Source organism: Abramis brama (genome assembly GCF_963993115.1).
Source record: "Abramis brama genome assembly, chromosome: 8".
Taxonomy (NCBI): domain Eukaryota; kingdom Metazoa; phylum Chordata; class Actinopteri; order Cypriniformes; family Leuciscidae; genus Abramis; species Abramis brama.
Window position 1 is genome coordinate 17,188,061 of NC_139970.1, and position 129,141 is coordinate 17,317,201.

A 129,141-nucleotide genomic window follows, 5' to 3' on the forward strand; every position below is an offset into this window, starting at 1 on the left:
CTGTCATGTGGTTGGTTTTGACTGTCATGAGGCCGGCATTATAATTGTGTCATGAATTTATGACCAATTTTTTTTTTCTTCAGTGGTACAAATTGAATTTGTCATTAAAATGTCATTAAGTGTTAATAATCTGTCAAATAGTTTTATAACGGTGTCATGAATATATTTGGTGTCCTGAATATATTTCTTGACCTCAAGTAAAGTGGTACACATTTAATTTGTCATTAAAATGTCATTAAGTGTTAATAATCTGTCAAATAGTTTTATAACGGTGTCATGAATATTTTTCTGCAGTGGTACGAGTTTAACTTGTCATTAAATGTTAAGTGGTATTCCTATATGGTCAAATAATGTTAAATACCTTAACAAAATGCAACAGACACGTCAAAAGATTTTACTTAACTTTATGTATGTGCACAATACATAAAAAACTGACAAGTAACAGAACTTGCTCTTCCTCACACAGAGGGTTCTGACATTTTCTGACATAGAATGAAAAAAAAAATGAAAAAAAAAATTAATAATAATTACCTGTGCATCCTCAAACAGAGGGTTACAAAATAATCTCAACACGTATATTTAGTGTTTTGGAGGGAAAACAACAGGATAACTTGTTTAGGAGAAGAAAAAAAGTTAGGTGTACTTGTACATTATTGGGAGGAGTTTTTGACCACTTTTTTTCTTTGCTGTGATCGTTTCAGCTATCTCTTTTGTCATAGCCCTCTTGCAGCGCTCTGCAAACTCTGAGATCTTCTCATTGACTTCATCTGTAGGGAGCAGCTCCTGAAATGTATCAGGATATGTGATTGCTAGCTCAGCAATTATAGCTGTTCTTGCAATTGTGTTGCGGTCAACATTAATCTTGGCGAAGGCCTTTTTCATGGATCCAAACTTGGTGAATCTCTTAAGGGCATTCTTGTAGCGGCGGATGATTCCATCCGTTGTGGTCACTGAACAAAAAAATAACCAATACAAACAAATAAATAAACTAGGGCTTTCAAAAGTATTAATTGTGATTAAGTATTTTAATCAGTTGACAGTCCTAATTAATACAAATATTAAAGAGACACTTGCAGTCATCCTTGCAGTATTAGAAGTAGGTTTAATCTCAGCTAATGTTCTTTAAGATGCCAGACATCCCACTCTGCGATTTCTCGGCATCCGGGAAACGCTATCGAAATGCGGGAGGTTCTGGGACAAGTGGTATGCCTGAGAAGCTTCTGTAAAATGGTGAGTAACACGTGTCTTCTGGGAGATGTTTGAGGTGGCGGAGCGGAAATGTGAGTTTTGGGAATTCCTGGCAATTGTCTGTCATTGTTACAGATATGTAATAGCAAATGCGATTAATCGTGTCAGCTTCTTTTCAGGCAACAGCAGATATGAAAGAATTATACTTAACCTGCTGGTTCACTGTGCATTCTCCTTTCAATTTACAAGAACCAGCACAGTAAGCTGTGTCCTTTCATATCTGACAGCCTAAATCAAACATAACCAGCCTGGGTGGAGGATGCACACTGAATCAGCGTGGAAATTACTGTCTGTTCTTGTCTGTTTTAAAGGCTAAATATAGGATTATTTATTATGAAACATTTTGTTTTCATTTACCCATCCTCATTTCATTCAAAATCTGTATGAATTTCTTTTTTCTGTGAAACACAAAAGAAGATATTTTGAGAAATGTTTCAGTGTTGTTTTTGTTTTTAGTCCATATGGAAGTTAATGGCAGCCAAAACTTTGTTTACAAACATTTCTCAAAATATCTTATATCCAGAAAAAAAGAAAGTCAAACAGGTTTAGAACATGATGAATGAGAGAAAATTATGACAGAATATAAATGTTGGCTTAAACTATCCCTTTAACTAAGTTCATGGTAGCAGCTGCTTTTCATTCAAATATAAAACATGAAAGACAAGTTCAGTAATGGGCAACTTTAATGTAAGAAACCATCTCATTATGAATCAAAGCCTGTGCTTACTTCTTGAACGGCTGTGTGAGTCAGTGTATTTTTTTTTACTTTTTCTTCTCCTTCTTCTTTTTCTTCTTATGCTGCTCCTCTTCTGAGGATGATGAGGAGCTGAAGTCTGAGGATGAAGAGGAGGGGGATGGAGACATTGAAGGTGAAGATGAAGAAGGAATGTGAGCAGTCTTTCTGAAACCTGTAGGGAAAAAGGGGAATGGGGCAGGTGGACAAGCAGAATAATGTATAAATAAACAAAGCCCCAAAATCTAAAAGTTCCTCTAAAAAGGAACACACATAACAGGATTTGTTTTATTAGATAACTTCTACAATGCTCTCATTGTAGTTGATGATTAAAGGAACTTTCTGTAAAGTCTTGTTTTTGAAACCAGAGCAAAGAGCTATTGGAAGTGCTTGTCATTGGATATAATCAAATCAAATTGATTTGTATAGCACTTTTCATAATACAAATCGTTTTAAAGCAGCTTTACAAAAGTCACAAAGTGCCTATGAAAATGTCTATAATATAGTATTAATGCTTTACATTTACATTACAATTACAATGGTTTTGATCCTTCTGTAATAATGTGATAATTATAAATAATTTATGTACTGCATTTAATAAACATGACTACTGCTGCACGGCCCTTCAGTGAGTTTGCACTTACAATTAAACAGCTACACTTTCGTTCTGTGTGCTGTGACGAAAGTTGATAATGGTTCTATCACAGTGTCTCTGTCCTTTCACAAACATTTAAAACTCCATGAATAATGGTAATTGTGTTCCTAATATACCTGACTTTCCAGTAGATGCAGGTGCACTGGGGGCTCCCTTAATTTGTGAAAGCAGGAATTCCTTGTCGTTTTTTAGCTCACTGTTGGCCTCTTCCAGGTATTTAATACGGTCCTCGAGGTGTTCAATCTTCTGTCGATCCATCTTGGTCTGTTCTTTTAGTTTGGCCAACTCCAACATTCCTGTTGGTGACACTGCACATTTTTTTTAAATAAACAAATGTTTTTGTATATATATTCTCCCATCCCAAGAATGTTCCTTGCTCAGAGCCTAGCAATGTTGTCAATCATTAAGTTGTAAATAACATGTAATTTTTAAACAGAACGATCCTTCCACTTAATAAGACCTCAGTGTATCAGCTAAAATTGTGAGGATTATTTTTGGTGCTGCTTGACTTTTCAACGAAAACTACATTTCTCCAATTGTATTGCACTGAAGAAAGCAAGTCACCGACACATTGGATCGCCTGGGGTGAGTCATTTATCAGCAAATTTTATTTTTTAGGTTTTTCCTTTAAAAGCATATGTCCTGGTGTTCTTAATAGAGCTCGGGATCGTTGCGTCACGCCGCAATGCATTGTGGGAATCACGGTACGGAAGTAGATGTACTGTATAGTAGGCAGTAGGTAACGTTGATCATTTGGTCATTAATTTGGGTTATTTTTTTGGAAAATGGTTCAGTATTGCTGTATTGTGAACTGCTGTAATCGGTCTCATGATCGACAGGGCAAACGCCTCATAAATCATATTAGTTTTCCCTATATGGCTTGGGTCGCCGCTGGTCGTCAACCGGACGAAAACAGTGGATTATTGCACGTATAATAAATAACTCCTGAAGTGTAACAAACCCACATAGACAAGCTTCGTAGCTCACAGAATCTGACAAGTGTGTGTGTGTGTCACCACTGATGCTTGGTTCACGGTGCGAACGATTGTTTTCTCCGCGTTTACTTTGTAGATCTGCAGATCTTGCACTCATCCATTTGTGAACTGCAAGTGAGCCTCCAGTGACAGGTTCTACTTTTCTAAAAGTGTCTACTTTTAAACAAACAATTCAAAACGAAAGAAAACAGACAGCTCTCTGCTTATGTAAGTTAATCCGTATGCAATTTGCATTTCTCTCTGGCGCGTTCACTTAACTTACAGCGAAGATCGCCAATCAGCATCGTCAACCTCATCTTTGCAGCCGACTGTGACAAAAAAAACCCATTTGTTTATTAAACAATTAAAATGTGTGTGTGAATGTTGTTGCCGAGGGCACAGGAAATTGTAAATCCGGCTCTGGATCGGAGGTGTAAGCGCTCACTCCACAGACCAGGTAGGAAAATATCAGGGAAACTGAGGCTTGGTATTAGCCTACTCCAGACTTTATTCATAGGGATCGATTCGCCTATAATCTAATTTGTTTTTTAAGTAGCGTTGTTTAGCTTCATTATTAAGTTTGTAAGTATACGGTATAGCCAACTTTTTTTGTCACGGCCCATAACTTTTTCTCTTTCTTTCTCGGTGCCGGTGGAGACCGGTCGGCTACTCGCTATTACTTTATTCCGAACGCTTCTGCGTTGCCTCTAAAATGGCCGCCGTTACCCACAATGCATCATTCCATAACGTCTACGCCCGAGCTCTATACAGAGTGCATCAATTTAAATGCATATTGCAAAATAAAAGCCAAGTACTTGGCTATATATATATATATATATATAGTCCATGATGCAATAACAACAAAAACATAAATAATATGTATTATTATTATTATTAGACAGAATTTTGAGGAAAAAAACTAAATTAAACATGTTTACTTTGGTATGGAGAACTGTGTAAAATGACTTGTATTTGGACTGGTTGCAATTTTAATATTGGGACAACACTATTATGCTACAAATTACCAAAAAATACAATATCAACAAAATAATAAAAATAGGAAATATGATGTGCCACAATCAGCCAAATACAGATTGAACACATGCTGGCAATCTGCTGACAAAGTGGCTAGAACACTAAGCTACAGGTTTTAATTAAGCACTGGTTGTTAAAGTATTAACACAAAAATGACTTACATAATTTCCTCGGGGAATGTTTGACTGTCTTCTTTCTCTTTGGGCCAACAGGGACCTCATCCACATCTTGTTGTAGGCCCTCATTCGCAATCGCATCATCCACAACTTGTACTTCTTCTTTACCTTCCTTGGCCTCCATCACTCCACCATGTGCTCTTTTGCTGAAACGAGTTTTCATCTAAATAAAGTTGCGCAAAGCAAAGAACACAAACACCATGCCATGTCAGCTACATTCGTAAACTAACAGTTCTGTACAACTTTGGCTAGAACAGTAAAGACTGATGATGTCAATGTTCCTAAATATATACAAATGTTTCATGTTTAGCTTACCTCAAATAGAGAACTTCGTGGGTACTTCGTTTCTTTGATGCTCCTGTATGTTGTCCGTGTGGTATGTTTTACGACAATTATAAACGCGGGACAGTCAGGTACGCACGTCGCGCGCATCCAGTAGGCGCCAAAATGTAAAGTGGCACGACATTTGAATGGAACAGGACAGAGGCTGGTTGGGTTGTTGGCTTATAAAGCAGTTACAGATGACGCGGTTATTGCAAGAACTCCTAAAAAATATTAGAAGTTATGATAACACGAAAAAAAGAAGAATAGTTAGATGGATGCAGAAATGGGGTATCCTGAAAAGTAGGATGCAGTGTCCAAAATGCAATCGAAGCATGCGCCTGGAAAAATGCGATCGCAGCGATGGGTTACGATGGTAAGCCAGTCTGTCTGTCTGTAAATACATAAACAATTTAATGAAATAAAATTGCTATCTTATTTGAAACTAGACATTATTATTATCAATGTTGAAAACAGTTGTGTACAATTTATATATCTTTTTCTGTAGGGTCTGTAAGCATCACAAAAGTTCCCCACTCTCTGTGCGCAATGGCTCAATATTCACCAATTCTCACACCCCTTTGGTGAAATGGCTTGAGTTTATGTACAGGTACAGTATTTATTTATTTATTTGACAAGTAAAGTGCACAAAAATAATAAATACTGTAAATGTGTCAGAATTAGCCAACAAGAATATTTTTCATCTGTAATCCTTGGAGATAATGACACCAAAAAAACACAAAAAAAAAACCACACATATATAAATATATATATATATATAAACCATGTAAAACCTAAGCTTATTATAAACTTAAAATGTAACATTTAAAATTTAAAATATTACAGTTTTTACGGCTTAAATACAAATACATTAAAGATTTGTAGTGTGTGAATTATACTTGTGTATTTATCAACATCAACTCAGCCCTGCATATTGCAATACACAGACTCCATTTTCAGAATTCACCAGAAAAAATGTTGCTGATGTGCCAAACAGTGGTAGAAAAGTTTTTACACCAATGTCATATTATACTATTTGAATCAAAATAAAGAGGGGGCTAGTTTTGTTTCGCAAAGGGTTGTTTGCTTTTACCCAGTTCAGTGACAGGAAATTATGCAGGCCAGACCATCAATGCAAAAACAGTAAAATTTTAAGTGACTCTAATTAGGTGTTTTAATATTTGTTCCTTCCCTACAGGTTTGCACAATGTTTGCAGTTGAAGCAGCTTGCCATGATCAATGACGGTATAGCAGGAAGCTCAAAGACACTGACAAGAATGACAAAAGTACTCAGAAAGGTTGTTGCATTACTTATTAGTTGTAAAAAAAGTAAAATGTGAAAATTTTTATTTCAGTGTTTGATAAGTCCAGACCCACTGTAGACAACTGGATTCAGCATTGCTACATACTTATTTGGTGCACTCAACTTTATAAAATTCCATACTAAGACATTGTAACAAGTCAACTTGTGATGTGTTATTTCTATATTTGAAGGTGTGCATTGCTGCCCTCAAGAGACTGAGGAGCAGAGGAATGAGAATTGGTGGTCAACATCGATTTGTTGTTATCGACGAGAGCAAATTTGCTCACAAACGAAAGGTAGGCTGTTTATTTGTATGCAGCCCTACTTCAACTTTACTTGACATGTATCAGTTTTGTCATGTTAGTGCAGTGCCAGTCTGAGATTATGTAAAGAGAGATGACGGGATATTTTACTGTAAACAACTGACTTAAGCTGCTTTAGATGAAATCAACTGAAGAGAAAAGAAGACATTAAATCTGCGAAGATCTCAGCAGAGGAGGATTAAACAACTCCACAAACAGCATTACCAGCTTCACTAACCAGACTGACTTTATTTCTGTCATAATCAGAAGGTCTTTTTGAGAATTAACGGAGGTTTAGATGTTGATGGTTTGTTTATTGTGTAGTTACCATGATGGTGATGAGTGTTGGCTTTAGCTGTGCTCTTGCCCTTGACATTTGAACAATAGTTTTTCTCTGGCTGCTTTACCTGTGTGTTTATAAGGCACAACAGCTATAGCAAAAAAGCTGAGAGAAAAGTGATCTGGCGTTTATGGCTCTGTATTGATGCTTACAAGGCTGTACCTCATTTTATTCACATGTTAATCTGTTCTCAAGCAATCATGTGGGTCATTTCATATGATTGATTATTAATCATACACATATGATATCAAAAAGCATTGTTATAATTTGAACAGTTTAATAATATATAATGCATAGAAAGTTTTAAAATGCCATGTTATTTTCTCACACACAGACATCAACAATCGGCGTATGAATCTCAACAATGGTGACATTCAAATGAAAAGCTTCATGTTGCAATGTATGCTGGGTACCACCATAGTACATAATTCCCAGAATGCATTGCTGCATGCATAAATTATGTAGCTGAATTGTATTTTCTTTTATTTTTACCATGTGCTTTTATTTTTGTTGTTGTTTTTTGATGTGACTTTTTAGTAGCTTGATTTGTGATGTTTAGAGTTTATCTGTTTATCAGAATATTTTGTTTGTCACCATTGTTGAGGTTCATATGCTGACTCTTGATATATGTGTGTGTTCCTGTAAATTTAAAAGTTTTGTGATTCGTAAATATGTAAAACACAAATGATCTGATCTCATGACATCACGTTGTAGTATCATACTACTATTACAACCAATTCTTCATAATCAGAGAACAGACTTTAGTCAACATCAGTAAATCACCCACTAGACATTGATACCCCATCATCAAAACACAACCATTAATACCAGAGTATATTGTTTCTTGGCTTTTATTGCCATAACAAGTTTGTCTTATAAAGACATGTTAAAGAAATAAAGAGTCAAGAGCCCAACTAAAGAAAGCACTAATCACGATCATGGTAACTTCAAATGAAATATTGTCAATACATCATCAACATCTAAACCCCCGTTATTTCTCATTAAGTCTGATTATGACAGAAATAAAGTCAGTCTTCTTTTCTCTTCAGTTGATTTCATCTAAAGCTGTGGCTTAAGTCAGTTGTTTACAGTAAAATCTCACTGTCAAATTTACTGAACAAAAAAGTACAATTCTGTGCTTTGCTTTGTGTGATTGTATGTGTTTTTGCACATAATGCTATAGTGGAGATATGTTGTTAGTGTTTAATGTTCTGTTGGGATTTAAAGGGTTTCTGTTAAGTTTTGTGTGTCACCATTGTGTTGAAGAGTAGAGCCTGTGCTTCAGTCCAGGATGAGCAGAAAAACACTGATGTTATGCTGCATGTTGCTTTATTTAAAGACAGTGACTGTGTAGTTGCTGATGCATTGATGATGTTTTTAAGTTTTTCAACTTGTTCATGTGTGATGATGATCACTAGTAGGATTTAGTTAAATTGATGTTTCTAGTTAACTCATAAAGTCTTTTTCTTAGTGGATTCAAATTAAATAATCTCACAGTATAAATATTTAATGGCAATTGACCAATCAATTTCCTCAAATGAAATGAGTTATCAGGTTTTTATTCAGTACATTATTAATAACAGTAACATACTGTAAAGATTACAGTAAATAACTGTAAATTCACAGCTGCTCTTGTTTTGTTGCTTTTACAGGTGTGCTGTATAATTTTACAGTATAATTGTAGTTTATGATTTACAGTACTCTTGTTAAATTTACAGGCTTACTGGCAACCAAAATTGCCAGTAAGTTGCTGTAAATTCTACAGTAAATTTTTTACAGTGTACAAAAGACAAAAAGGTCGGAGAAAAATAACTCGAAAATGAAGTGTTACTATCAGACAAGTAATAAAACCCGCTTTATTATTAGAAAAGTTTTGTAGCGCTGGAGAGACGTTAGAGAGCGGGAATGCCTGGAAACAGGCACCAAGGCTGATACTGTATGTTTACAGTATATGGCTGCTGTGTATGTCCTTATAAGACAAAACTCATCAGTCTTCTGTGTTGAGATTGCAATGCAAAAATGTGTATATCTTATTTAGTTTGAAAACATACAATATATTAAGAAATAAATATACCCTTCATTTAAAATCAGACAATAAGTCTGTAAACAAAATATATTGAAATCAGGTTAGGATGGCATTCCACTAATCTACAGTATGTTCCATTAAAAAGAAATACAATCCAAAATATTTTTTATGTTGTACTATATGAAAGCTTTTGTACAGAAAAATATGAAAGTGAAACAATATTTTGTTGTAAGGAAATTAAATTATGAAAATGGAAACATTTAAGAAATAAAAATGCATTTGCACCTGTTGGGCAATTATTTGTTATCAAGCCAGGTAAGAAGGATCAGTCTATTAACTGTCCAAGAGGACTGGATTCCAATGATTAAAAAAAAAAGAAAAAGAATACAGCACAACCCTTATTAAAGAATTGATCTTGTTTTATTTCTTTTTTTAGTACCATCGTGGCCGATGTGGCAACACTTGGCGGCGTAAACGCCAGTGGGTCTTCGGGATGCTAGAGGTTGATGGTCTTTCCAGAAGACCCATTCTGAGACTCGTCAAGGACCGCTCAAGGCAAACACTTATAAGCCAAATTCAACGACATATCAGACCTAGAACATCAATCCTTACGGATGAATGGCGTGCCTACAACAGACAGCTTTCCCAGTACGGATATCGTCAGTATTCTGTCAGCCATAAAAGACACTTTGTTGATCCAGGGACTGGTGCTCATACTCAGCATATTGAGCGTGCATGGCAGAATTACAAGTTGGAAATATGGCATCGTAGAGGAAATCGTACTCCTGAGTCATTGAAAACTCACCTCAAAATGATAGAGTGGCACCACTGGTTAGGTGTACGCCATTATGATGGTGTCTTAGGTAGACTTATTCATGATGTAAAAAAGCATGTCAAGACAATATAAATGTGTGCGATGCTGTAATTAACTGTTTTTGCAGTGATATGGACCAAATGCTGCATTGCTTAACCCCCACCATTGCACTGTTTTAATTCAATTTTGGGTGAATCGTTCTCCAAATGCAATAAAATATAATTTTATCAATTTTAATTATTATTATTATTATTGGATGATTGATTTAATTTCTCTAACACCTATTCATCTTCTTTAAGACATTTGAAATTGTCTATTATCTAAAAAAAACACATTATGAAATGAAAAATATTCATGACGCTGTTATAAAACTATTTGACAGATTATTAACACTTAATGACATTTTAATGACAAATTAAATGTGTACCACTTTACTTGAGGTCAAGAAATATATTCATGACACCATATAAATATATTCATGACACCGTTATAAAACTATTTGATAGATTATTAACACTTAATGACATTTTAATGACAAATTCAATTTGTACCACTGAAGAAAAAAAAAATTGGTCATAAATTCATGACACAATTATAATGCCGGCCTCATGACAGTCAAAACCAACCACATGACAGTTTAATGTACTGTTAACCCATAAAGCTAAGTAGTTTCTTAAATTTGATAATTAATCTGCTATGTCATATTTTCTAACAGATTTATGACAGGTTATGTTTTCTTGGTAATGTCAAGTTGTCATTACCAGGACACTGACAAGTTGCGTTGTCTTGGTAATGTCAAGTTGTCATGACAAAGACACTGACAGGTTATGATGTATTGGTTTATGTCAAGGTGTCATAACAAAGACATTTCAAACAATGTCATCTTTGCATTAAAAATGTCATAATTGAGCGAATGACACTTAATGACAGTTGTCATAAACATGCATAAAAACTCCTTCATATTCATGACATGTGTCATGGCATGATTATGAAGGTGTCATGTTAGTCTTATGCACACCCCTTCAAGTAAAGTGTTACCAAATATAATATCACTAAAACTTCATAGTGAATGTAAGGTACTTTCCTGCACACCACTTTCATTTTAATCTGATGGCTTAAGGTGACTTCTGTAGTCAAAGTCTTGTGTGATCAATGTGATTTCCTGTCATGTTAGCTGAGGTCTGCAGTTATTTCACTCTGAATCCTCCGGTTACCAGTCCTTAAAAACTTCCAATCAGTTCACTTACAAACAAGTTCCAATCAGTTCTTCTCTCTAGACAAAGGCACATCCAGTGTTTCAGAACATCTGGTTCGTGATGGAGAGCTGACCGACACATATCTGTCACTGTCTCTAATGAGAAAGCTCTCCATTCCTGTGAAATCACAAAATACAAACAAACAGAACACAGTTACTGATTAACATCTATGGGCAAACATATTTGTTATAAATATGACAAATGATAAAAGTTCACCAACCTGTTCATTCTCATCATCACAGCCACATCCTGTCATGTTTAGACTCCACTGTCCTGTAGGAAAAGTTTAGACAAATTTAGCCCATATGATCATAAATAAAATGTAAACTACACTACAGTTCAAAAGTTTGGGTAAAAGAGTTTTTGTTTTGTTTTGTTTTTGTGGAAAGAATTAAACCTTTTATTCTTTAATTTTAAATAAATGCTGTTCTTTTGAGCTTTCTGTTCAGAATCCCGAAAGAAAATGTATTACAGTTTCCAGAAAAATATTAAGCATCACAAATGTTTCAATACTGATAATAATGAATGCTTTTTAAGCACCAGATTGGCATATTAGAATGATTTCAGAAGGATCATGTGACACTATAAGACGGATAAATGACTGCATCTCAGGGATAAATTACATTTGAAAATATATTCAAATAGCAAACAGTTATTTTAAATAGTAATATTTCACAATTTAACTTTTTTATCAAATAAATGTAGCATCGGTGAGCATAAAGACTCCGATATACTCACGGTGAATTTATGTTTGTTCTTCGCTTAGGGTTAAAACAAAGTTCAAAATATTATGTGACCAGCGGTACAATCTTATCGAACATCCGACACTGTCCACACTGAGCGGTGTTTAGATGAATATGTAAATATGTGCTGCACACTTTTCTCTCTTTATAACAAAATAAACAACAAAATTTAGAAAAGTTAGCAAGTATTTTTAAATAAAGCATAAGAAAAGCATCTGATCATAGCAATATGTATATGTTTGAACAAGCTCTGCAATTCGGAACTAGTAAACATCACGTTTATTTATATAGCACTTCATACAATAGATAGCTTAAAATCAAGCATCTTTACCGTATTAAACATGAAAACATTTCATCAGAAGTACAACTTAATTTTCTACAATATTAAAGCAGATCTCCTGTGTGTTCATGTTTTCACTCGCGGTCGTCTGACCTCGAGGGACTGAACAGGAGAAATAAAGAGGAAAAGGTTTTCCACGTGAAAGAAGGCGGAGCCGCACACCTATTACTTATTTGCTACGGGCAAATGGTAGTACAAGTTTACCAACCACACTTTGGCAAGCTGTTTCGAACTCCTAAAGGCGGGCGTACACGGTGCGAGTTCGGACCAGGTTCGGACACTCGGGAGGTCGTGAGATATTGCACACGTTGCGAGTCAGTTTAACTGATCATCGCGTCAAAGCAGCTCGTACACGGCACGACTGTCCTGCACGAATTTTATCCCGAGCCGGCAGCAATCACGTGAGCTTTCGCACTAAACACAGAGACCGTCAATGTTGCATGCAGGCAAAGCTTCAGATAGAAAAAATGACAGAAATGTGTGTGCAAATGATTTGTTGTAAAGCAGAGAACAGAATCCTTTCAACATAAAAACTTGAGCGAGAGAGAGAGAGAGAGAGAGAGAGAGAGAGAGAGAGAGAGAGAGAGAGGTGTGTGTGTGTGAGAGTGAGAGAGAGAGAGAGAGAGAGAGAGAGAGAGAGAGAGAGAGAGAGAGAGGTGTGTGTGTGTGAGAGTGAGAGAGAGAGAGTGAGTGAGTATGCGCACGCTGTATGGTTGCTGCCACTGAGGTCTATAGCCCCACGTGGTTGTGTATGATTTAGCAATAGGGGACAGCTGGTGAAAATCGGGCCGACTCCCCGAATTTTTTAAACATTTTTAAAAATGATCGGGAGGTCGGGGAGGTGCTCATAACGTGCTCGGCTCGGCTCGTAATTCCTCTCACACGCTGCGAGCCGCGACCATGCGAGCATCACCGATTCCACTCGATTTCTCCCGAGGGAAAAAAATAATCTGCGAGCTCGTAAAAACAGCAAAAAAATCGCACCGTGTATGCCCGCCTTTAAACAAACTCCAAACGAAGTTCGTTTTGGCCTGATTTTGTTCAAAATGACGTCGCATCAGTTTGTTCTTCGATTTCGCTTTAAGTAGGCTATATCGGGGCCTTAAGAGACTTTTTCTAAATACATCTTACCAAACCCAAACTTTTGAACAGTGTATAGGCTACACTATATCAATAGGCTATATAAGAAAAAGTACATACAATAAATGTGGTATTTTGAAACAACAACAACAACAAAAAACACACCTGTTCTTCATCACTGGAATTGGAACGCCTTGATACTGGAATCCATTCCCTAAAAATGAAGATGCATTTAACATGGCAGCAGTAGATGACCAAATGTTGGTGCAGTCTGCTGTACTGTTTATAAGCTGATCCTGGAGCCTCTACCACTGCACATTTTGAACATCCCTTTGTCTGACATTTACATGCTAATTACATCCCATTTCAGGTCTTTACTAATGAGCTGATGACCTCAATCAGTTGATTGATTATGGAGACATATGTGCATTATAAACATGCATCTAATCTGTGATAACCCATGTCTGTATAAATGGATATCTTTGTCTGCCTTTCATGAATAACAGTAATGTTCTCAAGGGCACTACAGCTGGTGACCGTTACAACTATTGAAAAAGGAAATATATTTCAAATACAATAAAGTATACTTTTTTTTTCATTAGGGATTGTTTATTCTTAGCACCCCCCTTTGAACTGTTAAGCCCCCCTTAGCACCCCCAAGAAAAAATCCTGGAGCCGGCACTGATGACAAATGATAAAAGATCACCAACCTGTTCATTCCCATTATCACAGTCATCCTCCTGTCATGTTTAGACTCCACTGTCCTGTAGGAAATGTTTAGACAAATTTAGCTCGTATGATCATAAATAAAATTTAAACTACACTACAGTTCAAAAGTTTGGGTAAAATAGTTTTTTTTTTTTTTTTTGGAAAGAAATTAAAACTTTTATTCTGCATATAATGCATATAATCTTATAATGCATTAAATTGAACAGAAGTAAATGTAAAGACATTTATAATGTAACAAAATATTTTTTATTTCAAATAAATGCTGTTCTTTTGAGCTTTCTGTTCAGAATCCCAAAAGAAAATTTATTACAGTTTCCAGAAAAATATTAAATGGGTGGTTGATTATGATTTCACTTTTCTAACTTTAGTTAGTGTGTATTGTTGCTGTTTGAGCATAAACAACATCTGCAAAGTTACAATGCTCAAAGTTCAAAGCAAAGGGAGATATTTGCTTTTAAAGAAATTGCTTTTTAAGGACTAACAAACGGCTGGCAGAGACTACAGACATTCCTCCAGGGTTAGTGACATCACCAACCATAGAATTTACATAATCCCCGCCCCCGGAACACAATTTATAGATTATCATGACAGAATATGCTAATCAATGACTAGAAGATAACTTACACATAAGATACATAAATTCATTAACTAACCATTCAGAAACGTCCTGTTGTATTTTTTACATGTCACTTCTTCTTGAGTCTCTCCATCTTTGTCTGAATCCGGTTTGAACATAAAAGGCTAAAAGTTTTTGAAATTTTCAGTGCATGTCTGTGTGAGTGCAAGCTGTTGAAGCTCCACCCCCTGTGCGGAGCAGCAGCTCATTTGCATTTAAAGGAACAGACACAAAACGGTGACTTTTTGCTCACCCTCAAAAATGTACAATTTCAACTTGCTAAATTAAAATATCTGTGGGGTATTTTGAGCTAAAACTTCACATACACACTCTAGGGACATCAAAGACTTATTTTACATCTTGTGAAAAGGGCATTATACTACCCCTTTAAGCATCACAACTGTTTTCACCATTGATAATAATGCTTTTTAAGCACCAGATTGGCATTTTAGAATTATTTCAGAAGGATCATGTGACACTATAAGACGGATAAATGACTGCATCACAGGGATACATTACATTTTAAAATATATTCAAATAGCAAACATTTTTAAATAGTAATATTTCACAATTTAGGTTTTTATCAAATAAATGTAGCATTAAGCATAAAGACTCCAATATACTCACGGTGAAGTTATTGTTTGTTCTTCGCTTAGGGTTAAAACAAAGTTCAAAATAGTATGTGACCAGCGGTATAATCTTATTGAACATCCGACACTGTCCACACTGCTGAGAGCGGCGTTTATATGAATATGTAAATATGTGCTGCGCACTTTTCTCTCTTTATAACAAAATAAACACACAACAAAATTTAGAAAATAGCAAGTATTTTTTAAATAAAGCATAAGAAAAGCATCTGATCATAGTAATGTGGATATGTTTGAACAAGCTCTGCAATTCGGAACTCTAGTAAACATCACGTTTATTTATATAGCACTTTATACAATAGATAGATAGATCTTTACCGTGTTAAACATGAAAACATTTCATCAGAAGTACAACTTAATTTTCTACAATATTAAAGCAGATCTCCTGTGTGTTCATGTTTTCACTCTCGGACGTCTGACCTCGAGGGACTGAACAGGAGAAATAAAGAGGAAAAGGTTTTCCACCTGAAAGAAGGCGGAGCCTCAGCGCACAACTATTACTTATTTGCTACGGGCAAATGGTAGTACAAGTTTACCACCCGTAATGAACTTTTCTGGAAAGTTCACTTTGGCAAGCTGTTTCGAACTCCTAAAACGAACTCCAAACAAAGTTCGTTTTGGCCTGATTTTGTTCAAAATGACATTGCATCAGTTTGTTCTTCGATTTCACTTGAAGTATATTGGGGCCTTAAGAGACTTTTTCTAAATACATCTTACCAAACTCAAACTTTTGAACAGTGTAGGCTACACTATATCAATATATAAGAAAAAGTACATACAATGAATGTGGTATTTTGAAACAACAACAACAAAACACACCTGTTCTTCGTCATTGGAATTGGCACACCTTGATACTGGAATCCATTCCCTAAAAATGAAGATGCATTTAACATGGCAGCAGTAGATGACCAAATGTTGGTGCAGTCTGCTGTACTGTTTATAAGCTGATCCTGGAGCCTCTACCACTGCACATTTTGAACATCCCTTTGTCTGACACACCCTTTTCAGGACTTTACGAATGAGCTGATGACCTCAATCAGTTGATTGATTATGGAGACATATGTGCATTATAAACAATATAGAGGTTATAAATTACGGACCCTGTTCACAGACTGATCATGATTATCCACTGTTATTCTGCCTTTCCACAAACATAAAATTGTGATTTAAGCAATGTTTAAAAAAAATATATATATTTTCATGAACAAAAACAAAACAAAAACTGAATGTATAATATAACACAATAATATGTATTTTAACATTGCTGCATTTTAACTTACAGTTTTTTTTTGTCAGGACATTTTTTTGATCGCTTGGTTTCTATTTATGAAGCATCATGCTTGTTAGTCCTCAGACTGTTATGACCAATCTCAGTGGTTTAAAATTCTACTTCCCATAACTGCACATTAAAAATCAAATATAATACGACTGGCTGTGATTGTGTCAAAAAATTGCATATAACTGGAAAAAGTGTTAATTCATGCTAGGTTTGGACATAATTTATTATTGTAGGGCAATATTAAAATATAACCAAAACAAACAAAAAAATTAAATACAAAACCTCCAAACCCTCAGGTCACACTGAGACAAATGAAGTGTTTAAACTCACGGCTTCTTTTTGAATATCACAACAGCAACAGCACCGAGAAGAGCAAAGATGATTAAAGAACCAAACAGACCCCAACAGACGGTGCTGGATTCTAGTAAAGAACGGTGGAGATAAGTGAAACATTGGCAAGTTCAAATTTCTACAACGTTACTGTGGTTCTTTAAAGGCTGACAAAGACTATATCCATTTATACAGACATGGATTATCACAGATTAGAGTTATCCTGATTCCCATGTTCAGAATTGAGATTAATGGGGATATCCAGTTAAAACAATTATATATCACAGTTTTGAATTTCCACATAATGTAGACTTGATAAATTGTAGCATTATATTTTTAATGCCAAATACATAAATGTAAATGTTCTGTTTGCAACCTCAATTGAAATTTAGCAATTCAGCTTATCACCATGTGCAGCACACAACTTTTCATTGGATAAGTGTTTCAAGAATAACAAACAGCAAAGCATGTATCAACCTATAAAAAACAAAAATAGACTCACCAGTATGAACATTCACATACAGAGAACCTGATGAGTTTCCATACTGGTTTGAAGCATGACAGATGTACAAGCCATTAAAGTCAGGGGACAGTTTTGGGACAGGAAGCTTGTTGCCTTTAAAATATGGAGTACTTTTATTCTCTCTGTTAAAATAGAGAGATTTGAAAGATTACTGAACATACTGGTAAAACAAGGTTGGATAAAATCTGGACAAATTGCCCACCAACACCCCAGCAACCATTAAGAACTGCTCAACCTTCCATCTATCGGCCTCTCTCTCTGAAACCTATAATAACCTTCATGCATCAAGCCTATGACCTTTGCCCCTGGTTAGTAGACGCTCAAAAACAACAAAGTTGACATGAAATCTAAATAGACCCGATTTATTTTCTTAATGCATGTTACTGGTCTTATTGTAAATGATTCACAGGGGAATTACATTTTTTTGACCTTGTAGTCTTCAAATCAAAATTGTATAACTTGCTCTCCCAGTGATACGACTCACTTGATGTCTATGACATGAGATCCATGTTGCAGTTAAGCCAATCACACTCAGATCTGCCTCCATTCCAGTATGCGGTGCTCACTTTTCACAATCCAATCAACAACTGATGGATAAAATCATGTCCCATCCAATGTTTTTTTTCTTGCTCACTAAGCCATTTATAGTCAAATTCTAGAACCTGTGAACTTGGCAGTTTAGCCTCAATAAAGCTACTTGTCAGCTTTGTGCAGGTGTTAAAAAATGGTTAGCTTGAGAATAACTGCCACTAAGATAAAGTTGTTCAGTGACTATTTGTCAACATGCCTTTGAATCAATAACGCATTACCTTCTTGCTAATTATCTGTCCGATTTCACTGTAAAGTCAAAGTAAATAGATAAAAAAGGAAATGCAAAATTCAGTGCTGAAATACAATATAAATGAGAAGGAAGAAAAATTCCAGGCCTTACAGACATCACTGTGCACTAAAATACAAAATATTATAAAAACACTGACAAATAAACAAACACTAAATTTGGCTGAAATTATCAAGGCTTCTCGAGTCAAAATATTATATAGACCTGAGTGCAGATTGTTTTTGCAGTTTTATATTACCTAGTCCAGGTGTAGATGGTTGGTTCTGGGTTACTATCCACTATACACTTGTATTCTTTAGCATTTGTTGGACTGTCAGGAATTATAACCACTGACTCTGGAGGATCTAGGAAAATAAATTAGGTAGAAAAAAAAAAACTATATATCCATAAACAGTATTTACTCTCTGTGAAACTGAAACCTTTAGGGTTCACAGGCAGAAACATGGCAATCTAAGCCATCATTTTTTAACTTTGGGTTACAGAGTAAGAATAAGCGCAAAGTTTCGAGAATAGTGATGCCTTCACGCCATGTCAGAAATGTGTTAAAATATAAGTTCTCATCAGTGATGTCCCTCATGGCCGCATGGCACACACAAAACACATCACAACCTGTGTAGTCTGATTCAAAAATGACTCTTATGAGTTGGTTCTTTCATAGAATCATCCAAACGACTCAAACGTAGGAGTTTACCAGTCTGACAAATCCTTTTCTACTGAACAGCTACTGAAAGGCTTATTTACTGAAATATAAGTTCATGTTAATGCATCATTGCTTCATTACAGCCGTTAGTATACTCTTATTTTCTGTGCCATGAAGAAAGCAAAAATATGTTCACTCATGTCTTTGTTATGATTATCGTCATCCCCTATTTTTTTCTGCACAAAAAACCCAAGACAATTTAATATAGATAATCGCATTTAGAATGTGAAGTTTGTATTTTATATGAAAAGTATATAACAGTCATTTGTATGCAAGCTGTTGGTTGATACTTCAAAATTCAAATACTTACAATGAATGTTTATTGTGTAGTTAATTACGAGGTCTTCTCTTAGGGTGTTGTGCTTCACCTCACACTGGATGTTCTTTTTGTTTAAATGTTTGAATGGGACTCCAAGTAGGTAGGACACAACAGTAATGGTCCTATCGGGGTGCTCTGTATGGTTGGTTTCAGTCCTCAGAGAGTTTTCCAGATCTCCTAATCTCCACATAACTGCTGGAGCAGGCCAAGCATTAGAGGCAATGCATGATGCCAATGTAGCCTCAAAACAACCAGTAACAGGTGCTTTCCCTTTCACATTAACCACAGGACGGGCTACATTTGAAATAGAAAAAAAGATAATCATTAAATCATTCAACTGTAAAAACTAACTGACTATACTAACTAAAATAGCTTAGTCTGCTCTAGGTCTTCTCATAACTACTAAAAGCATGTGAAATATAATATAGTATATAATATATATTATAATATAATATAATATAGGCCTATACTGTTTTTGAACATCTGACGCCAACCACTGCTGAGAGCGTTTAGATGAATATGTAAATATGTGCTGTGTGCTTTCCTCTCAACAGCAAAAATAAACACACAATAAAATTGAGAAAACCGCACGCATTTTAATAAAGCATACGAAAAGCATCTGACCTTAGCAACATGGATATGTTTGCATGAGCTCTGCAATTCGGCACTCTAATAAAGTCACATCACATTAATTTATATTAATGAACTTTCGAAAGATTACGTAAAATCAAGCAGCTTTACCGTCTCAAACGAGAAAAAACGTATGAGTGTCTTTTTTTTCATCAGAAGTACAACTTAATTTTCTACAATAAAGCAGTGTGTTCATGTTTTCACTCGCGGACGTCTGACCTCGACGGACTGATCAGGAGAAATAAAGCGGAAAAGATTGTCCATGTAAAAGAAGGCGGAGCCTCAGCGCACAACTATTACTTATTTGTTACAGGCAAATAGTAGTACAAGTTTACCAGCCGTAGTGAACTTTTCCGGAAAGTCACATAAGTTCATTCGATTTCGCTTGAAGTATATGGGGGCCTTAACTCCCAAAACAAACTCCAAATGAACTCCGTTTCGCCTGATTTTGTTCAAAATTACATCATATCAGTTCATTCTTTGATTTTGCTTGAGGTACATCAGGGCCACAATTCTGTTATGTAAGCGTAAACTATTTTAAATAATTGAGTTGTTTGGGAATCAGAACACAGGGATATGCATGTATGTCATTGCTGTAAATCAGAGAAAAAATATGAACAAGCCATCATACCAAAAACTGTGGCATAGATGTCCGTTTTAAATGTCCCACTAGGAAATAAGTTGAAAACGCATGTTTAGATCCCGTCATCTAGAGGCCTCATTCTGAGCAGCTGAATTGATCCATTTTTCTCTGCAACGTTTCCAGTGAATTGTACTCTGTCCCCCAATCCATTTTGTTGTTCAGTTTTGCCATCTGGCCGAATGGCAAAGAAACTCTTCTCGTCAGAGTTTTCTCTTGTCTTTTTCTTCCATAAAATACGAGTTATTCTTTCATCAGTCTCAGTCAGCTGACACAACAAAGTGGCATTCTCTCCATAAATGACTGTTGTATCTTGACCAATAACCTTTACACCTTTAACAGAAAAAAAATGCACAAAGTACATGAATTAGCAAACACTGTATACGGAGATGTTCAGTTAAGCAAGTAGCATGAAGCAGAGCCGTTGACAATGCCTAGTGACTCAGAGAACCTTTAATGACTTACTTTCTTCTGTAGAACAAGTTTTGGTTTTGACTTCTGTTTGAACAAATGTCCCAGGACATTAAAAAAAATCTTTATGTTCTACAAAATAAAGAAAGTCATACAGGTTCGGAAAGACATGAGGTTGAGTAAATGATGACAAAATTGAACTTTTTGGGTGAGCTCATTAACAGCCACAGACACTCTTTCAGCATGGTCCTGCTGATAAAATTCATTTAAGGTGTCATAAAACCCTAAAATACATTTGTTTAAGATGTTAACATGCATATGTGCTCATACATTATTTTCAATACTAAGGGGAAAGTGGTTATTTATTATTATTATTACTATTTTTTTGCCATTTCATTCTTCTGGTTGAAGCAAAGTAAATGAAGTGAGCAAGCTCAAGCTTTTTGAAGATCATATTTCATCTACTTCAGTGCTCCAAACATGAACCAGCACCATTTATAAGCTTTTATTCCATATATTCAAATCATGAATCATGATGATTGATTATTCAAACAAACAGAAACTGGTACACTGGTACAGATTGTCAAAACTAATTTGATTTGTTACTTATAGTTTTAATAAATATATTTCTATCATGACAAATCTCTGAAGATTTTTAGCATGGTAATGGATAAGACAATGTTAATGTTTTTGGTCTTGGCGGAATAGATCTGCTACACTGTTGATTATTGCTGTTGTAGATTATTGTACAGGGACTTGCAACTGTCAATACGCTGCTGTGAGCAAGTAAGACACACTGCTTCAGCACAAATAGCATATTTAAAACCCTTCCGTCCATTTTTTAGTGGGATTGATAGAGTCTGTGTTCGAAACCGCATACTCACTTAATTAGGTATTAATTTCAACAAGTACTTACTTAACAAGCGCTAAAAGAGTATAGCCTGATCACGTTAAGTATGAATGCAATCCGGAACATCTGAAATGTTGACGTTATCATGTGACCTATGACGTTATCACAAGCGCAACAACTTAAAAGATATGTGCGTCAGGTTTAATTCATCAATCTGTAAATATCTTGATATTGATTAAACTTGCTCATTTTGTGTCTTGTTGAAGAATCAAGTGCCCATTTATTTTGTAAACAAAACCAAAACAAAACGTGACAGTTGAGTCGGCTATATATAGGCCTCCTCTCGTGCTAATTGGATAGATCATTTGAACGTGTTCCTCCCAAACTTTGTTAATAAAACAGTTGTTCGGGTAATTGTTCTGTGCTTGTGTGGTTTTTTAATTGGTTTTTGGTTAAATGCCTGAAATAAGGTCAGTGGTGAACACAAGCTTAAGAATTTTTTATGTTTTATGCTATGACATAAAATACATCAGTAATACAGTAATAATAATATGATTTTTTTAAAGCTTTTACTTGTCTTGCTAACAAGTGGTTAAATGGAACTACATAGTGCAGCAGATTAATGGCATATTTCAAGAGAATCGTTCAAATTGTTATACAAGCATGAAATTTGGCACAGATACTCTCTAAGGGTCACTTTTTGGGAAAAAGGCGTTGGCCAGGCCAACCCAAAAATTCAACATGGCGGCTATTTTTTCAAGATGGCCGCTATTTCTGTCAAATGTTCATTATGTCAATAACATTTTGTGAAAATACTCTCTTAAGAATGTTTTTTTGGAAAACGGTGCTTGTCCCTCAAAAATTCAAGATGGCAACCATTTCTCTTGAATCCTTACTTTTTTTTTTCAAATGGTGATGCTATCATGAAATTTGGTACAAATATTTTTCAAGGAACATTATCATGGAAAAAGGTGTGAGCCACTCAAAAATTCAAGATGGCGACCATTTTCAAGATGGCCACCATTTCTGTCAGAGCTCAACTTAATGTGTTAAGGAAGGTTTTGTTTAATAGAGTGAACATCATTACACAACCTGGGCACACTGGTGACTTCACTGCTGTGGAACTCAGCATGGGGTTTAGTGTCAGCTGATCTAGTTTTACTTACACTGTAGTTCTTGACTAGTAGTAATAGTATAGCTAAGTTTAGTGTCCCAAATGCTGTCTAACAGCCCCTCATCAATTAGCTAGTAATAGATGTAGTTAGATAGCCGCACCTGAATTGACAGGTTGTGCCAGCGCGGGAGAGCCGAGCCAAGGGTAAGCGGGGCAATACATGACTTGTTCATGTATGCTTACCTGGAAGGTGTACAGATCACACGGGACTTAAATGGCACTGGATGAATGATCGGGCTAGGTGTAGGTGACCCGAATCTAGTTGTATCCCATACCTGAATGTGTACTATGTCTATGATTGAGGTGGTAAAAGGATAACCCCTCGGCCTTAATCAGACAACAAACCCCCAAAATGGCAAATGAAAATCCCATGTCAGCCAAGAGGCTAACTGATTGGATGAAATGTTGTCTTTGTCAGACAGACACAAAGGAACCCCTCCAACCACCACCTACCCATCATGTTTCTCAACATGATGGCTATAAAATGATTGCCACCAACATTCCACTCTTTCACAAGATGAACAAAATGCCAATGACCCTGGACCTGGAACGATTGGATGAAGGTGGTGGTATAGAAGCTACTTTGAGAAGGAACCAAGCGAAGTATCACTACAATTGTCGACTTTGGTTCAACAACACAAAGTTACTTCGTGCCCAGAAGCAACAATCCGATGCTCAATGTAGTGAGACAGATGAAGGCCAAACAAAGCGTCGCAGAACCATGATGCAGAAAAGTCTAGATGATCAGGTTTGCTTTCTTTGTGATGACATATCTCCTGAATCTGACCTACGTCAGGTAATGACAATGCACCTGAATGACAGACTACATGAATGTGCACAAACACCGAATGATGGTAAAAAAAAAAAAGTCTGGCCTTAAGAGAGTATTTGTGGCATATTTTCTGTATCACTATTTTGGAAACAGTGGCAATGAACATAGGACAGGAATGGCAGCCATCTTGAAAAATGGTTTCCATCCTGAATTTTTACTGGCCACTTCCTTTTTCTAACAGTGGCCCTTCCTCTCTGTGGACTGCACCTTGCCGTGGTGGAGAGGCTTGTGTACTCCAATGAACCTGAGAGCTATGCCGGCTGGGATTTTATATCCCTGGCAAGTTTAACTAAGCCGGACAGGTCAAAGGAGAGGAGGCAGACAAAGCAGACATTATGACTATTTGACAGAAATGGTGGCCATCTTGAAAATGGTCACCATTCTGAATTTTGAGTGGCACATACCTTTTTCCAAAAGAGTGTTCCTTGAAGAGTATTTCTGCCTAATTGTATGCTTGCATCACCATTTGAAAAATTTAAATAATTCATATTCGACAGGAACGGTGGCCATCTTTAAAAATGGCGGCCAGCTTAAATTTTTGAGGGACAAGCATCTTTTTCCATTAACATGTCCTTTAGAGAGTATTTGTATCAAATTTAATGCATGGATCACTGTTTGATTAATTGATATAATAAGCATTGAATAGGAATGGCCGCCATATTGAATTTTTGAGTGGCCAACGCCTTTTTCAAATAGTGGCCCCAAGAGAGTATCTGTGTCAAATTTCATGCTAGTATACCAAAGTGAACGATTTTTTTACCAACTGCTGCACTAACAGAGTTACAATAAACAATAAACGTCATCAGCCGAACAGGAAAATTCGTCTACTCACCAGTCCGCTTTCACAGCTTTTTAATCACACTCTTGCAAACTATACTAACTCGAACTTTCAGGGAAAACGTTTTTAAACAAAGACTGAAAGAGTTGTCAGGATTAAAAATGGATTGTATTTTCCCCCGAAATTTAAGCGTTTTTTTCTTCTTTTTTTTTTCTTTATTAGAAGTGAGTTTTTCCCCATCTGTCAATTCAATCCAGATTATTTCTTTTCAAATTGAAAACGTTATTACCGATTTCAATGTAATGTTTATTAAGGCTTTGATTTATTAAGGTTTATTAAGGCTTTGACGCATGCGCTGTCAGCAGACACGGCTCGTTGAGGGGGAACAGATATTCCGGTAGGCAACAGAATCGACTGCTTCACCGGATTCGGGACAACAGCTTAGATTTCGAGACTATCCCGATTATTTAGGGACGTCTGGTCACCCTATACACAACAAAGGCTTAACCCATTTGTGGCCAAATTTTTCTGAATGGTTTCATGCATATAATCGTGTTAATAGTGTCCTATGTGAACATGTTCTGCATTTATTTTCCCCAGGTTTTTTTTTTCTTTCTTGAAAATCATATTTGAATGTGCGCAACTATAGTTGCCGGTGGGCAAATATGTTGTATGCACCCCCTCAATGTAAAATATGAACAGGAGGAGAACATTTGGCATTCATCTCAAAATAACTGCTTTCAACAGATCAATCTTTATTCATAAACAAATTTATTATGTATAAAAGTCGAAGAACATCGCTTATAATCTCTTGAATATGAAAACACAACAAACAACAAATCCATTTGCCTTAACCATTGTGCAGTGTTCAGGGTCTTTTTGACCCACATTTCTAACTTTCATTCTTGGGGATAACATGGATAATTTGACATGGTTTAGTGTAAGATTTTTGCCCATCTTTTGGAAAATGCTGTTTTAAAAGTAACAAATTATCACTTTAACCAATAGATGGCTGCAGAACGGTTTGCTATTTGACTAACTGAAAGACATATTTTCAGAAGTTTTTCCAGTTGTATTCATATCTACATATTATGAAATCACAATTATAATAATAAAAGTTACTTTTTGTCAAAGTTTAGGCACTTTTTGTACTGAAAAAAAAAATTCTGTTTTTCAGTAATGTTATATTATGATTAGAATCACATGAATTTTATCAATGGACAAAAGTCATCCTCAAAATCAGAAACAACACAGAACACACAGACAGAATGAATTGGCAAACTTTACATTTGTAGGATTATATGAAAAACAGATGTTTGAAATAAATGATAAACTCTAAAAACTCCAACTTTTCTCTTTGTAACATCCTGATCAGGTTTGATTCTAATCATAATGTAACATTATTGAAAAACGAATTTTTTTTCAGTACAAAAACTGCTAAACTTTGACAAAAAGTAACTTTTATTGTTAGAATTGTGATTTCATTATATGTAGATATGAATCTACCTGGAAAAAACTTGTGAAAAGAAGTCTTTTAGTTTGGAACTTTTAGTATGTTAAGAGCTCTGCAGCCATCTACTGGTAAAAGGGATTTTTTTTTTTACTTTTAAAACTGCATTTTCCAAAATTTGGGCAAAAATCTTACACTAAACCTAGTCAAATTATCCATGTTATCCCCATGAATGAAAGTTAGAAATGTGGGTGTTTTATAAGGCTAATTTTACATAATTTTCTTTTTTTCTTTTTGGACATTTTGTGGAGTAAAAACATTAATAAACTGAGTAAAATTACATTTGTTTAAAAAAAAAATTAATAATAATTAAAAAAAAAAAAAAAAAAAAGAAAATTATATATATTGTTACAAAATTGCATTTTGTTGCCTGGGGTCTCTCAGACCCCAAACAGCCTGACTGTAAACCGCAAACGAACAGCGCACAAGGGTTAAAGTTGTGGAACATAGTGCAGAACAAAGTGCAGCCATAACAGGGCATTGTGTATCAAAAGCTTGGACTTTTGACTAAGTATACAAAAAACTATAGATCTCTTGTAAGATTTGTTTTGTTTGGATGATTCTAGAGACCTTCATGATTATGTAGATATATATATATATATAGGCTATGTCAACAAAAAATACTTATTAGTAACATGAAAATGACCTTTCTTTTGGAGGGTTTGCCTTCGCCATGCTTCCTAGAATTAGGGCTAGGAAGTTGACAGCCTCATGTGACAGGGAGGAAGTGAATACCTTTTTTTTTTTCTTGAAATCCTTTATTTGGTTGTTTGCTTGCATGTCATTGAGAAATAAACCATGGACAACATCTAGAAAAATACTTCCAAAGGAAAATGACAACTATGCATTGCGGCAACTAGTTGCCGGTGGGCTTCTTCGTTTGTAAAAAGCAGCTGATGGCTTTTTCTTTTTTGTGTGTGTGTGTGGAAATTACGTCCCCTCTGCCAGCATACCTAGGCTTGTACAAATAACAGCACATTGATAACCATTTATGCAGCCTACTCACCTGAAGTTCTTGCGTAGATGAATGTAAATAAAATAAAATCAAGCATCAGTGTCACGGGAGAGAAAGGGAGCATTTCGTTGTTTTTAGACAGTCCATCGATCCATACTCCAAATAGGCTAACGTTATATTATTTATAACGTTATTACCCTTCATTCATTGTATTAATCTTTCACTCTGTTATTTCAGCTGCGTTTGCCTTTAGTCAATATACATTGTTTAATTCGTTTTCTAAGACATAATAGTGATGTGTCGTTCGCGAAACTAAGAGCCGATTCTTTGTAGCGAACGAGAAGAGCCGACTCCCGTCGGGGAGAGCTGACTGTACGTTCACACCGCCGCCGGCGAGAGCTGAATCTTTATTTTGGGCGGGACTTTATTTGGATGGGAGGACAGACTAGGATCATACCATTATGTAAAAGGAATGGGGACACACGCTCCGAAGATAGCGAGTGTAGCCTACTGGTGGGGGAGCCGAATTTAAATGCTAATGTTAAGACTTCTGCCTCTATTTATTTGATTTGTTTGCTGTGGTTCTGTGTTCAATTGTTCAATTAAAGTTGTATTAAAATGTTAAATAACTGTGTATTTTTTTGTAATGAAAAACTGCATAAATGTTTAAGGCTTTATAAGGCTGAAAACACTGAATAAAAATTGCGTACCAACACACAAATCATTCACAATTGCTAAATTGGGCTAAAATAGAAAGCTCTGAGTGATATTAAATGAAGAGCCATTTGGGAGCCGTAAGAGCCGGCTCTTCTAAGGGAGCCGAGCCAAAAGAGCTGAATCTTTGAAAAGAGCCGGACTTCCCATCACTAGAGAAAAGCCGACTACCGTCGGGGAGAGCCGAATCTTCGGCGACAGGCAGGGGCGGGACTAGCCCATGGACTAGCCTGGATGCCAGCCCGAACCCCGCCCACAAAATTTTTTGGTCGGGAAGTTGGGTCTGGACTCGATCCGTTGAGGAGTAATTATGCTCGGCTCCCAGAAGGCCGAGCCAATCAAATTGTCAGGGCGGGCTTTAATCGATGATGGACAGATGAGCAACGGTAACGTAATCATCCACGTCATCAAAGAGCGCTTGGGTTGAATTCGTTTACAACAAAGATGCATAGACAGTAAAAGAAAAGATGACTGCCTCTGGAGAATTTAGATTTCACGAGTTCACACTTACAAATAAGTCAGATAGAATAAATGCATATTTGGCGTGCTGTCCGAGGAGAGGCTCCGGGCTCGGTATTCGGCTCGAACCCAAAGTAGCCTACTCCCCCCGTATTCCAGGCTGTGGAAGAACAAGCCGAGAGTGAGGGATGCTGAAAACTGTCAAGTAATGTTAGGTGAGTTGACAGAGTGAATATATATATGCTTCCTCTCATGCTGATAGGGTAGACATGGTAATTGTTTGATGACAAGTTGATTGGATTGATTATTTAAACATGCTCCTCCCGAACTTTGTTTACGAAACATCATGTGTCTTTCACCATCGCGTCTGTTATATCGACAGTGCATTCATTTTAAAAGGGGAACAGAGAACCGCGATCAAGGCATTTGTCGATCGGAAACATGAATGAAGAACATACGTCACTTACTCCGTTGCTCTGATTGGTTGTAGGTCTATCCAATTGAGTGCAGAGGCATTTTCCTTCCTGGTTCGGTTGAAACACGCCCCATAATCACAGCCCAGTGGAGCAGTATCAGACTCATATTCTGACTAGAATCTGAGTATGACGACGTCAGGCTAGGGCGGGACCATAGAGGGGGCAGACGCCATATGCGGCCAATCACACGGGAGGACAGACTTTTTTTTTCTTTTTTTTTTTCTTTTTTTTTTGAGATAACAAAAAAGGGGAATACATAGACATTTGAATCCGTAAAACAAAAAGGTCAAAATTCTGTATCCTATACATTAAGTATCCTTTTCAACAGTTTAGATGTCTTTAGAGCTTTTCGATTGTTTTGTATTTAAGTTAGAGAGTCATAAAAAATCTTCAGATCAGTGGAAAATAGTCTAACATTTGGTACAGTCGATATACATTTTGCTTTATGTATATGATATTTTCCAAATAGAATAAGAAGTTTAATATTATCCATTTCCAATAAACCAGAATCACAATCCATAAACAAGACCATTACATCAGTTATTGTGACAAACTTATAAAATAACTCAAAAAGAAACCAAGAAACTTGGGACCAAAATAATTTAGTATAATTACAACTGAAAAATAAGTGTACAATTGTTTCATTTTCTTCTTTACAGAAACTGCATAATGGCGAAAACCCTTCTTTAAACTTACTAATAAAATCATTACATGGATAGTATCTGTTTATTATTTTATAGTGAGTTTCTTTGACTTTATTAGGAATTACATATTTATTTATATCGGACCACAAATTCTTAAAAACAAGGAAGTGGTAATCCTGTTTCCACTTCACCATTGCCTTAGGTGAAGAACTTTTTTCTTTGGTTAAAATTCTTCTGATATATATATTATTAAATTTTTTATCTCTAATGGAAAGGCCCCCAACAGTCAGACTAGGAAGAGAACCAATTGCAGGATTATACATCTTTTCGTTTTTATAAGATAAAGTAGTTTCGGGGAGATACAATGAATGAGTTTAAAGTATTCTTTAGAAGATACATTTGTCCCAAGATAATTAACAAATTCATTATAATTAAGTAGGTCAGGGAGGACAGACTAGGATCATACCAGAGAATGTCTAATAGGAATCATACCATTATGTGAAAGAAGGAAGCCCATCCATTTTTTTATACCACTTGTCCTCCCTTTTTTTATTTTGTCCATTATTTTGGCACCGAATGCAGGAATGACCCATTTAATGACAGAATAAATTTTAGCTAAATAAATATTGTTTATTTACAGCTAAATATTGTTTTAAAAGTATGAGATACTTTTATTATCACGCTTTTAAAATAAAAAGTAAGTCTTGTTTTGAAGAAATTATCGATGACGATTGAGTCGTGAATTTCATTTTCCACACGGACAATAATAACAGGAGAACAAAGATGGCGACGTCCCTGCTCAGGTTAGGTCGACTTGGATCTGTCAAGGTAATAATAGACTGATCTTTCTGCTTTTTACGGAGATGATCTTCTAGAGGTACTTTGTAAATGTGCAAATGTTTAGGTGCCTTTCGAATGAGATAAAGACACGATAAAAAGGGACTTATATCCGTTATAACCTCAGTAGTGAAATTAAATGCTGATGGATAGCTAATAGGCTATAGTCATATCAGTGAAATGTTAAATTAAGTAATATAACAGTGTATGTATGTATATATATATATATATATATATATATATTTATAATGGATGGTTGTTTTTATGGGTGTTATATTACTTGATTTAAGATTTCACTGATATGACTATTAGCTATCCATCAGCATTTAATTTCACTATTTAGTGTGTTGTAGTGAGTTGCATTAATTGTCTACTGTTTCAGAATAACATGTGTCTCTCTGTGTTCATACAGTGTCTCCTGCGTGAGGGCTGGAGCACACCTAGGGCCCCATTTGTTGCAGCACTGTGCACTAAAGACGATGTCCCACCCAAAACACCTAAAAAGGCAAAGGCTTCAAGTAAGAGTAAGGGCATGCTTATTCTTTCCATAAATCTATCATTAAGTCTGAATCTTGAATTTCCTGTTGTTTCATGCACACATACTATATTATAGGCTAATCCAATCTCACTTACAATGTGTCTACAGCATAATTATATGTTTCATCATTATTTGTGCTTAGAGTTGCTGTAAGTGATTAGCTATTTTGTATCTTCTTCCATAATTAGAGCCTGTCCCAATACTCACTCTTGCAGTCTTTACACATTACCACTTGTCTACTTGCACTAAGTGTTTCCTGTATTACACATATTCAAGTGGTCATGAAGACTACAAGTGTGCTTAGAACTTTTAATAACCCGATGTGATACACTACATCATAGTGTTGTAAAAATACAAGTAACGTTTTTAAAGAGCTTTATTTACATAGTTAGATTTTTAATACTTTGCAGTTTAAAATAAACTTCTAAATGTCTGTGTGTTCAGTGGATCCTATATAACAGGATTGAATATATTTGTAATTCTTGTAATTAAGAGATTAAAAGCGGTTGCTAACACATTTCTCAGAACAACTAATATTACAGTGATATAACAGGGACATTTATGCATGGTAATAAAAAAAAACTTGCAGCACCTTTAAGCACATGTAGTTTTCATGTTCATTACTGTGGAAGAAATTCAAAAGAACCATTTACTTTTGGCTGAACAGTTTGAGGACATACAATTGTAAGCCCATGCAGTTATACTATGTCTGCATGATTATCATTGGTCAAGGGATTCCTCAATTTTTTATATCGAAGTTGACATTATTTCAATTTGTAGTACTTTTACATGGCAAAATAATGGTTTTACTGACATTTTTTGGGGGCAGGAAATATTGAAGGGCTTGTCCTGTGTTGTTGTTTTTTGTTTGTTTTTTTACATCACAGCCATAAGCCACGATTTGCTGCTAGTCAGTGACAGCAGGTATTTATAATTTAGGGAAGGGAACATTCTCATTCAAGAGAGCATTGTCAGGCATGCAAAATTTGGATATGCCCTTGAAGATGATGTATCAGTATATTTCATGGAACATCATTATTTGTACATTTCAGATGTGTATATTTGGTAAAAGATTTGTCATCTTTTAGTAGTGCACTATGTACAGTCCTACCATTCAAATGTTTGGGGTCAGTAAGATAAACATGTTTTTGACAAGAGTACCTTATGCTCACCAAAACTACATTTATTTGATCAAAAATACAGTGTGAAAATATTGTGAAAGGTTATTGCAATTATATTTAATATATTTAAAAACGTAATTTATTCCTGTGATCAAAGCTGAATTTTCAGCATCATTACTCCAGTCTTCAGTGTCACGTGATCTTTCAGAAATCATTCTAATATGCTGATTGTTCAATGATCAATGTTGAAAACAGTAGTGCTGCTTAATATTTTTATAGAAATAAATTGTATTCTTTGAATAATAATAATAAAAAAAAAACGCATTTATTTTAAATGAAGGGTGCTTCGATCAGGATTTTTGGGGCCGATCACAGAAATAAATAATACTATGTGATAAATAGAAAGGCTTTCTATTCATCATGTGGTGTTATTTATTTATTTTGCTATTCTTAATGTATATTACGTATTAAAATTAAGAGATGAGAAAGTATCATGAATCGACAATTCTATATTTATTGGCAAGTAATGTGCAACATGTTCCATTCTGTCTTTTAGAGGTGATTAGGAACAGCTTAGAGCTTACAGAGATACAGAAATATATGAAAGTTATATGAAAGATATCAACAGAAAGTAATGAAATGTAAAACAACACTGCATAGTCTTCACTGTATAAATTAAATGTAGATTAATCCTACTAAATTACGAAAAGAGCAGTGAGTAATTTTCCCCTTGTCTTTTGTTGTTTGATTAACATTAATGACAGACAACAGCAGGTTTGTTAGGCTGCTGTCACTTTAAGAGCTAATGCTCGTAAACTCATGCAATTTAGCTCCCGGCTGTTTATGTTCACTTAAGTCATAAACAACTGTGTTTAAGCAAAAAATCACCAAGCCGGGCGTTTTAACATATTTGTGTGTGTATTTGACTGTTCATGCGTGAACCCGAAGCCCAAACTTTGCTTATCTCGGAGGACGCACACAGAAAGGCACTTGGAGAACATCTTTCTTTAACAACTTAATGCAGTTTGACTAACTCTTTATCAGCAAGCACATCCTGCTGTTTAGTAGACTGCATTTTATGACAATCACTTATTTAGCGGATTTGGACGTTAAGTTTGGGCTTTTAGGGAGGAATGAAAGTGCACCGCTGTTGAGGAAAGAATCGCACACAGCTCTGGCTGGTGAATGTAGTGAAGCAATTTTAGCTGTCTCACGTGTTTTGCGTCATCTGATCGGCCTTTATAGAGACAATCGGTGCCCAATTGATCGGAGCACTCTTAATAGAAATCTTTTGTAACATTTATAGATGTCTTTTCTATCCCCTGCAATCAGTTTAATAAATCATTACTGTATAAAAGTACTCATTTATTTAAAAAAAAAAAAAAATCTTACGATTCTAAGCTTTGAAAGGTAGAGTAGATGGCCTCAAAAATTACAGACATGGACTTAAAGGAACATCAATTTTGATTTCATGTGGTCTTTAATTGAAATTATTGCTCTAGTATGTGAATGCTCATTAGCTGAACCACCCTGAAAAATGAAAAACTCCTGGTTTCAGCTAAAGAGCCTCAGTTTGCATTTTGGTAAAACTTTATTGGTGATTTGAACTATTTTATTTAAGCTTACCAAACAGACTTTGGTCTTTCCTCAAATAGAGCTGTACTTGCACGCCTATTGCCCAGATAGAAAATAGTTCTAATACCCTGGGAGGCGTTACCAAGATGGCTGCTGAGCGTTCTGACTTTCCTTAAAAAGGCACTTTGATAGGGTGTGTAAGGTTTTCTTATGGTGTTTGCTGGGTTTAATAGTTGCGTTGAACTGGAGGTTTTCTCAAATGTAATAAACTACAAAAACAATCTTATATATTTTATCCCATTTACCGTTTCCTCAGCCATAGAGGCCGATGAGCGGGCCTCTCTTCTAGCCTACAAGCCCGCTGTTGCCTTCCCCTCTAAGCTGTCTGCTGCAGGATTTCTTCTCAAAGACGTAGCTTTAGGTAAGTCTGAAACTGCTGAGGCGGTTTCCACAGCCGCTGCAAATGAGACGACAGCTGACAGTCCTGTTGCTGAAACGGCAGCGGCTGACATTGCTGTAGAAGAGGCAAAGATCACGGAAGTCCCACCTACTAATGGAGCCACTACAGAAATTGGAGGAAGTAAGACCTCGGATGTTAAGGCAGAAGTACAGAAAGATCAAGACGATGCCTCTTCCTCATCCTCCAGTGATTCTGATTCAGACTCTGATTCTGATGATGAGAAACCAAAGACGGAAACACCGGTGCAGTCTGGAGAGAAAGCAGCAGAAGAGAAGAAAGCTCCTGGTCTGACAACTGAAGAAGTGGGTGTTCCAGATAAAGAAGCAAACCCTGAAACTACGCCATTTGGAGAAGCTCAAGAAAGTGCTGAAACTGTGACTAAAGCAACACCAGAAGAGGTTCCTGCACCAAGTGATAAGCCAGTTGGATCAGTGGAGACCCTTATTGATCCTGCCCCTGTATTATCCTCCACGTCTGAAGCAGTTCCTGAAGTTTCCAGTGAAGCAGTTCCTGAAGTTTCCAGTGAAGCAGTTCCTGAAGTTTCCAGTGAATCCATTACAGTTGCCACTTCTGACAATATATTGGACTCTGCAACAGAAATTAAAACGGCTCCTACGGAGGAGATTGCTGTTGAAAAGGAACCAGAAATTAAAGTTGAAGAGGAACCAGAAATTAAAGTTGAAGAGACTGTCAAAGTTTCTGCAGAAGTTCTCCCAGAAGTTCTCCCAGAAGTTCTCCCAGAAGTTCTCCCAGAAGTTCTCCCAGAAGCCGGGTCTGAAGACGTAGCTGACACCGCTGTTGACGCTGGTCCTGAAGTATCTTCCGAGGCTCCTGGAGATGTTCCTGCACCCAAAGCTGAGGCAGGAGCGCTGAACGCTGAAGGAACCCCTTCAGAAGAGCTGGTGGACCCTGCACCTGTGACCGCTGATGCTGTCGAGGCTCTGGCTGAGACGGACGTTGTGGAAACACCTGAGGGTACACCACACACCCTTACTCAGTTTCTTTCTCTGGATCCGTCACACAGAAACACATTTCTCTTACCTTTTTTCCAACACTAACATCTTTACATGGCTTTAGTGGGACTGCTGTTACTAAGGCTTTTGCTCAAATGGCTTCGCAACTTTTGATCTTCATTGTGCATTTGCTTTTTTAATGAGTTATTTTGTTAACATTTGCATGACATTGCATGACTTCTTTAGCATTTATTATTTCAACCTAAACAATGTTCCCTAGGTTGAGGTTTGAAGTGGTTTCCTGTCTGCATTGTGAAAGTGTAATTAGCCATTTAACTCATTTCAAAATAGTCCTGCAGATCTAATTAACTGAACATGTTTTCCAAAATTACCATATGTACTATAGTACTATAATCTATCTATCTATCTATCTATCTATCTATCTGTATTTATGTCTATCTATCTATCTATCTATCTATCTATCTGTATTTATGTCTATCTATCTATCTATCTATCTATCTATCTATCTTTATGTCTATATTTATCTATCTATCTATCTATCTATCTGTATTTATGTCTGTCTATCTATCTATCTATCTATCTATCTATCTATCTGTCTATCTGTATTTATGTCTGTCTGTCTATATCTATCTATCTATCTATCTTTATGTCTATCTTTATCTATCTATCTATCTATCTATCTATCTATCTATCTATCTATCTATCTATCTATCTATCTGTATTTATGTCTGTCTGTCTATCTTTCTATCTATCTATCTTTATGTCTATCTTTATCTATCTATCTATCTATCTATCTGTATTTATGTCTATCTATCTATCTATATCTATCTATCTATCTATCTATCTATCTATCTATCTATCTATCTATCTGTATTTATGTCTGTCTGTCTATATCTATCTATCTATCTATCTATCTATCTATCTATCTATCTATCTATCTATCTATCTTTATGTCTATCTTTATCTATCTATCTATCTATCTATCTATCTATCTATCTATCTATCTATCTATCTGTATTTATGTCTATCTATCTATCTATCTATCTATCTATCTATCTATCTATCTATCTATCTATCTATCTATCTATCTATCTATCTATCTATCTATCTGTATTTATGTCTGTCTGTCTGTCTATATCTATCTATCTTTATCTATCTATCTATCTATCTATCTATCTTATCTATCTATCTATCTATCTATCTATCTATCTATCTATCTATCTATCTATCTATCTATCTATCTGTCTATCTGTCTGTCTGTCTGTCTGTCTGTCTGTCTATCTATCTATCTATCTATCTATCTATCTATCTATCTATCTATCTTTATGTCTATCTTTATCTATCTATCTATCTTTATGTCTATCTTTATCTATCTATCTATCTATCTATCTATCTATCTGTCTGTCTGTCTGTCTGTCTGTCTGTCTGTCTGTCTGTCTGTCTGTCTGTCTGTCTGTCTGTCTGTCTGTCTGTCTGTCTGTCTATCTGTCTGTCTGTCTGTACAATCGTTCATCCTGTTGATGTTAAGATACATTATCCATTTGATCAGTTTTTCTAAAGATATGACTCATCAGTAACTGTAGGAACACCTGCTTGAACCAACAGTAACACCAGTGATAAGCGTGCTGTGTGTGTGAACACTCTTTAAGGACACTGGAGGGGTAGAATGATTGTGGCTCACTCACTCTTTTGCTGTCATTTTTCGCATTAAAAATTTGCTAGGCACCTCGGCTCAATTAACAAATCAATTTTTAATTTTAAAAAGTACCTAATAATCCACATGATCATCAACACCTTATTTATTTATTGTGTCCACTGGCACGGATTGACAGGAGCTGTATGGAAGTTTTTAATGCGTTCTGTATGGATACTGAGGCTCACGTGGGGGATTGTGGGTTGGATGTTAAAGCTAAGCTTGTGCTGCTGGTAGATTCAGTATTTAATTCAGATTGTTACATTTGTACTTGAAATACAGTTTTCACACTTTCATTGTGAAAGGACTGTGGCTGGGATAATGAATGTTTATTTAATTGAAATCACATGTATACCTGGGCATTCAGAAATAAAGTTAACATTCATAGAGTATTTTTATGACCACACACCATATATGATTCATATTACCATAGCAGAGTATATGCACTATATAAGCTGTAGTGTTTTGAGTGCTGTTGGACCGGTTTCTTCCGCACCAGTGGACATGTAGGGTAAAGCCAACTTTACACAATTTTACACTTTTCTTAATTGTTTACCCCTCCACAAGTGTAAGATTAACTTTTTGCTTTTGTGTGCCCCTCTATTGTTTTATAGTCATCTTATGAGCAATGTAAAGCGCTATTTTCACTCTTTCACTCTTCCTGTCCCCGCATGTATGAACATCTCCACTCCCAGATCTGATGTATATTTTGTGCTTAATGTACACATTTTCTTGTTTTGTGAATTGAATATTGTTTATGTGATCATGTTATGCTAAAGATAATATTGATGCTTTTTAGCACGTGAAGACTGAACACATTGTAATAATTCGTTCCCTTGATTTAATTAAATCAAATCGAGGGAACAAATTAGTTCAACATGGCCATGATTTACTAAAACGAGAATTAATTCTTAATTCGTGGCCACTATATATATTTGTCTGCATGTCATGTGCGGTGCTCCATAAATTACAAATAAGTGCATATGTTGAGAGTCATGAATGTGGGATGTTTCATTTATGAGTTTGTGCAGTTATGCTTTAGATTGGATGTTATAATTGTGTTTGTATAATATTGATGTTTATGGCAGAACTGAGCACGATAACAGAGTAATGTGGAAAGATCCTCTCTTTATAAGCATCTGGTTTACTGTTCTTGTTGTTAAAGTTCGATTTAGCTGTAGTGTGAAATGGAAAATTACAAAGTAATTAAGGTTATTGTGAGGGAAACTGTCAGACGTCTGAAAGGCTGGAGGCTCCTCACACCTTTTTGTGTAAAGGACCACCTGGGGATTGGAAGTGATCACTGTAACACCATGAAAGGTGTGACGATTCCTCTCAGAAATGCGTTTGAAAAGTGATTAACAGGAAGCCTCTTCCTTGGTTCTTTTAGATGTAATTCATTCTATGATAATTTTGTTCAAATCTTTATTTAGCATGTAGTTTCATTTTTACTTTGATTCAATCTTGTTGGGAATATTTTCATTCGAGATTATCTTCTAATTCAAAACAAATGTTCAGTCAACCAAAATCATGGTTTTACTTGGGCTTGGTTAAATGGGCTTTTCTTTCTGAAACAACTTCTTGTCTTTCCATTGTTGTCAATGCACTTTGTTTGTTTTTGTGGGGTTTTTTCCCCCCTAGTTCCACATGTCTTACATTTAATCTCTTACATTATTAATTTCCTCAGAACAAGCCCCAGAGAAAGCCCCGGAGCCGGAGCCGGAGCCCTTTGACAACACCACGTACAAGAACCTGCAACACCACCAGTACAACGCGTACACCTTTGTTGATCTGGATGTAGAGATGTCTAAACACCGTCTGCCGCAGCCCTCCGCCGGCCGGCGCTGAGCCTCCATCGCATGGCCTGTATCACTGTCCACAACCCTGTTTCTTCCCCATCTTCCTTTGTTCTTCAGATGATTTGCTGAGAAATCTCAAAGCTTTACGCTTGAATTCTGTAATTATGGAATTAAAACAGATAATCTATAACTTCATCAGAGTGGTTTGGTTTTTATGTTGTTGCAGTTGTCTTCTACAGTATTTGAATAGTGTTTAGCTCACTTTACACTTATATTCTAATGAGACTACGTCTGCTTTCACTTTATTACATTGTTTATTGCAAGACTTTAAATTCGCAAATTGTTTAAATGCTGTGTTTCCATCATGATCGTGATGGAATTCCTGTACTAATATTTTTCAATAATACAAATAGTTATTTAAAAAGACAAAGAACTGACTTTATCTATCTTTCTATCAATCTATCTAGATCTGTCTGTCCGTCTATTGGTGTATATCTATCCTTATCTATCTTTCATTTGAATCTAGCATTCTTGCAGAAGAAAAAACAAAACAATAAACTGAATAAAAACCTAAACTGCACAATAATGGTACAGATTTTAGAACAAATTGTCCCGATCCTGGTTCTCCCATAACGGGGACGGGGAGTGTTTAAAATATTCGCTGAGGGCGAGACTTCGCCTCTCCTCACGTCACAGCTCCGCCCTCTGCGTAAATATTCATGAGCTGAAGGCCCTGCGTGCCCTTGCGTCATGACGTAGCGCGACAAATGCGGATCCCGATTGCTGCAGCCGCTTGTCAGTGTGACGAAGATTGGCACCCAGGTAAGCTGTCACTCAAACTCGTCTTTTTCCGTTCCCTATCAATCAAACAATACGAGCAACACAAAAATGCCCGGGGCTGAGTGAAAGAGAGCATACGCTGTTAGGGGCTCATGGGAGTTGCATGGGACAGTCGAGACAATCTTGTCCTGTTAATCTCTGGAAGTAAAAAAAAAAAAAATGTCGGCTTTTTAATGGACAGGAGGTTTCTTTCTAGCAAAGGCGAGCGCTGAGGGAAGGCCCGTGTTTAGCAGCTCTCAGTCAGGCCAGATGAGCGCGAGACAACCGTCTCCGGCCTATAACGATTCATATCGTTATAGATGGATTTTAGACCAACAACAATTAAAATCGCACTTTAACGGGCACTAAATTGCGTTCACATCGAGGACAGCGCTCATGTGCAAGAAGCGCGAGGCACAGGATGAGATGGTGTTGACTCGCGGGCGGCACGCGCGCCCCGTGTGCGCTGCTATAGCGGCTCGCTCCCAGTGTTTGCTAGCGCGCTAATGCACAAGCTAACAGCTCTGTTCGTTTCTTACAGAGGAACAAGGCGTTTTCTACTTTAGCGACCGCTGCTACGTTTTCTAATATGAGCCCAAATAATGTGAACGTTTCTGCTAGACTGACGAGTGTTTTCTTGTTCTCCAAAGTTTGGTCATGAGTCCGTAGCTAAACACCGCCACCGAAAGACTGTAACGTTCAGTGTAGTGCTTCACGTCTTCTTCGTCTTCGTCTCCTTAACGTTACACCAATAACGCTTTAGCTTGACTTGTTTAGACATGTTTAATTATACACGAAATCCTGTATGTATTCTGGTTAAGATTGATTTACATGTCCTTGCCAATATATGATTTGAGCATAGTTTTGCACAATATTGTGCTTGGCAATGAATAGCATGTATGTATATTTGTAAAGGGATTCATTGGAAACACGCCAACTGAATGTCTCGAGACGTGAAATATTAAAGTATCCGTGTCCACCAGGACAGATGTGCGTGTGGGTGTGAATGTGTTTGTTTTAGCATGGAAATAATATGGAATGCCAAGTCTGCCTAAATGGATGCTACCAAATAATATGACCATTCTCATGCGAGGGACCCCCCATCCTAAAATCTAAAATGCAGCAGCTGTATTTTCATATATAAAGACCCAATTTATATTGTGAAAATTTAATATAAATATATGGAAAATATTTTTTTCTATTACATTATTTTTTTCTCACTGTACGGTTAGACGCATTATTTATTTACATTTATATTAATCTTTTTTTATTTCTTTTTGATAAATTTGTATTATAGTATTATTTAAAGTAATGCATTACAATATCACATTACACCCTAAAAAGTAACTAATTGCATTACTTGGTTACTTTTTATGAAAAGTATTGCATTACATTACTTTTTACATTGCATACTTTTTCTCACCTGAGTTGAGATTGTTTGTTTTAATAACAAATTTTTTTTTTTCTAAACCGTTCAGCTGTGCTGCCATTCTGCATTGCATAAGAATAGGACACAGGAGAAGAAAGTTTAAAATTTTTACTTCAGCAATAAAAAAATGGAAACACAAAAGTGATGTTTATCAAAAGTCATTTTTGAATTGGTTACTATACTTCAATATCCATCATCTTTACACAGTGCACACAACACCTCTGCCTCTTAAGGCCCTGATATACTCACAACAAAGTAATTTTCCGTTCTTTTCTTTGGGGTAAAAAGTAGTTTGAAATATATATACAATATACTGTTATCGAACGTCCTGATGTCGCCCACACTGCTGAGAGCAGAGTTTAGATGAATATGTAAATATGTGCGGTGCGCTTGGCTTTCAATAACAAAATAAATACACACAAAAAAAGACAGCGGTGAGAAAACAGCAGTTAAGAAAGCATCTGATCGTAGCTGTGGATATGTTTGCACGAGCTCTGAAATTCGGCACACTGGTAAAGCCACGTCAAAAATATTTCCACGCCAAAGAAGGCGGAGCCTCAGAGCCACACCCACCTATTATGTAATCACCGTGGACCAATGGTAGTTCGAAGGTGTTTCAAACTCCTGAAACGAACACAGCGCAAACTTGTTTTTGGTCTGATTTTGTTCAAAATTGCGTCACACCAGATTGTTCTTCGATTTCGTTTGAAGTGTATCGGGGCCTTACTCATGTTTTCTCTCAACATGGGGACAGGAGAGGTGTCAGTTCTTTGAAAAAGAAACTCAGAATATTTTGGAGTAAATTTTATTTTTTTCTCTAAAATAAATCAAAGTAGGGTTTTAAACTGTACAAAAATGGCAAACCTCATCAAATTAATAGAAATGTAAATGTTTACAATTTTTATTTTTGCTAAAAAAGTAACAAAATCACATAAATCAGGGTTTTAAACTGTACAAAAATTAAGCCTAATATAAAACTAATAGAAACTAAAGAGCTATTATAATACTTTATTTGCCCTCCTGAAGCTAATAATCAACATTTAAAATATTTTTTATAAATATTTAATTGCTGTCTATGTGTCATTTTCAGTACAACTTTAACTGTTAAAGTGTCCATCATGAAGCATTATAAAGTCACTGAGCTAAAAAATGCTAAAATACAACTGTCAAGCAAATAGTTAATCCTAGGAAATGAAATGAAATGAAATGAAATCATTATTTTGTGTTTTCCCCTGGATTAGATGGAGGTAATGGAGCAGTCGGAGAGTGACCTTGAAAAGGGCTTTGCCAATGGAAGCTCCAGCAGTCCTGTGTCCTCTGAACCACAAACACAAATGGATGTCGACAAAGCCTGTATATATAGGTGACGTAATTGTCCACATGTACACACAAACTCTCAAGTCAAATCTTGTATATTCTGTAAATGTACACTACCCTTAATAAAAAAAAAAGAAATTAATACTAATCTGATCAAAAGTAACAGTAAATACATTAAAATGTTACAAAAGATTTCAAATAAATGCTGTTATTTTGAACTTTATGTTAATCAAATGTATCACGCTTTCCACAAAAATCTTAAGCAGCGCAACTGTTTTCAACATGGATAATAACAGCATATTAGAACGATTTCTGAAAGATCATGTGACACTGAAGACTGGAGTAATGATCCTGAAAATTCAGCTTTGCATCACAGGAATAAATTACTTGGGAATAAATTAGCAATTTTAAATTATAATAATATTCCACAATATTACAGTTTTTACTGTATTTGTTTTACTGTATTACAGTATTACTTTTGACCGGTAGTGTATTTTACACTCAAATGTGTACTGGATCTGTGAGTTCCACCTCGAACAGTGTCATCTCTTACACACGATTCTTCTCAACCACAGACATCCTCTTTTCCCTCTCTTGGCTCTGCTGTTTGAGAAGTGTGAGCAGTCGACTCAGAGCTCTGACTGTGTGACATCTGCAAGTTTTGATGTTGACATTGAGAACTTTGTCCGCAGTCAAGAGAAAGAGGGCAAAGCCTTCTTTAGTGAAGACCCTGACCTCGACAACTTGGTAAGAGACAGATGGTGTCAAAATAGCTAATATTATCATTATAATATTCAAACTGACAAGTGTTTCTTTGCCATCAGATGGTCAAAGCCATCCAGGTGCTGAGGATTCATCTGTTAGAGCTAGAGAAAGTTAGTGACCTGTGCAAGGACTTCTGCAGCCGTTACATTTCCTGCCTCAAGACCAAGATGAACAGCGAGACACTACTGAGTGGAGAACCAGGCAGCCCGTACTCTCCAGTCCACGACCAGGTAAATGCCTTTGCACTCTTATTGTAGACTCACACTCAAAGCAAGTACATTGAGGAGATTTTTATTGTTGCTGTTGTTTTATTTATTTATTCTTTTGCAGCTGGTCAACTCTTTCTCTAGTGCCCTCAGCCCCCAAGGCCTTGTGGTGCCCTCACCAGGTCTTCAACAAGGCAATGTTACAGTGACCGCAGTCAATCCATCACAAGTCGTCCCAGGTACACAGTTCATTTGTTACAAACTTCAGCAGGAAAGCTGCTTTTGCACTGTCTCAGACAAGAGACAGTCCAGAAGTTACTCGTTTTCCAATAAAGAACAGTACGGGAGCTGTGTGGTCAGATGGTACATTTGCAGATCCAAATTGACCTTTGTTTGCGTTAAAATATTTGAAGTTTTGTGGATAGATTGTAAGCATCCGCCTGACTTTTTTTTGTTGCAATCACTTAGGTCACCTTTTCAAAACTTTTCACACATTGAGCACAGCAGCAGACATTAGCTGTGTTTCCATCTGAAGTTGCGAATTTAACTTATGCGCAAAATGGGAATATCGCATAAAGCACTGTTTCCATCCAGTGAGTCGAAGAGATAAAATCATCACTTCTTGATAAACTGCTGCTAAATATCACTGTGAAAAGTAGGAGAAGCCACTGTATGTAATAATGACGACAGACTTTACTCAGGCATTTCAGAATGACCAAAACAGCATTTCAGATCCTGTGCAAAAGGATCAGTCCACTGGTTAGTCCAGTTATGCCGTCCCATCGCGCAGTCACATGATTTTTTTGATGTGCATTGAGAAATTTATTGGTTTAATGTGTTACCATTGGAGTTTATGCGCATGTTTTCTTATATGATAAAATATGTATCGGACTCAAACAAGCACATACGATTTGTATGCGCATTTTGAGAATTTATGAGCATCTTGCCGATATCCCAAAATGCGCATAAAAATAGGTGGATGGAAACATAGATTATGTGGGCTAAACTGTGGAGCATTTATCATTGCTTTGGCACAAAATGCATTCAATGACTACTACTTTCAATTTGCATGAATTCTTTTCTCACTCAAACACAATCCGCCAAACTCAATGTACCTACAGGCCAATTTGCACGTTTACATGTTCTTTTCAAAACTGTTAAACTTAAAGGGGTCATATAATGTCATTTTTGTACAAGCTAATATGATTCTTTAGGGTCTAAATGAAAAGTTTGTAATATACTTCAATTAAAAATTCTCATTAGTATTGTAAGAAAACACTCATTTTACCTGGTCAAAAACAGCTCTGTTTTCAGCACGCCGTTTCAGTGCATGTGTCTTTAAATGATAATGAGCTTTGCTCACCCCGCCCCTCTGTTCTGTGCGTACACAGTAACACAATAACGCGTAGTTCATTATAAACGTGGGATTATGAATTATATTGATAACATCGTACATAGAAAACATGCCGTAATGTACCTGAGTGTAAAAATAGCCGCATTCATCGTGAAGCTGCTAGCGATTTGCAAAGATTAATATAAAGATTAATATAAAGATTAATATAAAGGTCAATAAAACGTTACACTCACTTGTTCTTCTGGAGGTGCAGCAGGAACACGAATAGTTGGTACTGATCCTTTTTTCAGGAGCAGCTTCTTAGCAAATAACCAGCTTTTTACCGATCCTCGTTTATAAAGCAGTCTGGTGAAATGATTCGCGCAAACATGACAGCATTGACGTTGATCGTGGGGAATATTCCCTTCGAAAACAAACTCAGCCACTGCGTCTTCAGCTGTACGGATTTAGAAACATCAAAATGATGCTGTGTTCCTTATTACACCCAAGAACAGAACACCACAATCTCTTAGACCGACGCCATTCTACTCAGTGCTCCAGCTATCAACAATGAACGCGCGTCGGCGCGTGCTATGATTGACAGCTCGCTCACGAGGGTGGGTCTGTGTTGAAACGCTGCTGTCAATCAACCATCGTGGGAGGGGCGTCGATATTGTGACGTCACAATATCGAACAGCTTGATTTGAGAGAGGAGGAAACATATAAGAAGATTAAAAAAAAAACACTGGATGGATTTATATCATTTTATGATGGTTGTGTACAGGCACTGCCAACACACATTTCAGTACAATCAACTTGTAAAAGTGTATGAACCATTATATGACCCCTTTAAGTTCAAAACCCTAACATAATACAAACATGAATAAGACAAATATTTGCTACATTTCTACAGTAATACCACATTGAAATATATTCCAAATCTGAATAATTAAATGCTATCAAAACAATTAGATGTAGCTGAACACCTACACAGGTGTTAGTCTTTCAGTTTCATTACATCTATACAAAAGAGGAAAACACAGGAATAATTTTGTACTGTAATGCAAACTTGGATCATGTAACATGTACAGTTGTCAGTTCTACACAGTAGACAGCTGTCATTTTAGATTTTATAATGCTCCCTGCAAGTGTTTTTTAGTCATTGTTCAAGTGACAAAGTGTATTTGTTGGGTGAAAACCTTTGTTAGTGCTTGATTTGAGACATAAGTGAAGTGTTTTGGTAGTTTTAGTGCATTTTGGATGTGAAATTGACTGCTGTGCCAAGCTAAAAATGCAACAAACATGCGTGAATATCAGAGAGAGTGGAACGGTGGCTTTTTAAAGTTGAAAAATCTGATTGTTTTATAAAGTCGTCATGTGGCATTTTCATATATTTAGATGTTTTAGTAAAAACATGCCTATTTTTGATGTTTTGTTTTAGTTAAACAATTACACATTTTTTTATTGGTACATAAATAAAATTATAAATAAAATATGCCTTTGTTATTTAGAACTAGATTTTGCGGTAACACTTTAACAGTGTCCTCGTTATGTGTTACATGTAGTTACTGTAGTAATAACTATAAATTATTACCCAAACCCTAACCCTATAGTAAGTACATGTTGTTAATTATTTTTACTCAGTCAATGTATAATTACACTGCAACACGGACACCACCGATTTTGCTTCTTACATGTGAACATTTTGAATCTGATTGGCATATGTGGTGATTTGTTTGAAGTAATGGTTCCTCTGATTGAAAAAAAAACTCTCCTTTTTGTGCAGGTAATACAATATATCAGCCAGTGAATATGGTCACACCACAGGGACAAGTGGTGACACAAGCCATCTCACCTGGAACAATACATATCCAGAACTCACAGGTTTGCTTTACACTCCAGCTGATCTCACTTAAACATCGATCACAGACAGATTCACTGATCATTTACTGCTTGTACTTAATGTAGTTCCAACTTCAGTTCAATCAGGACTTGAGTTTCTTCGGAGGAGACGACAGCTCGCCTAAAAACAAGCGTGGCGTTCTCCCCAAACAAGCTACCAACGTCATGCGCTCCTGGCTCTTCCAGCACATTGCGGTTAGTAGGCAAACAAATGTTTAAAGGCAACCCGTTTTGCTTTACCTTCTATAAATTCTTAAACACTCCACTGTTCAACTTCTTTATCTAGCACCCCTATCCCACTGAAGAAGAGAAAAAGCAAATTGCAACTCAAACAAACCTGACTTTACTCCAAGTCAACAATTGGTAAGTTAATTTAGCAATCACACAAAGTAGACAGAGACCAAGCCGGTTGATTTATCTACAGTATCAGCAACAGTTGCAGGATAAGAAGTTATCCACATAATCATTCAAATAAGTTGTGTATTATACCAGTATTGTGTAAAGGTGCTCTGTATGTCACACGTTTTTTAGGCTGAAACATTTTTTGTCACATCCAACAAACATCTCCTCACTATCCTCACTATCAGGCTAGCTGCCTGTCCCCTGAACACACTGTAAACAAACTGGCCCAGCCTGGACCACGAAACATAACAAACAGTGTTCCAGCCAATAACCGACAAGAATGATTTGGGGGTGGGGGGTTAGTGCGCGTGCACATGAAGGGGGGTGTGGGGAGTGGAGGAGAGAGAGTTAAGTTAAGGGAAGTTAACTAGAGGAGAGATGTCCTAGACCAGGGTTCACCAATCTCGGTCCTGGAGGGCCGCTGTCCTGCAGAGTTTAGCTCCAACCCCAATTAAACACACCTGAACCAGCTAATCAAGGTCTCACTAGGCATACTAGAAACTTTCAAACAGGTGTGTTGGAGCTAAACTCTGCAGGACAGCGGCCCTCCAGGACTGAGATTGGTGATCCCTGTCCTAGACAACGACTAACGTTAGAATTATATTCTCTTGAATTTTGATATGGCCGACACACGACCAAAGAGACGACGTTCCGATGAACATATAGCAAAGAAGAGGGAAAAGGAGAAGGAATGCGCGAAGTCCCGAATTTACATCGGAAAAGCCTGTTTCAGGAAGCACGGAAGGGAGGGGACGGGATGAGGAGGAGGGAGGGTCGAGCTAGCCTACGTTTTGTTTGACAATACTTCGAATGTCAACAAGAAGTGACGTCACCCAACATCGCTTAGAGCACCTTTAATAAAATCATAGAATTATGAGCCTTTTAATCTTTTTTTTGTTATTATTTTATTTATTATTTTTAGAGAAATCAATTTTGTTCCCATGACTCCATTTTGGAGTCATTTTGGCCCCACCCTGCTTGCCACAAACTTTTTTATCCAGTCATTATTGCTGCATTATTATAGACGTATATGAATTTTAAGTCTTTTTAAAAGATATACTTTGTTGAAAATACTTTGTTTTGCACGTTATTGTTCACTTTAATCGGTTTTATTTTACCTGCATAACATCAGTTTTCTTAATTAATCATCAAAATAGTCTGCCAATTACTTGATTATCAAAATGATGTGACAACACTTTTTTTAAAGTTGCTAGTCTTAATCAAATACTGTGCCTTTATGTATTTCCTTAAAGGCACAATATGTAACTTTTTTGCTTTAAAAATAGCAAAAATCACTATATCTATGTTATATATTTTTTTTAGTTGTGTACTTTCATTATCCCGACTGTTTCCAACAACTTTCAAACTAGGAGAAATTTGTAATTTAATTCGAAGACACGGACCGTTTCTTTATTTCCGTTTTGTCGCCGTCAATGGCGTCATATCCGCGTTGTCCCTGGTTTCCGCTCATACTGCCATAGCAACCAGAGCCCTCTGATAGTAACCAAGACGACAGACGTGGACCACTGTAGTTCGCAATGTCTATCTGCACGCTGTTGTTGTTTCGTTCAAACATTACGGACCATGGCAAGCAGACTTTGGATAAAAAAGGAGAACTAAAACGAGAATCAATATCAGCGCGGTGTTTTCGAGATGCCTAGAGCTCCCATAGACAGTATATAAACGAGAGCTCCACGTCCGAGACTTCGACCGCTCCTACATGTACTTTATTAAACAGGTGAGCACATTTACATAAAACTAATCAATGTTATATAGTTCAACAATGATAAAATGTTAGAATATGATCTGTATGTTATTCTAATGCTGATCTAGCTTACTGCTAGTCTCATACAGACAGACTAACACATACATTTCAACACATTCAAATGCAGTTTAGTGTGATAGTGTAATGTTAGACCAAGTGAAACAGTGCTGCGTTACCTCACAAGTTTAATTTGTCTAATAAACTGACCTGTGAGTAGTAATTCTGCATTTGCGCGTAGTTCGGTAGAATGAAATGTCCATATTCCTTTTATATCCGCGGGACTCGCGTCGCGTGTGGAGCTGATAGCTGTCTCTCAGCAATCCCGAACTGCTTCATATCACAGTCATGATAAAAACATCTATGTATTTACTCATCCATAAACATTATTAGATCGGTCGGCTTGACGTTGACGACAAGATCCATAATTCTTAGCAAATGTTGCGTCATCAAACTACGCCTTTGTTATTGTAAGAGGTTAGCGACCCCTAGTGGTGAAAAATTCCATACTGTACGTTTAAATATTCCAATATCCATATTTTTTTATTCTTTTTTTCCCCTTGCCTTATCTGCCATCTTAAGTCGATGCTGCCTTCATGTGCACCGGGGAAACGCATAAAGTCCTAAACGTAACAAGGAAGTTGCATAAGCAACTTATAATAATTACAAGTGGAATAATTTATATTGTGAACAGGATACCAAAATAAATACAATTTCAGTTCAAAATTTATTTCATTTCTATCACTTACACATACAATATCTATCCGTACATATCAAACCTAAATGTTTGTTTGTTACATTAAGTATTAAGTAAGTCAAGTGATTCCCTTTTTGTTTATGAGCTGTTCTGTACATCACACCTTTAATAAGCTTGAAATTAAATTAAAATCACTTGCAAAATCATTCATTATTATTCACTACAGATTTGATTTCCACTCACTGATCTCTATATATAGATTATAGATATTTTATATAATTTTATCTGTATTATAAATTAGTGCTTGCGCAATGTTTCAAATTGACAAGTCACATGGCGCTTCCAAACTTACAACTCTGCAAATCTTGTATCATCCAGAATTCTGAGTTTCCCACTTGAAAATATGACTTTGCTCAGTCATTCATGTGCTTTTCCAATATTTCTGATTCCACTTGAAGGGCACGTTTTTTTTTTTTCACTGCCCTTGACAAAATGCATTCTGGGATTGCCTTCTCCTCTAAAATGATATGTAAAACTGCCTTTTTGGCCAAAAAAGGCAGCATAATTAAGTTGTGTACCATTTGAAAAAGCCTTTGTGTCTAATGGCAGGCTTTCCGATATCATCAGTATCGCAAATATCATCTTTCTCCATGTTTTGTTCAATTTAATAAAATAGTGTTCTCATGTTATGTAATATGACAGTCCCAATCATAGTTATTATTAGTAGTGCATTGCTGTTTGAGCTGCGCGCTGAATGAACACCGGTAAACTGGAGCACTTTGCTAGCGCGTTATTTAACTCAAAGAAACGCATCCTATATGTGATTAATCAGATATATACAAAAATAACATATTACAAATTATATCTGTTATATCAGTTACATGCCATTCAGAATGACTCATGTTGTGGATGTGCTCTTCCTGGAGCAACGCGATGAAACACGGCGACTAAACCCAAATAATTCACAATGTTTTATTACATTATTGTTCTCTTTATAATGTTATGTAATATGACAGTCCCAATCATAGTCATTATTAGTCGTGCATAGCCGTTTGAGCTGCGCGCGCTGAAGCTGAAGATGATCACCGTACGCTTTACTACAGTGTTAATTCTTAACCAGATGCATCCTATATGAGATAAATTAGATATGGATAGGCCTACACAAAATTTTACAATATTACAACTTACATTTGCATCTGTCCTGCAGGTTTATCAATGCTCGAAGACGGATCTTGCAGCCGATGCTGGATGCCAACTCGACAGAGTCAGCTAAAACCAAGAAGAAAGCTCAGAGCCGCCCACTACACCGCTTCTGGTCCGACACCATCGCCTCGTCTGGAACCCAGCAGCAGCTCACAATGCCAGACGGTACTTCCTCAAGATGATGTCTTCTTATAACACTCATATCAGGCCCTGACACACCAAGCCAACGGTCGGCCCTCGGCCAGTGTGTGTTTGTGGTGTCTTCTGCACTAGTCGGACCCCATCAGGGGGGTTTTGGCCATGGTTTTGGCTTTTTTTGAGCATGTTGAATCGGCGTGCGTCGGTGGTGAGAGAGAGAGAACTCTGATTGGCTGTTCAGCTTAGCGAAAGAGCAAAGAAATAAAGCACGAGAATAAAAGCGATAGTGATGAGCAAAGAAGGCAAGACGGCACAGAAGGCTGTTCTAATTTGATGTTATCTTACCCGAGCTTTCCAATGCGAGAATGTTCATAATAATCTGAGCCGCCTAGAATGAAGCAAGTGATCAACAAGATTGATATTCAAAATAAGCAAGCGCCACTTTGTTTACGGTTTGTATATCTGCAGTCCTAGTTTCGGTTTCCCGAATATACAGTCAAACCAAAATGTATTCAGACACCTTCAACATTTCTCACAGTTTATTCGCTATAGTTTCAAAAATGGTAATAAATTATGACAAGAACTCAGAGTTATCAAATCAGTTGATATTTGTTAGACTAGATTTGTTATCTGTTAGACTCTCACAAATGAATTAGATAGAATAGCTGTCAGCTGTTAAATTTAGGTACACAATTAGATAATACCAATATAGGTCAACAAATTACCAAGCAATGTTTAATTTTGTACAGTATGTGGTGTATAAAGGTCGCATTAGCAATTAAAGAAAAAAACTTAAGCAAAACATGGTCAGGTCAAAGTGTCTGAATAATTTTCGGTCCCAAATTTTTATAGTTTTACTGGTAGTCCACTGTATGAAGAATTTTTGGGTATAATGTCACAGTTTACTTTATTTTGCTATCCTCACTTACATAAATGAACTATAGTGTCCTGCACCCACTAGTAAAAATAAATATCAAAAATGATATCTGGTGTCTGAATAATTTTTGGTTTGACTGAAGATTTTTTATACCTGCTGATACAGACAGTTATTTCCTTGCACGTGCAAGCACATGCTGACAGACGCCTTTAGTCCTTTCGGTGCGCAGCTTTTTTGTGGAGACAAAGCCGCGTCATTGCTTTTAAACCTATAATCTCCATTTCCTTGGTTTCATATTACAGATTTGGACTGAATTTTGAGAGTGGGGTGTGTATTGTCTTTGTGTGCAGGTAGCGTGGTTACAGTGGGGATGAATGTAGACGGCTTCCAGGCACTTTCATCAGACGGAGCGACTCTTGCCATGCAGCAAGTCCTGATGGGAAATCACAGCGAGGATGAATCGGAAGAAAGCTGCAATGAAGACGACGCAGATTTGTCTTCTGCCAACATGACCGGGCTGGGTTTAGATGTCAGCGACTAAGCCACGCGGATTGCAGGTCACACACTGCATGCTTACATTTACATCGGAAAAAACTTGCACATGCCGCTTGTTGCAAGAGATCCAGTCCCTTCGTAGATTTTCAGCAAAGCTGATACTTGTGCACTACAGAATAATTAAGAGTACTGTATGTTGGCCTATACGTTACACAAACACACACAAACCGTTTACAGAGAGCACAGCATTACTGAGAGGTGCAGTGTGCGAGGAGTTGCGTTTCATGTGCAGGTGTGTGCACTTTTATACAGATACACTTCTAGAAAATTGCAAAAATTGAACACAGGAAAGATTTTAAGCTTCTTTAGTGGATGTTTGGTAATGATTTTGTTTTCTATATTAACTCATTTGAATGCCAAGAATTTAAGAGTTTGTCGTTGTGCTGGTTTTATTCACACTGCATGTTCATGTTTTCTTCAGTATGCCCACGCTTGTAGAGAGGCTCCGTGACGGAGAAAAGAGATTATTTTTATATATGAATGTTGTAAAATAAAAAAGGTGTTGTTTTTTCTTTTCTTTTTTTTTTTTTTAGTTTGTGTTTTATAAGGGAATATTTATGTACAGAAACTATACTCCGATGCCCTGTTTTCAGGGGATGACTTGCATTTTTTAGAAGAAAAAAAAAACATATGTTGGATTATAAACCATTTTTAAAGATGTAAATTGGTTTTAACACTCACTTACAAAATGCCTTACATATTCTTTTGTAAAACTATTAAGCTGATAAGCACAGAAAGCCTGATACATTGACTAAATTGAGTAATATCAGTGAAATCAAAGTCTCTTCCAGTAATCTTTGTCCTTATGCTGAAGATGTTCCTTCGTTTCAGAGGGACTCGTTGTTTTTGCTCTATTGGCGAACATGGTTTGATCTGAACATGTACAAAGCTTCCCATATCAGTCAGTTTTATGAAATATGCTTTGGAAATGGAGATGGCATAAAATGTCCATATTAAAGTCAAATAAAGGTCAAGTCTGAATATTTTGTCACCATTTTACATTAAATGTTAATTGTGTGTTGGTTTTGAACAATTATTTAATTACTGTAAACACTACAACAGTATAACATTAAAGTTTTACAAAGGTTTGCAAATATGAAAATACTTTTTGCATGGATTCTCCCTATTTATTGCATTAGACATAAGCACATTGTCACGTTCTGTGTCTCTGGAAACACTTGTGTAAGTAATTACTCATGACACAACAGAGCATTGTTTGACAGGTATTTCTTAAAACAATAGCAAGTACTGTATAAGACTACTTACACCAAATAAAACTTTTCCAGATTTGAGTGCATGTAATATAAAATTTCTTTCAGTGTGCCTCCGTGTGACATACAGTTCTGTGTTTCTGTGACGTCTCTGCCTGGATTCATCGCGGCTGTCAATAATCCGAGCTGATAGTAGAGGGATTCAGCATTTCTTCTCTCTGTAGAAAAAAAACATTTATAATATTTTTTGAAACCACAAGAGGGCACTGATTTATCAGAGTTACTCATGATAGCACGTGATAACAAGCCCTACATGACCTTTCTCAACAAAAATAGCTATTTCCAAGTTATTTTCCTATGGGGGGCAGGGCAGTCTCACTGTACAGACCACAAACTCCTGGTCTCAGAAGTTCACAGATACACAAGATCACAATCCTGACCTCCATCTGCAGATGTATCCAGCTGAGGGACTGTGTGATACGCGTGTAAACTCCAGGTTTGTTGCTTTCGGCACAGCCTTGTCCCCAGCTTGTGGCCCCCACCAGTTTCCAGATAGAGGAATCCTCACAAGCCAGTGGACCACCGCTGTCACCCTATTACCAGCATGGACAAACACATTCTTTTTCCAGATATTTTACTTTAAACTTTAGTGTTTCATGTTTACTTGCACAGTAATATTCCAATGTTAAATGGAACAGATCTCATCAGTTTCTTTTATGCATATTCAAGTTATTTATTCATGTAAAGGTGTTAACCCAACTACCATAATCTGGATTTTAGAAACAAGAAAGCCGGCATTTGGCTGTATTAATTAGAATTCATAATATAATATAATATAATAATGAAATAAAAAGTCACTACTTAAAGAGTGAAAAAACTTTTACCCTTTTAAAAAGTGCACTTTGTAAAAACGTTAAAATTAAACCAAAAAAACCATTAATATTCACTATTGTTATGCTTTAACCCTTATCTGTCACACTAGGGTTGGTCTCTTTTTAAAGACACTCATATTGTTGCTGAAGTGAAAGCACTTTAAAAAAAAAAAAGAAAGTTTAAGTTTACTGTAAAGCAAATATACTTAACTAAACATTGTTTTATTTTATACAAAATATTTTACAAAATAGTTTTTACTCTAAAAATGCTATAAAATCAAAGCCATATGTCTAACCAAGTTGTGTTCTAAAGTTGATATCACAATATCACTTCTATCACAAAACAGTTGTCAAATGTGGAATCTTGAGTCTCAGACCTTTCCAACAATATGTGTTTTGTCAGGAGTAGAAAAAGTTTTTTTTTTATAAAATCGTTAAAATTAATTTTGTATTATGAAACATGACTCCGCTCACTAGGGGGAAGAGACTGCTAAAAGGGTTTAAAGCTGGCTTACAGTTTCCTGGTAACGCAAAATTCAATTTAAAACGCTTTTCATACGATGTATTTTGAGCGTTTAAGCTTTCGAATGATACCCAAGTTATGAGGATTACTAAAATATGTGTTAGGAAAAAAGGCAATGCATCCCACTAGTGGGACATAGTAGCCTACACTCATTTTGTTGATTAGCACACTAAAGCACATGAAAAAAATACTTGAATATAATTTTAAATGTAGTGTGTTATTTGATATAACATTTAAAGTTATATTTTAGATGCATTAAATTGAAAATTCATCATTAAAAATGTGCAATATCAATATATTTAAATACACAAAACTAATTTCAGTAGAAATTATAATAAAGTTTTAGTTTACCATAAATGCTTGTCAGTACATTTTGCAGTAATTATGAAATTACATAAAAGGATACATACGTAAGTGGGTCAAAAAAAGTTCAGCTAAATGCATTTATTATACATTTAAACTATAATACTTTTTCATTTAATTGCAATAACCTGCAGGTAATGGTCTGAAAACATTACATTCAGTGTGTACTTAAGTATATTCTTTTAAAGTAGCCTATTATTTCTTGAAAAACACTTTATATACAGCTTTTTCACAAGGTTTAATCTAAATTTTAAATGGGATTTGATGCACGTTACACCTTATTTTACATTGTCCTTGTTACATAATTACATGTACAAATTATGCATAATTACATGCACCTAAACCAAACCCTAGCCCTATATAGTAAGTATGGTTACACTTTATTTTAAGGTGTCATTGCAGTGTAATTATATATTTAAGTACTGAGTAATATTAAGCAACTATAGGGCTACTTATTATAGGGTTGGGGTAGGATTTGGTTGAGGGTTAGTTGCATGTAATTATGCATAATTTACTGGGGTTTTTTTTATTTATTATAATTTACTATGGTAAGTACATGTAACATATGTAACAAGGACACAAGTAAAATAAAGTGTAACCGCTGTCACTGATTGCAGTTATGGCAGTTCATGGACTGAAATATATATCAATCCATGGTGAGATGATTTACCTGGCAGGAGTCTGTCCCCCCCTCCAGGTATCCTGCACAGATCATGCCTGCTGATATATAGCCTTGATAAACCTCCGGCTGACTGCAGGCCTTGTTAGAGATGAGTGGCACTCTTGCTGAAAGCAGTGATTCGCTCCCGTCCCCTAAAACACAGAACTCAAATCAATCGAAATCAATCAAAAGCTTAAAAATGCTGCCTTCAAAAGGAAGCATTCCTAGATCGAAAGGCATCAAGGCATGTCCAAATCCAATATTAGCTTTACTTCCCGTCTCCTGAGATACCTTCAACTGATTAATTATTGAAGGCACCATTGATGTATCCTTGACCTATGATATCACACAATCCTGTGCTTTCCATTTTGTGACAGTTGTGTAAATGTATGTGTTGATCAATGTTTTTCACTTTTGATGTCAGGAATTACTATTGTAGTAATTAAGTATTCGCTTAGTTATCACCAAAGCTCTCTCTATTTTGTTGTAGATCATTACCATTACTTTGCCTCAAAAGTTTCATGAGGTTGCTTTCTGAGTCAAAGTCATTTCATTATAGGGCATAAGCCAAGCAAAGTGTTTTTCACTGTTTATTTTTGGCTGGTAGCACAGCATATTTCAGTCTCAAGCAGAGGCAGCGCAGTTCAAGATCACAATGTCTGGCTTGTTTTCTTGGGCCAGAGAGCCCCTGCTGACAGATACTGCAGTTTCAACATATTTGGAAACAAAAAGCATATTTCTCCATTAAAATACGTACAAAGGTATCTGAGTATTCTGACCCAATATTTTTTCAACATATAAATGCAGAAAGATTAAAATCATTATCAGTATTAATCAGTATTTACGAAGTTACATGGACTTCTTGAGATGCTGCCATTGAGATGAATTGGAATGCTAACAGACAGCACTTTATTAATGTGCATTCAAGTCATATCGGAAAGATTGTGTTTAGAAGTTAAACGCACATGAACGAAGCTCAGGTTTTTATTTGAGCCTAGAGTTTTTGAGTTGGCGACGTGTCAGTGAGAAAACATGGCAGATGCAATTGATTCAGCATCTGTTCTGACAGTGAACTTGTCGAATGTGTGAAACTATCATTATTATTATCATATCATATTGTGAAAAAGGGAAGTTTCTTGTTTTTTTGCTGAGTTTATTATAATAGTGCAATATTTTAAAAAAATTGCATGTCGCAGTGTCCAACCGTATAGGGCCTTGCGACACAACCCGTAAAGCGTTAGCGGAAAAACGGAGGGGGCCCCGCATCCTCAAAGTGGTTTTCAATCTGGTGCATTCTATGAGGAGGAGATCCCAAGAGGAGTTGATTGCAGATGTACACACCACACAAGATACTGACTTGGCACCAGATACTGTTAGTGTCACTGTTACACCCAAGCGGCAACCTTCCAGTCTCTCTCTTGAATCCAACAGTGACTTAAACTGCAATTCATCGACTAGCCACTAGAGACAGGCTGCAAAAGAGTGTCTTTACAGCAGAAAAAAATATGTTTACAGCCTGGTACAAAAAGTGGTTTTGGTCTATATAGCTAATTTTGCCCTTCATGACAATTGTGAGGGGGTGAATTTTTTTTTTTATAACTCATCCGTTTAAATTATATTAAGCCCTTAAAGTTCTGCATGATTAAGGGCGTGGCCACTTGAGTGACAGGTGGATTGCTGCTTCTGTCACTACTAGCCGCTTGTCTGCTGTCTGTTAGCCGTCACATCACCTCAGCTAATCCCGCCTCTTTGCCCATTTTCGGTTATCCGGGAGTGTCGCACTGCCAAGATGGCGACAGCCTGCTCCGCCCACTTTGGGCTTCAAAAATGCTCTTCAGAAACCTACGGGTGACGTCACGGACACTATGTCCATATTTTTTTACAGTCTATGGTTACACCCCAACCCCAACTACTACATGAGAAACTTTGAAAGAAGTTGGTGCTAGTTTTAGTACCTCAACAGTTCTATTTTTTAGACAGTTTTTGTAACCTTTGTTTTTATTTTTGCTCTTATCCATTGCTTTTGTGGACCTTTTGAACTTTCTTGGCTTTAAAACCCACTGAAGTGCCTTGGAACGCGCAGCTTTGTATCATGCATTGACGTAATTTCCACTGAAACAGGAAGCTAAGGCAGGATATATTGAATGGCTCCCCCTTTTCAAATAGCCAATAGCGTTCAGTCTACTTCACAGACTGCAAGTCGTACTTGACAGCACCATGGAAGCGACTCCGAGCGCTGATGATACGTTGGATTCAATAGTAGAGTTGTGAATAAATTCTAGCCATTTCATTCTTAACCAACGTACAGTTGGAAAACGGAATAGAACTTGAGCGTTTGAGCAACCGAACAATCCATATTGCTTCATGAAGTGTCAACGGTCGCTTTGGCCAGGTGGTATTTATAGCATAGGGGGTGGAGCTTTAGATTCTAGAGAGCATTTGATTGGACAGAAGATGTGACGAGAAGCTGAAGTCCTTGGTGATGTCATAAAAATCCTTGATCCATTTAAAAAAAGCAAATTTTGTCATTGTTTTGGAACACACCATCTTATTCATAACCATAAGGCTACATATTTATACTAAAAGCTAAAAAACTTACATTTTGATTTCAGGGGGCCTTTAAAGTATTACATTTATTTTGGAACTAACTTTAAACGGATGCCTAGTGTGATTCTCCTTGTGACTTTTTACGTCCATACATACATTTACACAGTATAAAATATATAATGATTTGTTTTTTTATATATAAAATATATAAACGGCTTTGTACAGCACCTTCAAATATTGAATAAACAATAAAAAAGGAATAACACACCTGATGCGCATTCTTTGTCCGTCATTTTGCAGAAGTAGAATTAAAAAATCTTGCTGTATTTTTGCTGACAATGTTCATTACCGTCTTGCTCCCACCAAAGTAATTTGAACACACCTGATGTTATCATTATGACTTCCCAGCTTGTAAATACGAACTTCCCAGGAGGACTATTAGCCCTTGTTTGAGCTGCCTCAGTCAGATATAACAACATTAGCTTCCCACACTTACCACCATCAACCATGGCGCCCCATCCTGAGATCCAACACATTTTCCCAGCCTCAAACTCCTCCCCAAAGTTCGGCAGACAGATAGGCTCCACAAAACCTAAGAAAAAAAATCGACACCCATCTAACAAATAAGCCATTTGTCACAATGAATGCAAAACATGAGCATGGCAGGTGGTTGCAGGTCATTAAGATAAGATTAAGTGTTTATTTGCATAACTGCCAGCTGTTACAAAAGCTAGCTCAAAGAAACGTCACCCCCACGTGGTTCATCTAAAGAACCACTTTCCAGTTTAAATGAGCTTCTTTTGCAGAAGGTACCATTAAAGATGAGGGGCTGCACCAGTTTCATCAGAGCAATATCATAGTCCAAGCCCTTGGGTCTGTAGCGACTGTGATAAATGATCTTCTCTACGGCGAGAGACTGCACTGCATTCATCGGCTGTTCTATCAATCCCACATAGACGGTCCAAAGCATAGGGTAGGCATACCTGCATGGAAATCAGACTAGGATCATTTCCATGTGGCTAGAGGAATATGATAATACTGATTCATGAGAACATTATAAACTCACTCGTACACACAATGTGCAGCCGTCAGTATCCAGCGAGATGATATAATGGAGCCTCCACACAGGTGCACGTTTTGAAAGTGTAGGCTCACCTGCCAGGGGAACTGGCCCTCAACTGACAGGTTACCGCCAACTATGCGAGAATTCATCTTAGGTCTGGAACCACAGGCTATAAAGAAATAGAATGAAATGTTTGCTGATGTAACATTGATGTTTATTGATGTTATAGTTTAGAATGTGGCCATCTCTTAAATTTAAAAACACAAAAAGATGCTATTTGCTTGGTTTTGCTTATGTTTAACCAACTCTCATTTGTTTCTAAAGTACCAGTGGCTTTGGACTCAACACTGTCACCTACTGACCTGGATGTATGAAGTTTTCTATACTTCTTACTTTAAAAAAAAAAATCTTTGTATCTTTTACTTTGTAAATCACTTTAAGCGTTATCATTTTAACAGGATGAATTTATAATTTAGGATTGTGAACAATCTGGAATATTGATATTACAACTATCTTCTCAGTATAGGGAATGAAGAGCATACAATAATATGTATTTGAGTAATGTATTAAGATATTACTAAGCGTTGCTCGGCAAATTTTCGTGGACAAAATCCAGTCATTTCAATAGGAATCCACGATATCGTAAATTTCGTGTGAGGGCAAAAGATTTCCCTGTGCAGTTTTCGCAGTAAGTTTACGTTCAAGAAAGCTGCTTAGTTTGAAAGTGACTTCTGTGTGAGCTGTGACTAAATACATCGCTAAACTATTGACAATTTTGCCAAAATTCTGTGACCACAATGTGAAAAATTACTTTTGCTTACCTATGCATTTAAGTGTTGTTACCTTCCCCAGACTGCACTGGGTTTTACTGGGGAGAAAAAAATTTATGTAGATAGTTAAGAATTGGCCATTTTTTCTTAAAAAAAAGAAAAGAAGATAGGCCTATTTTGGAATAGTTTGACAGGCTTGGTCACCATTTGCTTTCATTTTATTGAAAAAGCCATTGTTAACAAAAAAGCTAACACAGATTAGTTTGTATTATTGGAGGTGAGTAAATGATGACAAAAGAAAGACAGTCCATACATGTTGAGTAAACCTACAGAATAATAATATTTGACTAAGATTTAGTGGGATCATACGGATCTACTATGTATGACTTTAAAAAAGGAACAAAAATGAAGAGCATAGCAGCTGTGAAAGAGATTCATTCAAAGAGTCTAATAAAAGTGGGCATAAAGAGCTGTTGGCTACAGAACAAAGTAAATACAAAATACAAAAAACACAGCTTTGTGGGCAACTGCTGTGAACAAAAGGGACTCCAGTTTCAGAGAAAGAGGTTTTTCTCAAGGACTTTGCTCTGAATGGCAAAGTGAAATTAAAAATGCCCTCAATGGCTTGTATACATGATCGAGCATGATGAAAAAGATATACACCGGCAGTGCAATGCAGTCAAGCTTTGGATATTGGTGTACATTACAGGATATTCACATGGTAAACCAAATTCATATGGTACAGCATTAAGAACTAACACCCTCTTATAAAGAACTAGAACAGCACATCCTGAGGAAAATAACAGTGCTTTGGAACAACATTCGATTTTAAGTTTCAGATGAGTAGTTTTTATTTCTAAGTAAATTAAATGTTAAATCAGAGCTGCTTTGATGATGCAAACTGGTATTTGTTTTCATATTATTCACAAGTTCACACTTACATACAATAAGAGGGAGTAAAGTTTAATGCGTATTTGGCGTGCTGTCTGTCGGCCCGAACCCAGAGTACTCCCCCCGTATGAGCCCTGCAAACACTATAATTAGGAAGAGACTGTGTTTACCTGAAATGAGTTATGTTGTGTATCTTGATAGCTTGCTGGGAACTTGTGTGATTCAAACTTAATGACACCAGGTTACTTTGTAAGGCCTGCTCAATAGAGGACAGAAGAAGAGCTTTCGACTCCACAAATCTAACAGAGAGGGGAAAAAGTAAAGCAGCTTAAAAAACATGTTGTGGCATGTACAATGTAGCGCTAGCATCAAACATCCATGTGTCCCAAGCCCTTTATCAGATGTGTGTGTTGTTCTTAGAAACTTTTCAATGGATGAACTTCACAGTCTAGTTCTAAAGTCCTAAACCTTAAAAGAGTCCCATGTAAACCGCTTCAAGCGTGTTTCGGAAATGTCACGCCCTTTACCATAACCGTGTTAGATCTGGGTGAAAAAAAAAACAGTAGATACGCCCAAATCGCGTACCCTCCTTACTATATAGAAGACAAAAAAGAGTACGTGACAAAAGAAGTATGTCCGAATCACAGCACTCATAAAAGAGTAGGCAAAATGTAACCAGATGACCTACTACTTCTGGAGAGATACTGAAGTGTGCATATGATGGACAGTTTACTATCCCATGAGGCCACAGGAGAGGATTTGTGAATGGCAGTGAAGCAACGCAACTGACGCTGGTAGGTCACATGATAATGACAACATGGTGACTGTAGTACATCTGGATTACATTCATACTACACACATTCATACTATATAGACCATATTTTTTAGCACTTGCAAGGTAAGTACTCATTCAAAATAAGTACCTACTCAAGAGAGTATGTGATTTCAGACAGTCATCTTGGACATGGTGACAACACACTAGTAGTGCAACTCAATCAGGCCTCGTCCCCCTTTTTTTTTGCATATGCCTTAACGGGAATAATTTACATGAGGAATTCTGTGATGTGTGTGTTCCCAGAAGAAAACTCAAGATTACAATCAAGGTGTTTCAGGGAGTTCAGAAACAGTGTGCTCTGATATAGAAAATAATTTCCTTTGGAGTGACTTTGTGCTTTGTAATTTTCCAGACATTTTTGATGCTTAAACAGCAACATTGTGACACTAAAGAAAGATGAAAATGTAAAAAAGCATAATAGGTCCTCTTTAAAAAAGTCTTGAGTTTAAAAAAAGTAAAAAAGTTTGTAGATAGATGGTCTGTGTCAAGTTTGGTGGATGTAGCTTAAAAGCTAGATGAGCTATAGTCAGAAAGGGCATAGGTATATCTATAGGTGGTACTGCATAGTGCCTGACTAACAAGTCAGCACAAGATTGTTGTTTGACTCTCATGATTTATGTGAAAATTCCTAAAAGAGGTGAGGTCTTGAGTCTACACCTAAAGATTAGGACTATTATGCTGTTTTCATATGTTGGGTATGTAATTCTAAATCTTTTGATGGAGGCCCAACGTCCTGCAGAGTTCAGCTCCAACTTGCCCTAACACACCTGCCTGAAAGCTTCTAGTAAACCTAAAGCCCTTGAATAGTTGTTTCTGGTGTGTTTAATTTAGGTTAGAGAGCTAAACTCTGCAGGACAATGGCCCTAAAGGAGGGTGTTTCAATACCTCGAATAGCCGAGCTGTTTGCAAGCAGAGAGGGAAAGGTTAGAGTCCCAGTTCTCAGCACAAACAGTTCTCCAGACTCCATTAGTGAGCACCTGCAGTACAGAGCTCTTCCCACTCAGACGCACTGCACAGACAGATGGACACATGACACATGACACATGAACAGCAACATTCAACAACAGTACTGAATATTAATATGAGTATGCTGTTGCTCACCGCAGCTGAGTTCATCTTCTCCGTGTTCACAATCAAAATGTCCATCGCATTGTGCTAACATGCTAATACACCCAGAAGAACCACATCGAAACTTCCCGGCACAGCTCATGCCAACTAAAGCAGTGGAAATATGAAGATTATTAGAGTTGGGGTACTCGAACTCGGACTCGAGTCCAATTTTGAATGAACTCGGACTTGTCACGCACTCGGATGAATTTGTACTCGGACTTGACACGGACTCGGACATTTTAGACTCGGAAAATTTGCCGAGTACAGTCGAGTCCGGGCACTGGAGGACACAATTTTATTCAAAAACGAAACGAAACGAAACTGCTTACATTGTGTTGTGTCAGTGTTGAGCATTGTAGCCAATCACAGATATGTATATTAAGCGCATGAACACAGTGGCCAATCAGAGGCGTTTTGAGTCACCATGCGGAGAAGTCGCTCAAAACGTATGTTCAGAATCAGCGCGAGTTTTATCCTTTCGCAAATCTCCTCATAAACAAAAAAGTCTTGACGTGATATAAATAAGAGATTCGCTGTGCAGTGCGGACAACTTCAGTGTTTATGACGAGAGTTTCAGTGAGAGTGCAGAACGTAAGTGAAAGAAGTAAGTGATGGCTTAAAGTGAGCGCTATTGACAATCTAAATAATATATTTTTTTCATACTTCTAGAGGACCAGTGGTTACGTTCACACTGTAAATTAAAAAGAGTGATAACTGCATTTAAATGTGGGAGAGAATCCGCAGAATTTTAGTCCTGTGAGTCATGAAATTGCGATGATTGACACAGTAACCATAGCAACATGAGAACGCGATAACCAAAGCAACATTTTGGCGTCTAATAATGTTATGATTTTTGTTACATTGATTTAGCCTACACTTTAGTCATAAGTTTACATACACCTTGCAGAATCTCCAAAATGTAATATTTATTTATTTATTTTTTAATGAGGATGATCATAAAAACATTGTTTCTATTTATTACTGTCCTGAAAAATCTTTTTCACATAATGGATGTTTAATAGCCTAGTCCACAAGAAAAAATGCAAACACAAAATACAAGACAAATTACATAGGCTTGATTTTAATATTGTGTTTCATTACCTGATATATATATTTTTTTTAATGGTTGTTCATGAGGAAAAATCCTCCAGCTCCTGCACATTCTTTGCTTTTCCAGCATCTTCTGCATATTTGACTCCTTACTAGCAGTGACCATGATTGTGAGATCCATCTTGTCACACTGAAGACAACTGATGGACTCATACACAACTATTACAAACCCTGCAAACATTTAGTGATGCTCAAGAAGGAAGCAACCATTAGGAGCCAGGGGGTGTACATTTTTGAACTGGATCATTGGTGTAAATTGCTCTTATTTTATTTAAAAATTCATTAATTAATTTAGTCCTGCCATTTAGAGGCTAAATAAGATATTAGCATGTAAAACAAAATAAGATAATCAAAATAAATAAAAATTAAAAAATCAACGTCATCTTGCTCAAAAGTTTACTCCTGGCTCTTAATGCATCGTGTTATATTCTTGAGCATTACCTTGCAGAATCTGAAAGATGTACGATAGGTAAACGTATGACTGTAACTATACATTGGAATCATTTTGTAAGGTTTAACATATTAATTTAAGAGCTCAGTGTTGAGACCTTTCACTGGAATTTGATTGACATGCGATCTGACCAATCATAATGCAGATACCTGCCATTTTTGTCCGACAAACAAACCAAACCAGATAGTAGATTAAAGTCATTGGACTTGAACTTGAAAAATGTTGTGTATTGAATTCTTTTTGCAGTTCTGATGTTCATTCATGTTTAATTCGTGCTATAACTAGAAGATATTATCAGTTCATGTGCTGCTTGAGTTGAGGCCTATATTAAAGCACCACAAAACGGTGTGTATTGTTTTAATTTCATAAAAATTACAAAATTTGAAAGCTAAGACTTTATTTCATACCAGAAGTAGCCTTGTCTTGTCTGTTGGCGCATTGTCAGTGTCCTCTTTGCTCTGCAATATATATTTCACTGTGTGAGAACATGTGGAGTGAGAGCGGAATGGCTTGTCGGACGTAGCGACAGTAAGAGGGGCGGGTCTTTGTGAAAGGTCAATTTAAAACTATTTAAGTCTTTGTGGACTCGGCCGGACTCGACTCGGACTCGGATGTTAAGGACTCGGACTCAAGTGCGACTCGGCCCTCTTTGGACTCGGACTTGGACTCGGACTCGATTGTTAAGGACTTGGACTCGACTCGGACTCGACAATGTTGGACTCGGACCCAACACTAAAGATTATTCATAATTAGAATGAGCCTAGCCCACTAATTGTGGGATAATTGGTAATTATAGGACCATTCATTATAAGCATTTATTGTTCATTGAAACACAACAGTGACACAATGCACTCCAAGTAAACGCTTCATCATTTTACTGCTCAGTGACTCATAAATTAATTGACTATTTAATATCGGCCAAACAACACCACTTATAGGCTATATAGTAAGCTGATACCATAATGCAAGGCATTGCATTATGGCAACTCAAGGCAAGGCAACAAGGCAACTCAATTACAGTCTGTATTAGATTGCACAACCTGAGTTGGAGACACCTTATGAACGTTTTTAGATCCTGGGTTGTGCAATCTAATCCAGTCTAATCTGTTAATTATTCATTGCAATTGTATTGGTTCATTTTAGCTCAGAGAAATGACACAGTGTCAAAAGAAATGACACTCGTTTCTTTTAGAGCTGCTGTACAGGTGAAAGAAACTCTGTTTGCATCATTGAATTATTTTCCTGTAATCTACGGTAGCCGAGAGAGCTCAAAGTGCTGCACAACCAAATACAGAAACGCACTGCAACTGAAGAAAACATGCAAATAGAAAAAAACCAGCAGTTTAAGAAAACTTCTTCATCGGTTTGACAACACATGTGCTGCAAACTCACAACGCAATCAAATAGAGAAACACACTGCAAATACTCACAACACAAACAAATACAGAAACACTGCAAATACTCACAACTCAGCCAAATACAGAAACGCTGCAAATACTCACAACTCAACCAATTACAGAAACACTGCAAATACTCAAAACTCAACCAAATACCGAAACACTGCAAATACTCACAACTCAACCAAATACAGAAACACGCTGCAAATACTCACAACTCAACCAATTACAGAAACACTGCAAATACTCACAACTCAACCAAATACAGAAACACTGCAAATACTCACAACTCAACCAAATACAGAAACACTGCAAATGCTCACAACACAGCCAAATACAGAAACACTGCAAATACTCACAACACAACCAAATACAGAAAAGCGCTCCAAATACTCACAATGCAATCAAATACAGAAATGCGGTGCAAATACTCACAACTCAACCAAATACAGAAAACGCTGCAAATACTCACAACTCAATCAAATACAGAAAAACGCTGCAAATACTCACAATTCTACCAAATACAGAAACACGCTGCAAATACTCACAACGCAACCAATTACAGAAACACTGCAAATACTCACAACACAACCAAATACAGAAACACTGCAAATACTCACAACACAACCAAATACAGAAAAGCGCTCCAAATACTCACAATGCAATCAAATACAGAAATGCGCTGCAAATACTCACAACTCAACCAAATACAGAAACACGCTGCAAATACTCACAATGCAACCAAATACAGAAACGCTTTGCAAATACTCACAACTCAACCAAATACAGAAACACTGCAAATACTCACAACACAACCAAATACAGAAACGCTTTGCAAATACTCACAACTCAACCAAGTACAGAAACACTGCAAATACTCACAACTCAACCAAATACAGAAACACTGCAAATACTCACTGTAATGTCTTATGGCAACTCAACCAAACACAACCAAATACAGAAACACTGCAAATACTCACAACACAACCAAATACAGAAAACCACTCCAAATACTCACAACAACGCAATCAAATACAGAAATGTGCTGCAAAAACTAACAATTCTACCAAATACAGAAACGCGCTGCAAATACTCACAACTCAGTCAAATACAGAAATGTGCTGCAAAAACTAACAATTCTACCAAATACAGAAACACGCTGCAAATACTCACAACTCAACCAAATACAAAAACACTTCAAATAATCACAATGCAACCAAATACATAAATGCGCTGCAAATACTCACAACTCAACCAAATACAAAAACACTGCAAATACTCACAACTCAATTAAATACAGAAATGTGCTGCAAAAACTAACAATTCTACCAAATACAGAAACACGCTGCAAATACTCACAACTCAACCAAATACAAAAACACTGAAAATAATCACAATGCAACCAAATGCAGAAACGCGCTGCAAATACTCACAACTCAACCAAATACAAAAACACTGCAAATACTCACAGCTCAACCAAATACAGAAACACATTACAAATAATCACAATGCAACCAAATACAGAAACGTGCTGCAAATAGCACACACCACAACAGAAATGTTTCAAGTGACAAACCTGGATGGAAATGCTTTTTTTTGTTTGTTCAATGTCTACTTGTCAGTGGTGTTGCTTGACCATCCTGATCATATGTGAGTTGTGAGTATTTACAGCGTGTTTCTGTATTTGGTTGATTTTTGAGAATTTGCAGTGCGTTTCTTTATTTGGTTGTGTTGTGAGTATTTGCAACACGTGTTGCCAAACAGGTGAATATATTTTCTTAATTTGCTGCTGTTTTTTCTATTTTCATGTGTTTTCTTTAGTTGCAGCGTGTTGAGCTCTCTCAACCACCGTAGGTTATCACCGTAAACCTGCTTTGAAACAATCTGTATTGTATAAAGGGCTATTTAAATAAAGGTGTTTTGATTTCAGTTTTGTGTAGAGTATCCAAATTTGATAAATAAAGGCATTTCACAGGGGAGTGTTTGGTTTCTGGAGTCTGTATTATAAGAGTACTCACAAAAGAGTACTGTGGCAGTACCATAGTGCAGTGTTGGGATCATATACCATGGTAGCCTGATACCAGAATTCATGTACCATGATGTTTTACAATTCTGATTTATGTCTAAAAGACCATGGTAATACTTTTTGGTACTTTTGCTGTGTGTGACGTGTATAATGTTCAGTTTAAAGAGTGTGGGTGAGTCTGTTTTTGGAAACAGTAATAATAAGGCACACCCTTTCCACCCAACCACATTGCAGGCGGTGCCCTACTTCCAGTGTCACTCGATCACCATGATTTTGCATGTTCCTGGATCAAAATATTATACATATTATACATTTACATGACATAAACTGTAAACTTGTCCCTCAAATCTGATTGGTTAATAGAAATGTTGTTCCAGGATCAACAAAGATGATCCAGGAACATGTTGCTTTTGGTGAAATCATGTTTACCAGTCTAGTGTGACTTGGTGAGTCCCTAACGCTGACTTTCTAGGTTTTTCTAGACTTTTTTTTTTTTTTTTTTTCACTACCCTGCATATTTTCACATATTTAAATGTAAAAATATGTGTGAATGGCCTTTTGGTGTTTATTGGTTGGTGTGTTTCTAAGATTTCAGATTTCAGATTCGTGAATTAACCATTCAGACCTCTTCTCAAACCAGCTTGACAGATTCAATTGAACCGAATAACAAACTGGATATTGCTGATAGATTTCTTGCTGTTCTTTTTTGGTGCTTTGCAGTTGCAAATGTAATAAAAACATCTGGAGAAATGTAAACATTTTCAAACTCGAGTGAAGTAGAAATGTACAAAATCTGTACTTAAAGGCACGGTAGGTGATTTGTTCCTGACCAGGGCAGGAAAAAGTGCCTGAGAGAGCCTAGCGAGGGGCCTCGCATTGACCACTACTTCCTCAGAGGTAGGGCAAATCAGTCGAGTGAAGCCCAGTGGCAGGATATTCACCACAGTCCACAGGGTATCAGAACCCCAGACGAAGCTCAACCAAGCACAGAGCCACCAACGGACATGAGTCCAGAGCCCATCCAGCCACAGACAGCAGTAGAGAGGAAGATGAATGGACGGAAGCCTCAAATCTTGTGGCCTAAATCCTGCCAGAAAAAGGAGTGGGAAACCACAGACACAGACCTCGTCCATCTTCTAGAAGGTCTGAAAGGGTGCGTGGAAAGAAAGCTGGACAAGATCGGAGAGATCATTTACAGCTATGGAGCAGTGAGATTTGGGGTGAAAAGTACAACTCCAAACCTTGGGACGCAGAAGAACCCATCAGTCAATCTCAAGTCCAGGAGACAACAAGAGATTGAGCGACTGGTGAAAGAAAGAAGGAACCTGAGAAAACAATGGAGGAAGGCCACAGAAGTGGAAAGGAAAGGACTTGAGGCACTACAGGGTGACATCAAGCAGCGTATTGCAACACTGCGAAGAGCAGAATGCCTTAGAAAGCAACATAAGAAGAAGGAACGAACGAGGACTGCCTTCTACAGAGATCCCTACAAGTTTGTCAAAGACCTCTTTGTCAAGGAGAAAACTGGGACCCTCAAAGTACCCTTAAGGGAACTAGAGAAGCACCTGAGGAAGACCTACTCTGACAATCAGAGGTATGTGCCAGCTAGCATCCCGGATGATATGCCGCCAATTCAACCACCCGAGCACCAGCTGGAAGCAAGACCTCCTACATGGAGCGAAGTGGAGAGTACAGTAAAGCGGGCAAGAACAGCCTCAGCCCCTGGGCCCAATGGCGTTCCATATAGGCTCTATAAGAACGCGCCAGGCGTCTTGAAGTACCTCTGGAAGCTCATGAAAGTGGCATGGGAAAAAGGAATTATACCAAAGGCATGGCGACGGGCAGGAGGAATCCTGATTCCCAAAGAAAAGAATTCCTCAACCATCGATCAGTTCCGCCAGATCAGCCTCCTGAATGTGGAAGGAAAGATATTTTTCAGTGTTGTGGCCAAGAGGCTCTCTGTGTTCTTGCAGAAGAACAACTTTGTCGACACCTCAGTGCAGAAGGCAGGGATAAGTGGATTCTCAGGATGCCTGGAACACACAAATGTCATCTGGCACCAGATACAGACAGCCAAGAAGGAGAAGAAAGACCTGCATGTGGTTTTCTTGGATCTTGCCAATGCCTTTGGGTCAGTGCCGCATGAAATTCTGTGGACTGCGTTCAAGTTCTTCCAGGTCCCAGAGGGTATCACAAGGCTGGTCAAAGCCTATTTCCAGGACCTTCAATTCTGTGTGACAGCACAGGCCAGTACAACTGCCTGGCAGCACCTCGAGATAGGCATAATGGCGGGCTGCACTATCTCTCCACTGGCGTTTACCATGGCGATGGAGCTCATTATTCGAGCATCCCGATGGGTGGTAGGAGGGGAGCGGTTGAAGAGCGGGCTGCGTCTTCCTCCAATCAGGGCGTATATGGACGACATGACGACAATAACAACAACAAATGCATGCACCAAACGCCTGTTGGATAAACTCCAAGGAAACATCAAATGGGCAAGAATGGAGATTAAACCCAGCAAATCCCGCAGTATCTCCATTGTCAAGGGCCAGCTTACCAATGAGAGGTTCCAGGTCAACAACGAGCCAATACCAACAGTTCTGGAGAAGCCCATCAAAAGCCTCGGCCGCTGGTATAGTGCAGAACTCAAAGACGCGAAGCAGGTGGAGCAACTCAGGCAGGATACAATCAGCGGCCTCAAGAAGATCAATAACACTGCTCTCCCAGGGAAGCTGAAGCTGTGGTGCTTTCAGTTTGGGCTGCTGCCCCGTCTCATGTGGCCAATTTCTATCTATGAGGTCACGCTATCCCATGCCATTCGACTGGAGAGATTAGTGAATGCACAAGTGAGGAAGTGGCTTGGACTGCCGAGATGCCTTACCAGCATTGGCCTGTATGGCAACGGAGCCCTCTCCCTGCCAATCTCAAGCCTGGTGGAGGAGTACAAATGTGCCAAATCAAGGCTGGAAATGACTCTCACAGAATCCCGGGATCCAGTCGTCAGAGGTGCTGCTCCTACCCTAGCAACGGGGAGGAAATGGAAGCCGTCGGCAGCGGTTGCGGAGGCAAAGGCTGCCCTCAGACACCGGGATATAGTGGGGCATGTCCAACATGGCAGAGGGGGCCTTGGATTGGAAGCAGCAACACCCACATGGCAAAAGGCTACTCCAACCGAACGGCGGCACATGGTGGTGGAGGAGGTGCGCCACCAGGAGGAAGCAGCCAGGTGTGCCAAGGCTGTCTCCCAAGCCCAGCAAGGCCGCTGGATGAAGTGGGATGGCGTGGAGAGGAGAAAAATCACATGGAATGAGATGTGGGGCATGGAGGCTAATAGGCTAAGGTTCATCATCAGAGCCACATACGATGTCCTGCCCTCCCCAACCAACCTACATCTCTGGTATGGAGAGGACTCAGCCTGTCCCCTGTGTGCAGCCCCAGCAACCCTCAAACACATCCTGGTGGGTTGCAAGACCAGCCTAACTCAAGGAAGGTACACCTGGCGCCACAACCAAGTGCTAAGGTGCTTGGCTGCCGAACTTGAGATCAAGAGGGTAACCACCAACGCCACGCCTCTAAATGCCCAGACTACCATCCCACGGAGAACAACCTTCATGCGGGAAGGGGAGAAACAGTGGACTAAGCCATCACTCCCAGACTCTGGCCCACTGAACGCAGCCCGGGATTGGGAAATGCGGGTAGACCTTAACCAGAGGCTCACCTTCCCACCCGAAATAGCAGCAACCAACCTGCGCCCAGACCTTGTCCTCTGGTCCAAGTCCTGTCGGCGTGTCTTCATCGTTGAAATGACTGTCCCATGGGAGGATGCCATCGACGAGGCATTCGAACGGAAGAGGCTGCGATATGCCAACTTAGCAGCTGAAGCAGAGGGGCGGGGCTGGAACGTGAAGGTGTGGCCAGTGGAGGTGGGATGCAGAGGTTTTGTAGCCAGCTCTACCACAAGGCTCTTGAAGGAAGTAGGGATCAGAGGGCAGTCCCAACGGAGGGCAATCAAAGAACTTGCCACTGCAGCGGAACGGAGTAGTCACTGGCTGTGGCTGAAACGTAGGGACACAACATGGGCTGCTAAATGATCGTATGGTGCCACCACCGTGCAACACACACCCGGGTCTGATCAACCCGTGGTGGGCCAACCCCGGCAGAGGGTGTCTTGTGATAAGTGGCCGAAACACCCAATGAGGTCGGGCACACAACTGAAGATGTGTCGCACTGGTGGCACCATGAGATCAGTGCCAAATTTCACCCCACCCAAGATGACATCCCCATTCAATTGTTGTGCTGAAAGTTAGGGATCTTTAACAACCAGTCCTAGTAAGAATCCTGTTCCAGAAAAATGTTTTGTTATGCTGGTAGAAAGTCTCTTTACATCAGGAGAGCAATCACTAAGTTAAGTGGTATAAATGTATTTTTATGTGTATATATATATAGTCTGTGGAAGGCGTAGGAATATAAAATGTTTGTCCAATCATTGCATTCGGTCCTACCTGTTACCTGCCTTTAAACGTATGTATTTTCATGCCATGTATTCATGTATTTTACCAGCTTGCGCAAACATCTCACGTCATCAGCGCTCTATGCAGAGTTAGACAGACGTCAGTCACCGAGCACCGCAACCGAAACAGCAGCCACCTTTTACAGTTCCTCCTGAGCCAAAACATCAAGCTAATGCTGCGTTCACGCCATAACTACTGTAATTTGGAAGAGATGGAAAGCCATGACATACTCAGAGCGTTTTGTGACTCGAATTTATGCGTTTCAATGGCAACAATATCAACGCAGAAATGAATCTGCAGCAGTCAGATAGTGCAGCTCAGTTCTCTTTAAGTTGTTATGTTCATTATTATAGTAATGTTATGTGCTTTGAGACATGAGGTAGTTTAATGCCGTCTCTCGTGACGCTTTTCTTTGTTCCCTGCTGAACACATTCATTTGTTTTGAAGGAGGCGTGGCTTTGGAGACGCTCTGGGTGGGATTTTATACTTTCAAAGCTTGCTTGCTATTGCTAGCCTCTCCAAAAATTGCCTATACCTTTAAGTACAGTAACAAACTATTTGTACTCTGTTGATATACTCCACTGGATGTGTTGAGTTCACCCTGAAGACAATGAAGACTCACCGCCCAGTCCAATTCCAAGCACAATAATGAGGGTGAGCAGGACACAAGCCCCGATCAGTATCTCCATCCTGCGTGCAAACAGGCTGCCACGGAGTGTTTTCTCCTCTGCTAGATTGTTAACAGTTACATGAGATGATAATTAACATAAAAGAGATTCATATTTATGCATTCAGAAGACACTTTATCCAAAGCAATAATACATTTTATGGGTATGTACTTTTGTCTGGGGGTTGAACCCACAATCTTAATGTTGGCATGATGTGTTATAAGTTAATCTACAGGAAAAGAGTGTTCCTTTCTGTGTTTTACTATCTAGTGCAAAGGACTGACTGCAACAAGGTTTATGTATAGGATGACTGAAATTGTTTTGGAAGAGTTTGGATCAATGCTTCTAGCGTTTTTGGACGATAATGTAAAATTTATGGGGTTATGAATGTAATTGTAAGCTATACAGGCAAATTGTTTTAATTGAGCTTGGTTTTAAATAGTATAAATCAATGTCTGGAAGAAGGTAGTCTACATTTTGATGATTTGACCATAATGGATGATGTACATTGGTACCTGTAACAAATGGCTGGACTTTGGTAACTGGCATTGAAAGGCTGGGCTGGGCTGAGGGGGTTTCTGTTAGAGGGTCTTTGGGAGTGACTTCAAAAGTAGGTTTGACAGTGCTGTCATCCGATGGAGGACTGGCACTTGAACTGTCCAGGGGACTGACCTTCAGCAGGGCCGGGGGATCCATAGCAGGAATGTCTTCCTCGGTTACAGAGACCACCTCTATTTTCTCTGGATATATCTGATCAGCTGCTCCCTGTGTGGAAGCATGAAGACTCATCCATGATCCAGCATCCATTTATCTGTGTGCTGCATTCCTTAAGTATAATTTTTTACAGATTTTACTTAGATCCTATTTTATTTATTCTACAACAAACCACATTTATTTTGTTATTATTTGTCATAGTATTTATTAATCTTTTAAATTAGCTTTTACTTTTGTATTTTCATTCTTTAAATTTTCATTTTAATTCTAATTTTAGTTTAACCCTATAATGCATGAACCAAAAAAACAATACGAATGCATAAATGGGGTCAAAATGACCCATATTGGAATTAATGGTTTCTTCTAAAAAAACAGATACAGAAATGTTTTAATATATCAAAGATATCTGTGTGTCCACTTTCCTCATATGAATTACAAATTGTATATGGCCAATAAAATGATTACAGCCTCATGGCACATGTAAACATAAATGAGTTGCTATGTGGTCTTACCTGAACATCTGTTTGTGTGCTCTCTATACAGGGAATATATTCTCCATCTCCATCAGCGCCAACATCTACACCTGCTGTAGACTCCAATTCCTCTGGATTAGCCATGACTTACTTCATACACTCATATTAACAGCTCTCACACATATACAGTCGGTTTTAGATTTGACTGGAGAAAGACATAGAGAAGCAAAAGAATTATGGAGTAAATATCACATTGTAATATAAAACTCAAAAGTTCAGCACGTCCAATTTACCTAATAGAGTTATAAAGTCCATGTTGTCTAATTAGCTTGAAATGTTGCGGGGCTTGATCTGCTCATTTTTAGTTCTCTTCTTGTCTTCTCACCTCTCTCGATTACAGACTGACACAGACTCTTCGAGGTAGAGCGGGACATCTGATCGGGGAGTGCTGAGAGGTAGTGTCGCTGTGAGAGGGGATCGGATGACCCCGCATCTCCCTCAATGCAGCTCAGCTTACAGAGAGGCCTGTGAACCTGATCAAATGCAGAGGTGGATGATGGAGGGGCTTTAAAAATGGAGGACAGAAATGGATATATGGAAAATATAATGATTAATTCTGATGAAATGAAAATGTACATGATATTGAGACTTTAGGGCCAGTTGGCCAAGACGAGGATCAGGAAAAGCATAGGTTGGGACTGGGAGTGAACAAACTATTAGTTATGAGTTTATTTTCAGCATTTTTTTTTATTGTGGGTTAAATCTAACTTATTGCATTTGCATAACACACTGCAAATCTGAGCACAATGCTGATAGAAACAACAAAGACAAACTTTGAGAGTTTTTTTTTTTTTTTACAGTTTTTCTCGATTGGTTTGGCTCATTTCTTGAAACCGAGATGACATTCTCAAAATAACATGGACAAATCTCCAAACCACCTTGCAATTGTTCACAACAGAATGTCATTTTTCATTGGTTTTATCAAATTGCAAATGCTTTAGTACATGTCTCAAGTGACTCTGTGCTTTTTTTCAAATGATTATGTACAAGTAGCTACAGTTAGCACAATGAGCCCACATTTAGCACATTTTCCAAATAAATAGATCTTGCTGATCTAAACTGATTAGTTGATTTTTCAGTGAAATGGTTACTCTCTCCAAAACATATCAGCATGGTTTCATTGTGTAAGTCATCATATGCACAATTGTCTGTTCAACTGTCAAAATTAGTCAAAGATATAATACCATGAAAGAATTTCTTGGAACATTTGATAAATTTATGACAGTACTTGACAATCAATCAGGTGAAATTAGGCCTAAGAATTTATGGCCTAACAGAGAGCAGCGCGTCGATGGCCAGGAGGATGAGGATGGTGGCCAGGAAAGAGAGGGTGACAATGGCGACCACTGAAAATATTACTGTACTATAGTTCTGAAACTTTATTTACAGTATGGTAGGCTAGAGTTTTTTTTGTTTTTTGTTTGTGTTTATAACTGTTCACATTTACAGAATCCTGTATATGTTTTCTTTTCACAGTATGTTCTCTAATGTTAACATTTCTTTGTACGAATAAAAATGTTTACAGTTTCCTTGAGTATGAGTGGTTTATTGGAGGCTGATTTTACTGTAAAATCTTTTAGTTTTATTCATAGTGGTATTCTGTTGCTAGACCTGTGCCTCAGTGACAAAACGTCTAAGCATTTTGACTTGCAGTGCTTAAACAATGCCAAAGGTATAATGCATTTTGGGGGCATTGACTATATGAGAAGGATATTTAGTTTTGACACATGGATAAACTGTTTTGGGAGAGATATGAGCTTTTGCAGGGGATCCATGGTGTTGTGCTAAACCATCCAGGTTATTTTGACAAAAGCACTAAATGAATGCACATGTGCCAAGGCAATTGAGAAGGATCTGTGCTATTTTGACTGTACTGACCTTTTATATGGGAAAGGAATCTGCTTTTGAAGCATGGACGAAGAGTTTGGGGAAAGATATTTGATTTTGCTAGTGAGCTATAATGTTGAGCAAAACTGTAAGACTGTTTGGCCAAATGACCTTATGGTTTTGAGAATGTCATCTCGGTTTCAAGAAATGAGCCAAACCAATCGAGAAAAACTGTAAGTTACAGTAACACAGTTTAAAAGCCTTATGCAGTTTTACTAATTGAACAGTTATGAGGATATGTAGACTGAATGCAATATAAACCTTGTGCCCTTTAAATGTTTGAAGAGTGATTTGAAGAGAGAAGGGATGAAGGCATTGCTAGGAGATGGCTAATGGGCTTTGAGTAGTTGCTAAGGTGTTCCCAGGCAGTTCTGGCTGGTTGTTAGGGCAACACTAGGTGATTACTAAGGTACCCAGGCTATGTGGATAGATAGATAGATGGATGGATGGATGGATGGATGGATATATAGATAGATAGATAGATAGATAGATAGATAGATAGATAGATAGATAGATAGATAGATAGATAGATAGATGGATGGATGGATGGATGGATGGATGGATGGATGGATGGATGGATGGATGGATGGATGGATGGATGGATGGATGGATGGATGGATGAATGATAAATGGATAGATAGATAGATAGATAGATAGATCGATGGATGGATGGATAGATAGATAGATAGATAGATAGATAGATAGATAGATAGATAGATAGATAGATAGATAGATAGATAGATAGATGAATGATAAATGGATAGATATATCAGCATTAGGTGTGTTTTTGAAGCTGTTGTCATTGGAGAACCTTATGGGAGTCTAGCCTGATTTTCAACCTATTTACCTGTCATGTCTTATTCAGTAAGGAGTCAATTCAGGCTTTGAAGATTTTTTTTTCTTTTTCTTTTTGCAAATTCCAACATTCACTGTCAGCATGTTTTCATCTCTTTAATTTGGAGTTCAGAAGTTCTGTCAGGCATATCAGGTTTATTCTTAAAAGGATATAATGAGGCCTTCACACGCACAGCAGTAAAGTACACACCATAAAAATCATACATGTCAAACTTATGTAGGACAAAATGATTCCCAGAACACCCTGTCTGTATCAGTGTTGTTCTTGTTATAAACAAAAGCTAAATAAAAAATATATAAAAACTAATACAAAATATTAATAAATAGTAATAGTATATAAATAACAATAAAATAACACTATCATGCTTTAGATCTCATTTACACATTAGATAGACAAATAAATAAATACATAAATATTTACACATTCATTATATTCAAAATCACATTTTCAAGATGTCACATTCACAGGTAATTTAAAATTGAAATGTTTTAAATGTTTGTTTGTTTTTTGTGGTATGTTAAAAATAAATGACTGTTGTGCATCATTTATAGACTGCTTTTACCTTTCACCAAACGAGTTCTATGACATTATAAGCTTGGGGCAACATTTTAAAATAGTTATTGTTGACAGAATGTGGTTACACAGTGCAAAAAAAATCTAAACTAAACCGCTAACCCTTAACACAGTCTGGCACAGAATTAGTCCAGCCCTGAAAACTTCAACCACAAGCACTGCTGCTTACAAAGCCTATTTAGGTGCTGTCACAGCTAATGTCTCACAAATACTTTCTTCGTCTGTCCAGTAGAAGGGACAATATATGTTTGTCAAAATGAGCTTACAGCACCCAGTGACTGCTTCATCATAGGTTTAAGTGTTGAGTAGCTGGCAAGTTAGATATGATGTGTCAGATGAGAGTTTAGCGAGATGAGGGTTTGCGAGGAAGAAAGTGTGTGTAGGCCTGGTGTCGGCCTACCCTGTTACCTTGCCTCGGCTTCCCTTGCTGGGACAGAGCAAGGAAAAACCCTGTGTGCCTCAGAGAGGAGTACGTGTTGTAGTGATTTTCTTCCATGCGCTCTTTAAACAGGCATTCATTTGAGAACGTCTTCTACAACAAAGAAGAGATTTAAATGTTTATGTATGCCTTTGCAAACGCTTCATTATTTCAGGATGCACTTGAAAGGAATCGTGATTATACCTTTCAAATAGCTTAAATTACTATTATCTCTTGTAGACATAAGAGTTAAATATGATTATGAGACATTTGATGCTTTGCCATCAAGTTGCCATGATGTAATTTCTCACCGTTCCATGTGCAATTCCTTCCTGATTCATACACAAATACAGTTCACTCTTCACACCACGGATACCCACTATACCCGGCCTCATAGCAAACACTCTCAGCAAGCCTAAAAGACAAACAGAAAATGAAGAAAAACTCATTAAATAGAAACGAAAGAAATGGGTGCAATATAAAGAAGATAACCCTGTGTAGAATGAAAAATCTTCCTCTGAGGGTTATGAGGGTTATAGACATATAAATCATACTGTACTCAGAAGGCTCATGAACGCCCCACACACTCCCGTTCACCAGGATCTGTAGGTGAAAACCAATCCCAACACGGCAATACAGGAGCTGATGTGTGACGAGACCTCGAGCTGGATTAGATTCGTCCACGGCTGCTGGGATATTCAAAGAGCAAAGGTATTAACATCTCAAATCAGCTGAAACTCAGAGAGTGACATTTACAGTTAGAGGTTCATCAGGCTGCTGAAGGGGTGTATTTTGTGATACTTTATTTTCTTTTTATTTATTTGTATATGTTTGTTATAATATTATTTTGAATATGTCATACACTGAGGATCAAAGTATAATTACCGTTAAAAAAAAGAACGGTAATGATTACATCCATATCATTTTGTACAAATAACTCCCCTGCCAACACACACACAGCTCATAAATAATCAGTATGCGTCAGAGATCTGTCCTTGTGTGTTTGATTACTGTCAGCTAGACAGGATCTGAGACTTACTGAAGATCCTGTGCATGAATTCTGCAGACTGAATTTGTCACTGCTGCCATTTTGCTAACACGTCATTTCTCTTAGAGTTAATCAGTATGATTTCAGCTTGATTCAGCTCTGCTTCAAGGTTGTGCGTTCAGAGATGCTCTTCTGCAGACCTCGGTTGTATCGAGTGGTTATTTGAGTTGCTGTTGCTTTTCTATCAGCTGGAACCAGTCTGGCTGTTCTCCTCTGACCTCTGGCATCAACAAGACATTATCACTCACAGAACTGGCGCTGACTGGATATTTGTCCCTTTTTTGGACCATTCTCTGATCTTTTCCAGCCCATCTAGCATCAACAACCATGCCACATTCAAAGTCACTTAAATCACCTTTCTTCCCCATTCTGATGCTCAGTTTGAACTGCAGCAGATCGTCTTGACCATGTCTACAAGCCTAAATTGAGTTGCTGCAATGTGATTGGCTGATTAGATATTTGCATTAATGAGTAGTTGAAAGTGTGCAGTGACTGTATATGTTATGCACAATATGAGAGTTTCTGTATGCACTGAATACCTGGACGACTTTCTGCATTTTCCAATTTGTTCAACAATGTAGCATATTGTTTACTGTTAATTTTGTGTTACCTACTTAAAAATACAATGCGTACTACACAGTATTCAGTTAGTAAGATAGAATTCCATTTTATGCAACACTGTAAAAAAATTCTAATCCTCCCAAATCAAAAATTTCAAGTGACCGATAACATCTAAATTTTTCAATTGGCCCAAGTGAAATTCTGTAAATTATAAAATTAAATGTACAGATTTTCACTTGGGCCAATTGAAATTTACAGAATTTCACTTGGGCCAATTGAAAAATTTAGATGTTATCGGTCACTTGAAATTTTTGATTTGGGAGGGTTAGAAATTTTTTACAGTGAATGTTGATTATAAATATGTTGATTATGGAGTAAAATACATGATGTAGTGCTAACTATGACACAAAGTTTTGACCATATCACCTGTAAATAAAGCATTTAAATGATGACAGAACTTTCATTTTTAAGTGAACTATTCCTTTAACATTAATCATTGTCCAGTAAAACAACTGCAAAAGTCCAAGGGCCTTGGAGTCAAAAAGTCTGAGAACCACTGCGGTATTACTGTATGTCACTTTATTTTGTGTCATAAATAATGTGTGTAAGTGTGCAGGCCAGGCATCCCTTCATGATTTTTTTTATTACAAATACCAGACTAAGAGTAGGCCATATTTATGATACTTTTTATAATAATGACCTTCAACACAGAACTGCACAGATGACATATGTGTTCTGACAGGTGAACAAAGGGCAGCTGTATACTAGACTTCCTTACATGCATGTCTATATATAACAAGATCAGTTGCTTAAAAACAGAACAATTGTACCAAGACACCTGGTGTCCAAAAATAGACACCTTTTATCTATTTGCGTCTCTAGACTTCCATTACAATACATATCTTTACAGGCCATTTTCTCAAAATGTGTTTTTTTCTCATGCACTAAGCCAGAAATCTCCACTGCAGTCGCACATACTTACATTAGACTTTACAGTTTTATTCCTATCTAAATTCTAATGTTTTTTTTCCAGAGAGGTTTGTTCATATATCAGTTGCTTTATTAAACCTTTTCTCCTAAAAACTTTTTGTTTCCAAAATGCAAATTAGTGCATAATTAATTAGATAATGCCTCATTTGCGTATACAATCATAACATTTCAGAAAACTTGTAACTGTGGAAGTATGGTGATATCTATGAGTTAATATTACTCTATTCACCTGTGGTGCCTTGCCTTCATGAATTTACAAAGAAAATGACTGATCTGTAATTTTATTTGAATGTTTTTTAGGATTAACATTTCCATGAATGCTAAAAAGGTGTTTTGTGTGATCTTACCTTTCTCTCTCCTCTTTGCATCCCTCATTGAGAGCAGCCACATGTGTCTCAAGCGGCCTGCCTGATCACCTGACAAATGGGTTTCTTCATCTGTGCAGTTGCAGCTTACACAAACTGACAATATAAGTGATATAAAGCATAAAAGTATGCAATGGAAATCCATGACAAGGGCATCAGGTCCACAAATACCCATATGGCCTCAAGGTGAAGCGCTTTGACATGCTGTCAGCTTGGCACCTGTGATAGCGTCTCTGAGGCCCAGTTTCCTTCCTGAAATCACCAGTGCTGCGGCTGACTGCTGATATATAGAGCCTCTTCCGATGTGAAGCTAGATGAACATTGTGTCCTCCACTCAGTGTAAACATACTTCACTACAGGGTCAATGTGCCTCCACTCGTCCTATCTCCATCCTTTAAACATATATCTTCTGCTCTGATACCTTCACTAAATGAACAAACCCACGCAGATACAATTTTGCGTATGTGTACATGACTACATAAAAAAATCTTCCACATTATCACTAGTGATATCTTCTCATTCATGCATTGTGATGTTGTATGAAGTGTTGTAATTGTATGAAGGCCCTCAAGGGGTGAGGCCTCATTTTGGCCTCTATTAAAGTTATTGATGACTTTAACTTTATTAGCATGCGGGTCCAGGACTAATAATGCAAATGGCTTTACTGTGTGGATGGACTGATAATAGAAAAAAAGTGTAATTTAAGACAAAGGAAACAGCAACAGATTACATTAACAGTGCGTCTTGTGTGGGACTATGGAATGTCTTTGTCCACTGGATTGTGAGATTAATGTGTGATGATGCTTCCAATAAGACAAGATTAAAGTGGGTGATGATAAGCCAGTTTCTTTGTTTATGAATCAGAGGCCTCAGACAGCAGGTTCTGACGTATGTGCTCTATGTTCTCTGAAAGCACAAAATGTCTAAATCATTGGGAAGAAAATGATATGCCTCATATCTCAGGTTGTGCCAATATTAGCTCTGACCATTTGCTATTATCATGGAAAGCGGGCGCTGCGGGATTGTGTAGTTTTTTGGAAACTTGGTTTTTGCTGTACTCCTACAAAGTTACAAAGGGATACAAGTTATAAACACAGATAGATCAAAATAAAAGACTGATAAATAGAGTAATTTGTAGTCCTAAAATCAGGAAGTAATCATAGAGGTTTCCTTCTGAAAGTTATAATAGGTTTTCATAATTATATGTTCTGTGGTTATTTGTTAACATCACTGGAAGAGATTTTCACAACATAAATTCCATAGTCATACCTCAAACAGATGTAGCAACATATCTTCTTCTGTATTGTGACATATGAGTGACAATCTGAGTGGATTAAAGGTAGGGTTGTCACTTTTTGGAGGCTAGCAATAGCAAGCTAATTTTGAAAGCATCAGATCCCAGCCTCCCTTCAGAGCATCTCCAAAGCCACGCCTCCTTCAAAACACGCGAACACGCACAGCCAGAGCTTTACCTCATGTCTCAAAGCCCATTACATTATAATAATAATAAACATAAAAAACTCTGACCTGTACTAGCCTATCTGACTGCTGCAGATTCATTTCGCCGTTGATAGTGTTGCTGCCAGAGAAATGCATAAATCCCAGTCTGAGGACTTAAACGTAAGGGTTGCAATCTTGTAATTACGACATGGCGTGAATACAGCATAAGCTTGTTGTTTTGGTTCAGGAGGAACTGTAAAAAGCGGCTGATGTTTGTTTGTTGCGCTCCGTGACTGTCTGTCTAATAACATAGCCTTACGAAACGAGCTGACGTGTGATGTCTGCGAAAGCAGGTGCGCGGAGGTATGGAAATACATATGTTGACACAGGCAAGTAGGACATCGTATCAATGCATTCAGACCAAATTTATTTAATATTTAGACTACTATTGTGTAGCCTGACTTTGTCATACTCATATTCTAGGCAGAATGTGAGTCTGATACTGCTCCATAGGGCTTTCATTATGAGGCGTGTCTTAACCGAACCAGGAAAAAAAAACCCCTCTGTACTCAATTGGATAGACCTACAACCAATCAGAGCAACGCAGTGAGCGACGCATAGTTGTCAACAGAGCTCAACTGCACACACGCAGGAAGAAGTTGTAAAGTAATGACTAAAGTAATAATAAAGAACTCCATGAGTGCGACCAAAGGAGAAACCACAATGACCACAGGGTTTTCACTGCGTCCCATTTTTCTTAGCGACCATCGGAGTCAGCTGATAAATTAAACTTTTGCCGAATCCCGTAGGAAGGACAGCAAACACATCTTTCCGATCGACAAATGCCTTGATTGCGGTTCTCTGTTCGTCTTTTAAAATTAATGCGCTGTCGATTTCTTTTATAACAGATGCGATAGCGGAATCTAAACATCTCAATTCTCCTGCTGCAGTCGTCTTTGTTGAAAACCAATTCAACCCAAGCGCTCTTTGGTGACGTGGGTGATTACGTAACCGCAGATCATCTGTCCATCATCGATTAAAGCCCGCCCTGGCAATTTGATTGGCTCGGCCTTCTGGGAGCCGAGCATAATTACTCCTCAACGGATCGAGTCCAGACCGAACTTCCCGACCAAAAAATGTTGTGGGCGGGGTTCGGGCTGGCACCCAGGCTAACTATTGTGGTCTGTTATTGATTGCTATCAGGATGGGAAGAGAGTTTCAACCAGAATAACAGAAAGTGTTTATAGAAAATATTTTGCCTACCCTACCTTTAAGTCATCAAAGAGATGTCTGTCATTTTCCCTGGAAGCTCCAGTTATGATATTTTGATTAAAAATGACTGTCAAAAATGTCACAAAAAAACAAAAAAAACATGGATGATTCGTTCATAATAAGATCTGTAACTTGCATTTAGAAAATAGACAGGTGAATTTTCATTTCATGCAAACTTTTATAAAATGATTATAATTCAAAAACCACAGGAAAATTCCAGAAAGAACTCCCAGTGACTCAACAGCACTCAACACTTTAACTAAATTGACTATTCATGACTGGACAGCTCTAGTCTGTGACTTTGAGTGATAGTCGGCTACTTTGCAATTGTTACAAAATAATTGTTTATTAATAGTCAAAGCTTATCTTGAGGAATTGTGTGTTTTTTATGTTCAAATTTGGCTTATTTTAGAATGGATAATAAAAATTACAAAATGTTTTGATACTAAGCGTGTTTGTTTTGAATTTATTTGAACTGTATGTAATTATTCTCTTCATGTAGAGTGTGACCAACTTATTTCAAACTCACAGTGAAGAAGTGAAAGTGTGCCGATTCTTAAATTCATAATTCTGGTCAACCATAACACTGACTTATTTATTAGATACATGCTCTGACATTTATTTAGTCTATTAAAATAGTGATCATGCATCGTCGTTGCAAAGCAAATAGCACTAAGTAACTTTATTAAACCTTTTTAAAAGCAGTGCTTTAAACCTGCATTAACATTAACCAGAGATGCTTTAATGATCTTGGAACGCTGACAATATGTTTTTTTTTTTTTTTTTTTACACTGACAATCTTACTTTGATGCGATTGGTCAATTCTAGTCAACGCTCTGCGAGCTTTTAGGTGTCCTCGGCAGTCGCCTGAAAGAAGAAGCGGAAAGCGTTCATTCATATGCACTGCGCAGTAAAAGCTGTTGAATGTCTGTCATTACTGAAGTGTGCTTTTGTATCTACTACGGTTGATCGCTTTCTCTTCTTAAGGGTATTGTGACATTTTAATGAGAATATTAAAAGCTAGTTGTGTTTTGATTTAAGCTAACGTCATAAGCATAAAGCATGGACTGCAGAGTTCTGTCAGTTCAAAGTCATGTTGTCAGAGGATATGTGGGAAACAAATCTGCATCATTTCCTTTGCAGGTAAGAAGCAGTAGCTTTTGCAGTGCATTAGATGCCTGCAGTGACATTTACAGTTTTAACGTACGTTAGTTGTTATGCAACTAATTTGCAAGCTCATTTGCATCCACAGCCATTACAACAATAAAAACTGCCTTAGTTTCCCACTACAATGCATGTCAGTATGTAAAACATGTTGTCGTAACCTGTCATTGCTGTGATAGGTGCTGGGCTTTGAAGTGGACACTATAAACTCTGTGCAGTTCTCCAATCACACAGGTAAATAACCAATAACTGCTGCTTCCATTAAAGCAAAAGGAGGACGTACCATATGCTAAGACATTCTGGAATGTATTTTTCAGTTTTAAGTTTTAGCTCAAATTATATGCTAATGACAAATGATGATTAAAAACATGTATAAAATAGTTTACGGTTAATAATAGATTGTCACAATGCAGGACTCTGCTGAAATGGCACGAAATGTCATGAAATGTCCTGTCAACAACCCAATCACTGTTGCATTGTTCCCATCAAATCATTACGCAATCACGGCTGAAGTTTAAATGAGTTGTTCAGAATTGATTTTGATGAAGCATTACTAATTACTCCTCTTGGCCAGCTTTGTTGCAGATAGGGTTTAAAATTCTGAAAGTAGTATAGGCCTATACTTTATTTAGTTTATAGTTATGCTTTTATATACTGTGTGTGTGTATATATATATATATATATATATGTATATATATATGTATATATATGATTGTTAAATCATATATAAAAGGTTTGCTAAAGCATGATTTAATATGTTAATGTTTAAAAGAAAGTAAAAAAAATGTAATCAATTATTATATGTGGGTGAGTTTATCTTGGTATTGTTTAACCTTCTTGGTGTGGAGATGCTTTCATCATGTCACTGGTTAAAGCTCAGCTTTTGTGTTTCACAGCATGTGGCAGTATTATTTTCCTTTCAGTGAAGCAAAGCTCAGTATGAGATTTTCCCCAGCTTTTTTCCAGTTATGGTGTCTGTACGCAGAAATGCAAAACAGGTGGTGGTTTGCTCCTTTTTTAAATCTTGATTTAAAGGTACCACACAACCAGTACGTGAAAAAACTAAAGTACTTAGTTAAAACTAAATAAACCATACAAACAATGTACTGTCAGTTTGTGTATTAGTGGTGGGGATTTTTCATCTGGTCTTATTGCAGATTATATTGTTAAACCAGTAGGGGGCAACAAGTGATTTTTTAATAAGTGAGACTATTTCTGCGTCTCAATTCGCCTACATATACTACGCCCTAAAAGTATGTACTCTTTTTGTGAAGAAGAAGTAGATACTTTTGAGTGTGTAACAAAAAGTAGACAAGCTTTTGGACATACTATCACGTCATACAATTGCGTCTTTAACGGATGCTCTCTGTCGCATCTTGTCACAATAAACTGTCCTGTCAATCATCTTGTCACAGTTACATTTCATCTTATTTGCTACCGTATAGGATTTTTTTTAGTATAGGACTTTTAAATTTTTTTTTTATCAGATTAAACTTTATCAGACTAAAACCTTTATCTTAAAGCAACACTTAGTAGGATTTTTTACCTTCAAATAATGTTTCCAAAATCATTTCAGTGATTCATCAAGTTGTGACAGGGTGAAAGGCACTTATGCCACCGCTTTGCGGCCCTTTATCTGGTATATCCACGCTATGTAAGATTGCCAGATCGTTTCTGTAGTTCTAATGAGACATAAGAAAACTACAAATTTGACTTGCTTTACGGCAAGCGTTACAATGGTTGATTCCAAAGCCGGTGCTGGATAAGCGTGTGCGACAGTAAGATGCGGTAGGCTAAATTATTTACGACAGCGGTAATGGACAATTCCACTTCCAACCTGTAGGGCGACCGCAGAGGAAAAGTTCCTTGGTGTTGCTTTAAACTCTCACCGTTGGTCTCGCATATTCACCATGTTTTGTAGTTTTTTTAACACTTTTTACTCGTGTTTGTAGTTCTTCCTCCAAAGCGCAATGAGCTGTGGGCAATATTAGCCTTTATAGTGAGCATGGATCCACACTTCGAAAATCCAGCGGAAATAGTAGACCATCCGGGGACTTCTGACATAGACTTTTTAACATACTATGCTTTGGGACACACTTATTTTAATCTCACATACTGTTTAGGATGGATAGTATGGACATTAAGACGCATGGTATGAATCATTCATTGAACTGATTCGTTTAATATACTGATTCAAGAAAGTTTTTTACATTTACAATTTAAAGGGATAGTTCACCCAAAAATGCCATTTATTACTCTCCCTCATGTCGTTCCAAACACGCAAGACTTTCATTTTATCTTCAGAACACAAATTAAGAACTAACCCTTTAAGGGTTGTGGGGTGGTTGAGTGCTTGCAGAAGAGGTTCTTCTTGAAAGATGTGATGTTCTCAACAGTTCAGGTGGAGTGGGTGGCTCGTTCCAGCAGAGGGGAGTGGAAAGTGACTTTTTGCCTAGTTCTTGTTCAGTTACTTTAGCTGCCAGGAGGGGAGTGTATTATCAAGGCTGAGTGTACAGTTGGAACAAAGAGTGTCTGTTGCTTTAAGAGAAGTGGTTAGTTGGGGACGGATCCAGTGACCGCAGAGGGGAAGTGTGTAGGAGAGAGATAGTAGAGGTCATAGTAAAAGGAGACCGGATGAGCTTGTGACTGTTTTTATAGTGAGATTTTGAATAATTTATTCAGCTGAATTTATTCAAAAGTAACTGATATTTTTTAAAAGTCATTGAATTATTCAATTAACCAAGTTTTTTTCGAAACACCTATTCGTTCAATAACGATAGTTGATTCATTAATAATAATTCATTCAATCCATTATAGTCTGTGACAGATATGAGGGAGAGGTGTGGAGCTCAGTCCCTGCACCACTGAAATCCACTCATTCATTCATTAACTAGGTCAGTGAATTGGTCATTTCAAATTAGGGTAAACAGAAAAGGGGGCATTGAATGGTTTAAAAGAGTTAAAACCGGTCTACAATTCGTGTGCACTTTGTTTTTTTCTCAGAGTAGTAACTTTTTATTGCTATGGTGGTCCTTTATCATGTTCCTAGATATCCTTTTGACATTTTAACATGTTTGCACTGAATGGGTAAACTGTTGCTGTGATTATGTAGCCAATTCTTTTGAGGGTGTGTTGCTAAGAGCCATGGGTTTATAAAGGCTGTTTTCATGCTCTGGTGGCTCATACTGTTCAACATTTGTTTCACCCTGTGACATTCTTGTTTGTGAGCTGGAATCTAAATCATTCCTCCCACTATTCAGGGTTACGGTCTCATGCTGTTCCCATACTCCTTACAGTTCACACCTAATTTCTCACACAGTGCATTTTGTGTTCTCCTCTTTGAATAAGCCTTATCTTTCTTCCCCAAAGTCACAAAGATATCTGGTATTTTGTATATTAATTTGTCTTCAGAGTTAAATGTCGTGAGAATGAAGCAAAAAATAAATAAATACTAGCATTACTAATCCCCTTGTCAAATGACTCGTGGGATATGACTCAGTTTGAACACTGCTGTATTGAAAAGAAAAGTAAAAGAGAGTTTATTGTAGAGCATTCAAATTCAGAATCACATGATAGTATCATATGAAGAAGATTGCCCTAAAGAGAAACAGAGCTCTATTTTGGCGATTGGATTGGAAACAGGACAGTTCTGCATGTCAAATAAAATGTTGTGCATTGTTGCACTCATGAAGTGATCACTAGTCTCACATTTATTCATGTTCTTATAGGTACAAGTACACAGATGTCCTAAACTATTCCATCATGACATCTTCACCAATTTCACCGAAGTAAAATTAAACATATCACTTGAGAAGTCAGCCATTCCAGTGAGAAATCAATAAATCAATTGAGAAATGTATAAATTAATGAAATAATCTGACATAAAATGTTTAAACATAATTCTAAATAGATAAAGTAATTTGTTTATAATAAATTTAATAAAAAATATATAATGTGCAATCTAATTCTTAATGTAGAAACTATGGGTAGTGTAGTAATATGTTTAATATGGAGAAGCTTTTTTAATTTGCTGCATTTTTATATAATTATGTGATTTTAATGTAATTTGTCAAATAAATTACTTAATTTATCTATTTATCCACATGACCATCATTTATTGCTTACTTGTTTTATTTGTCAGTTGATTTATTGATTTTTTTCCAAATGACTGAGTGGCACAAATGAACCCCTATTACAATGTTCATTCCACAGCAGATAATACAGATCTTGTCTGATGGGACAACGCATTTATTGTTTGAGCCATCTTGTGCCCTCTACAAACATCCAGTTTTAACGGACAATGGAAATACTACGGTTATATTCTGTCAATGATCAAATGTTTGTTTAAGGGGCAGGTTGGCGCCTGTGAGGAGCCGTTGGGCTCATTAGACATCCTTTGAACTCACTGTCGCCTCTAGGTAGTAAATTATAGAGTTTAATATTTCTCCGCTATACAGTTAATCTTTGAAGGTTTCAAAGCATATAATTTAAACCTTTTAGTAGTGCTAAAAAGCTGTTTTAAATCAAACATGTCTGAATTTTGTCAGGGTCATGGTTCATGGTTTTACCATCAAACTTGGAAAATAAAATCCTTGGTAAATGATGGCGATTTGTAGATTGAAAAGTCTTCTGACTGTATCAGAAGCAATGTTTCTCCTGTTTGTCTGCACTGTTTCACTCTGGTGCTCTTCGCGTGTCGGTCAAAAATGACAGATATTTTTTTATTTACATTAAATGAATGTTCTATATTTTAGTTCGATAATGTTTTTTATTTAATATTTTGTATTTTTAGGTTATTTTATGGTACAAAATAATATTTACGCTGTATTTATAATCCATTTATTCACTTTTTGAGCATAGACCTGAAAATGAAATGTCCAACTTAAACTGTCGGTTTTTCAGAATTGATAAAATTCTACTTTTTTTTATCTTGAATGCTTTAGAGCACAGACTTAAGTTTTCATCTCTTTTTCAAGACGACACTTGGCAGATTATTGCTGAAGTGAAAAAAGTTTTAAAAAGTGAACTTAAAAGAAGTTACAAAAAAAAGGTTACAGAAAAGTACTTAGTTTTTACATTTATTGTTATGAAAAATGCTATTTTCAGTTTTTATATGAAATATGTATTTTCAAAAACATGTTTTACTCTAAAACTGTAAGAAAATCAAAGCCATAAATCTAAACAAGTTGTGTTCAGAATTTGAGCCTGATATCTCAATTTTTTATTTTGTTTGGCCGCAGTACCAAAAGTTTCCACTAGATGAAATTCATCTCCCATTAATTTCCAATGCGGTCATTTTTGACGTGAGGAGCACAAGTGTGACAATTTTTTTTAGGACCATTTAACCTGTCCGAATCATGTCCATGATTTTTTTTGGGTGTTCACATGGCAAGTGCCAAAACTTTTACCAAGTTTCGTACCATTACGATGAATATTCCTTATATTCAGGGGTTCACATAACTGGTGCACATGCATCGTAAAAATAAACGATGCGCACCAGAAAACGTGGAGGGAAGCAATATTTTTGGGGACAGGGACAAGTTTACTTACTGAGTAGGATTTTTCCTCCATCTCTGGTAAGATAGCAATCATGATGATAAATGTGTTCATTAATTATTAGGGGTGCAACGGATCGCAGTTGATCCGTGATCCGTACGGTATCGGTCCGTATATGCGGTCTTTAAGTGACAGCGGCCTAATATTCCTGCTGTTGTCTGTGTCATTAATGTTTATAAAATAAAATATGGCACAGCATCTCGTATTACTAAAGCATGCATTTCAGTTATATGCCTTTAAAAAGTCTTTCTCTTGCCAGGATATGAGCACTGGAAAGGGCAAGTGATGACTGCGGACGAATTAAATGTCCTGTACGAGGGAATCAAGCTCAACAACGTGAACCATTACGACTATGTGCTCACAGGTACAGGTCTTTCCTCCTGTTATTGTGTCTGCTGGTATTTAATAACTGATGTACATTATTCAATTACTGTCAGACTGGTTTAAATGGGATTATGTATGTCCAAACTCATTAAAAGTACATAACTTGGTTTATAACTGTAATTTTACATTCATGATTATGTCTAGGTCTAGGGATGCAGCAGAAGTGCATTTTAAATGCATTTTTAATTGGTCTGCTGCAGTTTTTTTTTCATTTATATTTGTTGTTGTATAAAATCAATTACTTATTATCCATCAATTATATTCATATTTATGATTTTATCTATTTATCCATTTGACCATAATTTATTGCCTAATTGTTTATTTCTCACTTGATCTATTGATTTCTCAAATGACTGAGTGCCACAAATGGACCCCTATACTACAATGTCCATGCCACTTCAGATAAAGATTTGCCAGCCAAACTTTTTCCAATCTGTATTTGTTTTGTCTAGTCATCAGGGAACATGATGACTAGACAAAACAAAAACAGACTGGAAAAAGTTGAACGTCCTGTTTTTAAATGACTCAGAACTCAGTTATTTTAGGAAGGGTTGGGCAAATGGGGGGGGGCACTTTTGGTCATTTGGTTTCATCCATGTTTTTCTTTCTTTCAGGGTACTCTAGGGATGATTCCTTTTTGGAAACGGTGGTCAACATTGTACAGGAGCTGAAGAGGGCAAACCCAAGCCTGGTGTATGGTGTGTATATTAGGGCTGTAGGGTCGATTATTTTGGTAATCGAGTAATCGGTCGATTATTTTGATGATTAATCGAGTAATCAGATTGTTTTTGTGTGGTAATAAAAATAGACCTAAGGCGAATAAGAGCTTTTAAAATGACTTAAAATTAGGGCTGCACGATTAATTGTATTTTAATCGTGATATCTGCTTTGTGTTGTTTGTGTGACTTAAAGTTTTAATGATGTGAATCAGTTGAAAACGACATTGCCACTGACAGTTTTTATTGTACCAACGAGTATGTTATAGCAGTGTGAACGGAGCCGCTCTGAGACACACGTAACCTGTACGCATGTAAATAATTAAAGCTTATATATAGGCTATTAAACCTGCAGCGCATATATTTGTTTAATTGAATCGCAGCCTTTGTGAATTGACAATAGCACTATGCTATATGATTTTTAAACGGATACATCACGCAGCCTTAGAAAACAGGCTAATAATGTGGTTCATGGATTCTCGTCTTTCGAATGCGCCACTTCCGGTAGTTTGCCGGGTAATCGACACAGGTGAAGTGCAGTCAAAGATTTTTAAGAATCGAGTACTTGAATTTTTTCGAGGAATCGTGACAGCCCTAGTGTATATAATAAAGTGGTAACACTTTACAATAAAGTTTTATTTGTTAACATTAGTTAAGATGAACTAACAATGAACAATACTTTTACAGAAATACTTTTTTTTCTTAGTGTTAATTTCAACATTTACTAATGTTTTTAAAATCAAAGATTTGTCTTTTAACATTAGCACTGTGAACCAACATGAACAAACAATAAACCATTGTATTTTTATTAACAAACATTAACAAAGAAGAATAAGTGCTGTAAAAATATATTGCTCATTGTTAGTTCATGTAAGATAATGCAATACATTTCTAGTTCAGTCATGAAACTCTAGATTGGTGCAGACTGATAGGCCCTTTACATGCGTTTGGCTAGCAATCACATCATTTACTACATGGCATGGCACACACTGTGTGGCTTCTACAGCCAATTACTGTTGATTATCTGAAACCCTCCACCTCCCACAGCTCCACCTGCCTAGATCTGCTACTGGATTCACGTATATTTATGCAGCAGCAGATCTTACATGCTCACATCAGTGTGTCTTTGTATCTTTTGGCAGTAGCAAGTTTGTACAGCAGTTAATAGTTTATATAGTTAATATAGCTCACTCAGTAAGACTAAATTGACTGCTAGGGATTTTACTGTAATGAGTCAAACAGGATATAATTAGAATACCATTGCTCACTGACATGTGTCACAAATCCTAAAAATACACATGTGTATTATGTTCATTGCTGTTTTTCTTTCCTGTCTACCAAGTGTGTGATCCAGTGCTGGGTGATAATGGGGCTATGGTAAGTGTATATATGTGTATATATATATATATATATATATATATATATATATATATATATATATATTATATTATATATAAATCCCTACAATATTTGCATTGTACTTTCCTAGTCAAAAATGGAACCCCTTATTTAGCAAGTTGTGGTTAAAGTTTCTAAATAGCTGATCACTTCCTGTTTTATTTCAAGTATGTTCCTGAGAACCTGGTGCCCATCTACAGGGACAAAGTAGTGCCAGCCGCTGACATAATCACTCCCAATCAGTTTGAAGCAGAGTAAGTGTTCTGTTATGCTGATTTATTGTGTATGTGTGTAGAAATCAGTGGCCCTAGTGTGTACTCCTAGATGCTGTGGTCTGAGCACCTGCTTTCAGTATGCATCACATGGCTGTCCTGTGACCATTGCGAAAGGCAAATAGCCCCCAGTTGCAGTTTGTTTCATTTCCACACTTTATTCATGGGTGTGTGTCATAATGAACAACACATGTAAATATTTTATATCATTTTTTTCCCTCACAGACTCCTCACTGGTAGAAGCATAAGTTCAGAAAAAGATGCCGTTGAAGTGAGTTTCTATCAGCTGTTCTCTTTACGAAGCAGTTAGCTCTGCTCATCTAATCTAAATTTGCCTAGTGGCTTCCTTAGAATGCTTCATTTTTATCAACAGTGCTGGGATCTGTATCTGTACTGTTGTACTGTATCTGCTGTCGCCACGCACAGCTTTGTTACAGTCGCTGTAATATACAGTAATGACATTGCCTAAAGGAATAGTTATCCTTCCAGCATTTATGGCATAATGTATGTTTTGTAAAAGTATGTTTTTTGTTGTCAATAGCGTAGCGTTGTATAAGTTTTAAATGTACAGCTCACATAGAAGTCACTTTCAAAACAAGCAGCGCAGCAAATTCACGTGACCAACTTGAAAATGAGCGAAACCTGCTTACGAACTTTTTCGCCCGCTCACGAAACTCCAGATCACACAGATTCGTATTGAAACGACTAGATTTTGCCCGCAAAATATATTCTTGTCATTTTTACAGTCATTTTAGTGATTTTTATCTACAAAAATCACGTTAACATGCATATTGTTTATGTGGCTATACTATTTAAACAATAGCTATGTTTCTATGCACATTTTGAAGTATTGCTTAAAAAAAACGAGTGATGGAAACGGCAAATTTCGGGGGGGAAAAATCCCTTAATTTGCAAACACGTTTTTATGCACAGTTGAGGTGGTTTTTGACTTGTGAAAAAGAGTTAATGCGAATAATGGGAGGTGGAAGCGCATTTACCGAATAAATTCTGATGTAGCGAACATTAAATCCATGTGACTAATCGGCTGTTTCTGCTGATGGTGTTTTATTTACTGTTGGTTACTAGGTTAGCAATACCATCGTCATCCACTCGAACAACTTGATGGAAACGCACCTAATTCGCATTTGTTTGTTTTTGTTTTCTTCCCTTTTGGATGGAAACCCAGCTAATGAGTATTTTAACATTTAGAGATTGGCACCATTAACTTTCATTTATAAATGCCTCACTGTAATCCAGATTTATGCTTTTTTTTAAAGAAGAGGAGAAAATTACATGGAAATTATTTTTTTGCGGTATAGCAACATTACGCCACAATTGGGCTTAACTTGTAATAACTGTAACTGTAATGAATGGAACTCAAACTACAGACCCTACTGAAACAGAAAGTGTAACTGTTGTCTTGTATTTCAGGTGATGAACCTGCTGCATTCGATGGGTCCAGACACAGTGGTCATCACCAGCTCTGACCTGCCCTCTCCTCTGGGAGATCAGTATCTGGTCGCCCTGGGGAGCCAGAAAAGAGGTGATTTTGTTTTATCGTCCCACCACACTCAGTTTGACTTAAACCCAGTGCAGTGAAAAGTGTAAAGGTGAGGATACACAGGGCAACCTTTTGAGCAATGTTGCTGCGCGATTGTTGCTTGGGCACTTTCCCATTGAGAATGGGCAACAAATTTCTATCTGGATAATTTAGATTGGTCGTGGGCCCTGTGTCTCATCTGGTCATCAATGTTGATGGCAACATTGCTCAAAAAGTTGCCCTGTGTATCATCACTTTAAGAGGAAGTTAAACCCACATCTGTGATCACACTTACTATTAGGGTTGGGAACCGAAAACCGGTTCTTATCCAGAACCGGTACTGTTTTTTGAAAAATACCGGAACCATGCGAAGTTTCTGTTCCAAAAACGGTTCTGGGCCGATGTGTGGGCGAAGTGCTGGGAACTTATCCTTTTATAGCGACGTCTCACACTCACCTCATGAATATTAAAATAGTAATGAAAGCACTTGCGCTACTCATATGCAGTGTTGGGAACGTTACTTTAAAAAAGTAATTAGTTATAGTTACTCACTACTTGTTCCAAAAAGTAACTGAGTTAGTAACTGAATTACTCTATAATAAAAGTAACTCGTTACCAGGGAAAGTAACTATTTGCGTTACTGTTAAAAAAAAAGTTGCTATATGTCAAAGAATTTGGAAACACTTTGCAGTTTGAATGTCCTGTATAAAAAAAATTACTGAGTATGTTTTTATGTTTTCACTGTTCGATCGCGTCCGCGCCTCGCACACACACACACACACGCGCGCGCGCACGCACACAAATGTAAACACTTTGCGACTTTTCGATCGCGCCCGCGCCTCTCTCCCTCTCTCTCTCACAAACACACACACAACACATTCCAGCAATCTTTACATCGCAGCCTGCTCCAGAGCCATGTTCAGAGCTAAGGCGGGCATACAGATAAAGAACTTGCGTATCTAACAGTAGTTCCGCATTACATTCATTAATTTGCACGCGAGTTTTATTTATTTTTATACCGTGTATTCTCCGTGTAAATGTAGGCTATGCACCGAACCGTGACGCCCGTGCCGTTTCGGTTCAATACGAATGTACCGTTCCACCCCAAGTTCTTGCCTTTGTTTGACCTCAATGAATTTGAAGTAGTATATCTCCACCTTGAAAATGACAACTTTTCATCGGATTGCTCCTGACTCGCCATCTCTGCTGCTTCCTCTGTTTAGCTTGTGTGTGTGTGTGTGTGTGGCGCGTGTGCTGGCATGTGTGTAAAAACACTGGCTCTGATTGGCTACCATGAAACACATAACTCTGCCTTAGCCAATCATAATCGCTTACCTCGTTATTAACCCACCTCCTCACTAGCTGAGCGAGCCAGGGGTGCGTTCGGATTACACAGTTTATCGGAGAATGTCTAATAGAGTTTATTCAATCAATGCATAGTAACGCACCGCATTTAACGTCCAGTAATATTAACGGCGTTGTAACGACGGGAAAAGTAATTAGTTAGATTACCCCGTTACTGAAAAAATAACGTCGTTACCTAACGCCGTTGTTTTAAACGGCGTTATTCCAAACACTGCTCATATGCGTTTTGAGAGTGTTACGACCACTAGGGGTCAGCCGCAACAGGAAAAGGAAGAGTGTCACACTACCAGAGAGATGACGAGTAATATGAATTTTATTGACCATGAAGGGTTAGCGTCAGGGGCAGACAAGGCCAAAATAACAAACAAAACAATCTTCTTTTAGAACCTAAATGACCTTAAACAAAAGAAAGAAAAATGAAAATACTGCTTAACTTACCTAACTCCCTTACCCATAAACAAAGTGAAAAATAAATACAAATAAATTGGCGTCAAACCCCCTACATCCCTTAATATGGTAACAATTTATATACAAGAATGCTTACACACTTTAAAAAGTATCAGGTTGACAAGTTAGAATCAGAATCCAAAGGCGTAGTCAATCAGGCAATAGTCAGATATAGAAGAAAACCAGAAGCAGGATTACATTCAAAAAACACTCACTCAGTTTCACTAAACACTAATAATCTCTCTGGCACGACACTCTTACTCAATTAAATAATGGCGAAACGAACAAAGCTGAAGAGAAGCACAATTAAATGGTACGACTGCGAAGCATAAAGCACAAAGTCAGCGAGGCTCAAAGGCAACCATGGTGTGTCAGGGCCGGTCCTTATATCCAGGTCAGGTGCATAGCTGGTCCAATCACAGTCTTCCACAGATTAACAGAGGTAACGCCCATCTGAAACACAAGCTTGTGTACACACAGAGAGAGAGAGAGAGAGCAAGACACACCCACACACAAGGACAATTGATACAGACACACAAAATATCTCAGGATCCTAACAAGAGAGAGAGAGAGACGATCACGATCTCGATTCAAACACCCAATTAACTATTTTTGCAAAAGTTGCTAAATAATATGTTGAATTTGTTGACATTACCAGTCTGTTAAACTCATTTGACAAGTATAAGAAATAAACACAAAAAGGATTGTGCATTTTCCCCTTACTACTATTTTTTATTTTTTTATTAGTTGTTTTAATAATTTGTATTGAATGGGAACCGGAACCGAAACCGGAATAGTTTGGCGGAACCGGAATCGGAACCGGAACCGGAAAATGTCTTACGATTCCCAACCCTACTTACTATAATAAAGTTACTTACTATATTTATGTTGCTCGGAAACCATACACAGGTTCTGGAAGTCCCATTTAATATTTATAGGGGAACTTATTTATAAAGTATAACTTATAAACCCTTACAGACACTTACTATGAGCTATAAGCCTTGCCCTATTTCATGTATTTTTATTTTAATAATCAGCAGAATTTCTGGTAAGTTTTCACAGATCAGAGAATTGTGACAAGCAATTCGCACCAAAATCCTTTTAGCGCCCGCCCACTACGTGAAGCACTGTGAATGATGTAATAGTCAGTCTCCTTATGATCTTAAACTATTTCTGTATGTATGCATGTTATGAAATAAACATATAATATATTGTTTATATGTTTAATCAGCATCTTTAAATCAATAATAGCTTTCTTCTTCAATTTTAATTTGATTGTCATTCGCAATGCTTCTTGGGATTGTAGTTCTCTCCTTCATTAAGTACACAGACTTGTGCATTTGTTTTAGAAATTTCAATAAAAATTTCAATTTGTGCTGAAATTCAAAGTTTGTAATGTTGCTATTGAACTTGTAGCTCATTCAAGAGTTATTTCAAATGCATCATTCTTAACTAGTGGTTTCTGTCAAAAGGTTTTTATCCCAGTTGTGAATTTAATTATATACTCAGTATCATATATTATATGATATATGTTGTTTCTCAGTGAGAGCAGATGGTACCATGGTGACCCAACAGATCCGTATGGACATCCCCAGGGTAGATGCTGTGTTTGTGGGAACAGGAGACCTGTTTGCTGCGATGCTGCTAGCGTGGACACACCTCCATCCAAATGATCTGAAGGTAAACAAGATGATGGCACACTATTTATAGTTGTGTTCTCAAGAGTAAGAACAAAGCAGTTTGCTTCAGCAAATTATATACTGTGGTTACAGTTTTGTCCCTTATAGGATTAGTTCACTTTAAAAAAAACTTTTGCTGAAAACTTTTGCAACGTAATTGCGTATTATGTGATGTCACGAACACGCATCACAGAACAGAGCAAGGTGAGCATTTGTGCTTATAAAACGTAAACTTTTTTATTTATTTTTGAAATGACCGATCGTTTCGCTAGATAAGACCCTTATTCATCGTCTGGTATCGTTTAAAGCCCTTTGAAGCTGCACTGAAACTGTCATTTGGACCTTGAACCGTTTGGGTCCCATTGAAGTCCATGATATGGGGAAAAATCCTGGAATGTTTTCATCAAAAACCTTAATTTCTTTTCGACTGAAGAAAGAAAGACATGGACATCTTGGATGACATGGGGGTGAGTAAATTATCAGCAAAAGTTTTTTTAAAAGTGAACTAATCTTTTAAATTGTAAGTTTGCCACATCAAAAACTGCTGGATGGAAACACCAAGATGCGCATAAATTCTCAAAATGCGCATAAAAATCATATGCGCTCGTTTGAGTCGGATACATTTTTTATCTGATAAGAAAACGTGCATAATTTATGATGGAAACACATTTACCCAATAAATTCCTCAATGCACATCAAAAAAATCATGTGACTGCGTGATGAGACGGCATAACTGGACTAACCAATGGACCGGTCTCGTTACACAGCATCTGAAATGCTGTTTTAGTCATTCTGAAACGCTTACAGTCTGTTGTCAAAGTAGTTCAGTATAATTACCTCCCAGAACTCTCTTACACGACTGCGTTCACAAACAGCAGCATCCGCCTCCGAAAGCAAGATAACACGTTTATTGCGTTTCGTCTGTGCGCTCTGAGACAAAAGTAATTACGAATAATACTACATATTGGGGCTTCTCCTACTTTTCTTGTAGTATCACTGTAAGAAAAGTAGGAGAAGCCCCTATATATAGTAATTTTCGTAATATGCAGCAGTTTATCAGGAAGTAATGATTTTGCTGGATAGAAATTTGCTTTGTTCGTAAATGTTTTTTGCGATTTTATAATTTTGCGCACAAGTTAAATTCGCAACTTTGGATGGAAACATAGCTAATGTTTACTCTTTTTCTGTTACCTGGGTTGAGAAATTCTTGTTTACTTGTCAGCAAAAGTTCGCCTGATGACACAAAAAACAACAGTGCTTTCGTGAAAAATAGAGATTGTACTTCCGCATTTTTGTATCCCAGCCCACAGATAGTCGGATCAACAGTGGGTTATTACCAAACAGTAGGTTTATCACTGAAAATTGTATCACACTTTGTATACTCTTTATACAGCACTATAGTAAAAAGGAACACTACAACAGCTTTCTTACCTGTATGCGATGACTTTTTGCTTCAGGCGGATGGGCAGAAGATGCTGGGAGTGGAAGAAAATGGAATGGCAGTTTTTTTCAGTTTTCACCCCAATGTTTGGCCTAAAACACTGTTTGTAGTCATTCAGTTTTAAATGTTGACATCTTTCAGATTTTCATCTGCATTCTCTTCATATTTATGATTCTTTGCAGCCTTTAACCACTGCCTACAACGCTCTTTATCCTTCACTGGAAACTCGCTCCCACTAAGCGTTTACTCTTTGAATTCTTGCACCTGGCAACAATACAAGCTTTTATTGTGACAAAGTTTGCAAGGTAGTATTTACTTCTCAAGAAAGGCGGTATTTGACTCTGGTCAAGCCTATCCAATAGAAGCAGACTGGGAGTGGCTTTGGATGGCAACATGCCCAGTGCATTATGGGTGTTGAAGTTTTCCAACCTATTTGGCAAAAGGGAAGCTATTTTTTTCCTAGTTCATACTGGCATGCATTGTGTATGAAATGTGCTATATAAATAAACTTGCCTTGCCTTGGTCAGGAAAGACGAATTAAAAATAAATAGCCTTTCTACCAAATAGGCAGCATTGTGTCAGTGGTGAATTAAGCAACCCTTAAAAATACATGGCCTACTGCAAGTGTGCAAATACTTCAGGGCCACTCTAATGTCCTAAATAAGTGCTACTTAAAATAAAAAAAAGTTCAAACTTTAGGTTTTGTTGAAGTATAACTATTTTATTTATTTCTGATTTTTTTCCATGTATTTTTGACAGACAGCCTGTGAAAAGACAATTTCCGTCATGCACCATGTCATTAAGAGGACAATTACTTACGCAAAAGGTAAGACCAAATGTTCCAGACCAGATGATGCAAAGTGCTTCTGAGAATGTGTGAGTGACAACATTTGGTAGCTGAATTTTTGGGCATATTTATTAGTACTCGTATTAATACTCGTACTCTATGATGTTCATGTAACTCATCCCTTACCTTGGTTCGTCTCTCAGAGGTGGCTGGTCCTGATCGAAAGCCCAGTCCTGCTCAGCTTGAGTTGCGGATGGTCCAGAGTAAAGCAGACATTGAGGATCCTGCCATAGTTTTGAATGCTGTTGTAATGTAGTGCTTTACTCTTACATTCTGTACTAGACAATATGATGTAATAGACAATATGAATGTCATATGTTTAACAGCTAGAGTTTACAGTCACACTGTGGATGCTGGACGGCTCATCTTTTTATGCTGTAGTGTTATAGACTATTTTATAACTACAATAATGCTCTCAGAATTGAAACTGTGACTTCTGGTACCTCATAGTGCATTAATGCAGGAAGTGCATCCAAAAACTAACATGTGACCATATGTTATTATGTTCTCATTCCAGCCATAATGTGCATGTGACTATCCATCCATTATTAGTATTTTACTTTAATCTGATTATGCATGTGTCCGTCTGAATTAAGCATTTATAATGATTTATTTACATTAAGAAAATGTATTTAACATATCAGTGTTATGTCTAACTTTTGATTTGATTCAGTTTATACTTAAACATCATTTGATCCTTTAGTCCTATTATTTCATCAGAATGATTGTACAAGCCCAGTCAGGCCAAGTTTGAGAAAAAAATGTCTATTAATATATATATATATATATATATATATATATATATATATATATATGTATATGTATATGTATATATATATATATATATATATATATATATATATGTCTATTAAATAATAAAAAGGAATTGTCTATATACTAAGAAAGTGCCTTGAAATGCTGCTGTAGTAGATATTAAACTAAACATTTATTTATCTTTGTAATGATCAGCAATAATTTCTATGACAACTAACATATTTTGACCATACTGTAATAAATCTTTCTAATTTTTATGCATCCTTTGTATTCAGGAATTTCATTTTAAATGTATTTCAGTGATTGCGGTGCAGTAGGTGACATTTTACTATAGGGATTTATAGTGTACTGTAAATTTATATACAGATTTATATATAACATTTATTTGATTTACATAAAAACAAAAACATCAGCTATGTCCCTTTCCAGAACTAACTTCAGACAGAATAAACCATTTCTATGCCAGGGGTCAAACCAATTAACACTCCTAAGGGAAATGGATTTCAAATAAATGTACATAAATAAACCTAACAATTGACAATACAATTCAAAATGACCTTTAACATAAATATTATCAAAAATACTAGAAAAAATAAAATAAACAATACATTCACACATACAACATTAAAAATATACATGCAATAGGTGTATTCGACTTGAAGCGGTGCTGCACAGATCGATCCATGTAGGTGAATGTGTTTTCACCAAGTTCGACATGTTCCTGAATCAACATCTTTGTTGGTCCTGGAACAACGTTCCAATCAACCAATCAGATTCATTAACAGTTTATGTCAAGGTTAGTCTTAAAACCAGGGTTAGGTGCTTCTTACATCAGTGTTATTCACCCATTATTTCAATCTGAATTTAGGGAAAACTTATGGGTAAGGTTAGGTTTGGAGTTAGGGATTTGATTAGGAAAAAATTTTAGGACAGGAATGTTGTTCCAGAATCAACTAAATATATTGATCCAGGAAAATGTCTTGTCTTACATGTGTTTCTGTCAGGACCACTATCGTCGAATACAATTGACAATTAGCATACAGTTTGGATTGGCGGTATAGTTCTGTTCTGGGAAAGAACTCCCTGCGCATCCATGCAGCCTAGCATGGATAAGAGCAGGGAGAGCAGCAATAACCCCCTAACAAAACCATATGCCAATATACCAGAAACCCAAACTGACAGCACAATTCTGGATTATTTTTTTTTTTTTTAAATACCTGAAAAGCTTGAGCAACAGCATGTTACTGTGGTAGATTTTTCCTGAAACCTAACTATCTGGGTCTCGTCTACAAATCGACGTCCCCGAACGTCTACTGTCGACGTTTAGTCTATCTGGGTCTCGTCTACAGATCGACTATTTGTTCAATTGGTTCAAAAGCCCCAACGTTTTCCCTCTGTCACTGGCACAAGCAAACTCTGTTTTTGTGATTACTTATCACAAGGTTTGAGAACTAGTCATCTGTCTAGTTTAATTTCTCCTTTTTGTTATTTATACACACACACGCACATAAAGTCATGAGTTTTCCTCCAAAACAAACACATACATTCAGACATTGTGTTTCAGAGTGTTAGTGTTGTTAGGCCTGAAAGGGAAGTAAGGTTAGATGTTAGAAACATGGTTAGTTTAATATACAGTTTAAAATTTTCACGACATTACCAACAATACTGGAAAGCCTTAAGCAACAAGTATGTTGCCCTTACCTGGATGACCTAAACGAGTATGTTGCCAATACCCGCATAAGCCGTAGCAACAAGCATGTTGTTAATCCCCGAAATGCTGGTGGAAACTTCCAGTTCACACAGATTTAGCAACACGTGTCATTAATATAGCTGGATGGTTTAATGCAACAAGTGTGATGCTGATACTTGGATATATTATTTAGGCACAAATATGTAGGATTGAATAAATTCCAATCACTAGACAAGTTATTTGTTGACGTGCACCTGTCAATGATGTCATAACCTTGTTATACTTGGTTGTAGTTTACTTCTGTAGAAACCAAGAAAATATGAGTTTTATTTTATTTATTTTTTACACACTATCCTCACCACGACTGAGGCTGATAGAATGGTTACATCCTGATGTTAGCATAATATGTTGAGCACTATAGATCCAATCTTATGGGGGAAGCATCACCCCAAGCTGGAGCAAGCAAGGACACATTGCAACAAGTGCGTCACTGTAGCCAATTGTATGGGATCTATTGGGGGAAGCTTACACCCCTAGCGGCAGCAAAATCTGATAAATCAAGCATGTTGTATAATCGCAGAACTATTGCTAAAACTAGTGTAGTTTGGCAGGGGAAGCATACACCCTACAGCAATAGCTCCGACTAGCAGCAACAAAACTGATACAACTAGCATGTTTGTATAACCATAGGACTAGTAGTATTAAAACTAGTGTAGTCCGGTCAGGGAAACATTCACCCTCTAGCTCTGAGTCAGATGCAGTGTGCAGCTAAGCTATGAATACAGTGTGCCTCCTCATTCATGAACATGATTTCTGCTCCCGTCCCACGGATTCCATCGGCTGTGGACATGAAGATGACGACTCCCATGACTCCTCACTCCTTCACAGGACCATCAAGCTACGATGTTGTTAGTGTTGAATACCAGACCTCTGCGGTGAATTTGCACAAGTATGTTACTGATATCTAGATAGCTTTAGCCACAAGCATGTGGTAACTTTAACACAGCATGTTGCAATAATCGGATAGAATAAAGAACGAGCATTTTTCCAATACAACCAGATAAGCTTAAAACAACACTTGATTACTACAGCATGTGCAAAAATACTAGAAGCCGAAGTAACAAGCATATTAATTCGATAACATTGCACTAGCAACCACCATACAGTACTGATAGCAGTGTTGCTGAAATGACAGCATATTGCAGACACCTGATAAGCTTAGCACAGCATGTGACAATGACACCATAAGCCTAAAACAAGTCATGTTCCAAATAACGACTGGGCTAAATAACCTTAAAACTAAAACAACCATGTTTCCAATAGCAACTCACAGCTTGTAAAGCAAGCAGTTTTCAATAGCCACTAGATAGCCTTTGGAACAAGCAGTGTTTCAATAACATTCAATAACAATGTTTTATATATATATATATATATATATATATACAGCTTAAATATACAGCCATGTCCGATAACGCTGAAGTGACTCAACTGAATAGTGACTGTTTACTATGTCTTTTTTAGAGCTGTGCCACAGCAGAAATTATTCCGTTTGCACCATGAACTGTTAATTCCTATCACCACAAGCTGACTGAGTTCGATTGCCTCCCCCTCCCCCTCCCCCTCCCCCTCCCCCTCCGGGAACTTGAAGACCGCACATCCTCTTAAACCCCCATCTCCAGAGCCATGCTGCAGCCATGAACCCAGAGACAAAAGGGAAGAAAATTAAGTTGATATAAACTAAAAAGAAAGAAAGAAAATTCTTGGTGTCTTTTTCTTCCGTCTAATGTGCACATTTGCTGAGCCCCTAAAGAGACATGGTGGTGAAAAAAAAGAGATGGGAGGGAAAATAATAAGTTAATACTTTTGTGTTCGCTCACAAAATCTTTTGGCGGAATGCAAAGTTTCTCAGGGGAACGCAAAACATTTGCGAGAGAACGCAAAAGCATTGACAAATCATTTTTCCATTTAGACCGTGTCCGTATACCTTAGTCTAGAAAATAAAGTAACCAAAGTCAACTTCAAACAAACAATGGGAAAAATAAGAGTAAGCAAATGTCTAGCTATAACTGAACCCCCAGGCTACAACCAGCAATTTAAATGTTTACATTACAAAACAGATTACTAATAACAAACCGGATCCTGAATCAGGCTTACATTGTTGTCAAACAGACTAAGAGGTTTAACATTACAGATACACACAGCTGATGTCTAACGGCATTCAAACAACCTTCAGTTATAGCCAAAAATCTAAACGTCTATTTATTGAAGCATTGCTTGTACACTTGGCTTTGAAGTACTTCAACGGTACCTAGAAAAAATGGGCATAAAAAGGAAAATAACTCTAAACTTCTCTTCAAACAAAAAAATTATATTTTAACCAAAAGTCAAACACAGTATTTGGTAAAGGAAAAGAGCAAACAGAACAAGTAGTCATACTATTTTATAACATTTAAAAAACTGACTGGTCAACTGAGTAGTGATAAGATAAATCGTACTCGGTTACTAACGTAACCTCGGTTCTCTCTAGAAGAGGGAACGAGTACTGCGTTCGTAGAACGCTGCGGGAAAAGTCTCTTTTCACGAAATACTGAAGCAAAATTATCCTTAATTTTCATATTTGTAAAACGCATTGCGGCAGTGCACAGCCATGGCGAGACGGCTCGCTCACTCATTGGCTGTTCTGCGGCAACTGCATGAGCCTATCGAGCGAGGGCTGATGCAACATCAGACCAATGAGAGTGCTTCGCGCGCTCCTCGTCACATCCCGCCGAAACGGGTGTGGCCATCCCCTATAAAAGGAGCTCGAGTAGGCTGATTCAACTGGTTTTCATCGCCGAAGCGAACCAGAGCGAACCGCGCGCACGGCAGGGAACGCAGTACTCGTTCCCTCTTCTAGAGAGAACCGAGGTTACGTTAGTAACCGAGTACGTTCTCTTACGAGAGTTCTCTCGTACTGCGTTCGTAGAACGCTGCGGGAACCACTTGTAAGACGCCGTGCGTGCTGGGATGAGAAAACACCGACCACTGGAAGCTAGTCCAGGTATACAGTGCATAATCACCCGGTAGACTTCGGAGAGTCTGGAGGGGGGGGGGGGGGGACAACCACCCTCAGATAGCTGCGTCCTAAGACGCGATATAACATCACATAGGCAGGGGGAGGCCTGGCTAATGTGGGAAATGTGGGTCTTACGTAATTTCGCCCAAATGGATGCGCCCTTAAGCGCGATACAGCGTCACATAGGCAGGGAGAGCCTGGCTGATGTGGGAAATGTGGGACTTACACACTTTCGCCCAAATAGGTGCGTTCTAGACGCGATATAACATCACATAGGCAGGAGGGAGCCTGGCTAATGTGGGAAAAACATGGGTCTTACACAATTCTGCCCAGAAAACTTCGGCGGCGCTGTGCGTCTACGATATCAGTGCCGTGTTTAGACAGCTGACTCGAATACACCGAAAATACTTGGCTTGCAAGTGCGGTGAAGTCTTCGGTGGCGCTGTGCGCCTGCGAAATCAGTGTCCTGGTTAGACAGCTGATTCGGCTAAACCGAAAACAACCTGGCCTGCAGGGCGGGAACTTCTAGGTTGTAGAACCTTATGAATGTAGACGGCGAGGCCCAGCCCGCCGCCGTACATATTTCCTGTAAGGAAATCCCGCTAGACCAGGCCCACGATGAGGCAACGCCTCTCGTGGAATGCGCTCTAATGCCCAAGGGGCACTGAAGGCCCTTGGTGGTATAAGCCATTGTTATGGCGTCAACCACCCACCTGGACAGGCTCTGTTTCGAAACAGCCGTTCCCTTGGAACGTCCACTGAACGAGACAAAGAGCTGCTCCGTCTGTCTGAAGGCAGCGGAGCGGGACACATAAGCTCTTAAAGCCCTAACGGGGCAAAGACAGCTCGAGTCCCCTTCCTCGTTTGATCCCGGCAGGGCAGACAGGGAAATAACCTGAGCCCTAAACGGAGTGTTGAGGGATTTCGGCACGTAGCCGTGCCTAGGTTTGAGTATGACTTTGGAGTCATTGGGCCCAAACTCCAAGCACGTTGGACTCACAGAGAGCGCGTGCAGATCGCCTATGCGCTTCACCGAAGCGAGGGCCATCAAAAACACCGTTTTGAAAGACAGATGTTTGAGGCTGACAGATTGGATAGGCTCAAAGGGGGGACCTTTCATGGCTGCCAAGACCGTAGAAAGGTCCCACACCGGGACTGAGGGAGGTCTGGGGGGATTCAGCCTCCTAGCTCCCCTGAGGAAGCGGATGACTAAATCGTTCCTTCCCAGTGACTGGCCTGGCGTTGCTGTCGAGCACGCTGCGATAGCCGCCACATAGACTTTGAGCGTGGAAGGGGATCTGCCCTTGTCCAACAGCTCTTGTAGGAAGGAGAGAACCTCCGTCACCTCACAATCGAGGGGTGACAGGCCCCGAGCTGTACACCAGCTGGAGAAAACCGACCACTTCGAGGCATAAAGCCGCCTGGTGGAAGGCGCTCTAGCCTGAGTGATGGTGTTCAGCACTCCATCCGTGAGACTAACGGGTAACCGTTGAGCGTCCACGCATGAAGGGACCACAGCTCTGGGTGTGGGTGCCAAATCGAGCCCCTGGCCTGCGAGAGGAGATCTCTCCTCAATGGCACTGGCCATGGAGCGGAGTCTGCTAACTGCATCAGGACTGGAAACCAGGCTTGGTTGTCCCAGAACGGTGCTATAAGCAGTACTGGGCATTTCACTTCCCTGACTCGCTCCAGCACCTGAGGTAGGAGGGAGACTGGGGGAAACGCGTATAGCGGGCAGTGCGGCCACTTGTGGGACAGTGCGCTGTCGTTCTTCGAAAAGAACACGGGGCAATGAGCGTTTTCTGGGGACGCGAATAGGTCCACCTCCGCCCTGCCGAATCTCTGCCACAACAGCCGGACTGTTTGTGGGTGTAGAGACCATTCGCCCGTGGGAACGTTGTTCCTGGACAGCCTGTCTGGACCCAGGTTGAGTGTCCCGGGCACATGCACCGCTCTCAGCGAGCGCAGGTTGCGCTGAGCCCATATTAGGAGGCGCTCGGCCAGCCTGAAAAGGGAACTGGATCCGAGACCGCCCTGGCGATTTATGTAGGACACCACGGCCGTGTTGTCCGAGCGGACTACGACGTGTTGGTCCTTGATGTGGGGACAAAAGCGCGTCAGCGCGTTGTGAACTGCTAGCATTTCCAGGCAGTTGATATGCTGGAGCTTTTCTCGTTCTGACCAAAGGCCAAAGAACGGCCTGCCCTCGAGCAGCGCTCCCCATCCCGAGGTGGATGCGTCCGTAGACACCACTTTCACTCTCGAGGAAGTCCCCAGGCTTACACCTGAACGGTACCAATCGCCCGCCGCCCATGGTCTCAGGGCTGCTGCGCAGTCTTGATCGACTTTGAGGCGCAATCGGCTGAGTGCCCACGCTCCGCGTGGCACTCGCGCTTTCAACCAGAACTGCAGAGGGCGCATGCGAAGCAGGCCCAGCTGGAGAACTGATGATGCTGAGGCCATGAGGCCCAGCATCCTCTGAAACCGTTTGAGCGGGATAATCGCACCGCAGCGGAAGGACCTCGCTGCGTGCTGTATGCGCAGCGCGCGCTGTTGCGACAGCTGCGCCGTCATAGAACGAGAGTCCAGAACGATGCCCAGAAACGATATAGTTTGGCTGGGGTTCAGGGAGCTCTTCGTCCAATTGATCATGATACCAAGATTCTCGAGGTGATCGAGTAACATGGTTCTGTGCTCCACGAGCTGAGATCGTGATTGAGCTATGATCAGCCAGTCGTCCAAATAGTTCAGCACTCGCATGCCCCTGAGTCTGAGGGGAGCGAGCGCTGCGTCCATGCACTTCGTAAATGTACGGGGTGCCAGGGACAAGCCGAATGGCAGGACTGTATACTGGTATGCCCGACCCTCGAAGGCGAATCTCAAGAATCGCCTGTGGCGTGACGCTATCTGTATTTGAAAATACGCGTCCTTTAGATCTATCGACATAAACCAGTCTTCTCGGCGAATGTGCGCGAGGATTTTGCTGGTCGTGAGCATTTTGAAACTGCGTTTCACTAAAGCTCTGTTTAGTCGTCTTAGATCTAGTATGGGTCTGATACCACCGTCCTTTTTGGGGACTAGGAAGTATCTGCTGTATAGCCCCCCTTCGCTTTGAGCTTGGGATACATGTTGTATCGCCCCTTTGCTCAACAGTTTTGATATTTCGGCGCGAAGTAGGTGTGCTACTTCTGAATTCACCGTAGTTTCGACGCGCGCTGTGAAGCGTGGAGGGCGTCGACAAAACTGTAGCGAGAAGCCTCTCTTTATAATGTCTAGCACCCAGTCCGAAACCCCTGGAAGCGCGGCCCATGCGTCTGCATGGCCGGCTAGGGGTTGGATGCGAAGCGCGCTCTGTTCGCTGTGCGACGGCGGCGCTTCGGGGTGCGCTAGCATAGGCGTTACGCCTGAGACATTTGAGGCGGGGAGCGCGCGTAATACAGCGGGCAAAACGCTCATCCTCGACCGCGCTACAGTGTTTATCTGAGCGGGGGAGGTCTGAGAAGGTCTCATGCAGCCTACAAGTGAACGTGGGCGGGGACCGGGCACGTTTACTGCTTTGGCCGCGCTGTCTGCTTGAACAGAGCGGGCGCGCACAGGTCCCGTTTTTACAGGGAGCCTGTGGCTTGCCAGACATAGTGTTTGTGGGCACTGGGAAGTGGGCACTTTGACTATGTTTGGGGCGCGATCGAACTGCGTCGATCTTATGAGTACGGGCCCTGTGTGCAGGGCTGTGCTTGTGTGTAGAGATGGGCACAGAGAAGTGGGCATCAACACTACATTTATAGCACCATCGGCCATGGCCGGGACACCAGAAAATACACTCTTTTCGGGATTTATCTGGGTAGCCGTAAAAACGGCTTTTGTGTGCAGGCAAGCGGGCAGCTGTGCGGGCTTGTGCTCTGCTGAGAACGCTGAAGCAGTCGCAATTCCTGGGACTGAGACAGCGGTGCGCTTTGGTGAGGGCCCGGTCGCAACGGGGCTTACACACCTGCGCTTTCCTAGGCGTGCTAGGATTTCTTTGGGGCTTCCGGCTTCAACACAACCCTTGGTCGCGGCCCGCGGTGAGTGGGGCGGCGGCTAGTAGAGCGAGAGCGAGGGCGTGAGCTGCGCTGCTGTCGCTGTGAGGGGGCGGCCGAAGGCGGGGGCTGAGGCTGTGAGCTCCGAGGGGCCTGTTTCTCCCGGCCCGCTGCAGAACTGGGGCGCTTCGGCAGGAAGTGCTTGAACGCCTGTGACGCTTTTTGGGCTTCGGAAAATCTCTCCACGAGCTCGGAGAGAGAAGATCCAAAAAGGCCAGCGGAGGATAGCGGGGCGTCGAGGAACGCGTTGCGCTCTGCATCAGCCATCTCCGTGAGCGTCAGCCACAAATGCCTCTCGGCTACGGTAGCGGAAGCCATACAGCGTCCCATGGCTTGTGCTGCAGCCTTGGTAGCGCGGAGGGAAAGATCCGACGCGCTTCTCAGGTCCGCGATGCAGATAGCTTCAGGTCCTATCTCGTCCAGTTTGCGGAGGAGATAGCCTTGGAAAACCTGAAGCGTGGCCATGGTGTGGAGAGCCGATGCCGCCTGCCCAGCGGCGGAGAAGATCCGCGCGAGCATCGACGACGTCATGCGGCAGGCTTTTGACGGCAGCGCAGGCTTAGTCCGCCGTCCAGCAGAGGGCGGGCAAAGGTGGGCTGCTATCGCCTGTTCCACCGGCGGCAGAGTGAGGTAGCCTCGGTCCTGAGCATTATCCAGGGAGGAAAATGCTGGGGATACAGACGAACGTGTTCGTGCAGAAAAGGGAGCGTTCCAGGCCTTCGCCACTTCTTCATGAAGCTCAGGAAGAAACGGAGCGGGCTTAGACACAGGAGAAGTGCGCTCACCAGGGAGGAAGCTACCATCAAGCCGGGTGCGCGAGGGGAGTTCCGGTGCAGACCACTCGAGGCCGAGGCTCGCCGCGGCCAACGCGAGTACTCGCATGAGCTCCCTCTCGATGCTAGCTCTAGCCGACGGCTTTCGGGCAGGAGGCGTGAGATCCGCAGAGCTCGCCCAGTCTTCACTGCCTGAAGCTAGCAGAGAGCAGGAATCCTTTTCGACCGACTCGACTTCAGAAACAACTTCCTCAGATGAAGCGGCGGCAGACTGCGGGCGCTGAGCATCAGGAAGTGCTTCGGGGGAAGCCGTTGAAGCTGGCGGGCGAGCCGGCGAGCTTTGTCGGGAAGAGGTGGGTTCCGGGGCCCGCTGCGAGCGGCGCTTCTTACGGCGCGGCACCGCGGCGGGGGGCGCAGGCTCGGAGAACTGTGCCAGGCGAGTCCGCAGAGTCACCATCGGCAAAAGCTCGCAGTGAGGGCAGCCGCCGTCAGCGAGCGCGAGCGCTGCGTGATCTTCGCCCAGACAGGAGACGCAAATAACATGGCGGTCTCCCTCGGTGAGCGGGGCTCGGCACGAGCCACAGGATGGCATCTTGAAAAAGACGCGGCTCTTTTAGGGGTGAGTGTTCGGGGAACACTGCACACACACACACAGAACAGAGCAGATAAAGGATATGAAGCGCCGGAAAGCGCAGCAGGTACGGCAGTAGAAGGCGGCGAAGGCCAGCGGCTTCAAGGGCTCGTCCCGCTGAAAAGCTTGCCTCGACGACGCTTGCTTCTCCGTGATCCAGCGATGCGTGAGCTTCGCTGAAGAGATGAAAATCAGTTGAATCAGCCTACTCGAGCTCCTTTTATAGGGGATGGCCACACCCGTTTCGGCGGGATGTGACGAGGAGCGCGCGAAGCACTCTCATTGGTCTGATGTTGCATCAGCCCTCGCTCGATAGGCTCATGCAGTTGCCGCAGAACAGCCAATGAGTGAGCGAGCCGTCTCGCCATGGCTGTGCACTGCCGCAATGCGTTTTACAAATATGAAAATTAAGGATAATTTTGCTTCAGTATTTCGTGAAAAGAGACTTTTCCCGCAGCGTTCTACGAACGCAGTACGAGAGAACTCTCGTAAGAGAACTTCAGCAACAGATACAATGTATTTAAGCATTCAGTTAATGCTTTTATCAAGGTACATATTAAAGCTACATTCAGTTTAATGCAATCGTTTATATAACTATGTATTTTTGAATGATTTATAAAGAAATTAATTGTAGGTACTCTTGCTTCTTGAATGAGCCCAGTAGCTGCCGTATGACCTTGATGTCAAGGACACATTCTTTCGCTGGTATTAGGGAGGGTTTCTCTGCTTGTGTTTCTATTTTTATTATCTTAAAACAGCAGATGATAAGCAGTTGCTATGTTACTTCCATGTACTCTGTGAATAATCCCATCTGACAGCATTTAAAGCTGGTTATTAGATGCCTTTGCTGGCGCCCCATATAAAACTTCTAGTTGCGCCCCATGAAATGTGTCCTTTGTCAAGATATGTGGACATATTGATATATGAATTTGGACAGTGTTGAATGATGAAAGTGACAACAAATAACAGTGACAATTTGACAAATTCAGTTGTTTTGCATGAATAACAGTGACAATTTGACAAATTCAGTTGTTTTGCATGCATGGAAAAAAATAAGTACACCCATGCATTTAGCAGCTGGTATACTGTACCAAAAAAAAAAAAAATGATATCAAAGTTGCCAATAAAAAGATTATTGCAATAATCTTTTTATTGGCAACTTTGATATCATTTTTTTTTTTCTCCATGGAGTACATTTTAATAGCAATTTCTGAGTGGAAAATTGTATTAAATTAAATCCTACACAAGTTTTTCCCCCAGTGTTTCTTTCTTTCAAAATGTTTCCCACTCCTCCATGCAGAATTCCTTCAACTGTGTGATATTAGAGGGATTTCCAGCATGAATGAACCCAATTATATCCACACTAGATTAAAATATAAATTCTTTCTTCTGAGCCATTCCATTGCATTACAGATTGCTTCATGTTCTCCTCAAGCACTGTTTGTTGTAAAGTGGAGTAGTAATGTGATTGTGCTGGGCTCTGAATGAGCAAAACCCCAACATCCAAAACCGCAATACTCCCATCATCTGTTTGTATGATTCTCAGTTGTGAAAAACTTCTCTCTCCAAACATGGAACTGGCCAAAAAGCCATTCTTTATGAACATTCATTTTGGATTGATTTATTTTTAGTTTACACCGGAAAAAAAAAATGTTGTTTTATAGGAGTCACAGACAATTGACCGTTCGCTAAGTCACTCCCGAAAACCACCACAGGCCAATCATGACTTAGCAACCGTAACTAGGTGCGGGAGATCTGGCAGTGGCAAGCTTTCAAACGAGGGAAACATGCAAAGGCGTTGTGCGTATGGATTGTTCAATTTTTTTCTTTCCCGAAACCTAAAACCCAAGGGGAGAAATGCCGGGCGTGGATCAAGCTGTGTGGGAGACCCCAGAGGGAGACCCTATTCAAAACTAAATGTCGACAGGAAATGATGTGTGAGCAGTAGCCTGGCGCGCTAAAAATATAAGCGGGAGAATGTTATCAAAGTGGTCAGGCTAATGTCTTGTGTTTATTCCACAAGACATATGGATAAGCTGTTTGATCTATAATTATTAGATTATTTTCAAATTTCAGTTACCCTGCTGTGCATGAACAGAGCTGTTCCTCAATTTGTGTGTTTCCCGTTTGAATGGTCAGCGTATGAGGCACTGCTGCTTGCGCTGGGACCTACAGTATAGGCTTTACTTCAGCTTAAATTTTTATGAAATTTTTCTCTAATCGGTTGCATATTATGTCGTGGATATATCCCTCAAATGCATACTGCAGTCCCTTTTGTCTTGCTCTCTCAGATATTTCACCTGTTCGCCAAAAATTACTAATGATCTCCTTGGGAATGTCTAACACCGGTGCATACATACTGTAATAGACGTGCCAGGCGCGAAAGCTTGATAGGCGTAGCAACAGTAACTAAGGAGGGCGGGGCTTAGCGAAGGGTCAATTGCAAGACAGATATGATTCAGTTTATGGTACTTCTCATTAATTTCTATAGTATCCGCAAACAGTGAATGACTGTCTCACAACTGTGTCATGGCTGTAATGTGATTGGTTATCAAGGCACATGTGATCAAAGTTAGCCGTTAGGCTTTGTCCAATGCTAAAGCCACAGACCCTCGTATCTCCCAATAATAGTCCAGTGCTGCGTCCCAATTTGAATACTATCTGTCCGAAATATTATTTGAAAATCGAATTAGTGTTTCCCAAATCGTAGTATGTTGAAATAAGTATTCAAGATACCCGGATGCTCTACTATTTCCACTTAAAATCCGAAGTGCAGATCCTTTAAGGCCAATTTATACTTCTGTGTCGAGTGTACGCCATAGTGTACGTCGTAGGCTACGCACGTAGGCGACGCCGTCGTGAACATGTATACTTCTGCGTTATGTCTGTGTTGCTCTGCAGTTACACCGCCGAAACGCTAGTTGGCGGGGGCGGGTATTAATGTTCCACTGTGTTTAGATTCCTCACGGCTGTTTTGAGTTTAGGCTACTAAGCGACTGAAAGAGAGTGGATCATGTGGGAGTTGTTATCGAGGTGGAAAAACAGTTAATTTTAGTGAAATTACTAAAACTAAAAGGCAGAAATTAAAGAAGGCGTCGGAGGAGATGGTACGTGCGACCGTGCGACCCGTGTACCTGTTGATGGGCGGTGCAGAAGAACACGCCGGAAATGCGTAGGAGGAAATGCGATGCTACCAAGCCGACCAATCACAGATCTTGCTGTCCACACATCGCGACGTGTAGTTACATTTTTGAGGAGGTGTGCACCTCAGGGTACAGGGTACGGTGAAGGGTACGACGTATGATACACATCTATGCTACGCCGACGCAGAAGTATAAATTGGCCTTTAGGCTTACACTCTAACGGCTAATATTGCCCACAACCCATTGCGCGTTGGACGAGGATTCGATTAGAACTACAAACACGAATAAAAAGTGTTAGAAAACTACAAACATGGCGGTTTGGTCTACAACTACAAACAGAGTCTGGTTTAGATGAAAGGGTTTGAGTGATTGAGGCGAGCCATATATCTAGCCTGATGAAAAGATATTTGTTCCATGTTATCCACATTATATTTCATTTGCAATGGCAATGTGAACTTTTGTAAAGATACGTTTGGTCATTAACTTTCAAATGCATCAGTAAATTGCGGTGGAGTCTCCGGAGACCCACGACTGGCAGATCGAAGTGCTACTACATTTCTCTCCGAAACAGTAGGAGATTAAATTAAATTGAATGTGGAGGATTTTAACTGTGACAAGATGATTGGTCAGGATTACATTTATTTAGGGATAAGACCCCCCTTTTTAGATTATTCCAACAACAGTCCCTTTACTGTTATTGCTCTCATAAAAAATATGATTACTTGTGTTACATGTAGAATTTTAAACAAGAAGCATTTTAGTGTTGTTGCTATAGTGACTTTAATATTCCTTCCCAGACTCATAAGTTATAACATTCTCTCGTCTGAGGGCCTCGGGCAGCTCTTGGCATGATGGATGATAGCCTACCACATGCTTTAATTCTTATGACAAGTTTGTTAATGTTTATATTAGGTGTGGTCTTCCTGTTTAATGATGTTCTACCGGTAATTTTTATTTGATATAGGATGTTGTTGTTTTTTTTTACACACAAGGCATTTGTGCTCAGAAAGTACAAATCATTATACTGTAAAATGCACATTCCAAATGTAATTTGTTGAATTATATTGTTGAAATATATCCATAACGGTGAAATGCCAATCTAATAGTTAAGGCATTTAATGTTCAAATATATAATGCAAGTTACTTTGTTTTCCCAGTTATTGATTGACAGCTCTCCTGTGTTGAGAGAAATCAAGATTAAGTGGAGAGACTACAGTTATTGTAGTTCTAGACTAAATCTAAGCATGCGTTTACTCATCTTACTAGCACAAAAAACATTCAGAATACATTAAAATGAATAAAAACATTGAAACTGCAAGTTTTTGAAAAACGCTACGATTATTTTCTCTGTGTAAACTACAAAATCGAAAATTAGTGAAAACGGTGACATCATGTGCATGCGTATTACATGTTCAGTCTATAGGCACGTAGTGTTTCTTTACAGCGTTTTTAATTGTATTCACGGATACGTGTAAACAGGGATTGTTTTGACACCACTGTCGTCTATATGCGGAAAATGCAAAGAAAAAAACTTTTAAAACTTTTTGGTATCTTGATGTGGTGTAAACATACCCTATGGGTGGGTTCCTAAAAGAGGCACACCAACACTACACATTTTCCCACTCTTCCTAATCAAACACACCTGATTCAACTAATCAGCTCGTTAGTAGAAACTCCAAGACCAGAAACATATGGGTCAGAAAAGGGAGACATCCTAAATGTGCACTGTTGGTGTGCCTCCAGGAACAGGGTTGGGACTGCCCAACAGATAGTTTTTCCAAAAATGACAATTCTCTCATCAGTTGTTCACACTTGTATCATCTCAGATGTATATGACTTACTTCTGTAGAACACAAACAGATTTTTTTAATCAATAAGCTCTAATCACCTTTTTACATTTATATTTATGTAAAAAAATTATAGTAAAGCTTGAAGTCATTTTTAAAGTGAGAAAAATTTGGTTTGGAATCAGACCATTTTATTTTATGGTGGTGACATTTTCATGTTAATATCAATTCTATATAAGATATGCTTTGTCTTTCACAATGCTATGGTCATTTAAATGTGTAATTATGTAAAATTAAATTCAAGTGGGATGGCATGATGGTGAGAAAATGAGTATTCCTGGTTCTTAGGCATTGTTTTCAGTAGGGACTTTCCTAGGCTTGAAATGTAATATGGCCCCACCTCAGTATAATAAACTAAGGTACTTTCAGATTCAGATTCAGATTCAGATTTATTTTATTCAGACATTTAAACATTTAACAAATGATGACATAAATCAACATAAAGTCTGAAATGGAATAGGCAGAAGCAAAAGCTTATTGCCCCTATCCCAGTGCATTTACAAAACATAAACAGTAAAGCTGCCAATGTCTTATACATGAAGTTATACATTTTTTTTCTCCTTTTTTTTTCTTCCCCTTTTCCCTCCCTTCTTTTCTCTTTTCCCTTTCCTTTTTTCTGTTCCCCTAAATCGTCACAAAGAAGAAAAGAAAAAGAAAAAAGAAAAGAAAAAACAACAACAACAAAAAAAACATCCCCAGCATCCATTTACATCCTTAGCATCCATTCTCAATGTATTTTTTTATAATTGATTTCTTTAAAAGAATTTTACATTGAATTAAGGTTTTACAGTCTTTTAGCTCTTGGTCCAACTTACTCCACACATTAATCCCAACAAAAGAAACACAATGCTGCTTTGCACTCGTTCTCACATATGTTTTTTGAAACATTTCTTCCTTTCGGAAATTATAAACACAATCTCGTTTTTGGAACAATCCCTGGATATGCACTGGTGACCTATTATGGCTTATATTATACATAAATTGTGCTGTTTTAAACTCGACCAAATCCTTCAATTTTAGTGCTTTTAATTTAATGAAGAGCTCATTTGTATGGGCCCTGTAATCCACTTTATTCACAATGCGGATAGCTCTTTTTTGAATGATACTTATTGGATTAAGATTGGTTTTATAAGTGTTTCCCCAAACTTCTAGGCCATAGGTCATGTACGGGAGAACCAGGGAACAGTATAAAATATATACATTTTTTTTCATTTAAAAGTTCTTTAACTTTGGATATTATTGCAAGAGATTTACATAGCTTTGCCTTGATGTAGTTTATATGGGGCTTCCAGCTAAGCCTATTTTGTAAAAATACTCCAAGAAATTTTATTTCATTCACTCGTTCTATCTCAGTATCATTTATTCTTAAATTTATACACACATTAATGGCACGATTTCTGAAAACTATAAATTTGGTTTTATTTAAATTAAGGGTTAACTTATTAGAATCAAACCACTTCTTTAACAATGATAATTGTTTTTCTACTATATGATACTTATAGGTACTTTCCCTGACATTGCCAACATATTTTTATGTAATCTGATTTCCTGTATAGGGAGTTCTTTTATCTTGTATCTAATTATATATATTTTATCACAATATGACATCTAATGTACTATTTCATTATTTTCTCACAAATAAACACAATAGAACAAAGATACAAATGAAATAAACAGTGCTTTAAGTTTTTCAGGAAGGTCTAACAGTACAGAAATGGCATTCAGTAACACTTTAGTTTAGGGTCCAATTCTCACTATTAACTACTTGCTTATTAGCATGCATATTACTAGGATAATTAACAATTACCATACTAACTATTAATAAGTAGTAATTACTTATAGGATTGGACCCTAATCTAAAGTATAACTGAATTATCATATGTGAAACATAGTGTTTGTCACGTTTTAGTTCCAAGAATAATGATGAATGTTCAAGTTGCAACAAATATTAAAATAAAGCAAACTCAGGTAGATCCAAAAGGTAATCGCAAACGAATGAAAACAAAATGATGGACTTAAATACACAATGATAATGAACTAAATGCGGACAACAGATACACTAGAACAAAGGAAATAGGTATCTGAAGATAAACAAACTAAAAGTCCATGAAAATGAAACTAACTAAACATAACTCGTGACAGTCTTCACTGTATAAATTAAATATTAATCTTTGTTAAGAGCAGTTATTTGTTGTTTTATTAACATTTAATGTCACAGATGGCAGCAGGCAGGCTATATCTGGTTTCTTCTTTCTCAACTGTTTGGTCACTTAAGACATTTTCCTGTGCTAGAATGGTTTAAAATCACTTTAAAAATCAGTTTAAATTGGCAAGGCTTAAAAGCACTTCCAAATGATTAACTTTCATGATGATGCAGCACCACCTCTGTAGCAGTTTCAAATGATATAAAAATAGTAAGTTTGAATAGTACTGTCACAGTTGTGTTTTGTTTAGTTTGTTTTCATTGGACTTGTCAGCCTGTCGTCACGTGTCATCTTCATTGTCATTATCAGTTCATGTTCAGTTAATCATTGTCATCTGTATCACCCGTGTTCAGTTCATCATCGCCATCTGTGTTTGCATTTAAGTTCCGTCTGTTAAGTCAGTCTTTGTCCGATCTGTGTAGTGTATAGTGTGTGTTGCTGCCTGTCCTGCTATCCTTTATATTATTAACATTAAACCTTTGTGTTGGAAATGTATCCTCATCTTCATCTTTCTGCAACCACACGTGACAAGTACATTGTACGCACTGTACATTGTATTGTATTTGTAGCAACATAATTAGCTACACACATTTTTTTTCTCTCATTTTTAAAATATATAAGTTAAATTGATATATTAGTGACAAGACATGTAGCCAAGTATGGTGTCCCATACTTGTAATTGTGCTTTGCATTTCACCCATCCAAGTTCACACACACAGAGTATATACTTTTATACTTTTACTCAAGTAGGCTATAATTGAAAATGAGAACATAATTTTTATTAGAATATCTGTACTTTCACTCAAGTACTTGATTTGTGTACTTCGTCCACCACTGGTCGATTGAAACTTCCAAACTTCCAATCGACCAGTGGTCTTTAAACCCATGGTCCCCCTTCCGAGGAGGGGAGCCAAAGGGTACTCGTCAGGGTTGCAACTTTTGCCACAGACAGTTTCACCGAAGGGGGTTTCAGGTCCGCCGGAGCGGACCCGAGGCATTTGTTTTTTGTTCTGGGTAGAGGCTGTTATCTGTCTAGGCCCGGAGACCTGTAATGATCCTTCCGCAGGTTCACCTACTGAAACCTTGTTACTACTTTTACTATCTCTAGATGGTAAAGTTTGATCGTCTTCTTGACGCTCCGCCAGAACCCAGCGAGGAGCTCTGGCGGGGCCGATCCAAGGACCTCGTTAAACCACCCAATCGGTAGTCAGCTATATACGTTTTTTCAGTCCCTGGTACCTGAGCTTGGCAGTTTAGCCACAATCTATATGCAAATTAGACTTTACAGCCCTAAAGTGCAGTATTTGCATCAGATAGATCTTGTCAGCTTTGTGCAGACATTTTAACACAGCTAGCTTAGAGAATAACAACCACTAGATCAATCTGTTTCATGACTTTTTGTTACATATTACATTATTGCTAATTATACAGTGCGGAAAATAAGTATTTGAACACCCTGCTATTTTGCAAGTTCTCCCACTTGGAAATCATGGAGGGGTCTGAAATTGTCATCGTAGGTGCATGTCCACTGTGAGAGACATAATCTAAAAAAAAAATCCAGAAATCACAATGTATGATTTTTTAACTATTTATTTGTATGATACAGCTGCAAATAAGTATTTGAACACCTGTCTATCAGCTAGAGTTCTGACCCTCAAAGACCTGTTAGTCTGCCTTTAAAATGTCCACCTCCACTCCATTTATTATCCTAAATTAGATGCACCTGTTTGAGGTCGTTAGCTGCATAAAGACACCTGTCCACCCCATACAATCAGTAAGAATCCAACTACTAACATGGCCAAGACCAAAGAGCTGTCCAAAGACACTAGAGACTCTAAAATTGTACACCTCCACAAGGCTGGAAAGGGCTACAGGGAAAATGCCAAGCAGCTTGGTGAAAAAAGGTCCACTGTTGGAGCAATCATTAGAAAATGGAAGAAGCTAAACATGACTGTCAATCTCCCTCGGACTGGGGCTCCATGCAAGATCTCACCTCGTGGGGTCTCAATGATCCTAAGAAAGGTGAGAAATCAGCCCAGAACTACACGGGAGGAGCTGGTCAATGACCTGAAAAGAGCTGGGACCATCGTTTCCAAGGTTACTGTTGGTAATACACTAAGACGTCATGGTTTGAAATCATGCATGGCACGGAAGGTTCCCCTGCTTAAACCAGCACATGTCAAGGCCCGTCTTAAGTTTGCCAATTACCATTTGGATGATCCAGAGGAGTCATGGGAGAAAGTCATGTGGTCAGATGAGACCAAAATAGAACTTTGTTGGTCATAATTCCACTAAACGTGTTTGGAGGAAGAAGAATGATGAGTACCATCCCAAGAACACCATCCCTACTGTGAAGCATGGGGGTGGTAGCATCATGCTTTGGGGGTGTTTTTCTGCACATGGGACAGGGCGACTGCACTGTATTAAGGAGAGGATGACCGGGGCCATGTATTGCAAGATTTTGGGGAACAACCTCCTTCCCTCAGTTAGAGCATTGAAGATGGGTCGAGGCTGGGTCTTCCAACATGACAATGACCTGAAGCACACAGCCAGGATAACCAAGGAGTGGCTCTGTAAGAAGCATATCAAGGTTCTGGCGTGGCCTAGCCAGTCTCCAGACCTAAACCCAATAGAGAATCTTTGGAGGGAGCTCAAACTCCGTGTTTCTCAGTGACAGCCCAGAAACCTGACTGATCTAGAGAAGATCTGTGTGGAGGAGTGGGCCAAAATCCCTCCTGCAGTGTGTGCAAACCTGGTGAAAAACTACAGGAAACGTTTGATTGCAAACAAAGGCTACTGTACCAAATATTAACATTGATTTTCTCAGGTGTTCAAATACTTATTTGCAGCTGTATCATACAAATAAATAGTTAAAAAATCATACATTGTGATTTCTGGATTTTTTTTTTTAGATTATGTCTCTCACAGTGGACATGCACCTACGATGACAATTTCAGACCCCTCCATGATTTCTAAGTGGGAGAACTTGCAAAATAGCAGGGTGTTCAAATACTTATTTTCCTCACTGTATGTCTAGTTTTCCTTTTAAATACTGTTGGAAATATGCAACATTAATTGTAGAAATACAATACAAATGAGAATAAAAAGACCTAAGTTACAGGCCTTACAGTCAGACATCACTGTGCACTAAAACATAAAATCATAAACACTGAATAACCACTAAATTTGACTGAAATAATTTGGGCTTTTCCATTCAAAAGCTTATTTAAACTGAGTGTTGATGTTATTTGCAGTTATAACAGATCTATTGTGGGTAACACTCAGTAACTCTTCTGTTGATCTCAAGTTGATCTCAATTTTAAATGTTTCACAGTTCACAGGGAGATGTGCATAATAAATATAAGTGGGTTATGCAAAGAAAAAAAAAAAAGAATTCTCAAGTTTAATTAAGTTAGTTTGTAAGGCAAGTTTATTTATATAGCACATTTCATACACTATGAACTGTGTCTGTGGTGTTCTTTCGACGCGCCCAGAAAATCTATTGGACGTCTCTAATAGACCCGATTTTTCCCTAAAATCAGACAGGAGGAGCTCTAGGACTGACTCAAGGGGTAACCTCTGGTTCACTGCCTCATCAGTCCACACCCCAGAAACCCATTTGTTCGAAAGCTCTAGGAATGGAATCAATCCAGTCCGCACCCCACAGAACCTCGAGTTTAATTACACATCAAACTCACTACTCCACCACAGACCCAGGCCATCAGCATGGTTTCATCTCTCAAGTTCCCCAATTAAGTCATTTATATTTATCTCTTACCCAATTCTCAGTGCCATTTGAGTTCAGTTTAGAATCAAAAGGAGGACTACAGTGCAATCAGTCGGACATACAGTGGGTACAGTTATACAAATAATTAAAAGAGTAATAAGATTCTACATAAATAAACCTATCATCTCCCAGGTGAAAAAGACGTACTGTTAAATGTATTAAAAATGCATTAAAGTATATTTGTATTGTACTAAAAACATACTCAAGTACATTTTTTATATATTTAATAGTACGTCTTTTTCACCTGGGCTGGCAAAACACCGGTGTATCATATTTTGCATAGCTGCTTGTTTTACTGTGAGATTTTCCCATGTGGATTGTACTGTGTCTGTGATGTTCTTTCGACGCGCCCAGAAAATCTACTGGACGTCTCCAATAGACCCGAGGAGCTCTAGGACTGACTTACAGGGTAACCTCGGGTTCATCAGTCCACACCCCCCAAAAAAATTTGCAGACACTCATAAAAGTAAAGTTAGGAGGGGCTGTTTCATTGAGGGCTGTCGTACTGCAGCTGTCTTCTAGCAAAGTTTCATTTAGAAGCATAAAATTTAGGTTGTTTGTTTGTGGTTAAGTCATTTACTAGAAGGGATTTATTTTTAAGTTATCAGATGTTTAAAAGTGCTAACTTGACAGTATCATTTTTTTCCCCCACAGCAAACTTAGTTTGATATGTAACAGGCAGCAGATTAGATAGGTTTGCTGTATGGCAAACTTCTTCTTGAGAAGACCTTAGACTTTCTATCATGTAATATAACTGAAATAGAGAAATATTCAGGAGCACTGGGTTCGACACATATCACTGAGAGCTGGTATCAGTTGTTTTTGATTCACCTAGAGCAGATGGAGGAGGGTGTGGGCCCTGGCGTTGTGGTAGAGGCCAAATAGCTCTTACAGTAGGAGGGGGAGGGTGAGCTGAGCCCGCAGGCTTTGGTGGTCGCCCCTTTTTGGTTTATATATGGGGGCTTGTTGTAGGCATACCATCCCTGCTGAAAAATCCAACATAAACCAACATGAATTCCATGTTAGTCTGGTTTATGCTTGTTAGAGCTGTTTTTTCTTTCTACTAAAAGCATGTGACACATCACTTTTAAAAAAATTGCTAGCACACAACAGATAGTTAAGTCAGTAAATACTTATTGGATGAGCCTTTTAAAAAAACGGTTGTAAGAGGAATATCATATAATGTTGCTTGGCAACCATAAACAGCTTAGAGTTAGAAATGGGAGAAACTACAACACACAATATGGCTGAATACATCCCGTCTTCTAAGTAAAAGAGCCAATTGCTGATTTGTAAAGTTATTGCATTTAATCATAAGCTTGGTGAACAGCTTCAGATAAATTGATGTTTCCCCATTCAAATAGATAGGAGCTGCGCTTGCATGACTGAAATAGCTGCCCAAGAGGTGTTTCAAAGATGGCTGCCGAGTGAAATGACTTGCTTTAAAGGGATGTTGGTTAGGCTAAAAGGGCCACATTTACTAACAGCTTGCGTCAGCACAAACCCTCTTTTGGCGTTAAAAAACTACTGTCAGGATTTACTAAAGACACACAGTGAAAATTTAGCTCTGAAAAGGCGTGGACACAGTTAATTTTGCGGCTAATCTTATTGCATATGCATTTGTAGGAGTTTCCCTTTTAGGCAAAAAGTACATTGGAGGAGATTATTTAAATGAATCATGCAAGGTGTTTTACTAAGGTTTTTGCTTATCAATTTACCAGTGTTTGCGTCATTGGGCATCCGCCAAAAAAAAGCACATTTTAAACAGACGCTAACCGCTAGGCTAGATTGTGTTGGTAATTATGGAAATGATCCGGCTACATATGCGTTTTTTAATTTGTGCGTCGTTGGTAGATTTCGCGCATTACTTTCCACTCCCATTGGCGCTTTTTTGGAATTGTGCTCACGCTAATTTAGTACATTACCTGTTTTGTAAATCTTGCCCATAGTGTGCAACAATCCGATTCCTGGAAGTTAAAACTTTGTCCATCCCATAGGGGAACTGATTTTTAACGATAACCTATAAAGATGTAGATTGACTGTGAGCCACAATTGTAAATGCTTTTGTTAAAGCCATAGGCCTGTATTATTCCAAATTATATATATATATATATATATATATATATATATATATATATATATATATATATATATATATACAGTACCAGTCAAAAGTTTGGAAACACTACTATTTTTAATGCTTTTGCAAGAAGTCTCTTATGCTCATCAAGCCTGCAGTTAAAAACAAAAAAACACAAAAAAAACAGTAATATTATGAAATATTATTACAATTTAAAATAATGGTTCTCTTTTTTAATATACTTTAAAATGTAATTTATTTTTGTGATGCAAAGCTGAATTTTCATCAGCAAGTACTCCAGTCTTTGGTGTCTTATGATCCTTCAGAAATCATTCTAATATGCTGATTTATGATCAATGTTGGAAACAGTTGTGCTGCTTAATATTTTTTTATAACCTGAGATACTTTTTTCAGGATTATTTGATGAATAAAAAGTTAAAAAGAACTGTATTTATTTAGAATAGAAATCTTTTGTAACAATATACACTACCGTTCAAAAGTTTGGGAACAATAACTATTTTTTTTTAAAGAAATTAGTACTTTAATTCAACAAGAATGCGTTAAATTGATAAAAGGTGATGGTAACGATTTATATTGTTAGAAATGTTTTTATTTTGAATAAATGTTGTTTTTATGAATAAATGCTGTTAACGTTTTACTCATCAATGAATCCTGAAAAAAGTATTCCAAAAAAATATATTAAACAGCACAACTGTTTCCATCATTGATAATAACTGAGTATCAAATTATCATATTAGAATGATTTCTGAAGGATCATAAGACACCAAAGACTGGAGTACTTGCTGATGAAAATTCAGCTTTGCATCACAAAAATAAATTACATTTTAAAGTATATTAAAAAAGAGAACCATTATTTTAAATTGTAATAATATTTCATAATATTACTGTTTTTTGTGTGTTTTTTTGCAGGCTTGATGAGCATAAGAGACTTCTTGCAAAAGCATTAAAAATAGTAGTGTTTCCAAACTTTTGACTGGTACTGTATATATATATATATATATATATATATATATATACAGTGCAATGCATAAGTGAATACACCCATGCTAAAGTTGACTAAAAAGAGGAATAAAAAATCATATTTTGGAAATTGAACTTAATGCCTTAATTTAAAAAATTAGGAAAAATCCAACCTTTAAGGACACCAATTTTCTTTGTGAATGAATAATGTATCGTAAATAAATAAATGTTCTTCCTTAAAATACATGGTGCATAAGTGAGTACACCCCTATGTTAAATTCCCATAGCGGCAGGCAGATTTTTATTTTTAAGTATTTTTTTTATATTTTTTTTTAGGATACTATGCATCCTGATAAAGTTCCCTTGGCCTTTGGAATTAAAATAGCCCCACATCATCACATAGCCTTCACCATACCTAGAGATTGGCATGATTTTATTTCAGTTAGCCTAAAAGCTAGTTTGATTTGCATTGAGAGATGATCTTATGGAAAGTACCCCATGCCAATCTCTAGGTATGGTGAAGGCTATGTGATGATGTGGGGCTATTTTAATTCCAAAGGCCAAGGGAACTTTATCAGGATGCATAGTATCCTAAATTTTTTTTTTTTTAAATACTTAAAAATAAAAATCTGCCTGCCTCTATGGGAATTTAACATAGGGGTGTACTCACTTATGCACCATGTATTTTAAGGAAGAACATTTATTTATTTACGATACATTATTCATTCACAAAGAAAATTGGTGTCCTTAAAGGTTGGATTTTTCCTAATTTTTTTAATTAAGGCATTAAGTTCAATTTCCAAAATATGATTTTTTTATTCCTCTTTTTAGTCAACTTTAGCATGGGTGTATTCACTTATGCATTGCACTGTATATATAGCAAACTGTGACTCTTGAACCTTGGCCCTCTCACCCCCCTCGCTTGTCAGGAAAAGTAAACACCCTAAAAATAGCATAGCTTAGAATACTGCACCTTTGAGAAGAAATGCCACAATCAGAGTGAGCATCAAAGTTATCACCAAAATGAAACAAAAAGTAATAAAATGCAAATAATCATTACAAAAAAACTGCATTATCACACAATCGGTGTGTCATTTCAGTGGAATATAACTGGTCACAAAACCAACCAAATTTAATCTAAGCTGACGCATCATGACTGCACTCAGACCAAAGCACATTAGCGACAGACACTTCCGCATGTTGATAATAAATCATTAGACTGGCACAGCAGCCCATTAAATGTATGTAACAGACCTTATTAAACTTATGATTTGGGAAAAATGTAACTTTATTATGCAGAACTACAGCAAATGTGCATGGTCGCTAAGTTAGCAAATTTACAGACTGACCAATAATTCTGCAAAATAACTTCTTTTTTTTGTGGACTTTTTTAGTTTAGAAAATACGTTTTCTCAACTAAAGCTTAACATATATAAAACAATGGTAGTGTGGTATATCCCGACAATGCTTTTTTTGTAGAGAGGTAAAGGGAGGGGAGGGAGGCCTTCACAGGGGAGAGACTAGTTGACACTTCAGGACTGCGTTGTTGTCATGTCCAGGCGCAGGTCCTTCATCAGATCTGGATACGGCCTGGATCCGGCGGACTGCTGTAAACCTCGGGATAAACAGAGAGAATAATATTAGCGTAGATGCCATTCTTCTCATGATGTAACGAGTACATCAGGATTTATGAGAAGTGTTCCCGGTTCCAGCTGGCCTAATCTATGCAGCCTAACATTGAATTATAGAAGTCTATAATGTATTATGTGAATGCTAGGTCAAAAAGATGTGTCTTTAATCTAGCTTTTAACTGACAGAGTGTGTCTGCTTCCTGGAAAATGTTAGGAAGACTGTTCCAAAGTTTTGGTGCTAAATAGGAAAAGGATCTACCGCCAGCAGTCGATTTTGATATTCTAGGTATTATTAACTGGCTGGAATTTTGAGATCGCAGTAGATGTGAAGGACTATAATGCTTTGAGAGCTCGCTCAAGTACTGCGGAGCTAAGCCATTTAGTGCTTTGTAAGTAATCAGCAATATTTTAAAATTGATGCGATGTTTAATAGGGAGCCAATGCAGTTTTGACAGAACTGGGCTAATATGGTCATACTTCCTGGTTCTGGTAAGAACTCGAGCTGTTGCGTTTTGGACCAGCTGTAGTTTGTTTATTAAGCATGCAGGACAACCACCCAGTAGAGCATTACTGTAATCTAGCCTTGAGGTCATGAATGCATGAACTAATTGTTCCGCATTTGTGATTGAGAGCATATGACGTAAGTAAGGAATAATTGACGACAGGCCGTTGAATTATTAGAAAAATAATGCACACCCGAGGTGGTAATGCGGTCACGACGCGAAGCGGAGTGGCCGTTACACCTCGGGTGTGCATTATTTTTCTAATAATTCAACGGCCTTAAGTCAATTATTCCGCTTATACTACAGTTACCACACCTCGAAACATTGTTCAGATTGTGTATTTCAAGACGTTTGTAAAGTTTTTGTCATTAAAATGCTCTTGTATGTAGGACTAATTTCTTACGCATCTAATCCCATGCCTCTGTTGCTAATTACAAAACGTAATTTTAGAGTTAGTAACGGAGGTTTGAGCCACTGATAGCAGACTAATGCTGGGGACACACGACTAGCTGACACATTCTCTTACTGTTTTCATCGACTGCAGCAGATTTTAAACACCGACTTTGAACACAGACTGAACGCGCTGGACGCGCGTTTGGGCATGATCAGTCATAAGTATCAAATTACATTCATTATGCAGTTATTAATGCAGTTATTAGAGAGAGACGTTGTAATAATGACACAGAAAAGCATGTGCGTCAATATTATTATTTATTTATTAATTCAATTCGTTTTAATTAATTCGTTCATTCTTTTTTCCCCCATTATTGACAGATGACAGTAGACTATAGCCAAATAAATGAAACACAAAGCCCTTTTAACAAGCAGGCCTATCAATAATTATTTATTTGTTATATTATCTGCAATAAAAATCGGTGCTGCAGGACTATCCATTTATTTAGCCTATATTCAGTTTAATTTTATATTGATTATAGATAGGACACTATATACTTAACTTATTAATTAAACTGCATGTTTCTATTGATTGTGAAGCTAGACATTGAAAATTGCAGATCAAGCGCATGGGGCTAAATGCTTTTTCTTGTTATGAATTGTATCCTATTTTCCGTTATTACAGTTGACTACGCGAAGTGATATGGAACTGTAATGTGGTCAAGACCTGCCTGGAACTACTTTAGCCGTGCGTTTCCCTGAAAATAATGCACACCTTAGAACGTTCGTAAACCAATCAGATTCAAGCATTCAACGGCCCTGTAGTATAATTTAGATATATTTTTAAGATGGAAAAATGCGGTTTTACAGATACTAGACACGTGACTTTCAAATGAAAGATTGGTATCAAAGAGCACACCCAGGTTCCTAACCGACGGCGAAGACTTGACAGAGCAGCCATCAAGTGTTAGACAGTATTCTAGATTATTACGTGAGGAAGTTTTTTGTCCAATAATTAGAATCTCTGTTTTTTCAGAATTTAGCAGTAGGAAATTACGAGTCATCCAATTTTTTATATCAGCTATGCATTCCGTTAATTTTGTGAATTGGTAAGTTTCATTAGGTTTTGAAGAAATATAGAGCTGAGTATCATCAGCATAACAGTGAAAACTAATGCCATGCTTCCTAATGATATCTCCTAATGGTAGCATGTACAGAGTGAACAGCAACGGTCCTAGTACTGAGCCTTGTGGTACGCCATACTGAACTTGTGATCGATAAGACATCTCATCATTT

General features: G+C 38.1%; 6 protein-coding genes across 13 annotated transcripts; 3 read left to right on the plus strand and 3 right to left on the minus strand.

The window, feature by feature from the left end:
• Window positions 1–307: 307 nt before the first annotated feature.
• Window positions 308–27,513, minus strand: LOC311088472 (uncharacterized protein). 2 transcript variants are annotated; one of them, XR_014607503.1, is made up of 11 exons: window positions 27,159–27,513; window positions 20,589–20,930; window positions 19,319–19,621; window positions 18,547–18,652; window positions 17,450–17,592; window positions 16,948–17,038; window positions 16,158–16,206; window positions 14,057–14,110; window positions 13,512–13,560; window positions 11,404–11,456; window positions 9,512–11,300 (listed from the first exon to the last, which is right to left on the minus strand). XR_014607503.1 is itself a non-coding variant. In XM_084122605.1 (8 exons), exons 4-7 carry the CDS (start codon window positions 5,251–5,253, stop codon window positions 2,011–2,013), a joined length of 633 nt encoding a protein of 210 aa, XP_083978731.1. In that variant the 5' UTR covers window positions 5,254–11,300; window positions 11,404–11,456; window positions 13,512–13,560; window positions 14,057–14,101; the 3' UTR covers window positions 308–950; window positions 1,976–2,010. The 2 variants fall into 2 exon arrangements, 1 of the variants encoding a protein (XP_083978731.1); XM_084122605.1 differs by lacking the exons at window positions 16,158–16,206; window positions 16,948–17,038; window positions 17,450–17,592; ... (2 more) ...; window positions 20,589–20,930; window positions 27,159–27,513 and adding exons at window positions 308–950; window positions 1,976–2,156; window positions 2,753–2,944; window positions 4,807–4,984 and having other exon boundaries at window positions 5,137–11,300; window positions 14,057–14,101.
• Window positions 27,514–30,087: 2,574 nt separating this feature from the next.
• Window positions 30,088–38,592, plus strand: ndufv3 (NADH:ubiquinone oxidoreductase subunit V3). 2 transcript variants are annotated; one of them, XM_084123072.1, is made up of 4 exons: window positions 30,088–30,228; window positions 30,650–30,761; window positions 33,788–34,906; window positions 38,286–38,592. In XM_084123072.1, exons 1-4 carry the CDS (start codon window positions 30,184–30,186, stop codon window positions 38,444–38,446), a joined length of 1,437 nt encoding a protein of 478 aa, XP_083979198.1. In that variant the 5' UTR covers window positions 30,088–30,183; the 3' UTR covers window positions 38,447–38,592. The 2 variants fall into 2 exon arrangements, with proteins under 2 accessions (XP_083979198.1, XP_083979199.1); XM_084123073.1 differs by having other exon boundaries at window positions 30,650–30,755.
• A 533-nt stretch (window positions 38,593–39,125) lies between these two features.
• On the plus strand, window positions 39,126–53,094 carry pknox1.1 (pbx/knotted 1 homeobox 1.1). 3 transcript variants are annotated; one of them, XM_084123076.1, is made up of 10 exons: window positions 39,126–39,219; window positions 41,887–42,008; window positions 42,538–42,709; window positions 42,787–42,957; window positions 43,058–43,172; window positions 46,053–46,150; window positions 46,247–46,363; window positions 46,455–46,531; window positions 50,237–50,397; window positions 51,598–53,094. In XM_084123076.1, the coding sequence occupies exons 2-10, from the start codon at window positions 41,887–41,889 to the stop codon at window positions 51,786–51,788; spliced, it is 1,224 nt and encodes a 407-aa protein (XP_083979202.1). In that variant the 5' UTR covers window positions 39,126–39,219; the 3' UTR covers window positions 51,789–53,094. The 3 variants fall into 3 exon arrangements, with proteins under 3 accessions (XP_083979202.1, XP_083979200.1, XP_083979201.1); XM_084123074.1 differs by having other exon boundaries at window positions 39,137–39,219; window positions 46,235–46,363; XM_084123075.1 differs by lacking the exon at window positions 39,126–39,219 and adding an exon at window positions 39,251–39,381 and having other exon boundaries at window positions 46,235–46,363.
• On the minus strand, window positions 53,095–74,426 carry tmprss3a (transmembrane serine protease 3a). Its single transcript, XM_084123071.1, has 14 exons — window positions 74,292–74,426; window positions 74,038–74,203; window positions 73,327–73,576; window positions 72,766–72,873; window positions 62,640–62,753; window positions 62,424–62,547; window positions 60,874–61,002; window positions 59,864–59,910; window positions 59,046–59,211; window positions 58,793–58,962; window positions 58,476–58,571; window positions 55,442–55,584; window positions 53,454–53,606; window positions 53,095–53,231 (listed from the first exon to the last, which is right to left on the minus strand). The coding sequence occupies exons 2-14, from the start codon at window positions 74,140–74,142 to the stop codon at window positions 53,187–53,189; spliced, it is 1,650 nt and encodes a 549-aa protein (XP_083979197.1). The 5' UTR covers window positions 74,143–74,203; window positions 74,292–74,426; the 3' UTR covers window positions 53,095–53,186.
• LOC311088782 (fibroblast growth factor 4A-like) lies at window positions 74,392–80,936 on the minus strand. 4 transcript variants are annotated; one of them, XM_084123080.1, is made up of 5 exons: window positions 80,739–80,936; window positions 78,347–78,481; window positions 78,104–78,207; window positions 77,783–77,906; window positions 74,392–74,531 (listed from the first exon to the last, which is right to left on the minus strand). In XM_084123080.1, the coding sequence occupies exons 1-5, from the start codon at window positions 80,929–80,931 to the stop codon at window positions 74,512–74,514; spliced, it is 576 nt and encodes a 191-aa protein (XP_083979206.1). In that variant the 5' UTR covers window positions 80,932–80,936; the 3' UTR covers window positions 74,392–74,511. The 4 variants fall into 4 exon arrangements, with proteins under 4 accessions (XP_083979206.1, XP_083979204.1, XP_083979205.1 ...); XM_084123078.1 differs by lacking the exon at window positions 74,392–74,531 and having other exon boundaries at window positions 77,631–77,906; window positions 78,347–78,478; XM_084123079.1 differs by lacking the exon at window positions 74,392–74,531 and having other exon boundaries at window positions 77,631–77,903.
• A 3,390-nt stretch (window positions 80,937–84,326) lies between these two features.
• On the plus strand, window positions 84,327–101,079 carry pdxka (pyridoxal (pyridoxine, vitamin B6) kinase a). Its single transcript, XM_084121171.1, has 11 exons — window positions 84,327–84,611; window positions 84,812–84,866; window positions 90,448–90,552; window positions 91,187–91,270; window positions 92,631–92,665; window positions 92,855–92,940; window positions 93,184–93,229; window positions 94,390–94,501; window positions 97,854–97,990; window positions 100,190–100,256; window positions 100,421–101,079. Exons 1-11 carry the CDS (start codon window positions 84,531–84,533, stop codon window positions 100,531–100,533), a joined length of 921 nt encoding a protein of 306 aa, XP_083977297.1. The 5' UTR covers window positions 84,327–84,530; the 3' UTR covers window positions 100,534–101,079.
• Window positions 101,080–129,141: the final 28,062 nt, after the last annotated feature.

Bases quoted from the DNA above. Each gene is read 5' to 3' on its own strand.
- LOC311088472 (XM_084122605.1), bottom strand. From the start codon at position 5,253: ATGCGCGCGACGTGCGTACCTGACTGTCCCGCGTTTATAATTGTCGTA. The intron at 4,985-5,136 runs GTAAGCTAAACA...AACTTTATTTAG, and splicing joins CACGAAGTTCTCTATTTGAG to ATGAAAACTCGTTTCAGCAA. The intron at 2,945-4,806 runs GTAAGTCATTTT...AAAAATGTGCAG, and splicing joins ACATTCCCCGAGGAAATTAT to TGTCACCAACAGGAATGTTG.
- ndufv3 (XM_084123072.1), top strand. From the start codon at position 30,184: ATGGCGACGTCCCTGCTCAGGTTAGGTCGACTTGGATCTGTCAAG. The intron at 30,762-33,787 runs GTAAGGGCATGC...CCGTTTCCTCAG, and splicing joins GGCAAAGGCTTCAAGTAAGA to CCATAGAGGCCGATGAGCGG. The intron at 34,907-38,285 runs GTACACCACACA...TAATTTCCTCAG, and splicing joins CGTTGTGGAAACACCTGAGG to AACAAGCCCCAGAGAAAGCC.
- pknox1.1 (XM_084123074.1), top strand. From the start codon at position 41,887: ATGGAGGTAATGGAGCAGTCGGAGAGTGACCTTGAAAAGGGCTTTGCC. The intron at 46,532-50,236 runs GTAAGTTAATTT...TCTGTCCTGCAG, and splicing joins TTACTCCAAGTCAACAATTG to GTTTATCAATGCTCGAAGAC. The intron at 50,398-51,597 runs GTACTTCCTCAA...CTTTGTGTGCAG, and splicing joins GCAGCTCACAATGCCAGACG to GTAGCGTGGTTACAGTGGGG.
- tmprss3a (XM_084123071.1), bottom strand. From the start codon at position 74,142: ATGGCTAATCCAGAGGAATTGGAGTCTACAGCAGGTGTAGATGTTGGC. The intron at 73,577-74,037 runs GTAAGACCACAT...GCTTCCACACAG, and splicing joins GCACACAAACAGATGTTCAG to GGAGCAGCTGATCAGATATA. The intron at 61,003-62,423 runs GTATTGAAACAC...CCTCTCTGTTAG, and splicing joins AAACAGCTCGGCTATTCGAG to ATTTGTGGAGTCGAAAGCTC.
- LOC311088782 (XM_084123077.1), bottom strand. From the start codon at position 80,931: ATGGGTATTTGTGGACCTGATGCCCTTGTCATGGATTTCCATTGCATA. The intron at 78,482-80,738 runs GTAAGATCACAC...TGAATATCCCAG, and splicing joins TGCAAAGAGGAGAGAGAAAG to CAGCCGTGGACGAATCTAAT. The intron at 77,907-78,103 runs GTGAGAAATTAC...TCTTTGTTGTAG, and splicing joins AAGGAATTGCACATGGAACG to AAGACGTTCTCAAATGAATG.
- pdxka (XM_084121171.1), top strand. From the start codon at position 84,531: ATGGACTGCAGAGTTCTGTCAGTTCAAAGTCATGTTGTCAGAGGATAT. The intron at 92,666-92,854 runs GTAAGTGTATAT...TTTTATTTCAAG, and splicing joins TGGGTGATAATGGGGCTATG to TATGTTCCTGAGAACCTGGT. The intron at 92,941-93,183 runs GTAAGTGTTCTG...TTTCCCTCACAG, and splicing joins CCCAATCAGTTTGAAGCAGA to ACTCCTCACTGGTAGAAGCA.